The following is a 144179-nucleotide window of genomic DNA, read 5'->3' as shown; positions in this document are numbered from 1 at the left end:
AACATTATAAATAAATGCAATATTTCGCATCTGTGTTTCAATCACAATCAAATACTGCCATATCATCCATCAGATGCACCAGGAAAATGTATTGAAATGTGAATAGTTGTTTTACTGTGTTTCAACTTTATCTTTAGGTGAAGGCAGAAAAGTAAAAAATAAACTCAGTACCAGTGATTGTGGTTTGAATCTGGCCATTGGTTAAGCATCGTCTGTGAGCACATTATTGTATTATTGCATAATTACCAATAACTGTGTAACTGTCAAGCGACTTGTGTGGCCCAGTGAGATACGAGTTCAAGATTTAGCCTGTTTTTCTTTGTGTCCCAAACGATAAAGTCCATAGGAATCCGGAACCAGAAATGTATTAATCTACCTTCTTATCCGTTGGGTGTGAACTCACCAAGAGGGTCTTCTACACCCAACCCTCTGTTTCACAATAACATAGAGGTATTACCTCTAATATCGTGTACATCTCAGAACTCTTCTGCCATGAGTATTAAGCCTAATTGGCCCACTTCTCATTGGGCAGGGTCACATGACATGTGATAACTTGCACTGTATTCATATGAACTAATGCCTCACCTGGCTAATAGGAGTCAGCTTAACTCTGCACTTATAAACAGTAATTTGATCTCTTCAGAGATCCTCAGCCAGGATTATATTGCAGTGTGCTCCATGCTTTGCCAGCTGAGACAGCAACTATGTCACGTATTTTAAAGGTACGGCAGTGGTGCCTTGCCGAGGACCTACAGGTGCCAACTGGACTCTTCAGCCATTCAGACTCATGCCTGGCTGTAACCTGACATCCACAGTCAGCTGTGTGTGCTTCACTAAAGCCAGGTTACACCTGGAAACCTTCTTCATTTCTTGCAGTTACTCAGGTGTGAGTCGATTGTTTGCAGTATAGTTATTACAATCACTGAAGTGTTGTGTAGTTACTACTCTATAACTAAAGGAATGTTTATTACTCTCACTGAGGTGTTGTTTATTTACACTCTCAGGTATGATTCAGTTACTACTCTAATTCAGGGGATGTCAATTTATTACTATCACTGAGATGTTGATTATTTATTACTCTCACTCAGGTGTTGCTTATTTACTACTGTCACTCAGGTGTGATTCAGTTACTACTCTTACTGCGGTGTTGTTTATTTACTACTCTTGCTGCAATGTGAATCATTTTTTGCTCTCTCTCTGGTGTTGTTAGTTTACTACTGTCACTCAGGTGTTATTTATTTATTACTCTCACTCATTTGTGACTCGGTTATTACTCTAACTCGGGTGATGTTTATTTATTATTATCACTGAGATGTTGGTTATTTATTACTCTCACTCAGGTGTTGCTTATTTACTACTCTCGCTCAGGTGAGATTCAGTTATTACTCTAATTGAGGTGTTGATTATTTACTACTCTCGCTCAGGTGAGATTCAGTTATTACTCTAATTGAGGTGTTGATTATTTACTACTCTCGCTCAGGTGAGATTCAGTTATTACTCTCACTCATGGGTTGCTTATTTACTTCTCTCACTCGTTGTTGTTTATTTGTTACACTCTTTCAGGTGTTTTTCAGTCATTTCCCTCACTCAGGCATTGTCCATTTACTCTTCTCACTCAGTTGCCATTCAGGTTCTAAAATCACCTTTTTATGTTTCAGTTACTGCTCTCATTCAGGTGTGATATGTATGACATCAGCTGCAGACCCCAAACCCTGGAGGAGCCAGAAGTCCTGAAGCCCTGCAGATTATAATGAAAGTAATGTGTGGCCTATCCGGACAGCTCATCATGACAGCGTGGGTCAATCAGTTCAATAAAATGGCTTCGATCCATCCTTCATTTCCAAGCACGAGCATGAATAGCATCTGCAGTTCTCAGGCCTCAATTTGCCTTTAAAAGTCACTGCACATCTGCATGCTTGATGCCTGTTGGCTCTTCAGGCCCTGGCAGCATGTCAAGCAAATAAACAAACAAATAAATGCTAACTAAATAATTTTTTCAGTTCTGCCCTGTGACGGGTTGATGCCCATTGTTTCCAGGGAAGGCTCCAGATCACCGCTGCCCTGTATGTAACAAGTGGTATAGCAGGTGAATGACTGAATGAAATTCCGTTCATCACTGTAACCGCATAATACCAACTGGGGTCGCAGGGGGGGACCGGAGCCTATCTCAGGAACAAGTGAAGCAGGCGGAAACCAACCCTGGGCAGTTGCCAACACACCACAGGGCCAATTTAAATGGTTTAAATGGATTATTTGATGATTGCATAAATAATCATCATCAACATCATCAGGCATCAGACATAGCTTTTCCCCTAAAGATTTCTGCTGTTTAATAATTAATTGTGTACCTCCTCAGGTCTGGTAAACTTTTCTTTGGTTTCATCCTAAACTCTTGTATAATGAATTACAAGCTTACTGGGGTGCTGGTGTGGAGCTGGGGGGGGGGCTGGACTGCTGGGACTAGGGGTTATTTTCTTTCACACGGCGAAGTGAAAAGGTCGGCATTGTGATGGGAATTTGTTTCATCGTGAGGGGGGCCAGCTGTCAGTGTCAAACGGCTTTGGCTTCTAGTCCTTCCCCGTTTCATCTGCTGGCTGCGTTCCAGCATCCCACCCCCCCACCCCCGGCCGATGCAGAGTGACACTCCGGGATTTAGAATGCAGCATCTCCAGCCGTCGGGGCCTGTCAGTAACACCTCTGATGTGCGATGAGGCCTTGCCCATCACGGGCCTGCACAAACCAATCAAGAGCTCTTTAAGATGGTATAAGCTCAAGTGGCACCATTTAATGAAGTCGTGTTCCTTAAAGCACTCCCGCCACATAATGTCTCTCTCCGTAAGAGCTTCCCTCACACGCAACCTCATCTGCTCCCATGAATAGTTTCACCGTGATCAATAACCAGTTTTCTGTGGCCTTTTGCTGGTGTGTCAGTTGTCATCGAGGGCAAATTCATGTCAGAAACTAGCTTGACAGTTTTCCCTTTTCTCCGGTAAAAAAAAAAAAAAATCACTAGTACTCATACATATGACGGTAAGGTTCCAGAAGCATTCTGCTGAAAAGCTTCAAAAACAAGTTAGATTCCTGCTTATTATTTCCAAAAAGAGCTACAAAAACATAAAATGGACAAATTTGCTCTTCAAAGACAGGTCGAAAGGCAATATCACTTAAGCAGGTTTTGAAACCTGCATGTATTTTAAGCACATTTTAGGATACTGGCTCGGTGGCTCCTGTTGCTGTTATTTTCAGTGCTTATCTAATCATTTTGTTTGCGATGGTGTTTCTTTAAACTACATGCTACCTGTAGCAATATCTGTTTTCTGGAAATTCTCTAAATTTCCACAGGGGAATCAAGCTACATCGGCCTTTGATAGCCAAAACGGTGGCACCTAAAAACAGAATATTCAATTCTATTCCCCTCTACTTGATTGACATGAATGACTTTACCTTATATTTTATTTAAAAATTGTTATATTGTTTAAGAAATAATATTAGAGAGCATAACATGAATGTCTGCCTATGGTGATACTGGTGTAGGACGACTTTAAAATGTTTGTTTGATGAATAGAGGCGTTGTGGATTTTACTGGTCAGTTGGTTTTACACCAACAGCCCCTGAAGTCATCTTATCCTGATTTATCAATGGCATGGGAATATCCGGAGAGAAAACGAGGTGGCTAGTACTGAACAATAAAATAAAAATAACGAGATATCATTGAAGCCACCTGAGAATATATGATAAACCAAAGCCCTAAAAAATAAAATAGACACAGAAAATGTGTTTGTAGCACCCGTGGCTTCATAATGCCATTGAGGTGGACTGAGCCAAACTGGGGTTTCGAAACAAAGAAACACCAACAAGAAAATCCCAAAGTCGCTGCAGAGGAAAAAATAAACGTTATCTATGATATGTCTAAATCATCAAGAACCTGTTAAAAGGCCACTGTTTTTTATTAATGAAAGATATAAGCCTGTGAATTTGCAGCATCTTACAGGAAAATGCTTTGCATTTCCTTAGCTGCTAAACAGTGGATTGACCGCAGAGTATCGAGTGACCAGAGAAAGACTCTGCTGGATTCGGAGAAATTTTTCATTCCTGTTGTGTATCTCAGCATCTTCTGGGTGCTTATTAAGATTTCAGAGATACAAACAGTAGTTCAGTAATTGCTTTCTTGAATCTGCCTTTAATAATTACACTAAGAAAAGCTGTGCTGAAAATTAGAAAGGCAGAGACTAATGGAAAACTAGATTTTTTCACTGAATTAGAGAGCAGGACGATCCATATATTGACAATACATCAAGTTGAAAGAGATCAAGAAAAGTGTTTCGGACTGTCTGAGAACAGTAGGAGCAGCTCCCTGATGTAACATGGCACGTGCTTCTGGGGACCAAGGTCCACCATGTTGAAGTTGGCGAGATGCTCTCCTCGCTTTATCTTCCAGCCAGGCTTCCTGAGTCAGGTCTGGATTCACAATGCCCCCCCCCACCACTCCATGGCCTATAATACCCCCCGTGGGCAGAGTCATAAACTGCTTTTCCTCGAATGAAACTCAAGAGTCAAGCTCCTATTTATACCCAAGAATGCAGACAATAACATGGCAGCTAATACTCGCCAAACACATTTCTTAGTCTGCAGTGAGAGCGTAGATATAGTGCTCCCCAAAGAAATCCCAATTCACAGCCCCACCCCAACAGAACCCGCTCTATTCGATTCCGAAAATTATTGCCTGGGTTTGAGCCAGAGGGTCCCGAAAAAACTGCAGGAACAGATAGTGGGCAGGATGCAGACAGTGTCTCAATGTTATAAACATCTAGCAATGTCCCACAATAATGAAACATGTAACAGGAAAAAGCATCTGAATATGTTCTGTTTTAATGCTGCTTTTGGGCCGGGGACTCTGCATCTACGTGGGACCAAGCAATTCCTCAGCTGTCACGTATTACAGCATAGTACACATTCAGTGTTACTTTTGGCATTTTTAAACCAGTTTTTAAACAGATTTTCCAGCAGATGTACTGTGTCATTCATCTGTTTTATTATTAACTTTTATGTGGAGTTTTTTTTTTTTTTTGCTGTGATATATGGAACTGCAATGCACCGTCTGTAAGAAAGGGCTAAGATTTACCAAATAATATGGAAAAGGTGAGTGACAGAGATGAGTATAAAAAATTGGCCCGTCGTTCATGTTCTTGCCAACATCCCACAGATATCACCCAAATCTGTGGCTGCCAATCAGCTGGTGTTTTCAGGCCAAATGAAGGCAAACTGCTCTTTCTGATTATACACCAAGGGCGTCGTTAGGACCGTTCACTTGGGGCTACAGCCCCGAGCATTTTACCTCCGATGCCTCGAGTAAACTTGACTTAGCCTTTTTTCAATAGCTAGAATCTCCCCTGTTATACACTAGTGGCCAAAATTGTGGAAGCACCGAGCATTTCTGGCATTACGCTTTCAAAATTACTACACAATATTGACGGCAATTTTTATAAACAAAGAATGTTTACGAATATCATACTTTGGTAAGTAACTGGACCAACTGGAATAAAGTTCTGCAATTGGAAGTATTTTTGCAATTTTGGCCACTAGTGTAATTTCTGAGGTGACAGTGAAGATGGTGATATTCATGTCGCAATGTAGGCAGCTGGAAGCAGGCCCTTGTTTACCTGGCCGGCTCTTCAGGAGACACAGCTCTGCAGGTCAGCCTCCTTCCTGAAACTCTTACTCATCTGTTGACCAAAGGCACAAATTACCTGATTATGATGTATCATGTATTAGGGAAAGTCTCTTTGTTCGGGAGAAAAATCAATACTGAAATTCCTGGAGCAGCTTTTCTCCCTTTTAAATGTCCAGATAGGATGGGTGTGGAACTGCTGATTCCACATTTAGGGAGACAGTGATTCATACGGGGGCTCTTTCCGCCTCAGCCACTGACTTATATCTGGGGGCCTCACGCTGACATTTCATCTGCAATTTTGGTAAAGGTTAAGGGCCAGGGGGTAGCTGGCTGCAGCCGAACAGGGGCCCTTAACTGAGGGCTTATTTTTAGACGGCGTACATATGAGGACCTTCAGGTGAGACACTGTACTGCAAGTTCTAAAATGCATGGCAACATTTGTGATAATGAGTTACGCTGGTCAGCACATCTCCGCCACCTCGTGAGGGCAACAGGCAGGGTACAAATGCAGGTGAGTAGGAATGTAGGAACTGGGGGGAGCCGTTTAATTTGGATTTATTTACCCCCCCCCCAACAAAATAACAAGGCCTTTGATTTTAATTATTAACTCTTGTGTTAAGATCCTGGAGAATTGTGATCAGCTCTTTCAGGATTGCAGATCCAGAGGGACTGTGATCTTTTGTGTGAGGAATTCATGAGTCTGGAGAACCATCAGTATCAGCATTACAGATGCCATGAGGACTGACTGCTCATGTGAGGCTTCCAGAATCCTGGAGGAATGTGACTATCAGGGTCTGAAGGACTGTGACCACATGTGGGAGGGTTCTGTGAGGCTGCAGCACTGTGACTGTTTGTGTGACGAATCGAGAACCTGAAGGACCATGACTGTTTATGGTTTTGTGTGCCTTTCAGGCTCTTCTTACAGCCCTTACCTGTGGGGATTACCTGCAGAACTCGACAGTGTATATAAAATAAACAACACCTCCTGAGGTGGAAAGGTGGCCCGGTGGCGCATCAGGTGACACCAAATGATCTGAGTGACTCAAGCTCACGACGCTAAAGCCAATCATACTCAATGTAAGTGCACAGAAGAACAGAAGCTGGAGTCACATTGGACACTCGAGTGCACATGCCGTGTACGATTATTGGGCGTTAGGACTCGACCAATCCGAAAATCACATGCGCCTAGATTGTATCGAACAAACAACCCTCATAACTCCTTCCTATGGATTTCCCTGTCGATATGTATCATTCTTTAAGAATAATTAGTTAATATGAATGGAGATATTCAGATAATACTCATAACAATTACAGCATTCAATAGATGTATGTAGAATGTGCCAATATAAAGATTAGTTTTGTATTGGAAGGCTTCAACACAGGAAAACAGAGCAGGGTGCGATGCCATTGACAAGGGGTGGGTACCGTCAGAAGAACACATGACGGCAGAATTTGGAAAAGTACTTTTTTGTGCCTTAACCCCTTGTCAACTATCCAGGCGCGTGGTACCATGCAGGCCCCTTTCCGCACCTCAACCTCAGATCTTTGCACCTCTGACCCCATGACCCCAAGGAGTCGGGAGCGTCATGTCAGTGGGTTGTAATTAGCGCCCTCCGGTGACCTCAGACCCTGCTGCTGGGTGCAGAAAACTCCCAGTCCAATGGGGCTGTAATTGGCAAGATGGTAGCAGCAGGCGGACTGAGAAGATGGCTGGACTGAAGTGGGTTAGGGTTAGAGTTAGGGTTAGGGTTAGGGTTAGGGTTAGGGTAATGTTTCTACCAGCAATGCTGAAAGATGATTATATATAAAATGTACATGTCTGATGCTATTTCCCCTTTATTTTAGGGTGGGTCTTTAAACAGTATCAGCGTTACTGACCAACTCCTTCAGCAGTCACTCAATGGGTAAAATACAAAATATAAAATTAACACTGATGATTAGACTGATGCTCAATTTTTTTATGGATAGCGTTGTTTATTCTCTGAAGATGGTGCCTTGAGATCTCTTGGGAAAAATGTTCCGCATAAATAAAAGTCTATGCAAAACCTCCAGCGAGTGAAAGGCTTTGTCTGGGATGATGGCAAAATGGTGGATTGATGAAAAACGTGCACAAAGTAAAGTAAAGTAAAGTAAAGATCACACCTGTTCTTGTGTCTTAGTTCTGTCTTAATGTTCTACATCTAGATCTAGATGCATCTATGAGTCATTTTGGACATTTGCCTTTTTTTGAGTTCCATTTTGCCGAGCGTTAGAGTGCTGACAGATTTAGCTGTAGAGCCATAATTCTGGTGAGAAAGAGGCAGGGATCCTAAAGTTCATCGATGGTTTAATGTGTCTGGCCGGATCCCAGAATCTAATCAGTGTGATGGGACCAGGTTATAATTACTTATTAATGGTACTGATATATCCGAGGGGTATTAATCAAATGTATAATAGCTGTGTTATGAACTCCAGGTCACTTCTCTGACCCTTTAAATGTCATCTTCCCGGTGAAGCAGTCTGGCTGGGTGCTGGACTCCCACACACCCAAACCAGTCAGCATTTCTAGGCCATCAAGGTGCCTGATTTTTTTTAATTTAACCAGACCGTCGCTGCTGGGAATCTTGTTTACTGGTGTCTAAGTGCCTTTGCAGACAGGGAGTTCCATCCCTGACCCCAGACCTCTGGGGTATTTGTAGGATTTCGTTCCATATAAGTATATAAGCCCTTGTTTGTTCCTCTAACTGAAATGTAGCCAAGTCGCAACGGTTATAATGTTTATTAGAAGTGGAAACCCATAACATTCTCATTGACCAGAGCAAAGTCACTTGTCCATTGAGTGGAAACGGTGTCTTGTAACCATCCATCCAATCATCCATCCATCCATCCATCCATCCATCCATCCTTTCTTCTGCAGAGTATGAGGGAGCTCTATAGTAGGCATTAAATGCATAATAAATGTCTGTTATTCATGCCTCAGAATGGCTATCGGAGCACCTGTCCATGCAGTTATTGATTATAGATTTCGGGTCATTGGTTGTGTTATTCAGCCTCCGGGGGGGGGGGGGGGGGGGTTCGGGATCAACGGCCGTGAACAGAATCATGGTGTGAAGGACAGCTGGGTTCCCTGCGCGGGCACGCCCCCTCAAGCTGCACGGTGGTGGACGAGGTTCCGGAATGAACTCTCCCCGCAAGGTAAGGCCCCTCCCCCCGGCATCTGGTGACCGAGGGCCAGTCCACGGCCATGAGGAGCAGGCGGGGCTCTTCATCATGGGCTGAAGGGAGACCCACCGAGTATTTATCTTGTAAGCAGCTTAGCCCTACTGGAATCCAGGCTTGTCTCCAGTTTGTCTTAATTCAGACACAGTCATCCATTACAGACTGTCACCGCCCCTCGGCTTCCTGCCCTGACGGCTGCTGAAGCCCCCACCCCCACCCCCCCGGTACTGAAAAAGAAGAATTTGCCCACAGAAATATAGCCACATCTTTAATAATGTAAGAACTATTTATCTGTATTATGCCAGTGCTTTGTTCCACTTTATTCAAATGACATAAAGAGAATTCCAGCTGGCAGTTACTGTAGGAGGCGCTGCTCCATCCGGAGATGCCGGAGAGCCGAGCAGGGAATGCTGGGAAGGCATGACACGAGCTTCCGCCAAAGACCTACGCACCAAGACCTGAGCAGTAGGTGGGGAAAATGACCCCGGAGAAGGTTTCTCTGCTGAGCGAATAAATTACAGCGATTGATTTTTATTACACTATACATTACATCAGCAAAATCACTCGCTGTCCATATTTCAGAGGATGCTGCTTTACGCTGCACCGATATTTTACACCCCTGTGATTACAGATATTTTTATGCTGGGATATTTGTCTTCATGAAAATTTACATATGCACTTTCTAAAGTTCGATATAAAAAAAATCATATTCTAATATTCTAATGTTCTAATAATGAATAGAGCTCGCCAAGCGATACGCCTGAATTCCTTTTACAAAAAATACAGTGTGACACCTTGACAGAACCCTGCTTACTGTTTATCATGCCTTCCGGGTTTCGAACGTCACTCTCCTTTACGTCCACCGCATGGTCGGCTTCTGAAACTGGGATTAGTTTTCTTTTAGCTGACAAGCCCACAAAAGGCACATTGATCTGGAGCTGTATTCATAGCTGACCCCCCTCGCCTGGTCCAGCGCTGGCAGGGAGGCCGACATGCGAGAGGCCTGATGATCATCGTCACCCCGGAGACCGTCCATCATGGCAGCTCCTGAGAGATGGAGGCGTCGTGGCGGCCAGTGGCCTTGCGCTCCAGTGGACGGGGCGTCAGGTCTAGAATTACCGACCCAATTGATGGAAATGATCAAAGAGCCTGGAGAGCAAGACCATTACTGTGAATTATTGTAAATTATTCAATCCTTTCATCAGCGACTCGAACGTATTTGAAAATATGTTATAAATGGGCATAACAATAAGGATTTCTTTACACTCACTGCAGTCTCTCTTAAAGGTTTGAGCCCAGGCTCCTGAACATCAAGAAGGCGTGAAGCACATTTGCAGGGATTCTGGGTAATTTTTTACAACCCATACTGACGTTCTGAAATCAAACCAGAATTATTGCAATTATTTTATCATATTGATAGGTGTGCTTGTGCAAGTGCGTGGTGTGTGAGTGTGCCCTGTGATGAGTTGGCGCCCCATCCTGGGTTGTTCCCTGCCTTGCGTCCGTAGCCTTGGTGATAGGCTCCAGACCCCCCACAACCCTGAATAGTATAAGCGGTTTCAGAAGATGGATGGATGGATGGATGGGTTTTATTATTTGGGGTGACTGATATGTTGGAAGGTCAATCTGTGTCCATATCTCACTGATATTCTGCTGAAATCCTCTATGCCATTAACTAAAAGGGGTTCTGGATTCCTGGCAGCAAAACCGTCGTACAGCAGCAAGGATCCACCTAGTTACTCAAAGCTTAAGTGCAACTAATATAAAATAAATTAACTCAATGACGACCTTAAATTGTGAAGCAGTTAAAGTGTGCCTGTGTTGCTTGGGCCCATTTACTCTCCCCCTCCGCGTGACTGGGAACACTGTGCACCTGCATCCAATCCCTGGCTAAGCTGCAGCTGTTCCAGATGTTTAACCAGTTCCTATTGGTGCCTTACTCATTCTGTATGGGCTACACATGACTCCCCTTTGAAATGAGTTTATAAAACGTGGGATTAGAATACTGCAGGTTCATTTCTGGGCAGAATACAAACAAACAAAAAAAGAATATCCAAAAAAAATTGGTATGGCTACCATGATGGGCACCATGAATAAAAACAATTTTGATAAAAATGTTTGTCCTGTGGATAGCAGGTTTATTGACGGGCTTGGGCAGCATATTTACAAGCCGTGCTTTTCCTTGACACCCTGCAGCTCTGTTTAAGGGGACGTCACCAACATGTTAGGACCTGCTCCTGATCACACAACACGCCCCACAGCGCACCCACGCACCCCCAAACGACACAGGTAGCTGCTTCTGACCGCCAACGTTCTTTCCCGCAGATTCGCAGGATGAATTGTAATCGCCGCCCTGAAACTCATTCGACTCGCAGGGATTAATGCCCGGCACTGCGGAATCACGCACTGCATCCAGCACAGGACACAGTTTTTCTTCTTCATTACGCCGCGTGAAAAGAGTGTTAAATAATATTAATGGCCGGGAGAGTTGTTACTTACTGCCGTTTGCAGTGGCGCGAGTGCTTTTATCGATCGATAGGGATGCTGCACCGAGCAGCAGATTATTCTGCCCTGATATTATCGCAGGCCTAAATAAGTTGATTAGCACACGCGATATCTTTAAATAGATCTCGATGATGATGTTGATCGGGAGGGGCCGGCCTTCATCCATCTCTCTGATGTGCTAATAACTGAAATCCATCACGGCTTGTATCAGCCCCCACTCTTCTCCTGAGCCCACAGGTTTTAAGGAGCCCGGGAATGTAGGACAAGCCTGCAGGAGCCTCTTATTTGTCAGGGTCTGGGGAAGCTGGTCGCATGGAGAAGCCTCTGTTAGATACGCCGCAACCCACAAGCCCATGCCGACTCCATTCCTGCAGACCCTGCATATCATCACAAAAAGTTTAAAGACCCTCCCCCCCCAGCATGTTTGAATGAAGAGGCTCGTGGGACCTTCTTAATACCACTTGTCCCTAGTCTCCTCTGTTGTCATCTGGCTTTCTTTATTTAATTTATCTTCCTTTTACCCGTTCTGTACTACTCTCTCTAATGATGTCTAATGTATCACGACACATACATGTAAAGCGCCTTGGGACGACTCGGTTGTGAAAGGCGCTATATAAAAATAAATTGAATTGAATAGTCCATCATTAATGCCTGCAGAGAGAACAGGGAATCCGCTGCTCAACACTCATTAAGCAATTAGTCGGGATCGTTAGCGGAATCGGGAACGGAGTCATTCCACGCTGGGTCACGCATTGTAATGCTGCAGAGAAAAATGTCAAAATTAAAAAAAAATAGTATTAATTAGAAGGCTGAAGAACATTTTACACCTGATGTCTATGAAACTGGATGAGTACTTACACTAGGTCCTGGAGGACGTGCTATATTTATTTACAACCATTACTTAATCTATTGAAAGGTTTATTACATGATAATAAATTGAACTTTTGAATTTGACTTGAGAATATGTATATGATGTAACTATAATGTAAACTGAATGGGATACGCTCTAGACTCAGAGCAGCCCTGCCCTGAGTAAATGGAATGGAAAATGTGTTGAGGGATACATTTTCTGTCTTTTCTGTTTAGTTAACAATGGAAAAGGCGTTTCTCAGTACCGGGTGGCTTTCTGCTGCGTGAACGAGGTGCAGCACTTAATGACGAGCAGCCCGTGATGCCCAGCTTAAACGGGCTATTGACGGAGTGGACCGCTGCCCCCGGAATCCCTTTACCCCTAAGACACGCCAGCAGTGCTGCCAAGTCAAGCATGCGCTGCTTGTTCCTGCCTAATTTGATTAAACACTCGGTTGGCCGTGGGGATTGATGCCTTTTTTGGCCATTCCTTTCCAATGGCTTGCCACTTTGAAAACCCCGGCGTCATTAATTATGCAGCTGTTGTCGGGGTCGCTGCCGGCCGTGTTGGGGCCGGCTGTTATTAGCTGGGGTAACTCTGCTGTCGGGGTGGGGGGGCTCGCTGCATACCCCAGCCCCTCAGCCCCGGTTCAGCCGCTCCCTGGCTGGACCTAATTACACAGCACCTCCTGCCACAGGTCCCGGCTGTCTCCGCGCCCGGGCGGGTACACACACAACCAATAGGAAAAGATTAATTGTCTGGTTTGTTTCATGTCCCACAGGACTTGGGCCTCTTAATAAAGAAAAATAATTCCTTCTTGCACTTGATGCAGTTTATTTTCCAAGATGATTCTCATGTACAGGCCAGGGTGTGGGGGGGTGGTGGGCAGGGGAGTTGAGGGGGGGGGGGGGGGGTTGGCGGCTTTGTTCCTGGAAACAACATCAACGAAAAACATAGGTAGCAGAGGGGACAAAAAAAAGGACAGATGATGGGCTTTGATACAGCACAGCTGTATCATCATTTGTGAAGCTCCCATAAATTCCCTCTAAATTCTCATTACGGGGGCAAAATTAAACTTTGGGATTGCCCTTAATTTGTAAGGGGGGTCCAGCGCCAGCAGGGAGACCAAGGAGGTACACAATTAGCCCCCCCCCCCTCGCTAATTGTGCCGCACCTGCTGAGTGAACACATCACGGCACGGTGGCACGCAGCCAGTTTGGCTGAAACCCGCCGTCAATACAGCATGCGATTAAATGCAAATGGCGGTATGACACCCCAGACAGGCGGCCTCCGCTGCTCCTGACCCCCCCGCCCTCCCCCGGCGGCTGGTCACTCTGCATTTTGTAATTGTAGGCGATCAGCTGAGTTCCTGCATGATATCGCTCCATTTGCATGCTTATTGAGGCTCTGGTGTGCCGTTATATTGCCTGTCGGAGGTGCGGTCATTACTGAAGCAGGAGCGCGCCTTTATTCTCCTGGAACAGCACGTTTTCTTTACAGTAACGCACGTGGTGGCGATGAGAGAGAGAGGGCGTCACACGCACCCTCCCCTGTCATTACAGATGAGTGGGCCGAACCTTCGTCAGCTAGCCCCTGCTCTGTCAGTACTCTGTCACGCACCCGTCTCCGCTACGCTGGGGGTCCCCCGGCTTCCGGGGGACGCTCACAGAGGGCCGAACCGTCACGCCGTGACAGCGTAATGTGCTGTGCTCCGCCGGCTGGCCCTATTAGCTCTAAGTTGTTATTTTTCTTTAGCTGAACGGCACGCTAAGTGTAGACAGGCACTGATAAATGTTTTCTTACACTGTTGATCCAATTCATTTGTCAAACGGAACAAAAAAAAAAGGTTAATCAGTATTCTCCAGCCAGGTTACGGCAGGCTCCCGAAGCCTCCCACTCCCCCCCCCCAGAATAATTGCGCCTCTGTTCCTTCATCAGCCAGGGCCCCCGGACAGGAGCGGGGTGGCTTGTCCGCGATTGCGGGTTTGGAGGTTCTGCTCCTCACCCTCCGCGGAGCAGAAACAGGAAGGGGCGGGCCCGGGTGCGTCGGCGCACTCTCGCAATTTATACCGAGGATATTTCATGCGTGGAACGGAACGGCTGTGCCAGGAAAATCAATGGCCTTTCATATTTCATAACCCCATAATTGCCTGCGAAAGTGTGCTGTAGTAATTTGTTTTGGAGGCTTGTACATCAGCTGCTTCATGACGGTACCTTACATGCGAGAACAAGATCTTATTTCTTTCCCTTCAGCTCCCCCCCCCCCACCCCCCCAGTAACCGTTACCCCCTCACCCAAGCGCCTTTCATCCCTCACAACCACTACTGGCGAAAATGAGGGTTTTGTTGTCAAGGTGATGCCGTGATTTTTTTTTTCCTTGACAATGTTCTATCATCTGTGAAGTTATCGATTTGCCAGTGTTTTAACCATCAAACTGGATCTATTTGAGTGACTCCGGTTTTTAAACAATTTCTGAGACAGGCGAAGCATCACAGCAATTGGCTGCTTTTAAAGACAGTATTTCAATTCGCAGACAGCGCCTCAAAGCTGCCGGCCCCCTCGGAGCCCCCGGCTGGGGCTTCCGGCCGCGGCGCCGGGCAGACAGAGTTGTCATAGGCGGGGAGAAAAAGAGCCTCGCTTTATGGATTGCTGTTAGGTCAACAAAACTTTGGCAGTATTGATTAGCTTGACAGTGAATACACCAGTACATTTATCACTAATGGCTGTGCTGTAGAAAACCTAATAGGAGGCATGAAATCCCCTCTGGAACAGTAACAGGTTCAGCGTGGCCAGCAGAGCGTGTGGTGGAAATGTCTGTGTCTCCCCACCCCCGCTCCTCATCGCTGGGGGGTCAGACAGTCACCGTCACGGTGATAGTACCCCTCTCCCTGAATACGCCGGCGCAGACCCATCTTATGGTAACCCCCGGTAACCCTACAGGAGTCGTTAGAACCGGGGATGTTACCCCAGAACGCCACATAGAATAAGCGATTCCACACTCCCTTGGTTGGGCGCGGAAACAAGCTTGAAAAAATTCGGAAGTATCATACCGGAATGGCGGCAATGCTCAAAGATGCGAGTGTTTTAATGATGAGGCGCGTGTGTCGGTCTGCGGAAGACAACGGTGCCCCCATCAGTGTGACGTGAGGATTTACGTTTTCAGCACTTAAGCATCGTTTGCGTCTGTGGAGATAAAACGACCCCACCTGTACGGTGGGGTAAGCGTCCCCCCCCCATCGATTAGCCGTCACCTGGACGTCAGCTTCACTCTTAGGCTTCAATTTTTTTTTTCGTTTTGCATATCGTATCGATCGGACGCGGTAAGCGAGCCTCAAGTCCGCGGCCAGAGGATGAATTGTTTACTCGCATAGAAATAACCTTTCAATAGGGGAAGATGCATGGTTCTGGACTTCTGCTGCCATTCTGCTGCCCCAAGCAGATGGCATTCAGCTGCTATCGATCCGGCACTGCAGGCGGGGGGGGGGGGGGGGGGGAGTGTGTGTCTGTGAGTGTGTGTGAGAGTGTGTTAGTCTGTGAGTATGTGTGTGTGTAGGTGTGTTAGTATGTGTGTGACAATGTGTTAGTATGTGAGTGAGTTTATGTCTGTGTGTTAGTATGTGAGTATGTGTGTGAGAGTGTGCATATCTGTGAGTATGTGTGTGAGTGTGCATATCTGTGAGTATGTGTAAGTGTGTTAGTCTGTGAGTGTGCGTGTGTGTAGGTGTGTTAGTATGTGTGTGAGAGTGTGTTAGTCTGTGAGTGTGTGTGTGTGTAGGTGTGTTAGTATGTGTGTGAGAGTGTGTTAGTATGTGAGTGTGTGTGTGTGTAGGTGTGTTAGTATGTGTGTGAGAGTGTGTATGTTAGCCTGTGTCTGTCTTTTTGGCAGAGGGTGTGAGTCTGTGTGAGAGTAGGAGTCTGTGAGTCTGTGTGTGTGACAGTATGTCTCTGTTTCTGTGCACCTTAGTTGTGGTGTATGTATGTGTGTGTGTGTGTCCATACACTCATGTTTCCAGTGTTCAGGCAACAACAGGACGCACTCAGCAAAGCGACGAGGACAAATAATACATTTGAAAATTGCTTTAAAAAAAAGAATTATTAAAACAACTGGGTAACTGCTATTTTACCCTGCCTGTATCCCCATGAGCACTGCTTTATTCTGTAATGTTTAACTGTGTCTGTGTCCCCATAATCACTGCGTAATTTCACTGTGTAACTGATAGTTCACTGTGTCTGCATCCCATGATCACTGTGTAATTTCACTGTGTAACTCTTTTATTTCACTGTGTCTGTGTCCCATGATCACTGCTCAATTTCACTGAGTAATTTTCTTATTTCACTGTTTCTGTGTCCTCATGATCACTGCGTGATTGCATTGGGTAACTTTCTGTGATTTCATGCTCACTCACTGGAATATACATGCTGTACGATCACTGTGTAACATTTTTAGTTATGAAACAGCATCACGTTTGATCTCCTATCCGACTCAGACAGGAAACACATACATGGACTTCAACAGAAGCAGGCAGTGACATTATCGCAGTGAAACTGGCCCCCTTTGATCGGCCTGGCCGTGTCGCTCTGTTGTCTCCAGGCTGAACCGGCCCCTCTGGAGAGCACGCCCTCCCCGACCACCCCCCCCCCAAGCGCTACAACCTGCCTCTGCCTACCGCTTTCAGCGGTAATTAGTTTCTGTGGGAGAGGCGAGCTGCATGAGGCCTTCATCCCACACAGAGCATGAGCGCGGCTCCGATAGGATAGCAGCCCGCCGGACTGCGGCCCCAGACGTGCGCAGAGAGGGGCAGAGGTCAGCTGACAGGCCCCTGGGCTCCAGAGGGCCCCCGCGTGCCACTGGAGCCGATCTAGAACATCCTCTTCAGCACACCATTAACGGCATAAACCCGGACCTTGCAGGGAGAGCGATCACAGCATGGATCCTGCCTTCATTCTTGCTCTTCTTTCTATGGACTGGGGCAGTCACATCCCAGGTAGAATATCAGCAGGAATACACAGAACTGCCAGTTCGCGAACGGGATTCACTAATTATCGTGGCGGGAAGGTGGGCGGTCCCCACACACACGGGCCGGTACCCCGGCGGCAGCGAGGTCCCGCCTCTGCCGAGCGCCGTGGCTGAAGAGTTACGCCGGCGGCTGCCTGATTTATTAAGCGCACCTTCTTTTCTAGGTCCCGGGCGCCGCGTTTCACCCGGTGATAAATGTGCCGAGATGCATAAATTTAACGCGACGGCTTCCAACGCGGACGTTTCATCTTAATGATTAAACATTGCTGCGACCAGCCCCCATAACCTCTTCATCTATCCTCTGTTGGCGAACTCTGTCACCGCCTTGTTATTATTTTGGATTTTAGTTAAGTGGAAGCATTCTTCACATATACATTTTTTTGTTTGTCCATGTATTACCAGCCGGTGAGGGAAATGGAAAAGAAAAAAACAACAGCAGCAACAATACAAAAAAAAAAACTGGTTATTTGTTCTGGCTGCCAGCTGGTTAAAAAAAAGGAGCCATTACAGAGGAGCGTGATCCACGGCCATGGCAAGGGGTGTGAAATTCATTTATAAATGGCTCCTCTGGGCCAGACGGTCATGGGGCCCCAGCCGAACGCGGCCGTAATCTGGGAAGGTTAGCGCCGCTGCTGTCCGGCCGGGGGACCTCCGCTCGCCAGTTACCATGGTAATTGGCTGATGAGGAGGCCCGAGGCTTCGCAGAATGTCAGCATTCGATTCCGGCCCGGATTCTAAGTGAAGATATGTCACCATTTACCGCGCTATCTGTGACAACGCTTCCCGGCGGAAGCTCTGGGGAAATCATGGCGCGGCTCAAACGCCTGCCGCCGCCCCTCCCTTTGATATTCTCGTGATGTTTTCCGCCGAGTGATGGTCTCTCGCAGGGGTCAGACGGAACAAGTCCCCTTTGTAAATTTGTGACCATATTTTAACGGGCCGGGAGAGGAAAGATCCAGACAATTGGCGATGAGCTGGAAAGCTGGGGGGGGGGGGCAGCAGCAGCGGGCTGGGGAGCCGATCGATGTTGAGCACCTGCCGCCGTCCTCAGGAGCCCAGGAGGGGGGGCAGCCGTAACGATTTTTTAAAACGGTCTTCAGCTCTTCAGGCTCGTTTCGCCGGTTTAATTGGAGCCTTTTAACGATGCTGAAAGTCATACATTGAAATGCGTGTTTTCATGCATGTACACGGAGTTTCGGAAGCGTACCTCTGTCTGCAAAAATGCGTTTTTTAAAATAATGTTTCCCAGTTTTCCCAGAATCCTTTGCACAAAGCACCCCTTCCTGTTCTTTATTGTGACGCTGAGTGCTGAGGATAAGGGCTGTAGTGCGATGTGAGTTCTGAGTGCTGACTGCTCCGTCACCATTACAAGGTTCCCCCGCTTCCTTTTCTCACTTTACAGCCCGACTTTCTGCTCATCGCTCCTTTTTGTTGACTTTTTTTTTTTTTTTTTACTTCCTGTCCCTGTTCTGTCCTCATCATTAATTTATTATGGCTCTTTTCTTCTTTTCTGGGACTATTTTTTATTTATAAATTATATACCCTGCTGAGAGCAGAAGGTTGTTTTCTGCTTTAGCTAAATGTCACGCCACTGTGCATCACGACCACATTGAACCCCATCTCTGTGCCTGATGTCAGCGAATAACCGTACCGTCACTGATGATCTGAGGTGTCACAAGACGAGGTGGATGATAATACAGGGCGAGGACTACCTCACAGTGGAGGAAACGTGTACTTCTGGGAGCTGAAGCTCTCCACGCACATGGGAACATCACGGAATGTGTGTGAGCCCCACAAACTTGCACACACATTCATCACAGCCCTTTAGCGGCTGACTTTTTGTTCTGGGTATTTTTTCAGGCCCGGAGGGGTCAGGGGCTGAGCCGCATTATCGCAACGAATGCATACACTGTCATTAATGAATGCATCGAAATTACGGTGGTAAATTCTGGAGGAACATGAGGGCAGCAGCAGACACAGCTGTTAAGCATCTGTGCCTGAGGATCTAAGGTCACAGCTTTACTCCAGTAAGTGGTTTGTGTCTTTCAGATGCATATTCAGATATTAGCGTGAGTGACTGCATGGTGAATATGAGGCGGAGTGTAGAAGCAGGTCAGAGAATTGAGCACAGTGTGAAATAGCATGATTCCTGTGACCTGACTGGAGCAGGGCGGTGTTTTAAATAGACAGGCACCACTGGGATTTGGCAATCTGACCGACTCTTCGGCAAAACCAAACGGTGATGAATGCAAGAGGTCATTTGTACTTCACTGGCTAAATAAGAACTGCAGCAGCCCTTTGTAGAATGAATCGCAATCTGTTTTCTGTTGTGAAACGCCGTAAGACCGGGTCCACCGTCCAGTAAAGGCTGGCTTATGCAGCAGTTCAGCTCTCTGGCACAGTATCTCGGTGTCCCCGGCTGATGGCAGCAGGAGGTGATGCAGTGCAGGAGCCACTGTGACAAACGCTGCCTCCATGCTGCAGAGGGAATGGGGGACTGATCAGCCAGGGTATCTCAGCCACTGTGCAGAGCATTTGCTAAAACCCAAAACAGATTGTTTAAATTTATTTTAGCAACTCCTGATTTAGTCACCTAGTTACGTTGTCTGTGGTTTTTATCATTAATGTGCTGATTGTGCTCATTTAGCTAGAGGAAAATGATACATTGGGCTGATTTAACGCCATCTAACCTTAATTAATTAGATTAACTGGATGCAAATATTCAAATGTTAAGCCCACTAAGATTCCTGCACCAGAAGTATAATACTGTATACCAATTATGTACGGCAATTTAGAATTCAATTAATTATACATATTTAGATGGCAAGTATTTGACATTATAATTAATTATAGTCAGTTTTTTATTAAGTATCTGATAAAACTCAAGATTCCATTCATTCTGTAACTGGCAATAAGATGCTGTTATGTATAAAATATAAATATTACTAGCCTAGCATAATATGAAATCACTTAAATTGCTAATAGCCTCTTGCGATTGTTATCTTTTCAGAAGTCAAGAAAATCCTTCTTTAGCACCAGATACAACATGTTCAAGTGTTAACGGCAGAAATCTGAGGGTCTGAGGCAATCTAGTAATGATTTATCATAGTTTGTAGAAGGCACTGTGATTGTCAGTAATGTTACCCATAACGAACCAGCAGCTGAGCAGTGTGTGAGATGTCGCTGGCCATGGAAGGACTAAACTTTCATATTTCATATTCTCTTTGAATACTTACCTGCACATTCCCAATATGCATTGGACAGCCACAAATGCAGATTTCCACTAAATGCTTTTAAACTCTGTTCTGCTTCAACTAGGGAAAATCACTTCGGAATAAGAACAAGGCATTTGAATGTTCTGTATTAAAGCTGCACCTAGGAGCCAGAGAACCGGAGGCATTACTTAGAAGAACGCACAGAACTATCTTTAAGTGGTGATGTTTTTTCTGTAACTGCAGATGTCTGCAGCCCACATATAAAATGTGGAAACTTAGGGCACTGTATTTTAACTTTAAACGAGAGGCCTGGCTATAATCATATGTGCCACAGAGTAAAAATAAAAAGTAAATATAAGTAAATTAAAAATAGTTCTGTGAATGTTGCTTTTGCAGTTAAGGGTTGCTGTGATGGATCATCCAGTGTCAGTTCTGCTACATTAGGAGGAGAATGCCGTTATGTTTTCCTTTAGGCAGAGCGCCATGCTGATAAACAGCCCTGGGAAGTGAGTGGGCTTTCGGGGGGGTGGGCAACCTGTCTGGCTGTGACCTTTTCCAGGAGAGGGCCATCCCATCGGCCAGTGCTGCTTTTCCTGAGAGACCTCCGCGTGGTGCCTGTCATCTCCTCATGTCCCAACTGACCGCCCCCACCCCCACCCGTAGATCAGCAGACCTGTGATCAGCTCTGTACTGAGGAGGAATCACTTCACTCACCTCTCAACAGAGGCTCGATTCTGTGAGGACCAGGATTAAGCCTCTTGAGGTTTCAGCAGGCTGCTCACTGACCGATTACTGACACCCTACTGCTTGCACACAAAGACACTCCTGCGAAATGGCATCTCTTACGAACAGGAAATTTACGCCGTTTAATGCAGCATTGCTAACACAGCATTGCTAACATAACTCAGCTATCCAGCTCCTCAGCACAGCCGCCTGTCGTCACCCCTTTGTGTGTCTCTTACCAACCTCACAAGGCACTGGAGAAGCAGATCTTATCTATAGCAAAAAATGGATTGTTAATTTTACGGAGCACTTTCATATTTTCTTATTGGGACCTTTTGTTAGCCAGAAAGATGTTGTGAATCTGAGAGTAAAGTGGAGATACAGGGTAATAGGGGGGAAAGAAATGTAGGTGTAGGTACATCGACTGTGACCCAGACCAGCACTTACCAAGTTATAAAATGATGTCAAACTGTATCTATTGTCTTGAACAAGAGACATTAAATATGGTTGGCTACTGAGATAAATAAATACTGCCACATTAAATTTATTTAAATAAATCAATTACAGTAAATAGAATTACAGTATTATTACAGATTATAATTAAAAGTACAGAATTACAGCGAACACATAAAATAGTCATGTAATTATTTCACTAAGACCAGATGTATCGCATACAGTTTACACCAAAATCTGGAACAAACACTAAAAGCTCATTTAAATGATATTTTTCTACATGGATTTATGACCATGTGCCTTTATTTATGTCATCTTTGTAATGTAAATATCTGTTTGTGGCCTTTTTTGAAAATCGATACTTCAGAGCATCAAGCTTCCTCAAAAATAAATGTTTAACTTTCTGGAGAAGTGTTTTGATAGCAGCATGTAGACAGCAGTGACATTTGGTTTGATGATTTGAATTTCCTGACAGTTTCTGCGCTGATGTGGCCCGTGTCTTCCATCTATTAACCATTTTTATTGATCACAGCTTGTCTTTGTGGATGAGACATGCTGGCTAGCTGGAGAAAACTGGAGATATGTTGACAAAACCTTCGCTAAAAGGAGAGCAGGACATCAGACAAAAAGAGCCGACTGAAGAGATGCATGTGTACGAGGCAGCAGATACAGAAATGACAGGGGCACAGTGACATGGCGGATGTGAACAGAACCATGTTTCTCAAATCTCTTTTCACAGCTGCATTATACAAGCATGTAATAGTCATCATCATCACCATTCTCATCCTCCTCTTCCTCATCATCATTATTATTTTACCTTTCATGTTACGGGTTGCAGTCACAATGATCATGAAAGAATTAATTTTGATGTCTTGTTATTTTTGAGAGGTTTGGTGCTAAATGTTCAGGAACTTGTGGAATCAGCCACATCATGCCATCGTGCCAAATGGTGACGATGTGCCATATGATGACGCCGAAGTGCTATATGATGATGACGTGCCATATGACAATGACATGTCATATGATGATGACGAAGTGCCATATGACAACATGCCATATGATGATGACATGCCATATGACAATGACATGTCATATGATGATGATGAAGTGCCATATGACAACATGCCAAATGATGACGACGTGCCATATGATGATGACGTGCCATATGATGATGACGTGTCATATGACGACGATGTGCCATATGATGACGACGTGCCATATGACGACGACGTGCCATATGACGACAACGTGCCATATAATGATGACGTGCCATATGATGATGACGTGTCATATGACGACGATGTGCCATATGATGACGACGATGTGCCATATGATGACGACGTGTCATATGATGACGACGTGCCATATGATGACAATGTGCCATATGATGACGACGTGCCATATAACGACGACGTGCCATATGATGACAATGTGCCATATGATGACGACAAAGTGCTATATGATGACGACGTGCCATATGATGTTGACGTGCCAAATGATGACGATGTGCCATATAATGATGTGCCATAAGACGACGACGTGCCATATGACGACGACGTGCCATATGACGACGACGTGCCATAAGACGACGACGTGCCATAAGACGAGGACGTGCCATATGATGACGATGTGCCATATAATGATGTGCCATATGACGACGACGTGCCATATGACGACGACGTGCCATATGACGACGACGTGCCATATGACGACGATGTGCCATATAATGATGTGCCATATAATGATGTGCCATATAATGATGTGCCATATGACGACGACGTGCCATAAGACGACGACGTGCCATATGATGACGATGTGCCATATAATGATGTGTCATATAATGATGTGCCATATGACGACGACGTGCCATAAGACGACGACGTGCCATATGACGACGACGTGCCATATGATGACGATGTGCCATATAATGATGTGCCATATAATGATGTGCCATATGACGACGACGTGCCATATGACGACGATGTGCCATATGACGACGACGTGCCATAAGATGACGACGTGCCATATGATGACGATGTGCCATATAATGATGTGCCATATAATGATGTGCCATATGACAACGACGTGCCATAAGACGACGACGTGCCATATGATGACGATGTGCCATATAATGATGTGCCATATAATGATGTGCCATATGACGACGACGTGCCATAAGACGACGACGTGCCATATGACGACGACGTGCCATATGATGACGATGTGCCATATAATGATGTGCCATATAATGATGTGCCATATGACGACGACGTGCCATATGACGACGACGTGCCATATGACGACGACGTGCCATAAGACGACGACGTGCCATATGATGACGACGTGCCATATGACGACGACGTGCCATATGATGACGATGTGCCATATAATGATGTGCCATATGACGACGACGTGCCATAAGACGACGACGTGCCATATGACGACGACGTGCCATAAGACGACGACGTGCCATATGACGACGACGTGCCATATGATGACGATGTGCCATATAATGATGTGCCATATAATGATGTGCCATATGACGACGACGTGCCATAAGACGACGACGTGCCATATGACGACGACGTGCCATATGATGACGATGTGCCATATAATGATGTGCCATATAATGATGTGCCATATGACGACGACGTGCCATATGACGACGATGTGCCATATGACGACGATGTGCCATAAGATGACGACGTGCCATATGATGACGATGTGCCATATCATGAAGTGCCATATGACGACGACGTGCCATAAGATGACGACGACGTGCCATATGATGACGATGTGCCATATAATGATGTGCCATATGACGACGACGTGCCATAAGATGACGACGTGCCATATGATGACGACGTGCCATATGACGACGACGTGCCATATGATGACGACGTGCCATATGATGACGACGTGCCATATGATGACGATGTGCCATATGACGACGACGCGCCATTTAATGATGATGTACCATATCATGATGATGTGCCATATGACGACGACGTGCCATAAGATGACGACGTGCCATATGATGACGAGAGCTTGATTCAAATTGCCAAGATATGACTGTGACTTGACTGTGAAATAGATTGTCCACTACTTATATGTGAGCTTCACAGGAACAACAAGAAGAAAAAGAGACACGAAGAGAAGAACCACTGTGTTCAAGGAAAACATGAGAAGATGGTTTGGGATTCTGGATCTACTAACCAGATCCAGAGTAACTGTAGGCAGAATTTCAAAATGCATAAGCCAAAAATGACAGATGTCACAAGTGGCACTAAGCATATTACTCAAACACAAAGAAATATGGGTAATATTTTACATAAAGCACCCATGTATAATGCATTATAGATACCTTCATAATGCATTAATAAAGTATTACACACATGGCTATAAGTATTTATAAAAAGGCATAATGCATTATAGCCATGTTTATTATGCATTATGAATGCTATATGAAGCTCTCATTTATAGTGCACTATAGATACCTTTATAATGCGTATACTGTCCATTATTACGCATTATGAAGGTATTCATAGTGCATTATAGATGAAAGCTTCTTATAGCATTCATAATTCATAATGAATGTGGCTATAATGTGTTATATATATCTATAGCCATGTTTATAATACTTTATGAATGTATTGTTATGCATTATGAAGGTATCTATAATACACTATGATGACTGTTTTAAGTAAAGTATTATGAAATATGGAGTTCTTCCAAATGAATAAAGGAGTTAGACAGGGTTTGCTTAGAATTACCATACAGTACTTACTGAACTCAATACTGGAAGATAAATATTCAGCTTTCGATTTGCAGATAATATCTTAGAGCAGAAAATGAAGATCTGAAGAGACTTATATGTGAAAAGATGGGACTACAGGTAAATTTGAAGAAAAGGACGATTATGACCAAGGACTGACAGCTAACTGTATTGTTGATTGTGAGGATGCAGAGGTTACAGACAGCTTTTGCCTCCTTGGAACAACCATCAACAGCAAATGATCCAGCAGTCAAGAAATATGTCGAAGACTGGAACTTGACAGAACAGTGATGAATGACCTAGTAAAAAAGTCCTAATGTATCCCTTCAAGAACAAATATCAGAAGTGTTCAGAATATGGTCTATGAGTTTTTTTTTAATAATTCCACATATAGGCCGATAAAAATGTAAAATTAAAGAGTATATACAGGTAACATTACAATAAAAACTTTTGCCATTTCAATGCTCTATATCACATGTGTGCCGTTTCAATGGACTGTTGATGTACCACTACATTCATGCACGTGACATATAAAAATTTTAAATCTTGAATTTCAGGGCAGGGGATGACAACCATCAAACCTCCAATGATTATGCTTTGTTCGTTATCTGGCTGAATTAATCCTTCATACTTAATGACTAGAGTGATTATAAGTCAGGGTTCCCTAATTCCGGTCCTGAGGGCCAGTCTGTGACACAGTTTACAGATTTCACTGGTCAGACACGCCTACTAAGCCTGGCAATTGGCTGGTGAGCTGAATCAGTTGTGTTTGAGGAGGGAAAGCTGCAAACTGTGTTACAGACTGGCCCTCCAGGACTGGAATCGGGGAAACCCTGCCTTACGAGGTATAATCACTCAGGTCATTATTCATTGTTAGGAAACAGCTTTACTCACCTGTGCTCTTTGGGATGCCCAGCATATTGAAAACACCCCAAAGTCAGTAATCTGTAAACGTGAAGGACAGTACAATGCCTTTCAGTACAGTCACATGACGATTCTGGACCATAGAGCCAGCTTTAGTTGAGAGCTGAATGCATCCATGGTGTTTTTAGAACTTTCAGCATGGAGATGGGAGAAGAGATGGAAGGGCCTAACAGGCCACAAGCAGCGATTCGGCAGAGCATTCTCCTCCCAGTCCCCCTGGGACTCAATCTCCTGCTCTGACCTTTATGTCTGCGGCGGTTTTCTACCCTCAGCCGTCCTACTGCAGACAGGGGAGAGGAAAACAAATCTCAATGTGTTCTCATTAGTTTACGCCGATGTCAGAAGGGCCTGGATTAGCTGTCAATACAGCGCATTTAGCTGGACGATGACAGCCCTCTGTGAGAATGAGTTATATAACATGTATCTGTGTAAACAGTCCACCAGCAGGCAAGACTGCAGAGGTGTGCAGGTAATGCAACTTACACTACAGCTTATTTAACAAAGCCTCTACCTGTTTGGGCCATTCGTAGCTATTCTGTATGAAATTAAAAAAGAAAACGCGATATCTCAGATAGATAACAGACAAGATCAGAAGCACCATGGAGAAAAAGAAGTAATTTTTTTTTTTACTTGTTTCAACAAGCCCTTTACCTGCCAAGAGTAACATGGCAAATGTAAAAACATCACATTTTACTTAATGGTTGCAGCAGTGGAAATGGGTGCCTGTGAAATTGTGCGTGTGCAGAAGTAATCTAGATTAATTCATTTTATAAGCATCATGAGAAATATTCAAATTTCTAGAATGAATAAACTGGCTGAATGACGCTCATTTGCAAAAAGACTCATTGAGAAATTAAGAAAGATTAAGAAATTTGACCAGTCCCTTTAACAATGGCTGAAAGCAATCACCAAAACTTTAAATGTGGTTAAACCTCTATTGTGGTCTTTATGATTCTCTTGGAGGTCCTGGTTAAACATTTACTGGACTTTCTCACATTGTAACTTTTGAACAACAGTGTTAAAATCCTTCCTTATAGGATTTAAATAGGGACTCAGATTTGATTCAGTTTAGTTCAATTTTATTTGTATAGTGTATTTCCACAACATTACATTGTCTCAAAATACTTTACATTATCCCTGCCCAAAGACTGGAGTATGTGAAGACAATCAGTCGTACTCATGAGATATTCCAATTTAACTATGAGACCTCCCAGAGTAATATACACCTTCTTTTGTAATTCCCAGACCTCCCAGAGTTAGACACACCTTCCAGAGTAACTCCCAGAGTAGCATATATCTTCCAGAGTAGCTCCCAGACATCTCACTTTCCAGAGTAACCCCCACACCTTCCAGAGAAATTCCCAGACCTTCCCGAGTAATTCCCAGCACTCCAAGTGTAACACTCACCTTCCAGAGTAACTCTGAGACAACCCTGAGTAACAAACAATTTTCAGAGTAATTCCCAGCCCTTCAAGTGTAACTCCCAGACCTCCCAGAGTAACAAACAATTTTCAGAGTAATTCCCAGCCCTTCAAGTGTAACTCCCAGACCTCCCAGAGTAACAAACAATTTTCAGAGTAATTCCCAGCCCTTCAAGTGTAACTCCCAGACCTCCCAGAGTGACAAACATCTTTCAGAGTAATTCCCAGCCCATCCAGTGTAACTCCCAGACCTCCAAAAGCAACACACACCTTTCATAGTAATTCCCAGCCCTTCCAGTGTAACTCCCAGAGTAACACACACCTTTCAGAGTAATTCCCAGCCCTTCCAGTGTAACTCCCAGATCTCCCAGAGTAACACACACCTTTCAAAGTAATTCCCAGCCCTTCCAGTGTAACTCCCAGATCACCCAGAGTAACACACACCTTTCAAAGTAATTCCCAACCCTTCCAGTGTAACTCCCAGATCTCCCAGAGTAACACACACCTTTCATAGTAATTCCCAGCCCTTCCAGTGTAACTCCCAGAGTAACACACACCTTTCAGAGTAATTCCCAGCCCTTCCAGTGTAACTCCCAGATCTCCCAGAGTAACACACACCTTTCAAAGTAATTCCCAGCCCTTCCAGTGTAACTCCCAGATCTCCCAGAGTAACACACACCTTTCAAAGTAATTCCCAACCCTTCCAGTGTAACTCCCAGATCTCCCAGAGTAACACATACCTTTCAGAGTAATTCCCAGCCCTTCCAGTGTAACTAGCAGCCCTTCAAATTTATCCCTGAATTGCTACTGATATGAATGTTTAACTTCTGGAGTTCAAAAAATAACAGAAGATTATTAAGAAGATGGAAATTCAGGGGGAAAACCCAATTTACACAAACACAATGGACACTGCAAAAAACAAGTACCTCATTCCTAGCATTTTTCTCTGAATTTTATTTACAAAAACATTTATTCAAGATTTTCAGTCTGGAAATGAGTGACATTTGGAACTTCTCACCAGTCCTTGACTCTTTTATGTTGACAACAACAGACAATAATAAGAATATGGGCCATTCAAGCAGACCAAATCTGACAACCGCTTGCTGTTTTTGCAGTCTGAAAATGTCGAGGCTTTAGTTTTATACCCGGCCAGCTGTTAATCTTTGTTTTAAAGTTATGGTACTGTCTCTGTGAGATAAACTGTATGTTCGGAAAGCACCGGTCAGGTCAGGGAAGGGCACAGCAACGGCCTGACAAATTACTGTCATTAGGAGCAGCTGGCGGAAGTTGTCTGAGATCTGCCTCCATCGCCATCATAATGCAAACTTAAGCAGAACTAAAACAGTGGTGGCTTCCAGCTAGCAGTCACACAAACACACACAGAAGCAAACAGCTTCATGGCGCCCATTATAAGAGGGTGAATAAGCGGAGCATAAGCTGCAAAGCCTTGTTGGAGCTATCGATTAAAATTAAAACGCTGCACCTAACGACACAAAAGTAAAACGTTAAATTTGTGAGTGAACTTGGTAAAAGCTACATGAATTTTCCAAAACCATTGTAAAACCAAACTTTGATGTTAGTCACGATATACAGACATAAGTACACATTTGCATAGGTAAGTAAGGATATTGTGTTGTCCAACAAATGCAAAACGTTTTATCAAATCTATCAATGGACAGTTGTCTGCAGAAATCCAACATTACACCAAATACCAAGTTTTTTTCTATTGTACATCACTCGATTAACAAGTTGATTTCTTCCATGGACTGGGACAATTGCATCTGAGATCATTTATGTATAAATATTTCAGGCTTCATTAGGTTTATTTTTAAACTTTTGTCCTAAACTGAGTATATGTATCACATTAAAGCAAAGGATTGCTTGCAAGCAACAGTGAAAGCTGTAAATGTGGATGCCCAGGAAAACCTCTCTCTCCTTGAGAAATTCTCTCATTTTTGGGTGATATGTATAACATTGTATCTACCCGTGTTTAATTAAGTGCTGCCACAAAGGAAGTACCCTTTCAATGGAGTCTTCATTTCCTGAACAGGCCATGGATAAAGAATAACAAATGCAAGTGAAAAACGAATTCCAAGCTACGTGTTTCATGAAGTACGCTAAATTCATAGAATCCTACAGGTACATAATGTTAAAACACATATTTACACTTTCCATTAGATCATTTATTTCACATACTTTCCATTAACTTGATTATTGCTTGAGAGCGTGTTGGCACTGCTATATGCTTGAGGTATAAACAGCAGATTTCATGGAAGCATCTGAGTGGGATGCTGATCAGCTACTCAAGTCTCCCAACCCTCCACTTCCACCACGAAGGGCTCCTTGACTTCTATTTTGCCGCTGTTCACAATCACACATTCTGTGTAAGGCAGGTTTCTGTCGTTGGTGTCCTGGAGCTCAATGGTATGAACTACAGACTGAAAGGATAAGAATACAGTGAATGTCATGGATATACAGAAAAGATTCACAACTAGTATGGACCACTTGTGGTCTGTTGGGTCTTGTCTTCTGGGTTTTGTCCATTGGAGCAATCCATTGGATTCACCTCAGAGGGAGTCAGTCATAGGTAAAATGCTCATAAACATACAGGTTTGAAGCCCCAGAGGAACGGCACCTCAAGAAGGATTCCCCAGTTTCAGTCCTGGAAGGGGAATCAGCAACACAGTTTGCAGTCTTCCCTACTCAAATACACCTTGGGTGTTTCTCAATACCAAGAACGCAAAGATTGTATTTGAGGTCTTGGCAAGACCGCTAACTTGCCTCCCAAGAATGAACAATCATGGGATTGATATTTGGGACAGGGCAAGAATGACATCCAGGGATTTTTACCGTCCTCTGTAGGTGTGTCTTAGCAGGGAAATCTGCAAACTGTGGTGCAAACCAGCCCCCCAGGACTGGAATTGGGGAACTCTGACCTAAAGTCTTTCCTCTATGAGTATGAAACCTACCATGCCTTCTAAGACCTTCCCAAAGACCACGTGCTTGCCGTCCAGCCATGGTGCCCGGACGGAGGTTATGAAGAACTGCGAGCCGTTGGTGTCAGGCCCCGAGTTGGCCATGCTGACCCAGCCTGCACCCACATGCTTCAGCTTGAAGTTCTCATCAGGGAACGTCTTACCGTAGCTACTTTTACCTGAAGCGAAAGGAATCAAGTACTCTTCAGTATGTGGGAGGCAAGCGGCAGGAAAGATCCTGCCATCGAGTGGTCCTTCAGATGCGGGCAAGCATGGGAGGCTGATATCTGGACATAGCAACCATTACTAAGGGCAAACCAAGTGTGATGCTAGTGTGATGTGGGGATGAAGGATTCCAAGCCATATTATTACGCCATTAAATATCATGCAAAATACCTCCCCACCCCCATGCTGGACAGTGGTTGGTGCCAGAGTTAATATGTATACCTCCGGTTCCATCTCCTGCTGTAAAATCCCCGCCTTGGATCATGAAGTCCTTGATTACACGGTGGAACCTGCTCCCCTTGTATCCGTACCCATTCTGCAAGAAGAGGCCATTTTGCAGGGTTCGACACGCGAAGAGTAATGACCCCCATTACTGGTTCATTGTGTTTGGAACAAATGCAGCGACTTGATCCTAATCCACACCTCTGGAATATTCTTATGAGAACCTTTATAGCTTAACCGAGGGTTTTGGAAAAATCCATCCATCATCTGCTCATTCAGTACAACACAAGGGTACAAGGCATTGAGCATAAGGGTATAAGGCATTGAGCATAAGGGTATAAGGCATTGAGCATAAGGGTACAAGGCAGGGGAACACCCTAGGCGAGATGTTAACACACTGCCTGGCACAGCGTTACATTAATGTCTTTTACAATTTTGAACACTGAAAAAAAATGTGATTTATAACATATATTTTAACTTGGCATTTCCTCAAAAGGCAAAGTGGTCCTCAAAGTCTGAAATTTACGTGACCGTCAAGGTTTTCACTTTAATGTGCGACACTTTGGCAAAATTAATGAGACACAGTGGGCAGACTATGTCATTGCACTTGTGCTACCCATCTCAAAAATGACCAATCGCAGCCTCTTCTCAACACCCTCGGCAGACACAGATATTGTTACATTATACCGAATGTGTTACACTGGGGGCACGCACCTCGCCTGTGGCCAGAGCCACAAAATTATTGGCAGTCTTGGGGGCGACGTCTCCGAAGAGGCCTATTACAATCCTGCCAACCTCGTGTCCGCCCACCGTGATGTCAAAGAAGACCTTCAAGCAAAAAAAGAGAAACGGAACCACATTAAATATACTACAATGCACCAAGAGAACAATCACTGTGGGGGAGGGGCCTGTGCTTCTCTCCTGAAATCTGTAGATGATTGGAGGCACGTTTGTGAATAGCACTGACCAAGTCCAAAGCAGCACTGAAGATACCACCACTTAGAAGCCATAGGTGCCTGGAAACACGTACTTGGAGCTTCTTGAACTAGAGTGACTAGATAATCCATATCGGGGGGGGGGGGGCACTATGTGCTACTTCAGGTTTTACAAACTACTTTAAAACTGAAAGGCTCCTGTGCTCGGCTAAATAGTTCAGCTCTTCTAGTACTTTTACTGGTTTGTTTCCTTGACTGAAAGACTCATCCAGCTGTTTCACATTAACATCAGTGACACATGCATGATTATAGGAGACCAATCAGCACACAGCTGGAACTGAGTGCTTAAGTGAAATCCATGTACTTTTAATAGAAATGGTAGTTTATAAATCTTGTCCTTGATCAAAGTGCCCTCCCTGATATGGATTATCTGGTCACCCTACCTTAAACTCATCTTTGCAAATGAGGTGTAGATATTTCATTGCTGTAACCTGTAATTTAGAATTATTATAAAACTTTTAGTTACAATTCTTCCTTCAGCATTTTACCCAATGGAACAACCTTGGTCTGTTTCTATAACCTACCTCTACAGTGTGTATAATCCTAATTTTGATTTGATTTCTCTTCCAAGACGGCCTTCAGAGCAGGGGCATACCTGGAAATTCTGGGGGCCCTGATAAAATGCTACCTTGCCCCCCCCAGCCCCCCCCCCCCCAAAAAAATTTTACATACTCACTGGCCCTTGTCAAGTGCTGGGCCCCCTGAATCTGTCGGGTATCCATGCCCCTTGGACGGCCCTGCTTCACTGACTGCATTTCATTTCACAGATAAACAGAGTTTATTTGGCTCTGCATGTTTGACATTTCATAGAAGAATCTCAACCTACTTATCAGTGTTGAATGTAAAAACCTGTGATTTATCTTTAGGCCTTTTCTGAGATCGTAAATTACAGAAATAATAATTTACTTTGACTGGTGATTTATGAAAATGAATAGAAAAAATCAGTCAAGTACTGAAATAAATAATTATGTAAAGTTAAGCAAAATCTCTGTACATTTTCATTACATTTGATTTTCGGAATAATAAAACTAGCCCACACCGGCTTTCACTGTAAAACGTTCTTGCGTGAAATATCTAAGTGCTTTAATAGAGCATGACTTAGCAGTGCACGTTTAATTCAATCACAAGACCAGACTGTGTTTCTGTTATTGCTCGGAGTATTTGCCGTTTAAATGCAAAAATGAGCTTTATTTGGATTGCGGCGCGGTGAAGCAGTCCCATCACATTTGAATGAATGAATGCCGCATTGTCACATGATGAACATAATAATATGATTTCTTCTGCTATATATACCATACAAAGCCACCGTGTAGCCGCGCTTTGCCGTCAGACTCGGCTGCCGGACCTACAAACGTTGCACCTTCTCCCACACGCTTCGCCGCGATCCTTCTCTCCAGCCGCAGCAGACAACAGCAGCACAGCCGCGACATCTCAAACGTCACCTCGGCTTTCAGGCTGCAAGTCCATCCGGAGCAATATCCAACACAAAAGGATCCTCTCGCCGCATGGCTCATATATAAACGATTATTCAAATCGGAGCCCCCTTTGAGGAAGTGCAGTAACAATCATGCCGGCTTCCACTCACCGTTAACAATGAATGAACATTTTTATTTCGAATCGCCCGTATATGTGCCACAATTCAGTGTGCGATTGCCTTTGAGTCGCTGAAATGCCATGTGTGTTTAATGTATTCCTGACGGCCGGGCGACGTGACAGCAGCTGTGTAAAGACCTTAACCTTCTCCACCAAAGACGACATTCTCCACCTACCTTAACAGTAACCTTTGGGCCTCTTCTCTTGGAAAAAGCCGCATTTTGCGAAAACGAGAGTAAAATGAGCAGCGGGAAGATCGGTGACATTACTGACGTGCAGAAAGACGCACTGACGGTGCTCGGGCGCCTGGGAGGGGGGACCGCGGTGCGCGTGTTGCCTGTCTCCTCCAATGAGATGCCAAGGACGGAGTGATGGAGAAGATCCTTCACCCTTTACTGTGCGGTCTGCCGTCAAGTAGAGGCAACACGCCAGTCAAAAGGAGGTGCTAAAACTCCTTTTTTAGTTGTGATATTATTACTTGTAAACCAAAAAATCCTGGATATGAAATTAGGCTTTAGCATAGACCGGACATACCTCCATAATAATGTTACTTTTAAATTACAAAAAACGAATAAAAAAAAACCCAAACAAATAGACAAACAATTAAATAAATGCAAACATGATTTAGGTAAACAACAAAAAAAGAACACTGAAAAATCTTTATTATTAATTAAATCATATCCCTGTGTGTGAAGTAGCCCATTCCTGACTACTTACATTCTTTATGCATCCTTTGTTTAGTTGGAGGAATCGCTAGAAATTCCAGCCCCCATGAAATATTGTGCCCATGGGTAGTGCTGGTCCCCAGAATCTGCCAGGGTGTCCGTGCCCCTCCGACACCCAGGCTATAGGCCAGCATTGCCATGTGACTTACATGTCATACCAGCGGTGACAAAGGTGTAGAATGAAAGGAAATCAGATGACCTAGGATGTGTTTTGTGGAAAGGAAAATCATGTGTCTACCTAAGGTTACTTGAATAACCAGTGCGTGCACTACGAATATCAATGCTTATTCTGCAAATGTGTAATTATACACTTGATAGGATAAGGAGGTTCATGTTGTGGTCAACTGAGGGGTCTTGGGAGACCAGCAGAACGGACACCCAAACCTGGGAAAATATGGGATGGATTCAGGGAGCATCATCTGCACTTTGTCAAAGCTGGTTGTCTTCTTTGATGAGCACAGGCCAAACCCAGGAAGGGCAGAAGGACGGCTATGCAGTCATATGATGTCATAAAGTATGAAAGTAGCTGGCCCAAATAGAAAGGAAAGTCCCTATGAGAAAGAAAATGGATTTTGGAGAGCTTGCCTAGAAATATATCACTTAAACATGTATTCTCATAGCAAAGTGAGTAGCCTATTGTAACCTATGTGCTAGTTTATTGGGTCTTTATAAAGACACACTCCTGTAAAACATGATACTGCATCCATGAAGTCTCTCATGTTCTGATTATAAGGGGATCAGGAATCCATCAAAAAGTAATAAAGACAGCAGAACCTATAAAAAGGGAAAGCAGAGGTAGATAAACCTGTTCAGTAGATAACCAAGACATGAGAAAGGACACAGGTGGATCAAACAACTAGCGCAGTGCTCAAGGGTACTGAAATGGCAGACTCTGGTCCGGATCAGGATCGGGACACAATATAATCTGGACTGCACATCTGACCCCCCCTCCATGTCAGATGGGGTCGGTTGGCTCCGTGTAACTGATGCAATTTGGACCTCTGGGAAAAATAAATTAGTAGTAGTATATAAAAAAGGGAGGGAACCCTCCTGATGTCTGTATTCAGCTCAGCTGTCTGCAGTGTCTATGCACCCTTTGTCAAGAATACAGGAACAATGAACTTAAACTCAAACTGCCCTGTAATCTTATCTAAGACTGTGTTCAACCTCATAGATACTATAGATACTTATAGGTACTATAGATACTTATAGATACTTATAGGTACTGTTTCTTGATCTCTATCCTCCTGCTTTGTACCTGCTTTAAATTTGTTTCTGTAGGGTGCCGTTGTAGTGGCTGTCTCTGTGAGGCAAGTGTGTCCACTTCTTGTGTTTTCTCCAATTGTCTCCCTACAGACCACAGACAGGGTGATGTAAGTTGTCAGTGATAGCCTCCTGAGTGGACTCCATGATGAGCACTGCAACAAAGAAAAATGTCCGCAATCGGCAGTTTTGACAATAGCACTCTCTAAATGTAAAAATTCCAACAATCAAGGATTTAGCCAATCATATAGTAGGATGGCAAGATGCCCTGTTCCATTCAGCATAATATACTGAGCCAGGAGGAGTGTATCATTTTAATGTCATTCATTCATTCCCATATTTGGGAATAATTCCTCAAATACCTAGAGGCAAGACACCTAATAGTACAGTCACATTCTCATTGTGCATGAGTCCTGTTAGAATGCTTAGTGTTTAAGAGTCCTGTTTCAGTTCTCAGTGTGTAAAGGTCCTCTTTTAATTCTCCTTGTGTGACAGTCCTGTTTGAGGTCTTAGTGTTTAAGAGTCCTGTTTCAGTTCTCAGTGTGTAAAGGTCCTCTTTTAATTCTCCTTGTGTGACAGTCCTGTTTGAGGTCTTAGTGTTTAAGAGTCCTGTTTCAGTTCTCAGTGTGTAAAGGTCCTCTTTTAATTCTCCTTGTGTGACAGTCCTGTTTGAGATCTTAGTGTTTAAGAGTCCTGTTTCAGTTCTCAGTGTGTAAAGGTCCTCTTTTAATTCTCCTTGTGTGGCAGTGCTATTTGAGGTCTTAGTGTGCAAGAGTCCTGTTTGAGGTCTCAGTGTGTAACGGTCCTATTTTATTTCTCCATGTGTGACAGTCCTGTTTGAGGTCTCAGTTTGTAAGAGTTGTTTGAGTTCTCAGTATTTCACAGTCCAGTTTGAATTCTTAATGTGTAAGAGTTCTGTTTATGTTCTCAGTATTCAACAGTCCAATTTGAGTTTTCAGTGTGTAAGAGTTCTGTTTGAGTTTTCAATATTTGACAGTCCAGTCTGAGTTCTCAGTGTGTAAGAGTTCTGTTTACGTTCTCAGTATTTAACAGTCCAGTTTGAGTTCTCAGTGTGTAAGAGTTCTGTTTACGTTCTCCATGTTTAACAGTCCAGTTTGAGTTCTCAGTGTGTAACAATCCTACTTGAATTTTCAGTGCATAATAGTTATGTTTCATTTCTCATTGTGTAAAAATTCTGTTTGACATCTCAGTAACAGTCCTGTTTAAGTTCTAGGTGTGTCACAGTCCTGCTTGAGTTCTCAGTGTGTAAGTTTCCAAGCAGCATTTGTAGATTTACTTAATCTGAGTGAAGATCCTTCTGTTGGATACATACTTGAGCATGGACAGATAAAGAAACAAATCAGGAGGTTACTTTCGTATTATTACTAGTGGTGAAACGAATTAAAACACAAAATATTTACGGTTTCAGAATTGATAGTTTTCTTTAGAAATTATTTTATTTTGGTACGTTCAGTGTTGTAATTGTCAGGGTTAATGAGTGAAGCTAATCAGTTATTTCTCCTGGGAAAAAAAAAATTAAGCCTTTGTAGTATAAAACACGAGTGACTCCTCTGTAAGTCGTTCATAATTTCTAACTCTTTACTGAAAGTGTACATGAGTATAGATCTATACTGGCTGTACCCCACTGTCAGTCAAAGAGGACATTAAGGGAGAGGCTGGTGCTATTTGCACACTCGTGCACGTGTGTGTGTGCGCGTGTGTGATGCACAGGTAGCTGGTGAGGCATGCAGCCCCCAGAGCTGAACAGCTCCAGTGTCCCACCACAGCCTGCTGGAATGAGCCAGCTAAAGCCGAACATAAAGCACAACTGATCAAGCCGCTGTGCGTGAATTCTAATGTTTTTTTTGGGACCTTTTAATAAATAAAATGTACCTTTATAAGCCTTATTCTGAGTCCCAGGGTCTGATAAGAGCCGTGATTGATTAATTCTGTCTAAGCCCATTTAAAATACTTTGCTTTTTAAGTTACTGTTAAGCCCAAAGGCACAGTGGTTTTGATGAGAGTTGTTATAGCAGCATTTAGAATTGGTGTGAAACACTGCAGCCCCCCCTGGCCAACAGCCCCAGAGGGCTAGCAGGAAAATGATAAGATTTTCTTTTTGTCCTTTCTACAATAGTATCCAGTTTGCCCCAGATAAGAAGTAAGATTGACTTAATGGTCTTGTGGAGCTTATAGGACAGAGGGAAGCATACAGCTGAAGTCCCGGAGGGCAGAGTCTTTATTCCGAAAGGTGATCTACTGAATCCAGTAAGTCCAGTGATTAACTTCATTGTAAAATTGAATTTTTTATTATTGTGATTATTTTTGTTCATCTTATGAACATCAACATCACCCTCAACTGAAATGCTACTACTATTAATAAAAATAACAACAACAATAATGATAATTATTATAATTATTATGGCTAAGCGTCACACTCAATAGGATAAACGGGGATTAAAAAATATTTGATTCATTCAGTATTTCAGCAACAAGTCAGTGAGATTTGTAAAGATATTTTTAAAAGCACAAAATCCCAAAATTACATGAAGCAGCTTTCAGTCTCTAATGAGCCTAAACACGGTCGTTTTGTGAGGTTTAATTCCGTTGAAGAAGCGTTTTCAAAGTTTACGAATTCGTGTGCATTGACAGCCAGGGTCGCTGCGCCCCCTTGGGTTGGTCTCCGTGTCGCCGCTGAATTCTCATGGCTGGAGCTGCGCGCATCGCTAACAGATTCACTCTCTTATTCGGTGAAAATGATCGGACTAATTTTATTACTGACGCAGCTTATCTGCGTCACAGATACGTTCAGAAACAGTGTTAGGACGCCTTTTGTCTAACGAGTATAATTATTAGAAATTCGCTAACCGAAACCGTAAAAATATACTGTTAGCAATGTTATAATTTCAAATAACACAATAATCAATGATCATTTATTTTTTTTTAATGAAAATGGAGTTCAAACGTCAATTAACAAAGGCTATAAAAATAACATTTAAAAAATCAGTTGCGAATGAATTTGCTTCAGATTTTTTATCAGAATATCTGAGAAAAAATGCGTTTGATATTTGAATGAAAACTGACATACCACATATATGTATAAAAATAATTATTTTGCATGGAAATTACGCGTTTTACTTTGATTATGCATAAAACGTTATGGTTTTCCTAAATGCTGACATGCGGAAATCTCTGGCCTACTGATTTTATTTTTTTTTTAAATGTATTTTTGCCGGGCCAGAATATTGACGAGCATGGCATAAGCGGTAAATAGCTGTTACTATAAATAAATATCCAAAATATGTTTAAAACATGTTAGGCAGGCCGATATCAAGGGCATTTATTTCACGCTTGCCGAACACTTACGCCTGATGGAAGAAGTTTAAACCTGATGATGCAAAGAAATTGCGTATCACCAAGTCCCATCTGAATATACGTCTATATTAATGAATTATATACCCAGCAACCCATGACCTTAGCACCATAATCAGGAGACACCCGGGGCACCGAGAGAGGCGGCTGAATTCTTTATCGGACTCCTGTCAAAGTAGCCCGTCCATTTGTCTTGCAGCCATCAGGCGAATTAATTAACAAGAAATGTAAACGTTTTAATTGAATGTCAAACGGCATACAGTATGCAAATACAGGAGACACCTATCCCAGCGCTTTAAAGTCAAGTATGCAAATATATAAACCCGTTATGCCGTGGATACAATATGGCTCAATAATTACATTATTTTTCCAAAGAAAATGATGAATTTCGGCAGTTAATTTATTGATCCAAGCTCCCACTCCAGCGTGTTTTACTTTAGCCATCATTAATCAATCAAAAAACACCCTACGTATTCCCTATAATTGCATTGTACTCATTTTAACAAAAAAATTCGTGTAGGAAATAAGTTCGAATTGGGTTTCCCCACAACAGAAAATTTCACTTTTTTTTTTAATCATCAGCTTATACTATACCTAATGGTTATAATGATTGTACTTAGCGTAGTGCTGTATACATACAGGCCTAATTTAATCCTTATATGTCCGCGTAATTACTCTCGCTCTTTTAAAAAACGAAAACAACAAAAGAATGTAGCGAGGGTACGAAACGTGATCCTAAAATAAACCGAACACACATAACTGACATACTTTTTCAAAGTCCACATATTTTGCGAGGCCCAAATAAAAAATGTAATAATTATTATTATTACAATTATTAGGCCTATTATTGCAACTACTACTGGCCATTGCCAGGTAAAATAGTGCAGGATGTTTTACAAATATGCCTAATAATTAGGGAGAAACAAAATGACTTACTGCGTTCGCGGTTAAAATGTAATAAATATAATCTGTTGGAGTTAACGGTCCACGAAGACCGTGACATACACGCTCGCTGTGGCGGGGTTCAGCTCCCAGGGGGCCTAGTTAACGGACAGCTTCTCCATTCGCACGCTTCCAAAGCATTGCAAATATTTTCACTGCTTTCAGTTAATATTGGTAATGACAGACATGATTTGCGACGAAACACTGTTTTTATAAATGCAAGTGTACGTGATATTACATGAACGCACTGTAAAGTACGGGAACGTTTTCAACTTTAGCGGGTATTGACCTATCGAGGGCTGTTTTAAAGAGAAACTATACGTTTCCTAAATCAGCATCCGACGTAGGGGTAGATCCCAGATAACGGCTGTCTGAATACATGTGTAAAAGCAGCGCGCTAAACTGTTATTAATTAAATGCCCCACAGTGACAAATTTGATCGATGTAAAGTGTGAACAATAAAAACTGCACTTGTCCCGGTTCAAGCCGCGGAGGGCTGACTGGGAAACGCGCTGCAGTCCTCCGAAGAAAAATGCCTTTAATGTACGAGGACATTTGGTGTCTGTGTTATTACTCACATTCTTGTACAGTGAAATGGTGGTTTCTTAGACTAAGAATTCATTTTCAGACGATTATGTTTGTGTTTTGCTTTGCTATCACTCCGCAGAGGGCGAGAGATGACGGATGGCCTTGTCAAATTGACGCCAGTCAAAACATTTTAGCGCCACTCTGGAAAGAATCGCGCAAACGGCCCAGATTTAGACACGCAGACACTATCTCAGCAGCAGTAACTTTCTCAAGCGTCTGAGGGCGGCTGGGAAACGCCGGGTTTCGGTAACGACTGTGCGTAGCGCAATCTGCAGGAAGCAATACATCATAAATAAAACATCGACGCGTAACACTTATTAAATAAATACAACTAAATAACAATGACTCAATCTGAGTATTTTTATGAAAACCTTGTCCTGATGTGCACTCTTATTCTAGGCCTATTAAATGCACTATTTTCAATAATTATTTACAAATACAGCACCTTAAATTTAAGTGACTCAAAACAGTGTACTGCAGCTTGTATTTTTCTGGCATGTTTTGCTTAAAGCTCGCCTAAGATTGTGTTTTAAAAGCCCCAAAAAATATAGGTAGAGTTTTGGCAGAGACAGATGTGCGCTGCATTTTCGGGCCGGTAAGAGCACCACGTCCCGAGCGTGTTGTGCTGTCGTAAAACCCACGTGTCCTTCCTGGAGGGGGGAGCTGATGTTGTACTTGAAACGGGGCTGGGGTAACAAACACGGCGAAGCGTCCAGTCTGCGCGATTATGGTGTAGCAGGCTGGGGAAAAAATTGGAAAGCGCTGCGAGGGGCGAATATTGCTTACTTTTCCCGTAAACTGGGTGAGTGTAACTTTGCTTTTGATCTCAGTATACCAATATTGGGAAAAGAAATGTAGACGTTAACTCGTAAAAGTATGCGCATCGTCGATTGTTCGACTCAGCCCAGGATCTTTATGGAGCCGGGGAGGATTATGGAATTTATACGAAGTAGTGAACGCCGCGAGACCTATATGTTCCATGCATGCATTTAACTTTGCATGCTATAATATTATAATTTTAATTATTATTATTACTAATACTACAACTACTATTACTTCTACTGGGGTTATTAGATGACCAGTGCACGTTGTTTGCTTTATTAATACTTGTACTTGAAGACATTGCAAACAATTTATCGATAACTAGTTATTAAATATTTGTTGAAAATGTTTTGAAATCTTCGCCTAACTGGTTTCTTATGTGGACAGTTTGCACCCAATACTTTCGAAGGCAAAACTAGTTAAATGAAATAGATTAAAATGAATAAGTTACTTAACCAATATAAAACGGGAGTTTCACTTTTCGTATTAAGAATTTTATATACATATATATGTATACAATATATATATATATATATATATATATATATATATATATATATATATATATATATATATATATATATATATAAACTTACAGTTTGTTGCGCGTTGCAGCCGCGCTTGGAGATGCTGAAACCCGGTGACCCGAGCGGATCTGCTTTTCTAAAAGTGGACCCGTCGTACATCCAGCACTGGCAGCAGCTTTTCCCCCAAAGCCAGCTGAAGAACGGGACCCTTGCGCAGCTCCAGCCGCCCGAGAGGACGCCTATTTCAGTGGAAAGTCTCCGCCAGCGCCCCAGCCTCATCTCTTCCGCCTCGGCGGCTTTGACGCCGTCCTCGACCTCTTCCACCACTTCGGTATCGTCGCTCGCTGGTCTTACTCAGATATCCGTGCCGCAGATAACACTTTTCGGACAGACGCTATGCAGCGACATCCCCTCATCAGCGAACACCAACCCCCAGCCAAAAGACGTTTGTTTGCAGACCAGCAGTAAAAATGACAGAGGATCAAGGTTTAAATTCACTTCCGAGGAGTTAGATTACTACCTCTACGGACAGCAGAGGATGGAGATAATTCCGCTGAACAACCACGCCGGCGACCCCAATAATCGTATGTATATAAACATAAATATTTACATGTGTGTCTAAGCAATTGAATCACTTGTAGATTATACCGGCATGTTTGCAGAAACGGAAACTTTGTTTTGTATTATAGGGCTAGATTAATGCCCATGTAAATTAAATATGCGGCCGAATGCTCAATATTATTAAAGGTCCATTCCTATAGTAACAATAAAAAATAACAGATTTTAATATAAATATTTGCCTGCTGCTGACTGCCTAAAGCAGCAACGTGAATAACATTTTCGCAGTAAATATTTATTCAGCATTGGACGAGTGCGGAAAATGTAAGGCCGCTATGATTATCATTTAAATTAAACCAAAATGTCTTGAAAGTTCCCTCCTGTTCACTGTTTATTCAGAATGGGGCGTTTTAAAATTGCCTGATTATTCCATTCCCTAAAACACAACTTATTGTTATCATAAAATTGCGGTTATATTTCAGGTTTAGTCAACAATTATTCTAACATTTTCTTTAAATAAGTTCATTTTGAATGTTATAATATGCGTTGTGATCATTATTTTAAACGCTGTTTTGTATGCGCGTGCTGTCGCATGTGTGTGATGGTCACTGCAGTAAATGACATTAATTATATAAATAAGCATGTTTGAAGTGAAAATAAACTCAATTGAAGAGTTAGAAGAGGGCCAGTTTCAACAGTGATGGGCTGTTTCTTCCGCCTTTGGATATAGTTTTGACAAGAAATGCAGATCAAAGTAAAAAAATAAGTGCCTTATGTTCAGCACAATGATATTAAAAGTCACTTTTAACAAGATCCATAAAATGTTCTGTAAATAGGCCTAACATTCATTGTGGTCAGATTAATTTGTCAAATTCAATGGGAAAATTGAAGAATTGCGAATAGCGAAGAAGCAGCAACCGTAAATAGACGAAACGAAATTGGAATTTTAAATACTATTTAGTGGTAGGCCTGTGTCGTGTGTCATTTCCCGATCTGCACTTTTTAGAATGATGTGCATCGCTTAAAAAAAATAAAAAATAATTATATATATATAATGACGAACAGCAAATGATTGTTTTTAAGGCATGACATCATCATGCCCTGCAGTTTATGAATATATTAATTGACACACTCCATACGTCTACATGAAAATATAAAAACAGAAATACCTAAAAAATTGTATATATTCAAGGTTGCATATGGAAAATATTATTAATATAATAAAAATTAAATATGATTTGTTATAGAATTAGTGGCTTTTAAAATATACCATTCATCCTCCAAACTGTGTACGATAAACATGGCAAAAGAGATAGATATAAGGCGCTATTTTAAAGCGAGGTTTAAAAAAGGGGTGACTGTTTATTTAAGGTGATAAAACGGCCCATCAGCAGTAATCTCCATCGATATGTGCCACAAGGAGATGAAGTATGGGGGGACAAGCCACAATTAATTGCTGTATAGTTTTGTAGAAGAGAGTAGAGTGAGTGTGGATCAGAGATCGATCTCCTCCATCGGCCTCTATTCATCATCCGAACATGGTATATGGGAGTCTCTGGGGACGTGGAGACTACTTTATCTACGTTCAGTGCTCCCGGCCCATATTTCAAAGCCACCTCAGTCATTTTTAACGCGACCAAAGTCTGTATTAGACAAGGAAACACATAATTCGCCCTGATGCTTTATTTGCGTGGTTTCCCGTTGCGAATGAGATCAGCGGCGCTCACCTCCGGGTGGACAAGCGAAATTACGCGCCGTAGAGGGCAGTTTGGGGGGTGTTCAGCTGAAGCCAGATACCTAGGCACTAAACAGCGGGACCATTAATTTCAATAAAGTGTGTCCTGCCTGCGGGCTATTCCTTATCAGGTGTTGTTATAGTAAATTATGTAGATTAACAAAAAAGTTAAAAACCGTAAAATTGGTTGCGCTATCAGTGTTTTAAGGTTATTGGCGAGTGAGACGTGGGTGAAATGAGCCGTTCAGTTCAAGGCAATGAATTGACCTTTAAACTGAATTATTTTAAATATTAACGTAAATAAGTTTTTATTTGGCAGGTTCAAAAAGTTAATTACACGAAACTTAAGGCGATATTTCCGCATGTATAGGCCTACGTAGTGGTGAACACAATAGAAAGTGTGTGTGTGTGTGTGTGCGTATATATATATATATATATATATATATATATATACACAGTATATAAAAGAAGTTTTTTTTTTTTTAATTTCATCCATTTACCGTTGTTACCACTAAGGCCGTTAACGCAGGAATAAAACAAAATAATTACGTTAATATAATTTCGGCTTGATCCATTTGATGCAAGACGCACAATTTTGAAAGAATTGTTTTATTTAAAGGCGGCTATACGAAATATGCACCCATTTGGCTGGATAATTCCTACTAAAAAGTGGAGGCTGTATGTTATGATCCATATTATTAATAATTTAAAATTAATAACAGGTAATGCATATTGACAAACCATTTAACTGCACCTACAATGTAAAACAAACAACAACAAGCAAACCAAAACAAAATAAATGAATGGCAAGTCTCCTTTAATTTTGCGGCAGATGTGATTTTCATATAGCTGTGCGACATTTCAGTTTGCCCAGAAGAAGCATCAATGAAGCATCTTGCTGTTGTGTAGGCAGCCATAGGATCAGGCCGTTTGTGCTAAAAGCTCCACGCTCTTAGCGAACTTGGTGGCGTGGCTTCATGCAGGAACGGAACCAGGTCGTGTGTGACCGCTGTGACACCACTGTCCCCCACCCCCATCCTCGTAGGCTGCGACATGTGTGCGGACAACCGGAACGGAGAATGCCCCATGCATGGCCCCCTGCACTCGCTGCGCCGGCTAGTGGGGACCAGCAGTGCGTCGGCCGTGGTGCCGCCCCCTGAGGTGCCCGAGTGGCTGCGCGACCTGCCCCGCGAGGTCTGCCTCTGCACCAGCACCGTGCCCGGCCTGGGTTACGGCATCTGTGCTGCTCAGCGCATCCCCCAGGGCACCTGGATCGGGCCCTTCCAGGGGGTGCCGCTGCTTCTGGACAAGGTGCAGGCAGGAATCACCCGGAACACACGGCACCTGTGGGAGGTGAGTCTGCCGTGGTCTGCGTATAGTCCTCACATGGTCTGTATATGGGACCCACATGGTCAATGTATGGAACCACATGGTCCGTGTACAGTCCTCACATGGTCTGTATATGGGACCCACATGGTCAGTGTATGGAACCACATGGTCTGTGTACAGTCCTCACGTGGTCTGTATATGGGACCCACATGGTCAGTGTATGGAACCACATGGTCCGTGTACAGTCCTCACGTGGTCTGTATATGGGACCCACATGGTCAGTGTATGGAACCACATGGTCCGTGTACAGTCCTCACATGGTCAGTGTATAGGACCCACGTGGTCTGTGTGTAGTACCCACATGATCCGTGCGTGGTACCCACGTGATATGTGCGTGGTTCCTACATGGTTCGTGTGTGGACTGCAGTATTGCTGTGGTAGTTATCCACCAGAAGGTCATGGGCTTCCCATACTGTGAAACTCTCCCTGTGCTCACGTTCCACTTGAGGGTGTAAAGACAATCAGCACAGCACTGCCTCTCGATAGCGAGGACCTGCGGCTCGGCCTTACTTATGGATACCGTGACACTTCCACCGTCGTCCGCTGCTATGGTGGCCCTAGTGTTTGGAACACAAGTGAGAGTTACATCTGAACAATATTTAGGGAAAAAATCAATGCATTCTTCCTTTAATGGGTACATTTAATGACAGACCCGACAGCAGTCAGCTCTCTTAAAGCAGTGTAACAGTAATCTGTGTGATTTATTTACAACCCCATGGTAAACAACCTGATGTCACACACAGGCTACTGGCATCCAGACCTGGACGCACAGGTCTTGACCGTTTGTGGCCCCCTTATACATGAACAGGGTTTAATGTTCAGGTCACTCTTCTGTCTTATATCCAGAGCCTGAGAAATAGTGGCTATATTCAAATGATTAACAGGCACTGTCTGACAGCCTCTTTGATGAAACTCCACTCCGTACCTTTCCAGGGCCCAGTTCAAATCAATGCTTTTATAAGGCCCCCGCTATACTGCTATATGCTATACTCATAAGCTAGAAAAACCTTTAATTGGTCTGGCAAAAGGTGTAGATGGAAGCATTGCCGGAAAGGCTCATTGGAGGGTCAACCTGTCAGTCAGTTTTGGGCTGCCAATCCTGTGCCATCCACAAGCACTGAGTGGCTGTAAAAATTCCAGCCTTTTAAACAAAGCTGGGCTGTGTGGAGGGGAGACAAGGCCAACGCTTACATGTGTTGCACTATTTTATGATAGTATTCATCTGGTTAGAGGGCAGTGGCCTTAAAAATGCTGCATGTTGCCAGTTCATACAGCAGAGCATTAAGGGGACACACAGCAAATCCATCCTGGAACCTGCGTGTTTTTGTTCTTGGATGTGAACTGAAGGGTTGAGTCAGTCACCGCTAACAGAAGGACAGCGAGAATGGCTACCCCGAGTCAGAACCGGGGCGTAATTGACTGTGGGCCAGCTGTTGCTTTATTTAGTTACTTATAGGAGATGAAACAGATATCTTGGGGAAGAAGTTTTACATTTCCTGTCAACTGAAGCTGGGTATTTAGCGTTAGATCCCCTGCCTGTTCTCCAGCTGGACGCAGTGGGGATCGCGGAGAAATTTAGCACTTTTCAGGATGGGGGGGAATTTGTAATGGGGAGAGCCAATATGGGGTTTGTAGCTGTTTGTAGCTGTGGTGGTGGAATTCACTCGCAGTCACCGTGTTTTCTGTGTCACTGGTGCCTCCGGAACTGGAGGTATAACAGCGTGTATTAAAATCCCGGCACAGTGTGTCTGTCAATGTGCTGCCGAAATAACCAAGCACTCATTCAAGTCCTGGAGTGTTTGTGTTAGTCACTCTCTAGTCAGTTTTTAAGATGAATTAATTTCCTTTGTTCATTGGGGTATGAGGTGCGCTGCCTACAGGGGGTGGTGAGAGTGTTAGATGGATCACATGGAGTACATTTTGCACTCCTTGTGAGGCACCTGACCCCTGCTAAGCTCCGAAAGAGCGCCCCAGTGTTTGAGCAGTTAGACACCATCCCCATGCAGCACCGACTCACAACGTCCTCTCATCTGTATATGGGTGTGTGTTTGTGGGTTATGAATACATTACATTGTGGGAACTAAATGTACCCACATTGTGATAAAAACCTGTAGTTTTGACCTTGAGGGAACAATTTTTTGGTCCCCACGAGAGGAAACTCATTTTTATAAAAATTTCCGATTGCAATCAAAAAACTAAAACTGCCAAAAGTTGTGTATTTTGTTTGGTTATTTATGGTTAAGGTTAAAGTTGTCATAGTTGGGATTAGGGTTATGCCCACAATGATATAGGCAATTCATCTGTGTGTGCATGTGTGTGTGTGTTTGTTTGTATACAAGCTTAATAAAGCGATTAGGACAGTGTACGGACAAAGTCCTACCTTGTATGTCCCATCATTTTATGTAAAAATATATATGTGCTTGTGATCAATTACTTTTTATGTGACCTAGAAAAGTAACTTGAACTGAATTCAGCTCAGATCATATATGCGTGAAAGTTGAAATTGTGATTTTCCGGATCTACAAGCTGTTAGCAATTTTTAAAAAATAGTTTTTAGTGTCTTTCTTTGAATTGGCTGATTGCGATGTTCGTATTTTCACCAGGTTTTGGTTGGTGGGACTGTCGTCCTACTTTACATTTTGGGTCATAGCATTATTTAAATCATCCCAGTCATCTCAATATCTTGGTATCAGACAGTGGATTCTGCATTAAGCATGTGATTACTTATCAAACACCATCGGCATAATAAAAAGTATATTTTTCTGTTAAAGCTAAATCATCTTGACTTTCAGGGGTATTTATTGAAGATCATAATTAGTATAATGTTTGTTTTTGAGATTTACAATGCATTGTTTTGTATATTTTATCAGTATAGTGAGCATTGAAGATTCTAATGTTACATTTTTATAATTGTCATTTCTAATATTATTGATTTATATTTTCCCCTGTATATCACATGGTGATAACAAGTTTAAACGGCAAGTTTAAAATAACATTAAACATAAAATAGCAGCTAGACAGTGACCTCGTCTGTCACATGACCAAGTTTGGCACAGAGTTCACATGGTATCTGCGAGGACCTATTTCCTTGCTTTTCATTCTGCACTAATTGCAAGATCATTAGCAAGGAAAACACATTTTACAGCACTACATTCCCGTCTGACACCAATGAGGCATGTGCTAAGTCTGTAACAGATATTGTCTTCTTTTTATAAACCATATTCCAGTTTTAGGAAGGGAAACGGGAAAGAGCTTCATCCCAGTTTATGATGGATATCTGACTGGAGACATGCATGCGTGTGCAATGACACACTCTGCCAGCCATCACATAACGTGAGCTATAAATGTGTGATGGCCCCGGGCCCCGGGCCCGTCCTGAAAGCCTGTCAACGCACTATCCCTCTGACACACAGTGCCCTCAGAGCCATTGGCTTCCTGGCTGCACACTGAACCAGAGGCGCCCATTTCTGCTGAATGTCTTATCACTGAATTTTCTTCTCGCTCGGTTGGAATGAATCTCATTTCCTTTACTTCTGATCCCTTTAACTGTAAGACTGACCACCCACTAACCAGTCAGCATTACCCCCAGCTTCGCATGTGTCAACATTTCATTCATCTCACTGAAATGCAACGTTAACAATAATGTTAATGCCAAAAAAATGCTTTTTAAAAACACTGCTGAGAAGGACCTAATTGTGCATGACCTTAATTATGATTAATGACTAGGTTAATTTACTTAGAGCTTATGAGCAGATTAATATTTGAATGGAACTATCTTCTGTTTCAGCTTTGATTTCAATCCATGTTAGTTAGTTAGTTAGCTGATATCTGATTAATGTCTGAGGATACAGTCTTTCAAAATGTTGGCAAAAGTTACTGGCCCCTGGCAGCCTGTACAATGAGCGAAATCTGACAAACCCTAATAGAGGCAGAGAAGTTTTTAAAAGCTGTCCAGATCCTCCACTGTGTTTCCAAGTCACAAGAGTGATGAGGTAAAGGATCCCATTTTTAGTATCACAGTGTTGGAATAATCAGTGAAGAAAGAAAAATAACGACAGACCAGGTTCTGAGCCATGCTGCACACCTGTAGAAAAGGGGGGGGGGTTGGGGGGAGGAGGATGTGTCTGACTGTGCAGATAATTATGGGATTCTTGGTCTGTTGGGGTTATGATACATGGAGATCCAGAAGGAAGGACTTTGTGAAATTTTGCAATTGAGATGGTGCAGGAGGAAGTGAAAGGATTAATGATGTGTAAAATGTAACTGTATAGTACAAGGCAAAACCGTTTGGTTGTTGAGAAGCAGATGAATGTAGTTGAGAAACAGGGTCAGACGAGATAAAGAGCAGGGCTGCTTGATTGGTCTGATGTAGAAATAGCAGCTGGCACACCTAGAGCATTCGGCATCACCTAGCACGTGCGATCCAATCCATGACATCACCACCTGGACCGGCAGCATCGGGTGTTCCTGGGAAATACAAAAGATCCCCGACCACATGCCAGGAAAATCATTTTTGTTTTGTACGGACCAGTATGGAGGTGACATGTTTAACACTGGTTCACTGGCTAAGAAAGCTACATAATTTGTCACTGAAGTTATTTTCTGGTCCATTTCCCTCGATCTGCGGCTGTGTTGTGTGAGAAAGCAGTGCGTTACGCTGGCCTGTTTTTATCAGCTCGCTCAGAATTTCCTATCTAAACATCTTCTTCTCAAATGTTATAAACATTTCTTTCAGGTTTATTTTTACAGTAGTGAAAACACGCAAAGCTGAAAGTTGAACCAATTTAGTTCGTATTAATGATATTTATTTGGGACCCAGTGAGAACATACTTTCTGAGCATTTATCTGTGATTTTTAAATGATTGCTAAGTGATTTATATCTGTTTCCCTAGTGGAATTTTTTTCCAGGACCTCAATCCAGAAGACTATCTGTTGTTACATCTTACACCTTCTGAATTTGTTTGTCTTGCTTATTTGAATAGCCTGATTTCCAGAAAAAAAAATCCACTCTATACCCACAGAATTCACATTTAGTGAAAACTGTTTTACACTGGCACCTTGGTGAAAAGAATGTTGTTTATAAGAATTGTTTTTTGAATGATTTACATCAAATGCACAAAATGAAGTTTCTTTTAAAAAAATAATTAAGGCCTTTCTGTCCTTCAGGGTAATAAAAAAAACTTTATGTAATATATGAGATCTGTAATGACCTGTGACGCCCCATCCTGGGTTGGTCCCTGCCATGCACCCGTAGCTTCTGGGATAGACTCCAGACCCCCCATGACCCTGCATAAGTCACGTGGGTACAGAAGATGGATGGATGGATGGATGTGTTTTTGGCTATAAAATATATACTTTATTGATTGTAGGGAGAAATTCATATAGTAGTAAAATAGTAACACTGTAATGGTAATAGTAACAGTAATAGTAACACTGTAACGGTAATAGTTACAGTAATAGTAACACTGTAACAGTAATAGTGACAGTAATAGTAACACTGTAACAGTAATAGTGACAGTAATAGTAATAGTAATAGTGATAGTAAGAGTAATAATAATTAATGTAAAAAAAAAATGGTGTCCTGGATTTCTCAAAGTGAGAATTGTTTTCTACATTGCTTCTGCGTGTAACATCCTTTGCTGTTCTGAACCTGTGACCCACACAGGAAGCTGCAATGCCCATATGCTGAAGCAAGTCACTTCCTAGAATTCCTAGTCTGGTTGATTTACAGTAAAAATATGCAGCCTGGCTGATAGGGTGAAGCCTGAGGGTCGTTAGCATGCCTCCTAATCAGTGCTGTGACGTGCGCAGACTCTGCTGCTGCTTAAAGAACAAAGTGCGGTATGCCGTCGGGAATCAGGACACAATCAGAACGCAGGTGCTGGAGATGCATTAAGGGATGAGGAACGTGCACATGCATCTTGGTGCTATTAGACAGCTCGATGGTGTATTTAACCAATTAGCGTGACATTCCTCACGCTGAAATCGGAGTGTGAGAATTGCCGGACACGGCAGCTCCTCCCGATCTCCAGCTGGCTGAGATGATTAGTGTTCCCCGATCCAGATTTTCGTGTTTCACCGAGGCGTCCGTTGTCCCTGAGAGGCGTCTGAAGCATGACCCGCTCCATGATGAGCGACGGGGCCGGCCGGCCTCCGGCCCCCAGCTATTAAGGAGCATGTGACTGGCCTTGCCCTATAGGCCCCCCAGAACCTTCCTCTTCTATATCAGGGCTTTGATTAAAGTAAAGTTACCGGTCCTCTGACGATCCATCACCGTGTCACCGGCCATCTTTGTTTTGGCACTTCCCAGTCCATGCAAGCTTTTGGCTCGGCCTGTGACATTATCGCAGCCGTGTACTGGGCTGCCTCTTGCCGGATTTTTTTGAGCCCCACCCCCCGTCCCCAAAGAATGTGTGAGAGAAGAGGATTCTGGGAACGGATCACCTCTGTTACCCTTTTTTGTAGGTCCACAGGCAGATATTCCCTCCAGGATAAGCATAAGTCTTTTAATTTGTTTTGTCTGTTCTGGTCAGTTTTGTACATTTTTTACAGCTGTCCTCTTACAAACCACTTCTAGGCTGATGTCACCTTCAGGGCAACGTTTTTGTCACCCTCTGTGTCATTAAATCATGTCTGGTGAGTGCCAAAGCAGGGGGTTTAGAGCAGTACCGCCCCCTACTGGGCCCCTACTGAGTATGCGGCGGGGCCTTTTCCTGTCCGACCCATTTGGACCTGGGATTAAGTGTTTCTCCAGATAAGCAGTGGCATTCCATTAGCCGGAGTGTGTGGCAGGGCTGACCTCGCCAGGTGGGGGGGGGGGTGACAGGAGGGTGGGGTTGTGGGGGTCCTGATTGACTTGCTCTAATAAGGGCAGGGGGTCAAGCGATGGCGGGATGGACCTTCTGCAGCCGGGGCGGGTGGCTCGCAGCTGCTCGGGGACGATTTACAGGCCCAGCAGTGACAGGGTCCAATCAGTGCACCGTAAATGTCAGCGGGGGGAGATTGAGCAGTAAGTAAGGGAGTGACGGCAAGGCTGCCCCCACCCAATCGATGGCTGGGAGGGCTGTGGGGGCAGGGGGGCACTGAGCAGACCAGTCTTGCCTGTTACCAGTCAGAGGAAAAATAAATATGAGCCTGAAGCAGTAGTCTCCCGTTCCTCTTTTGGGCCTGTCCCCCGTCCCCCCTTTCTCTCTCTCTCTCTCTCTCTCTCTCTCTCTCTCTCTCTCTCTCTCCCTCTCTCTCTCTCCCTCTCTCACTCCCTCTCTCTCTCTCTCTCGCTCTCTCTTGTTCGCTCACCCCCTCCTTATGTTTTATTTATACTGAAATTCAGCAGTTTATCAATTCTGAGTGTCATGTTGTGTAAAGTAAAACACTAACAGATGTGTCCCCCCCCCACCCCAACAATGATGGCAGTTAAACTGGTAGACTTTTCTGTAGAATTGCCTTTTTACAAGTAATATATTTTGGGTGACCCAAATCTGCCACACTGTTTATATTCTGAAGAGATCGTCTCCCAATCTCTGTCTTGGGGGGGGATAACGGGGCAGAAGGGGGTTATCTGGAAACGTAAAGCTGCTACCACACTGGCCGGCACATTCAACCAAAGCCCAGCATGTGAGATTAATTGTCCCTGCCGGAGTTACAAATGACTAAGTAATAATTGGCTTGTTTCTTCTCAAACTAAGTCTCTGTGGTCAATCATTGTGGCAAAAAAGCATAATTATGCAGCCATCAGCTTTAACAATGTGTTCAAGCTTCTTGGTCGTGAAATAATGACGAATATCCGTCCATCATCTGTTTACATCATTTCATATATTTGTTCTAGACCATTGCATCTCGTGTGCTTAGGGACCCTGTGCTTATTAAGTACTCAGATTTGTGGGCCTGCTTTCGTCAAGTGAAAAGCTCTCATCATAAACGTATCTCGTTTTTGATAACATTCTTGGGTGGGGTAGCTTGACTACCCCTGTGCCTCAAACTGGACCTTATACCACATGTGATATAAGTCTTTACCAAAACAAGAGCCTATTTTCATGGTTGATTTAGACATTTTTCTGTCTGTGTGCAGAATAATGCTGTAATTAACCAGGTGTATTTAATATAAATATAATCAATTATAAATATAATCTTTGAAGTATTAAGTAGACTCCTGACTTTAGTATCAACAGAATTGCTTCTTTCTAACACATTACCTGTAGTGTGGTCACATGATTCAAACATACCAAACAGACCTGGGTTGATGAGGATTTCCGGTGAGTCTGTACCTTTCACATACTGTAGTCTCGTCCCAGCTGCTGACATGCCAGTCGCTGTCATGGTTGTCGTGGCGACGCAGCATTAGTGGTTGCCGGGAGGGGCCCCATCGACACGCCTCCGGTCCCATCATTTACGAAGCGGCCCCTTGCTTTGATTATCGCCATCATTTACAAAATTGATCAGTTCCTCACACTATGGGCAGCTGTTAGCGGGGATATTGACAGATGTCTCTCTGTGATGTGCAGGCCGTCCACAATTAGGCGGGATGTCATCATGCAGCGAGAGAGGTTCGCTGGCACACGTGCGCCAAGGGCAGATGTGATGCTGAAGGAGGATCCATTACACAAGGGGTTCCCGACCCCCGATCTGCCGACTGGTACCAGTCCAGGCCAGTATTCCACTGGGCCACAAAATTCTGGGGGTTATTTACAAAAATAAATGATATATTTTCAGTTTTTTACGACCCCTCATTCTGTTTGCATCTGAAAGAAATGGAAATGATTAAACTTCTGAAATTGCCGATCGATTCGCCTGTACCCTCCTCTCTCCCCCCAGATCTTGTTTTGGTCCATGATTTTTATTTTACAAAGTTAACCTGTATGTAGACATCAAATGGTTAGGAACCCCTAGTTCACGCCACGGATCGCTCCATTCTTAGAGTACCTGTACGTACGAGCTTGTTACATTCACATGCGTAGCCTCAGATTCCTCGCGGATCAGCACCGTTTTCACGTTCGTACCTCTTCTGAGTCGTCTGTTAAAGGACAGACCAAAGATCATCAATCCTCTTTATGGGTGTTTACAGTGAGTCCTGCTTTGAGTGGTAACAATGCCTCCCCTCAGTAGATTACCGCACGGTGATTGTTATCAATCAAAGTGTGTTTTCCCAACGGTTGTGTTTTACAACATCTGTGGGGGGCAGACGCCTGGGGGCCCTGTTTAACCCCACTCCTCCTCAGACCTCCCTGCTTTCATGAGTGTCTCACGCACCCAGGGCGTCTGGATAATGAGAGGCTTGAAGGGCGACGCCCAGAGAGCCGGGCTGTGGAAGCGAAGAGGCGGATCAGAAGGGGCCAAATTCACTACAAATCTCCTGCAGGTGGCGCTGTAAACAGACCTTCAACGGAGTGGCTCCAAAGTACGCTTTCCTTATGGCGATACTTCTCTCACAACACGGAACAAATATGAAAGCAATCTGGGTAATCAGGTTAGATTTAAAATATATGAATAATTTGCAGACTGAAAGAAAAAAGAGTCAAGTGTTGCTTTGGTGCATAGACTCGAGAGTTTTTAAAGCAATTTGGGTTCAGTTTTATTACCAAGCACACTTGTTAAATTGTGGACACTAAGATCGATTAATTAGGGCCCCCTCTGGCAGAGTTTTCCGAGCCATGAACGGACAAAAATGAGGCTGCTTTTTACCCCTGGAGTCCCTCCAAACAAGCAACTGGGAAATACAGTCAGCTGGACACGGAAGCCAGGAGACATGGCAGACAGTGGACTGGATTCTGTGCTCAGGCTGTGTTGAGGCTGTGTTTTATCTGACCATGTTTTTGCACATTAACACGACGTGGGACTGATCTGTCTTTACTGTAAGGATTTTCAATATGTACATACACCCCGGAACTGGGACAAGATCGCAGGCACCATTTTTGGGAAAATCTAGACCTGGATAGCAATGGTAAGGAAAGGCAGCCGCCATCCTGCCATCCCATCATCCCTCAGGTGTCATTGGTGCCTGGGTGCTTAGTAACAGATTGGCATCAGTCAACCAGCAGGACTGACACTAAAGGGAGGCGCCTTCCAGATGGATGCAGACCCTCTTCTGAAAGGTGAACAGCTCCATTTCATTGGCTCTCATTCCGCTTCTGAGGGCATCGATCGTTGTTTAAGTCATCCATTTACTGACTTTAACTGCTTTCCAGTCTGAGAAACATTTCTTTAATTTCCCTCTAAACAAAGAAGGAAAAACCTCTTTTATTGCGTAAGTTTACAATTCAGCCTAACTATAAAATTATGAATCCGTAACTAATGGCTTGTTAACTGCAAGTGTTTATGGTGTCTGCCCCGTTACCCACATGTTACCCACATTTATGTTTTCCTGATCTGGCTGGTTCTATGTTCGACCTAAAAAGATAGCATCCATCCATCCATTTTCTACATCCACTTCTCTTATGCGGGATTGTAGGAACCTGGAGCATAAGAAGTTGACAGTAACATGCAAATCTATTTTAGCTTTGTGGCTAAAACAAATAATTGCAAGCAGCCCTAAGCACTGTTTCCTGCCCTCGGATTTCTCCTCATGCTAATGTCATTTTCACCAGCTGCTCATCCTTAAAGTCAGAATCGCGATTTCCTGGCTGCATTAGCTCAGGCCCAGTATTGCAGGCTGGAGTAACATGACCTCACGTTCAGCCGCGTTGATAGTGAGATGAGATCCAGATGATGGAGCCGCGGGTCCCTGCGGATCAGCACCAAGCCACGAACAGGAGAAAAACCAGCGATAAAAAGGCTCAAAAGCCAGCATTTATGGCCCATTTTATCTCAGTGCATGTGAATGTAAGGGAAGGTGTGGCGGCAGATGGGGGGTGAGAGGACGAGATGGTCCTCAGCGGGACAGCCTGGAAGGAGGCCAACATGAAAGTGGGCAGATCAGGAGAGTCAAACAGTTTTGCTGTTCTGAAGGGCAGTAAGACGGATGGACTGTCAGGAGTTTTTAAGTAGACGTGGTCTCCCCCCCCCCCCCCCATGAGGCCCGCAGCGAAGGGTCAGGCATATCCCAGGCCGCCCATGGGGCCGTGGCAGTGAGTGGGCTGTTTCTGACTGGCTTGGCCACCATCACTGTGTGTTTGTGCTGAATGTGTATTTAAAACCTACCTTATTCTCTCTTAAGCCATGTGTGTGTATGTCTGTGTCTGTGGGTCAGATATAAATTACAAATGTCCCCACAATGTGATAAAAAAAAAAAAAAACTTCACATCACACATTTTTGGTCCCCACAAGAGGAAACTCCATTTTATAATAATCTGTGACTGCAATCAAAAACTAAAAAAGTCTGGTATTTTGTTTGGTTACTCATGGTTAAGGTTAGGGCTGGGTGGGGGTTAAAGTCATCATGTTAGGATTAGAGTTTTCCCCATAGAAATTAACAGAGTCACCACAAAGATATAATTACAAATATGTGTGTGTGTGTGTGTGTGCAGCCATGATACTGGGTGCAGCCATGATTTTTGTAACCTGGGTGGAGAAGAACAACTCAGCGAACAAACCTAGTGCTGAGTTAGTCAGCACTAGTTAATTTGAATTAGATTCTCGAATCTTGTGGGTGTCAGAGTGATGTCACCGTTGGGCCCTGAGCGACACCCCCAACCCCCTATTCCTCCAGCGGCTGGCTGACCCTGTTTTCTCAGTTATATGTCACTTTAGCATCAGCAAAATAAATGTAATGTAAATGAAAACAGCACTCGTCGGGTATCCAAGCTCTGACACAGACATAAACCCTGCAGTTTAACAGATTGGAGTCATATGACCACAGGCCGTTGTGTGACTGCAAGTCGTCATACTCCTCATGACCGCAGGCCAATGTGCTCCTCGTGACCGCAGGCCATTGTGCTCCTCGTGACCGCAGGCCATTGTGCTCCTCGTGACAGCAGGCCGTGGGCTCCTCGTGACCGCAGGCCATTGTGCTCCTCGTGACCGCAGGCCATTGTGCTCCTCGTGACAGCAGGCCATTGTGCTCCTCGTGACAGCAGGCCATTGTGCTCCTCGTGACCGCAGGCCATTGTGCTCCTCGTGACCGCAGGCCATTGTGCTCCTCGTGACCGCAGGCCATTGTGCTCCTCGTGACAGCAGGCCATTGTGCTCCTCGTGACCGCAGGCCATTGTGCTCCTCGTGACCGCAGGCCATTGTGCTCCTCGTGACCGCAGGCCATGGGCTCCTCGTGACCGCAGGCCATTGTGCTCCTCGTGACCGCAGGCCGTGGGCTCCTCGTGACCGCAGGCCATTGTGCTCCTCGTGACCGCAGGCCATTGTGCTCCTCGTGACCGCAGGCCATGGGCTCCTCGTGACCGCAGGCCATTGTGCTCCTCGTGACCGCAGGCCATTGTGCTCCTCGTGACCGCAGGCCATGGGCTCCTCGTGACCGCAGGCCATTGTGCTCCTCGTGACCGCAGGCCGTGGGCTCCTCGTGACCGCAGGCCATTGTGCTCCTCGTGACCGCAGGCCGTGGGCTCCTCGTGACCACAGACCATTGTGCTCCTCGTGACTGCAGGCTGTGGGCTTCTCGTGACCGCAGGCCATGGGCTCCTCGTGACCACAGACCATTGTGCTCCTGGTGACCACTGGCCATTGTGCTCCATCATACTTCTGGTGACTGCAGACCATGTTCTCCTCGTGACCGCAGGCTGTCATGCTCCTTGAGACCGCAGGTTGTGCTCCTCATAATTGCAGGCCGTCATACTCTTCGTGACCGTAGGCTCCTCACTTTTAGGAAGCTGGTCTTCACTGCTGCAAAGCTTGTTAAGATATATATGTATATATGCAAGATCGTGACAGATGGGTGACTCCAGGCTGCTGACAGCACCGTTCTGCAATACATTTTACAGGAAGCTTCTGGAAGGAATTCCACAGTAACGACACGCTACCTGACACTTCCAAGTCGCTTTTTCCTGCAGGCTTTAAAAGGGACTAGTCACTGCGTTGCTGCTTCGGCCGGGATTCCCTACATCCCAGGCTGGAATACTCTGGGGGCATTAATCCGTGAGTTTCTATGCCGTGATTCCGCGAGAGCGTCGAGAATAAATTGCCGTTAAACTGCAGCGATGATAACTGAGCCAGTGGAAGCAGCCTGTGGCCGTTTGCCTCGTGACGTGTCGTTTCATAATGAGGATTCCGCTTTTCACAGATGCCTTTCTTCAGCGCTGACCTTGCAGGGCATTCGTAACCAGAACAGGTAATGAAGCCGTCCCGCTGACAAATCCGTCAGGGCGTCTATGCAGGCTGGCCCCGGTGATCAGGTGTAACGATGTCCCAGCTATGAGACGACACCAGCTGCTCTGTGATGTGTTAGGGTGTCGCTTCATTCGTCTTTAGGGGGTATTTCCGCATCGGCCAAAGGCATCTGCTTTAGGTATAATATTGTTATTTATTTTTGATTTTCTTAATTGGGGGGGCAGGGCTGGACTGGGATTAAAATTCGGCCCTGGAATTTGGGCTCCCCCATTGGTGGGGGGGGGGGGAGGTTCCTCATTATAAATTTTGCCGGTCCACATACCCATACAGAATCGGCGAGGATGTGAAGTCCGGGAGGATGCAACTTAGACTGACGTGGCCACATTAACTGTGTCACCTAGTGACACACCTGGTAAAACACACAGTCACACGCCTGGTCACACACCTGGTCATGATCACATGCAGTCACAGTCACAGTGCCATCAGTTTGGTAAGCTGGGCTTTGGATTTAGGAATCAGACAAACACAAAGCCAGGCCTCAATTTCAGCCAATCAGGGAGCTGATAAGTGACTCACTAAGTTGCCATTAATAGTGACTGCTCCAGATGCAGTGGGGAGAAACATAGACAGAGGAAGGATGTCTGTTGAAGAAGCGTATTTAAAGTGAAATGCACAAGCCAGATTCCTGTGTCATCATGATAATAACACAAGTGACCTGAAATACATTTTGAGCTGAAATAACAAACTCTTGGCTGTTTTAACACACTCTGATGAGCTGTAATGAGATTTTGAGCCATTTATAACAAGCTCTGGTTTATTATAGCGCACTCTGAGCTGTAAAAAACACACTTTGATGAGTTGTAATTAGCTCTGGTTAGATATGATCAAAGGAAATTAATTAGCAATGATGCCATGTATTTACATGTTGCAATGAAAAGATGTTGCGTTAAGCATTTGACTGCAGGCTGTGTATGGCTGACAGGGGGCCCCCACACCAACCTGCTGAAGTCTGAGTAACAAACTGCCTTGTTGTGAGGAGGCCTTGGAACGTTCTATCATGCTGTCAGATCTGGTGGAGGTTTACACTGGAAGAAGCCCACAGACAAAGAAAGGGACTCACCATAGAGAAAGAGGGTCAGCAGGATCCAGAAAGGCCATCTGTTCAGCGGCGGACTGAATCTTGGACACGTGCCGCTTTGGACACTTTGTAAGACATGCATCTGTTTTGGGACGTTTGCGATTGGTCAAAATGTGCAGTGATGTGTAACATTAACCAAGCTGGCTAACTGGAAGCGAAACGTCGACCTACCCTAGCTTATTTACGATGGGTCCATGAGTTCACTTACGCTTTCGGGGGGGGGGGGGGGGCGGTTTACACAAGACGCTCTCGACGCTCGTCACTGTCTCAAGCTAATACAGCCAAGTCCAGTTCAATGTGGAGCTGAATTTTCCCGCGAGGACCTCTGGCTTAAAGACTCCCAGAGTTTCCATTAAGATAAACAGACCCCAAGTTCCCCATAAATCACCCTACTTGGAGGCTCTGTCCCATAAACGTGTCCACAATTTAAATCTCACTAAGCACCTTTTTCTTTTCTATTTTTTTTGGTTGAGATCTGTAAGATTCTGGGCAAATATCTGTAGTTTTATCAGCGAGTCCATCTTAGCCTGTGCTGAGGGGTGTGTGTTTGCCGATGCCATAAACTTTAAGAGCACGACTCTGGTGCTGATAGTTGCACTCGTTTCTCGTGAAGAATGCCGTCGGCCATCTTTTGTACTTAGTGTAATTTGCCGCTCCCCCTAAACAGACGCGTAATAGGCGTTAGCGCAAAGGGCTCATGTGACTGTCCTGGGAAAAGCTCTCTGAGCAGGCGAGCAGGCCCTGCTTGTTTGAGGGTATTCTCTGATTTCGCAGCTCAAGACAGGCTAAAGTGTTGTTTACACTAGATGTGCCTCCCTGGGGGCTCCTGACTTTTCACTGAGCTCGTTTACTCTCCCTGACCTTTACTATCTGGCCAGTGAAATTCTGACGCTGTCATTTCCCGAGGCTCCCGAGGTCTGCAGCAACACGCAGGCTCATGTTAGCCAGATTAGAAAGTTAAAGCTATTTCTGTCTGTTTCTGTACATGTCTCTCGAGTTCACACTCACCCTGACTGCCTCTTATGGCTTGTTAGTGTACGATACATTTCTGAGATCTGCATTTTGAACTTCGGGGGGAAATGCTGGCTGTGTGAAGCAATTATACGAAAAATTTCATGCCCGGTTTTTTTGGTAAGCAGCAATTATTTGTTTGACATCCAGGAGAATTTTTCATTTTCTCTTAGGAAGTAAATGTAATAATACAAAAAAAACTTAATTTTACTGAAAAAAATCCAGAATAATTTCTATGTTCATCGGGCTTACAGAGTAAATTAGCATCTAAATATCTCATGAATTTTTTACTCACCTTTAGTTTAGCTTTTTTGTTTTTATTTGATTTTATTTTATTTTATTTTAAAATGTTCTTAATTTTTCTGTATTTCTCATGTTTACCATTTTGCTTTCGGTGCTTTCCTGATTGTGAAGGAACCTGGAATCTGTGAGGCGTTTCTCAAAGCTGCAGTACCTTGTGTCTCCAGCAGAGACGCTGTCTGGTCCCCCGGGGGAGTGTGTGACAGGCTCTGCGTGATGCCATGAGGAGGTGGCCTGGGCCTGCGAGGTGCCTATGCCTCATAAATGCCAGTGGGAGTCACTCTGTTGTCTGAGTCATATGTTACCTCCTGGATTCCTTCCAGAGACAGGGGCCTTCTGATCCACTAGCAGAACATGACGAGTACCAATCGGTCACCGACACGCCGTCCTCAGCCATGAAGGTTCCCCAGCACCACTGCGGTACCCCCCAGAGGTCCGGGCGGCCTCTGCATTTTCTGTGGTGCTGATCCAGACCCAGGCTGGACCAGACCTATGTGTAAGGCACACCAGCAAATTATAGCATTTATTAAATCGCCATGGAATGTATTTTAAAAAGGGTTCAAAGGCATATTGGGCAATCCCAAAGGAGACGTTTATGTATAATAACAGTCGTAATCGTTCATAGTAATTTCATTCCACCATCTTCACAGTGGTAGTCAAAGACTTACCTCTACCCCCAAGTACACAAAGTTAATATAATTCTGTAATCTAATTCAAGAATTTATATATTATTAGAAGGACAAAGCTGGTTATCAAAACTGTATGACCTATGAGAGTCTGAGCCGCGCAGGACCATGTAGCTTGGCCACTGCAAAGACGTGCTCTGGTTGAAATGCTTAATAACAGAGCGCGTAGACCCAGCAGTAAATAAAGTCTGATGAGCCGGCTGCAGTTGGTTAAGTAGCATATCTCCCACTGGAAATGTCTTCTGGCATCTTCCTACAGGCTAAGGTCCGAAAGGGTCCGGGCCAGAACGCGAGGTGTTTGGGGAGACGGCTTTTATTCTCTCCACGTGTAGCCAGCAATGACTCTATGAAATAACTCTGCAGTAATAACTCTGTGGCCCGGGGGGGGTCTTGCTCTGGTCTTGCAGTTCCTCCGCCCACCTCAAAGGGGCAACACTCTTGCCAAAATGGCACAGCTGTAAGCTGGTATGTGAGGCTTCAGCCAGACGCATCCAGATCAGCCAGCGACGGGCTGTCAGGACACCAAAGGCTCCGGCCCGTGTCACTGTGGCACTTTGATGTGTTTAATAGCCACCTGGGTACCATCGCCAGGTCAACTTCATTTATCTCCCCGGCGGCTTGAAAGGAGACTCAAAGAGCGAGGGGACAGATCCCATTCTCTTCTGAGGCTTAGCTGGCTGGGAAGCACTTTCTAATTGCATAACTTTCATATCGGCTCACCAGCCCACAGGTTCTGCCCTAAATCCTTTTGACTCGGGCCTGATTTCATGTCAGCTGTAACTAACCCCCTGCTAACAGACCACGCTGACCGCCCTTGGTATGATGCTGTAGTTCCACTGAGGGCTAAATGCTGTGTTCAGGTGAGCAGGTCTTCAGAAGAAGGATGTCTGTCACTGAGGTACACAGGGAGACGGCTTGGGAATCAATAAGCGTATATACTGACCGAATCACACGTCTGTCTTCAAAGGCGTCAGCTGAATGTGCTCTACTCAGACGGGAATGACGCTCAGCTTATGAGGAAGGTGCTATTAACCTCTGTTCTATACTGTTAACTACCACTAGTGCTGTTTACTCTTGTACTGTGCTATAAATTACCACTAATGCTGGTTAGCCCTGTTCAGTACTGTTAATTACCAATAAGGCTGTTTACATCTGTTTAGTACTGTTACCGATTAGTAGTGCTGGTTAGCCCTGTTAACTATACTATTGTCATACATTTTTGTTGAGGATGCCTTAGAGTGAATCATTTTATATTTTGGAATAGCTGCTGAAACTTGTTGCCTTAAGTACCACTTTGCCAGCTATAATGTACCATGTCGGGTCCACCAGGTGCAGACTGCCGGTAACCATCCCTAACCGGTAAGCGTAGGTAGAGTAACTATCCCTAAGCAGTAAACGTCTCCAAGCAGCCCATGCAGGCCCACTCTACAGGTGCTGTAGAGTAACATTGTGTGTTATCCTGCTAGCTCTCTGCATGCTAACCCACTCTCTGTCCTTCAGATCTACGACCAGGAGGGCACGTTACAGCACTTTATTGACGGCAATGAGCCCAGCAAGTCCAGCTGGATGAGGTACATCCGCTGTGCGCGACACTGTGGAGAGCAGAACATGATGGTGGTCCAGTACAGGTACAGACTGCATGTGGACCGGAACCGGCGGCAACGCTAATGAATGCTAAGTAGGCGTGACTGTTTGGTTGACAGCATGAGATGTCGATGTCTTTTTTCCCAGAATAGCATACAAACGGAAGACTCACCTGGATGGTCACACAGATTAGCTTCCCTAAAACTCCCATCATGATCCATTGTGGGTGTTTGGAAAACCAAAGCGGAAAAGCGGGAGTCTTTCCCTTGGCGAGTTAGGAAGAAGAGGATGAAAATGGTGGCCTGTGCAGAGAGGAATGTGCTGCCTGATGCTAATCAAACCTACAGATGGATGTAAAGACAATCCATTATATCTAATCATCATATCTATATCATTATGAAGTCATCATACTTCTGCAAAAAGCAAATTCAGCACTTCACTTCCATGTCAAAACTTGCATGGAGAGCATCAGGGTGAAAGAAAGAGGACGAGTCCAAGGCTGTCTGGTGGCCAACAGACACACGCATGAGAACCGCAATGCAAGCATCGGAAAAGGAGGAACATGATACTAGTGTGACGACACAAGAACAGCAAAACGAACCAGGACTCCGGCTCACATCCTGCCATCCTGCAGTGATACCGTTAACATAGTCAAGAAAAACAAAATCACCACTGCTTATTTCATGTAATGAACAAGGACAATGCACAGAATTAACATATCAGCAGTTTATTTAATTAGCAATGATAATGCATGTAAATATATCAGCAGTGAAATCAATTTAATTAACAGGGAAAATGCACAGAACTCAACATATCAATAGTTAATTAACAAGGGTGATGCACAGAACACATCATATCAGCAGTTAATTAGCAAGGATAATACACAGAAATCTGCATATCAGCAGTACATTTAATTAACAGGGATCATGCACTGAAATCCTCATATCAGCAGTTAGTTTAATTAACATGGATAATTCACTGAAATCAGCATATCAGCAGTAAGTTTAATTAACAAGAATAATGCACACAAATCATTATATCAGCAGTTAATTGAATTAACAAGGATCATGCACAGAAATCTGAATATCAGCAGTTCTTTTAATTAATAGGGATCGTGCACAGAAATCAGCATATCAGCAGGAAATTTAATTAACAAGATCCTGCACAGAAATATCAGCAATTTCAACTGTTTGATTTGTGGAATTTTCCAAAAACCTAAAAAACATAAATATCCACACGCCCTCCAAGGCAGCTTAGTCTGTGCAGGATTCCAGAAAGGCAAGGAGAAGGACAAAAATGTAAAATGTCGTTATATGTTGTCTAAGTCTTTAATTTTTTTTTAGCTCGTGCATGACAGTGACGCTATTTGTAAAGGAAAAGAGTTTGGAAAAGTAGAGTGAGATTAAGGCAGATCCTGGGGAAGGACCAGCAGAGCCCCCCCCCCCCACATGGTTCAATCCTGGGGGTCAAAGGTGACCACCTCCAGCCTCCAGCTGGTTTGAGCTGCAAACGCTCCGCAATGCTGTTCCTGAATGGACTCCCCTTCAAAGCGGCCGTGATGGATTCACTCTGGGCTGCCTGTTTGGGTTTCGCTCAGACAATAATGTGCGCTGGCACGCCGCACCCGTTTCCCTGCTCGAGGACGCCCTGCTTGGGGACGCCCCATCGTCCGCTTTATGACTCATCCAACCACAACAATAAATAAGTGTTAGCTTGGGGAATATTACCCAAATGCAGAGAAATGCCTTTGATACGCAGGTTCTGGCCACGGCGGGTCGGCCCGCAAGCGACGGGCGCTCAGCTACACGTCCCCGAGCCTGTGCCCGGCCACCCATGGCTCCGTAAACACGGGTCTTTCAGCGGTCGGCCGGCGGCTGCCCCCCACCCGCGTTTATCTGTGGTGTTTATGTTCGGCCGGGCCGAGCCCAGACGGAGCGTCATGGGGCCCGGCGAGGACGTGCCGCTGCAGAGGCCCTGTTTTTCTCTGGGTCCCGGATCCGGGTGATTTATATATGTGTCATGGTGGAAAGAATCCATAAAATCCACAGAGCCGCTCTGCCGGGACCAAAGCGCAGTTTTTGTCAAATATTTGTCGAATTTTCTTTTTTATTATTGTTAGTGATATATTTAAAGAGGATGAATAAGGACTCCCATTATTCCGGGCCCGCTGCATTCTGGGAGTCACGCCGCGCTCGCCGTCTGTATCGATCGGTGTCGCCGCTGCCAGAGGCAGCCTTGTGGTGGCGGCACGGCCTTGGGGGCACATGCCTCACTGCCACGGCGACGCGCCGGGGCCTTCGACCGCTCACCGCTTCATTAAAAGGCGATTCTGGCAGAGAAGCCACATTTTTTACCCGTTGAACTTCGGCTCATTACCTGCTGTGGCGTTTTGCCCCCACCGCCGCCCCCCGCGAGAGAAAAATCTGACGTGATTCTGGGAGTGTAACGATGACACGAGGGGCCAGGGGAGGGGGGGGGGGCGCGGACATGCCATAGTAAACACAGCCTTCCCAGTTGGTGTTAACCATCATTTTCAAAGTCATAGCACCCGATCAATTATGATATTAATAAGAAATTCGGAGGAATACAGACATACTCATAACAGAAATGCTCACGGTTGCACACCATGACATTTCACACACATAATCTGTAAGGGTAACATATGTGTTTCGCTGTCATGTGTGCATGTGTGCACTGTGCTTCAGCGGTGCACTTTTTCGGCCTCCTCTGACCTGAACTCATTGACATGTACACGCATGCGTAGGTATGTAAATGTGCTGTCTATAGCGTGTCCTGCTTTTCAGGTGCTGAGGTGTGGCTGCTCTTTCTCCACAGGTTGTGTATATTCTACCGGGCCTGCATGGACATCCCCCGGGGCACGGAGCTCCTCGTCTGGTACAATGACAGCTACACGTCCTTCTTCGGGATCCCCCTGCAGTGCGTCGCACAGGATGAGAACCGTAAGCGCCTTCTACGCTACGCACGAGCATCCCGTCCACTTTGCCGTGCAATCGCCCCCGACGTTCCAAACTCACGGTCACTTGCGGCTCAGTAGCCCTGTCTGCCTGCCCCATCCCTCCTAAACCGTTGCATTCATGGTGTCATTGATGGTCACACCTTAGCGTCGTAGGACTTGGGACACAATAACCTTTGGGTTACATGCACGGGAGGTTTGTATTTCGCACGTCGAGTGCCTTTACCAGGGGTGTCTCTACCATGATCTGCTGTAGCATGAGTCATTGCGACACCCACCTTCACTTCTCTCTATGCGCTCTCTGCTCCGTGAGCTTCTTTGTGCTCCAAAACATGTGAAACTTCCCTAATGGGGCATTACGAACAGCTTGATCCTGTAGTCTAGACATTTTGATGTTATGAATTCTGACAGTTAACGTAATAACAGTCCTCCAGGAACGTAATAAACGATTCATTGACGGGCAATGGTGTCTCTGGCAGGGCTGTGGTTGTGTGTTAATTGCCGAGTTAGCACTCTGGAGAGAGACGTCTCATTCCCGCAGGTCACGATGGCGTCCTGTGGTGCGTGCAGCCTGCGGATGTGGTCGGAAGGACCACAAGTTCATCTAGATCAGGGGTGCCCAACTCCAGTCCTGGAGGGCCAGAGCTCTTTTTGGGTTTCCCCTCATTTAACACCCCTGATTCAACTCCTTGTGCTAATTACCACACAGCTCTGGAGCTGAATCATTTATGGTGGAACAGGGAAAGAACTAAGCTACACAGGGCTCCGGCCCTCCAGCACTGCAGTTGGGCACCCCGGCTCTAGATGGCGCCGCCCGTTGTGACCTTCACCTCACCTGATGGTGCAGTGCTTGGCGGGCAGTGGTGGTTTAATGGTTAAGGAAGCGTACTAAGCGTACTTACTAATTGAAAGACTGCTGGTTTAAATCCCCGACCAACAAGGCAACACTGAGGTACCCTGAGCAGGGTACTCCCCCCGCAAACACTGCCCTCCAGGCGCTGAATTAAGTGCCCCCTGCTATGTCACATATGGGTTAAACACAGAGGACACATTTTGTTGTTGTGTGCTGTGGCGTGTCAACACTGATCACGTAATTATAATTAAAAACCAAAAAAAACCAGTGTTTGTTATTCTGCAAGTTTTCAGTCAGCATTCACTTATTAAAAAGTTATACCTGGTTATTTTTGTGTTTGACCCTCATATTTTGGACTAGACTCTGTAGACTGAATGTGGGCCAGTCTCAGATCCAGGGAGATAGTTTGCTGGAGGAGGCTTTCCAGCGGTTCACCCTACTCTCCATGGGCCAAAATGAGAATTATTTATAACAATAGTACGGCTACAGATGCAGGCTTACTGAGATAGTATCAGACATAGAACACAGAACAGACACAATGGACATTACAGTAAGAACAATGTTTAAACGATAACACTTTAGGAAGAAATAATGTATCTCACCCTCTGAGAGGTTTCCCAGTGTCCATCTCAGCTGCTGTTCCTCAAAGTGTCTTCAGAATTTACAGCACTCTTTCTGTCAGGTACCGCTGTGATCTGGCCTCTTCTTTATCCTCTGGCAGAATCACCAGAAACGATCGATAGCAGAACCCTGGAGTAAAGTCCAACCCAAGTTTTTATACTGTAATTAAATAGAGTAAATCATCAGGGCTAACTGTTGTCAAGGAGTGTTTAATTTAGGCGAGATAAAGGGTTCTTTTTAAGGAGCATTGACAAATCTAATCAATATTCAAAGTTTCCCTGTGTGAGTTTACACAATTACACCAACGTGCTGAGATGTTGCTAGGGTAATTTGATTGGGAAGCAGAACTGTAAGAGAAACTTTGTCCTTATTGTTTAAAATTTCCTATTATATTGCTTGTGTTGTAACAATGAGGATCGAAGCCCGGCATAGAAATACAAAATAATAATACTGAAATATCACATGTGAAATATTACAAACAAAGTGAAATATTCAGTATCAGAAGAAAGGCACTGAAAGGATGCTGCTGTTTTCTGTCGTGACTCATCACAAGGTCTTAGATGTGGGCTTCCCTTCCTCCGCAGGTGTACATTGACTCTCGGAGGTATCACCCAGCATCCCATCCCAGTAGGACACCTGAAACAGCAATGCAGTCTATTTACTGCCTCATGGTGGTTATGTAACGTCCGAACTGCTACGTTTTTAACACAACCCCGTCGCCGAAAGCTTACAGGGACCGTTCTGTATGTACAGCAACAGTAAATGCACATCACAGATGTCGGGATGGTATCAGAGCTGTATCAGGTTAGAGGAGAAGATCACCACCAAACAGTCTCATCTCATCCATCTTCATTATGGGCTGTAGATGACGCTGTCTGGATTTTCTCTAACTTCAAGGGACGGAAGGAGTGATAGCCTGAAATGTTCTTGGAACAGTGAATAGAAACTTAAAAGCCCTCAAATAAGCGTAAGTGTTTTCAGTAGGTCTTTAGTTTTTATGTGTTCTTTGATAATGATGTACTGTAGTGTTTGCTTGGTTTTGCTGCCTGGGCTGTGACTCACATTCTATGTTATTCCCCAGAAGCACTGTGTCGTTGGGCTGTTTCACTTTCCAAAGCCTGCAGCATTTCTGGGAAAAGCTCTTTTACCATAAATTGTGCATATTGGAATGTTGTTTTTGAAAGTTAGATATGTGTAATCGGCGTACGGTTAGAGACAAGCTTCAATGCGAAGGTGAAGCCTTGGAGAGCGTAGGGTCGGTCATCAGCGTGCCGGTGGAAGAGCATCGGGGGAATGCATGACGCGGTTTCCACTGATGACGTGGATCATCTTTTGCAGATGAATCGCCCTCAGACTGAATTTCCTGGGAAAAAGTGTATTTCACTTTTCCAGTTTTCCTCTGCTCATCAGAAATAAAAATCATTGCATAACCAGTTGACATTGCGCGCCCCATGGCCTTGTTAGTGCAGTGTAAACAAGGTTGACTGTGTTTTGGAATTAAAGGCCTCAGGTCACCGCAGAGGCTTGGCTCAGACAGGCACCCTTCCGGGCTGCTTCCTCTACAGCTGCTGTAATTCTCAGACCTTGTGTACGCAAACACGTGCTGCCACAAGAAGAGACAGCACTGCCCTGTGAAACAGGATCCTGATGCTGTGCAACTCAGGGATATTTTTGGCTGGACAGCAGCTCTGCAGAATGAAATGTGTTTCATAATTAGATGCACGTGGGACATACCGCTGTGCTCCACTTGTTCTGGTATTGTTGGAGTTTTTTCCCCCCGAGCGGTTTTCATTAGCGACTCTTTATTTTACTGAACCCGAGTAAATTTACAAGATGACTGACTTGATTTCACATTTTGTTTACCTTCCACAGTGCCTGCAAATTTGTAGGGATGATTTAATTATTTGCACAAGGTCCGGTTACACCCGTTCCGTTGTGTTTCCTGCCATGATTGACGTTATCCTCACTTTCAGTGCATCTATGACATCCGTTAATCTAGCGTTATGGGAAGGAATGGAGAGTGCAGGACCACCCATGTGTGGCTTTGAATGCAAACCATGCATCCTTACTCTCCTGCTTAAAGGAATCTTGCCCATAGTAGAGATGGATTCTGGGAAATATTTGTTTTATTAGAAGTCTGTAACCTTTGATTGGGTAGAAAGGTTTAAAGTTGTAATGGTATCGGCTGAAGGTTTGTCTCCAAATAGGACACAGCAGAGGGTGTGAGCCTTCGTTAGCACAGTGTATGGGTGCACTTAGAGTGGACCTCTGAGTAGATAAAGTGTCAGAACGATTTGCTGGATCATCTGGGGCTGAAAGCCTTAACTGAGCACCCAACCAACTTCCATTGCTCATTGCTCACTGTAAATCTGGTGTATACGGTTACGCTTAAAGCGTGTGTGTGTGTGTGTGTGTGTGTGTGTGTATATATATATATATATATATATATATTAGTGCTGTCAAACGATTAAAATTTTTAATCAGATTAATGACAGAGTTGCTGTGGATCAATTTCGATTAATCACGATTAAATATCATTCATTTTTAATCTATATTAACTGCATTTCATTTTGCATGAGCAAACAGACTGAAGAAAAAAGTGAATATATATGCACTTAACATGTTTATTGAACATCTTGAACACGAGTCGGATGCATTCCATCTGCCACAGAAGTGCAATACCCATATCAAAAAGCAAGATTTTTTGCTTAGCCGGACAACTTGTTGGATTTAAGGTACAGTGTGTATAGTGTGTGCGACCGATTTAATGAGCCACAAATGAGAAGCAGTACTTAAACAGTATAAAACTACAACTTTCCCTTCTGTTGATAAAAGGCACAGCCATCTTAGATTCTGAACTCAGGATCCTCTGTGCTGCTCCGAGATATTTCTTGGATCTCCGAGAAACAGGAGCACGCATGTCGTCACTTCCGGCTTCAAAACTCGGAATACGAGTTCCTAGGGCAAATGGAACGCACCAAAATGGCCCGAAATGGGTTGACAGAGACATTTCAGGGATTTTGAGTCATTCTGCGCTGCGGATGGGTTAATTGCGTTAAAAATTTTAATCAGATTAATCATGATGATGGATTAATCCGCATTAACCCATTAATTTTGACAGCCCTAATATATATATATATATATATACACACACACACACACACAGAGTTAAACCTCGGATTGCGAGCATTATTCATTCCGGAAACATGCTCGTAATCCAAAGAACTCGTATATCAAAGCAAATTTTCCCATTAGAAATAATGGAAACTCAGATGATCTTTCCACAATCCAAACATATTCATATAAAAATGATTAATACAAAATATTAAGTAAAAATACATAAAACAAATTAACCTGCCCTTTACTTTTGAAAAGAATCGTGGATGGTGTGAGGGAGACGAGAGAGGAGAAGAGGAGGAGGGTTATTTTGTAGGACGACTTTCACTATAACTAACGGAATCACTGCTATCTGTTGGCTCACTGGCATCTTTTTCTTTTTTGTGCGACTTTAACAAGGAACTTATCCAATGGCAGCTGCTTTTGCCTCCTTTTCAATTTGTGTGGACATTGCATTGTTGTTAAACAGATTCGTCGCTTGCACTGCTACACCCTTATTCGAGTGGTGCTTTTCTACTAAATTTTGACTATACGAGTGAGGCACGCTAACTGAGAACAAGCTTCGGAAACGATTACCCACAATCCTGCAGTGAGAGAGAAGAACCATCGGCTCAGTTGAGATTATGTGACGCTAGGCAAACAAAGCGTATACGTAATACTCGTATTGCAAGACCTCGCTCGTTTATCAAGTAAAAATTTATTAAAAGTTTTTGCTTGCCTTCCAAAACACTCGCAAACCAAGTTACTCGCAATCCAAGGTTTGACATATATATATATATATATATATATATATATATATATATACTGTATGGTGGTATATGTGCTATGAACCACACTCCTGTTCAGAAAATCCCCTCTACTGTACACAATAAGCTGTTACAAACAAAGACTAAGCTTCTTTTGTTTACAGATGAATTGTTGCTTTGCTTTGACTGCTGTAGTAAATGACCAATGAATCGAGGCAGGAAGGCTAACATATGTTCATTAAAAGCCCACCGAAAGCAGTTGTTTTCCATGTCCAGCTGTTCGGGTGTAAATAGACAGCAATTTAAATATTATGCTCTGAGATTCAGTAGCCAGCATAGTCTGAAGTTCATCTGGGTTCTGACACAGCCTGTGGTGATGCCCCTGTGACTGAGGACAGCTGGTCCCAGCTGGATCATTTCTATACCTTTCTTTGCGTGGGGGGTGAACTGTCTTAGTTCAAGAGGGATTTTTGAACTGTGGATGTCTGGATTTTTGATAAACAACTGTAAACAAAGAAACAACTCCAAAAATGTCAAACGCTGCAAAATTCTGTAAACACCGTTGATATTTTTCTGCATTTCATAACAGACCGCAAACAGATTTGTGCTTATGGTTTGCTTAGCAAAATACATGACAGAAATCCGAGGAGTGAAGTGCACATGTCGATATTACCCAGCAGCACCTTACAAATGACGTAATTATCCAGCCCACGCCCATACTGGGGCCAGATCAATTTAGCAGGTGTGCCCTCTGAAGGAGACAAATGATGTTCATTGGTGATTAGATTAATCTGTTTATTGGTGTGCATCCTGTAAAAGTGCATTAAAAACACACACTTTACAAAATAATGAGCCATGGAGAGTGAGCAGCGTGATTGAGCCATCTTTGATCTTTCATAGATTTTAAGAATCCTAGTTAATGTCAGACTATCTAGTGTTTGTTTAATCAGCTGCAGTTGTGCTCCTTTAAGCTCTGTAAGTGACTGCGTACTTAACACGCCCGTCACCGGGTGCGTTAATAACGGCTGCCTCTGTTTTCTCACCCGCCAGTGAACGTACCGGCCACTGTGGTGGAGGCCTTGGCTAAGCAGGACAGCCTGCAGGCCTTCGGGAAAGGGAGCAAGCCGCCCGGGCTGCCGGCGGTGGCAGCACTCCGCTCCATGGTCTTCCCCCACTCGCCCTGCGCTCGCAGCTTCGCCCTGCTCGAGAAGCCGGGCTCTGCCGACTCCGGGTTCGGCCCCCTGGGCAGCAACAAGAACCAGCAGCGCGTGCTGGCCAGTCCTACCTCCACCAGCCAGATAAGCACAGAGTTCAGCGACTGGCACCTCTGGAAGTGCGGTCAGTGCTTCAAGACCTTCACCCAGCGCATCCTGCTCCAGATGCACGTGTGCACGCAAAACCCGGACAGGTGAGGAGCTCTATGAGGACCGTCATGATCACTGGCATGCTAACCAGCAGGCGACGCAGGGTTGCCAACTCTTACACATCTGGTGTGACACTCATGCTTTCAGACTCTCATCCTCACACAAGAAAATCTTACAGCAGATCTATATTATTCTGTTATAAACTTAAAATTAGCTACATCAAAAGCATTCCGGTAGTTTGCAAACCCTACAGGCTATTTACAAGGTAATAAAGATGTTACATCATGTAAAATTTAAAATATCACTCCAGCCAGCTGACCAAATTTGGCAACCCTGGGCTAAGCAGCATGCTAACTAGCTTACTGAAAAACATGCTATCCAGCATGCTGGCAAATCTGTTGACTGACATGCTGACAGGTACTGTGCTTTGTCTTTCATTGTTTGATAGAATTTTTGACAATCAGGGCTACAGACCTACTGATAGTCATGTTGACAGACCTTTTTGATTGCCATGGTGACATCCGAGCTGATGGCTATGATGACAGATGTATTTGAAAGACGTGTTTATAGACAGGTTAACAGACCGTTATGATCATGTTGAAAGTTATGTTGACAGACACTGACAACCATGTTGACACATTTGTTCATACTCAAGTTTACAGACATTGACAGCCATGTTGGCATGTATTGACAGACATGTTCATACTCAAGTTTACAGACATCGACAGGCTTGTTTTCAGTCATGTTAACAGACAATGTGACAAATGTGCTAACAGACATTGGTAATCATGTTGACAGTCATGGTAACAAACATGTTCACAGTCAAGCTGACAGACTGACAGCCTTGTTGACAGATATGTTGACAGTCATGTTAACAGAAATAGTGACAGATATGCTAACAGACATTGACAACGATGTTGACAGTTGTGGTGACAAATATGTTGACAGACATTGACAGTCGAGGTGACAAATGTGTTGACAGACATTGACAGCCGTGTTGACAGTCGAGGTGACAAATGTGTTGACAGACATTGACAGCCGTGTTGACAGTCGAGGTGACAAATGTGTTGACAGACATTGACAGCTGTGTTGACAGTCGAGGTGACAAATGTGTTGACAGACATTGACAGCCGTGTTGACAGTCGAGGTGACAAATGTGTTGACAGACATTGACAGCTGTGTTGACAGACATGTTGACAGTCATATCATCATCATAATGAAGCTTTACTCTGACCCTTTCGTCTTTGTTTTGCTTTGTGTTCTTGTTTGTATGCATTTGTAATTCATCAGTGCGACTTGTCTCAGAGCATTCGTAGCACAAACAGTCACAATGGCTACTTATATACAATTTAAATAATCAGTTGTAATGAATTTGGTTATCGAGGTATGGGGTGAATCTTTGGACTCTCAGAAGGGATCATAAAATCAACAACAAAAGAAAAGATTCAAAAAACAAAACCCACCTTTATGGAGTAAACGTTAAACAAGGCATTCACACTTTAAATGTAAATAATGCCTGTGTATCAGCCAACTCACCTTTAAACAGACACTCCTCTACTTACAAACTTTCAGACATACGGACGAAGAGGACTGTCCAAATTGTGTTAGTTGGGCTCCCGTTTCCTGTCCGCAACATCATTTTTTTTTCTGCGCGCCAATTCCGCCTAGTACGACTTCTGGCCGCTACTCCCGCCGCACAACAGTGTAGCATTCATACTCCCAGCATCCTACTTCTTTGTACTTGCAAATACATGATGTTGAATAACAACTTACGAACATTTCAAGTTACGAACGGCCATTCAGAACGTAACTCGTTTGTAAGTAGAGGAGCGTCTGTATTTAGGTCTGATGCAGTCATTATGGATGTCATTTTTCAAAACAAGACCTTTAGAACTATAATGACATCATTGAGTGACAAAAACTGCAGATGTGTCATTTATTCAGCTCACAATGCCTTATAATTGCTGCACCATTAGTAGAGAAACTGGCAAGATTTCACACACAACATCAAGCTCGTGGGGAATAGAGTTTGAACAGAAATCTTTTAAATCTGGCTGTCATCTCAAAGATCTGCTGGGTAATTAAAAATATGTAATTAATTTAAATATTGGTTGTCATAGATTCTCTTCAATAGAAAAATCTAGATTGTTTACATAATCCACGAACAAGGTTTCCAGCATACTAATGCTTGGAAGTTTTATTGTACAGACACTATTTCTATTTGCACAAGGAGACAAAGACTATGGTATTTAGCATTTGATGCTATTACAGTAGAATAGGTTTGTGGTGCATTTAGGGGATGGCAAGTCACGAAGCATTAATCAGTGAATAAGAGTATTCATCAGTGAACAGCAGTGACCAGGAGTACTTATGAGTGAGTAGTAGTGAATGGGTGTGATCATAAGTGAATTGCAGTGCACAGGAATGATCAGTGAATAGCAGTGAATGGGAGTGATCATCAGTAAACATCACTGAACAGGAGTGATCATTAGTGAGTAGTAGTGAGCAGGAGTGATTATCAATGAGTAGCAGTGAGCAGGAGTGTTTATTATTGAGTAGCAGAGAGCAGTGTTAACATCAGTAAACGACAAGGTACGGTGTCTGTCACAGCACTAACTCTGACAATAATTCCCAGTGGCTGTTTTCTTATGATTAATTTTATTATTTGGATATAAGTCAAAGCTTGTTCATAATAAAGTGCAGGAAATGCACACACAGAAACGCACACACAAGCACCCGACATGGTCATTTTCCTCTAAACCAATGAAATTAGTGTCAGTGTGATCTCCCACTGTCACCCTGCTTTTATGGCTCGGATGCAGTATGTAACATCTCCAAACTTAATTAAATATGTTGGGGGATATATTGGAAATTTCTGCTTAGTGCTGTTTTTCTTCAGAGAAATACCCACCCCAACTGTGATGTGGAGGAAAACACATGCCACTTATTCAATAAACTAATATTCATACAGAAGAAAAATGTTGCCTGGATACTGAGGAGTTGAAGTCAATGTGAGGGTTTGTCAATATCCAACTTTATGGCTCTGGGGTGCAGATCAAATTCAGCTGAACAAGGGAATTGAGGTCTGGATATTTGGAAGAACAGTTTCTACACCCAGTAAATAGTCTAATATATCTGTATTAAAATATTCTACACTATGTTGTGTTACGTTTGGCGGACGGGCGAACGAGGAAGTAGGCGAGAGAGCCGTAACTTCAGAAATACGGGGTTTAATCGGGGCAGACAGGCGACGAACATTAAACAATACAATGCTTATCTGGGAAGACTAATTCAGACGCGGACTAAATACACAGGACAAGCCAAGAGGAACAGGAAACAGGTGATGACAATCGGGAATTAACACGAGGTAACGAGGTGGGCGTGGCACACACGAGGATCGGACGAGTTGGGCGTAACAGGTTGTTTGGCATTTCTGCTTATGCATGCTCATTGATGCAGAGTTTATAAGTGCAGTCAGGGACAGAGGAGTTCCAGTGGCATCACTAAAGGAGATATTTCCTGTGGAATTCCCCACTAAGACGCTCTTGGGGGGGTGAACATGGGATCCCTTCTTACGCAATCATTCTACAGAAAGTGTAATGGAGTACAGGGGGACACTGATCACATGCAAACATAGATTAATGAGGGTCAGTAACATGCACATGTGCAGTGATGAGCATTTGGGAACATGTGCACAAGCATTATGAAGGTTTGGGGACGTGCACTAGCGTTATGAAGGTTTGGGAACAAACACACAAATGTTATAAATGTTTGGGAACAGGCACGCAAGTGTTAAGAAAGTTTGGCATGCATTGATGAGGGTTGATTCCTTTGTGTTGTACTGAAGCTCCATGTAAATGTTCAAGAACATGTTTATTTCCCTGACTATCGGCTGGGGTCGACTCCTCTGAGACACGATCACTGCAGAACCATCTGGGCATAGTAACCAGAAGGCACTCCTCCTCAGTAATGAATGTTTCAATGTTCTTAATCAGAGGTGAGCAAGCCTTGTCCTCAGGGGTCCTGCTGCCATTATCTGCTGGTCTTCAAAACAGAAACCTGCTGATAAGGACTTTAAAATGTTGGGTAGAGGGTCCGTTGATACCAGCCAAGCTAGTAAAGAAGCTGAAGATCCGGGAGAGTAGTGACTATATTCAGCCGCTCGAATTTTGGGCACGAACCCAGGGTCTCCTCCACACGGATACATTACCTACTTTCTAGGTGAACTTATTTAATCCAATTACTCTGTTCAATGGGAGAGTAACCATTGCAGCCCAAGCTGAGTGTGGCTATAAGGACAGCTTGAGTGCCACTATGGAGACCCTGATCTTGGGAGGCTTCCCTGATGGGTTTGCAGATGTTGCTAAAAGACTGACGTCCTTGCTGCGGTAGATGGCCGTTAAGTTAGTGGAAAAGGTGCAGGAGGAACCCGGAGTAGCTGGTGGAAAACCACATGGACACAGGGAGTATATGGAATATGGAGTATATGGGAGTATATGGAATATGGAGTATATGGGAGTATATGGAATATGGAATATATGGGAATATATGGAAAGTCTATAAAACCCCTGCAGGTGGGAGGTCAGCACGCCACCCCTGTTAGTATTATAATAATTAATATTATTTACGTGCTTTTTGGTAAAAATGTGTTTTTTCACAGTTACCATAATACCTACTATACCAGGGGTGGGCAATCTTATCCGCAAAGGGCCGCTGTGTGTGCGGGTTTTCACTGCAGCTCCCTAGTTATATTACTGATTAGAGGACTGGTTGGCTGAGGAGTCCTCACACCTGGGTTTCAACAGCTGACCTAGAGGTTATCCCAAAAACCTGCACCCACACCGGCCCTTTCTGGATAAGACTGGCCACCCCTGTCCTATACCATCAACCCTACCTGTACTTACAGCCCCTATGCCCTTACCCATTATCCCTGTAGTAACCAATACTGGGTTTTACCTTATTGATGTCTGTACCTGAAATCTAGATGCTGTAGTGTACAATAGATGCTCATGCAGTAAAACACAGGTGTTTTGACACTGCTAAATTGGTGGTCACTGACTGGTTCGAAATCCCATTAAGAGGAGTATTGGAGTGATCCTACTGGGATTTAACTTGAGTGAAACCTCTGGCTTTCAGATCAGGCCTCGCAAGCCAATACAGATGAGTGTATGCATATTCACGTGGCGAATGAGGAGTGGCCTGTCAAGTGCTCAGCTCAGGTCTGCTGGCGAGGCCTCATGTTCTCACGCCACGTTGGGCTCATAATGAAAAGCACATTCCTCCTGCCTCAGGACCATGGAGAGGTCAGCTGATTCACTGCCTGGTCTATTTGACTGAGGAAATCACATTCTGTGAGGTTCATATCGAGAAATCTCAAGCTGCTGTGCAGGTTTAATTATATAGAGGTTTCACTGTGTGTAGTGGAGCATCTCAGGCTGCTGTGGAGGTTTCACTATGTATAGAGGGACATCTCAGGCTGTTGTGGAGGTTTCACTGTCTGTAGAGGAACATGTCAGGCTGCTGTGGAGGTTTTACTGCACGTTGACGAACACCTCAGGCTGCAGTGGAGGTTTCACGGTGTAGAGAAACATCTGAGACTGCTGTGGAGGTTTTACTGTGCATAGAAGAACATCTCAGGCTGCTGTGGTGGTTTCAGTGTGGATAGAGGAATATCTCAGGCTGCTGAGAATGTTTCACTGCAGGTAGACAAACATCTCAGCTGCTGTGGAGGGTTTACTGTGGATAGAGGAGTATCTCGGGCTGCTGAGGATGTTTCACTGCAGGTGGATGAACATCTCAGCTGCTTTGGAGGTTTCACTGCATGTAGAGGGACATCTCAGGCTGCTCTGGAAATTTCACTGTGCAGCGGAACATCCAAGGCTGCATAGGTGGTTTTACTGTGTAGAGGATCATCTCAGGCTGCTGGGGAGGTTTCACTGCATGTAGAGGAAGATCTCAGGCTGCTATGGAGGTTTCACTGCATGTAGAGGAAGCTCTCAGGCTGCTATGGAAGCTTCACTGTGTAGAGGATCATCTCAGGCTGCTGGGGAAGTTTCACTGTGCAGCGGAACATCCAAGGCTGCAGAGGTGGTTTTACTGTGTAGAGGATCATCTCAGGCTGCTGGGGAGGTTTCACTGCATGTAGAGGAAGATCTCAGGCTGCTATGGAGGTTTCACTGCATGTAGAGGAAGCTCTCAGGCTGCTATGGAAGCTTCACTGTGTAGAGGATCATCTCAGGCTGCTGGGGAAGTTTCACTGTGCTTGAATGACCTATAATGGATCCTGACATCACTACATATATGAGGACACACTCTACACTTAGACACTCTAAGCCAGGGGTGGCCAATCTTATCCGCATAGGGCCGGTGTGTATGCAGGTTTTCGCTGCAACTCCCTAATTAGATTACTAATTAGAGGACTGATTGGCTGAAGAGTCCTCACACCTGGGTTTGTACAGCTGACCTACAGGTTATCCCAAAACCTTGCATACACCCTGGCTCTTTGCGGATAAGATTGGCCACCCCTGCTCTAAGCTGTAGTCACTTTTATCTCTAAGTTAACGGCTTGAAGGATCCCAGCCGTCCATGGAAATATTGACACGGATCTCAGAATCTTCCTGCCTAAGCCCATATGACTATTCAGTACTGAGGGCCAGCTAGTAATGAAGGTGTCCTCTGTGGTAATTTCTTTTTAGCTCTCTTAATTACCACAATTTGTGAATGGGAGGCACCATTGTGTTTGTCACATTTAGTATTTTAATCAATACACACAAACCAAGACCTCTCAATACCTAGAGTAAATATTTCCAGCACAGTAATTTAATAAATCATTGATTATGCATTGATATTGTCATTCTAATGAATAAGGACTTTAATGAAATATGGAGATTACACAGCTCATTTAAGGTCTCAGATTACAAGGCAAAACACTGCAGTATGTAACCCCTAATATTAAATCCCTGATTGTGACCCAGATAATTATGCTGTCATGGTTAACCTAATGGTCAAACGGTTACAGAGATAAGGCAGTTAGATCACATGTTTTACGTTTAGTTAATAGTGATATGTACGGAAGATACTGTATGTTACATTCTGGTGTGCTAATAGTATTGGCTGAGAATGACCTCAATCCCTATTACTGTATGTTCAGATAGGTGAAAGAAGAACTAACTAGAAACTAATAAAACTTCACTGAAATGAGCAATGGAGAATTTTATTTTACTGGATTTCATACTTATATTCTCTTATGCTGAACTGTATATACTGCACTGTGTGTGCTGTGGGTGTACAGTGTCTGTTCTGTGTGTCTGTACTGCATATACTGCACTGTGTGTAGAGTGTGTGCTGTGGGTGTACAGTGTCTGTTCTGTGTGTCTGTACTGCATATACTGCACTGTGTGTAGAGTGTGTGCTGTGGGTGTACAGTGTCTGTTCTGTGTGTCTGTACTGCATATACTGCACTGTGTGTAGAGTGTGTGCTGTGGGTGTACAGTGTCTGTTCTGTGTGTCTGTACTGCATATACTGCACTGTGTGTAGAGTGTGTGCTGTGGGTGTACAGTGTCTGTTCTGTGTGTCTGTACTGCATATACTGCACTGTGTGTAGAGTGTGTGCTGTGGGTGTACAGTGTCTGTTCTGTGTGTCTGTACTGCATATACTGCACTGTGTGTAGAGTGTGTGCTGTGGGTGTACAGTGTCTGTTCTGTGTGTCTGTACTGCATATACTGCACTGTGTGTAGAGTGTGTGCTGTGGGTGTACAGTGTCTGTTCTGTGTGTCTGTACTGCATATACTGCACTGTGTGTAGAGTGTGTGCTGTGGGTGTACAGTGTCTGTTCTGTGTGTCTGTACTGCATATACTGCACTGTGTAGAGTGTGTGCTGTGGGTGTACAGTGTCTGTTCTGTGTGTCTGTACTGCATATACTGCACTGTGTGTAGAGTGTGTGCTGTGGGTGTACAGTGTCTGTTCTGTGTGTCTGTACTGCATATACTGCACTGTGTGTAGAGTGTGTGCTGTGGGTGTACAGTGTCTGTTCTGTGTGTCTGTACTGCATATACTGCACTGTGTGTAGAGTGTGTGCTGTGGGTGTACAGTGTCTGTTCTGTGTGTCTGTACTGCATATACTGCACTGTGTGTAGAGTGTGTGCTGTGGGTGTACAGTGTCTGTTCTGTGTGTCTGTACTGCATATACTGCACTGTGTGTAGAGTGTGTGCTGTGGGTGTACAGTGTCTGTTCTGTGTGTCTGTACTGCATATACTGCACTGTGTGTAGAGTGTGTGCTGTGGGTGTACAGTATCTTTTCTGTGCGTCTGTGCTGTATATTCTGCACTGTGTGTTTATGTACATGCTGATGTGTGGCCCACTGGAACCCAAGGAGCATCTTGTCACCAGTCTGTAGCTGCAGGGCTCTCTGCTGTAATAAACAATAACCAGGCATTAATCACCAATCGCCTCTGTAATAACCAGAATCCGCACATTAATCACTCAAAAGCACCCCAGTCAATAGCAGCTTCACAGAAAATCCACCAGACAAATAGTCTGAATCATAGGAGCAGTGACCTGCATTTGAAAAAAGGCTCTGATAAACAGAGGTCTCCCTAATTCACTTACATGTGATCTGTGCGGGAGTTACACGTGATGCTGAACTGTAGCGGTCAAACGGTGAAGGCTTTCAAACGACATCTGATTTCTGCCAAGAGAGAGAGGGGTAAGGAGCATGTGCTGATGACAGAATGTAGCCACACCCACCACACAAACCCAGCGATGAGATCCTGAGCACAGCCATGCAGCAGGTGATACCTCAGCACCACACCAGTCCAAGTGGAACAGTGTGAGTTTTTTACCAGTGGCTGGTAGTGCTGTAGTTCTCGAGACCGGTCTTGGTCTCGAGACCAATTTTTTGTGGTCTCGGTCTTGTCGTGGTCTCGACTCTATTTGGTCTCAGTCTTGTCTTGGTCTCGACTCCATTTGGTCTCTGTCTTGTCTTGGTCTAGGACATAGCAGTCTCAATGGGATGGGGAAAAAAAGAGAAAAGAGCACATCCTCACAGAACAGTATCATTATTACGCGCAATTCAAATGCAACCAGTCAGATGCATCTATTTTAAAAACGTTACATTTTATACATTTTCTCAACGGACACTGCCAGTGCTTCACAGTCCACACACATCATACACACCGCATCATAGCGAAGTCGGCAAAGAAATGTCCGAAAATATCCGCGAAGTCTGTAGCATAGTTATAATTCAAATAAATTAGGTAAGGAGGCTGAATGAAAGAATCGCTACTTTGTATATGCTATGAAATTCTTTAATTGCTTCATATTTAATCATTAGACATTAATAACCAATCCTGGAGCCCTAAGGAATGAGACATGGTGTATTTAACCTGTGTGTCTGTCCCTTAATGCCTCTGGAAACACTTTCTACAGGGACTGACCCTGAGTCCGGATACCTCACTAAAGACTCTGTGTTTCTTGATTTATGCTTTTCTTTCAAGGTTTCTTTTTAAATCACCATCTTTAGCTGCTCTGGGGGTCAGAGGCTGTTTCGTCGGCTGTGTTCAGCATAGCAAACAAAAACACTGATGATTTCGGCCTTGTGGGTTTGCTAATTTAATTGGAGAAATAATGTGATTGATGGCGCTCAGCTGAATAGTCAATTACTCTAATTACCCCCGTAAGTGCCTCCTTTTGTGCCCTCTGATCATCGATAAATGTGTGGTTTGTCATCACCTTTCCATGACTAATTGGGATTAAGAGAGATCATTATGGCTTTTAATGTGCAGGGAGGAGAGGGCTGAGGTTAAAGGAATGTCATTGTCACCACTGACGGACGGCCACATCTCCGCCGGAACATTCTTAACGAGGGTCACGCTGCCATGGTAACCGGTGCCCTGTGTCATCCCACCCCCCTTCGTGTCAACAGGCCTTACCAGTGCGGCCACTGCTCCCAGTCCTTCTCCCAGCCGTCCGAGCTGCGTAACCACGTGGTGACCCACTCCAGTGACCGGCCCTTTAAATGCGGATACTGTGGCCGGGCATTCGCCGGGGCAACCACCCTTAACAACCACATCCGCACTCACACTGGGGAGAAGCCATTCAAGTAAGTAACAGTGAGTACCACCGTCTTCTCTGATGCCTCACAGATCACTGTGACGTGGCTGGGACACCATCCATAGCAACCAAACTTACCCAATGGGTGTTCTCCACCTGCATAATTACAGTAACTGCTGTTATTTATCACTTTACTTACACAGTTTAACACAGTTAGGCCAGGTAGTCTGTTAAAAACTTCACTCAATTCTATCACAGCAGGAAGAACCTCACTCAGGGCTAGCACAGGTGTTTAAATTTAGGAGGAACTCTGAAAGATTAAGGCTACCACAGCATGAAGAACCTCACTCAAGGATAGGACAGGTGTTCTTATGTATCAGGAAACCTGTAAAATCAAGGAAACCACAGAAGAACCTTGCCCAAGGCTATGACAGCAGGAAGAACCTCGCTCAGGGCTAGCACAGGTGATTTAATTTAGCAGGAACTCTGAAAGATCAAGGCTACCACAGCAGGAAGGATCTTGTTCAAGGCTAACATAGGTATTCTTATATCCATCATAGTTTCTGCCATTAAACTGTAATTAAATCCTTGAATATTTCCCACATTGCAGTTTGTGCTGAACCCCCCTGTCAGAATATCCATCTTCTGAAAACACTTGTCCTATTCAGGGTCACAGGGGATTTGCACAAGGCAGGGAACAACCCAGGCTGGGGTGTCAACTCATCACAGGGCACATTCACTCATACACACTTACGGGCAATTTGGCAACTCCAATTAACCTCAGCATGTTTTTGGACTGTGGGGGGAAACCAGAGAACCTGGAGGAAACCCCATGACGACATGGGGAGAACATGCACACACATGGAGCCATGGCGGAGACTTGAATGCTGGTCCCAGAGGTGTGAGGCAACAGTGCTAACCACTGCACTGCACTGCACTGCCCCCCCCTTTTCCAAGTGCACTGGATGAGCAGTATAGAAGATGGCTGGGGAGGGTTTTAGTCTGATAATCATTGGATTCACTTTGTAGGTCTTCATGTAATAAATCATAATCATATATTTAGTTTGTTCAAAGTTCAGGAAAGTTGGGTCCGAATCATGTTATTTTGATCATTTTGCTTTTGCTCTTGTTCTTTTTCTTGAACCTTTAGTCCATTTTTTTCTTTTTGTACTTTTCTGTACTAATTAGGTGCCATTTTACAGATACCAGGGGAAAAGCATTGTTTAAGCTTTTTGTGGATAAGTATGTTTCTTCAACGTCTCCCTTGTGTGGACATCACCAAGCCATCTTCAGTGTCTGCTTGTCCTATTAAGGGTGCTGCGCTTCGCAGCCTGTCCTGGGACCCACTGGGCGGGAACTTTCAGGAAGGAAGTAATATACATCTCACACACTAGGGGCAGCAGAGAGTGAGGGCTTCTTAATTTTTATAATTATTCGGCGACACTTTACATTAACTGCACCTTTATAATGCATTCATTATGCATTCATAGAACATTTATAAGTGGCATGCAAGCATACCTTAACATCCTAACATACTTTACCAACTTTAATATAAATTATTAACAAACATATGGTAATGACAAACATTAGAATTGTATAATCATATATTTGTTACTTTTTAATGTTACAGCTTTAAGGTATGTTTGGATGTTAAGATATATATACACAAGCTGCTTATGAGTGTTCTATGAATCCATTATGAAGGTGCACTGAATGTTGTGTGGATGCATTACAAAGTCATCATGAAAGTGCAGTTAAAGTGAATTGTTACCAATTATGGTAGTATGTGTGGTATAAACACAATAACATTTCAATAAAATTACAATGATCCTTATAAATTCTTTGATTGTATTTTTAAAAAATGAACTGAATAGAACTTTACTTCTAGCCAAAAGGTGACTGCTAATCAAACCTGGGGTGTTTCCTTCATGTTAGAATGTTTAAGAATCTTGAAAATGACTTTACTTATTCTCTGCCTTGTGCCTGTAACTTCCAGGATAGGCTCCGGACCCCCGCAACCCTGAAAAGGACAAGCAGCGATAGAAAATTATTCTTCATATTTAGGAATTGACTGACAGCTTGTGGGTGTGGTCAAAGAGTCCTTTCGAGACAACAGAGCTGCCCCGAGTGTCGGGATGCAAAGGGCAGGTCAACAATTGTCTGGCTGCCCTCAAGCAAATGACCATTTGGATTGTATCACATCAGGTGTAAATTTATCAGTAACTGAAATACGGCAGATCCCACCGGCCGTGGACCTCAGCCACTAGGCTGGTCACCCCAACGCTGATCCTCTCTCTGCTCCGGTCTCGCTTTAGTAGGAGCCGTAATCCATCTCGACATATTTCCCAGCATCTGACCAATGCTCTATGTGATACAGTGTAAATAGATTCTTGTAATTAATTGAATAAGCTAAGGGGTCAAAGTGGATAATAGATTTCTTTTAATTTAATGGTCGTTACTTATGTCTGACCCTGTTGACTCCAATTTTTTTCAACACCAAACGTCTGTCATGTTTTCAATAAGGCCACCATGCAGGTCTAATTAAGGCTATCGGATTGCTTACTGTAACACCCGCTGAAGAGGATGTGCAGCGTGGCTCCCTTTGATAATCCATCATCATAAAAGCACTCGGCTCAAACGCAGGCAGGAGAACAACAGACGGCCACATTACGAGGAGACATGGAAAAAAACAGCAGTGATTTGAAGGATAAGTGATAGCGAGGCCTTAAGCACGTTTCACATAGCAGCTTTGCGTCGCGGGAGAGGTGGGACCCCAGCCCTGAACTGCTTGTTATTGTTACCATGGTTAATCATAGCTGATGATTATCATTCCATCATAAGCGGGACACATAATTCATAGAAAATTTATTTTAACTCCAGGGTGACCTGCCCCCTCTTTTTTAAGAAAAAGAAAACACATTGTCATGTTTTTATTATGTCAGACACGAACGATGTGTGTGCGCTCTGAGGCTGTTCGTTTTTCGGGTGACGTGACAGAGGGTCACGTTGTGCGTTTGTCAGTGTCTGTACTTTGGCACTAGTGCTACCGTTGGACCCAGGGTCTCTCCAAGCCCTAGGAAGATTTAACCCAAGGCAACCCCCTCCTAGCGAACATCACTGCCCAATTTCACTTTGTGGGGGGAGGGCTTTGCTACGTCAATGTCCACTCTGAAGATGGCGTGCCAGGCAGGTCGGAGCTCTGAAACAGCTGTTAAAGCCTGGTGTTTCGTGCTGAGAGATCACCATCAAACGTAACACCCCTCCCCCAATCCACACACCTTTCAAGTGCAGGAAGGAGCCTCATTTGGGTGGGGGGGGGGGGGTCTAGCAACAAATCAGCTTTCTAATAAGCAATCAGTGCTGCACAAATGTGTCATCAGCATTTCAAATGCTCCGGGGGGGGTGTGTGGGGCTCACAAAGACATTAATGAATACACAGCAGAAATCTTTAGCCAGTCAATATGGCTGAGTTATTGTCATTGAGCTGAATCTATGGTTGATAGATTAAAGCTGGCGTTTCACGTTTGTCACGACTCCACTGTGAAACATTACTTAGATCATTTTGGATGAGGTCTGCAACTTTGGCTGTCTGGGCCGGTCCCCGCACTCGCCGTACGAGGCCTTGCTGTTCCTCATCCATTTACGACAGTAAATAGCACTATGAGACACTATTATACCAGCTTACATAGGTGGGTAGTTCAGGTGCAGAAAGTAAAAGTCCAGACCAAGATTTCGTTTCAACCAACCAGTTGAGTATAAAGAGTCACGGTCACAGAGTACTCAACTGGTTGCTTGAAATAAAATCTTGGTCTGAACTTGTACTCTCTGGACCTGAACTATCCATCTCTGCATATACATACAGTGTATTTTGCCATGGACAGAAATTGAAAGGTCAGAGGATCAGCTGGATATCATCCAAGCAGCCAGAGAGTCAACCCACCATCTCCTTGTAGACCCTGTTTATCTCCCATGCTTCTCCATGGACTGTTATCTTAGGTAATCAGCCAGATAAAAGCTACACCTGAAAACACAGCGGTGCAACTTACCCAGAACAAATCGCTCGATTTTTATCTGCTGATCCGTTTTAAGTCTGTTTTAATGGCCTGTGGCATGCAGGTGCCAGAATTGGGACAGTTAGCAGGAAGGCATACAGAGGAAACTGATTTTTTTTTTAATCACACACCCGTATCTCTGGATGGCAGAGCCTGGGGAGAACAGGCAGGGGCAGCAGACTGTCACTGCACACCCAGCACAGCCCAGCGACCCTCAAAACGCACCAGGAGACCCTCCCTCTGTCGGTCGGCCTGTGGGACCCCCACTCTCAGTCTGCTGTCGGTTAGAAAGGACGATGATACGCACCTTATCTGAGCAGGTCTCCCTAGGGACCCCCCCCTCCCCACTGGAGTTATTGACAGTCCCCCCCCCCCCTGCTGAGCAGCCTGTAGCATTTCCTCCCATCTTCACCATCAAGGACTGAGGCCTGGGTACCAATTACACCCTTCAGGCCTCTGCAGGGTCTGTCGATGCTTTCAAGTGTCAGCTGGCATTATAGCAGCCCGGCCTCAGTCTGGGGGGGGGGGGGGGAGGGGGTGGTGGTGAATGTGTATGTGTGTGTAATGGGCTCTGAGCTTCCTTTGGATGTCCTGTGTCCCCCTCCCCTGCAGATGCGAGCGATGTGACAGGAGCTTCACGCAGGCCACCCAGCTGAGCAGACACCAGAGGATGCCCAACGAGTGCAAACCGGTCAGTGAGAGTGGCGAATCAATCGAGGTGGATTAGGTGATGGACTGGCCGGAATTAAACTGCAAGGAAAATCATGATTAAATGTCACGGACACTTAAGCAAAACCAAAGATTTCCTCTTGAGAAACTCTCGATCAGCCCCAGAAAACCAAAAGCAGTAATAAAATAAGTGAGATGTTAAGAGATATTGATCCTGGCACAGATAAGAACCTGGGACGGACTGGTGGGGTGGGGTGGGGGGGGTGCTGAAATGGGGGGAGGAAAGATGATTTATTTATAACCGGGTGTCCCAGAGCTTAGGGGAGCCTGGGGATTGCAAAGATACCAAAAATCAGCCTGCGTCTGTAGCTTTCTTATATCACACTTTCATACTCTTTGTATAACACCAAAGGCAGCCGGTCAGTCAGGGTGCTGAGTCGGACCTCTCTGTACTGGGAATGCACAAGCTTACCTTTAATGGATACGTTTCTACAGCATGATTTTACAGGAGCGGGGGGGGGGGGGGGGGGGGGAGGGAAAAATGTCCCCCTCCTTTTCGTCTCAATGTGATATTCTGACACCCCACCCCGCCCCCCCCCCATCCCCAAAGGGAAAAAGAGGCCAATAAAAGGCCATTCTCAATATAAAATGTAAAAAGTGAAAATAATATTTATCGTCCATCGCTCTCATACCATGTTTTGTGCACTTTCAAACAATCCAAACTAATTTAATAAAACGTCAGTTTCAGTCTAGTGCTTTGAAATGTAACGAAGGAGTCTATTTAAGTACAAATGAAAATAATTTCTTGTAAAGTATATTATGAGTCCATAAATCTGTATGAACAAACATTACTGATGTTGTAAAATGGGGCAGGATGGAACATTCTAGATGTTTGGTCTGGAAAAGGAAGACGGTCAGTTACAGCATAAAATAACTATATATTCAGGGCAGCCTTACATGATTTAGTACCGTTTTATGTTGTTATTGTGACTGTTTTTCTTTTCTTTTTTTACACAGAATTGTAAGTTATATTGCAATTTCATGCAATCTAGAATGTACATACGATGAATGTGGCAGCTCACACAGGTCAATCAGAACCCACTGGGATATTTCGCTCAGTCAAACGCTTATTCTGAGACGTCTGCATTGGGAACATGCGCCCAGAGTCTGTACGGCGTGTCTGGTTTGGGGCCATACCTCTCCTTCAAAGACTGTCTGCTCAGATGTCCTACTCATTTCTTGCGGACTGATGTAAGCTGACACATGCGAAGCTGTTTTACTCGGAAGAACTGAACGTGTTAAGTGTCTGATTTCTTCACCTTTGCTGTACGAGGAAAATAACTCCGGTTCTGACTTGTGTGTTAAATCCAAAGACCCAAAGAATTTTGACTCATTTGCATGATTTCAACATGTTGCTTTTTTTAAAAGAAAAAATAAATAAATAAACTGGGCCAAAAGCTGAACCATTATTCCATGGGAAATAAAACAAAGGTCTGTTTCCAATAGTAAATTCATTTTTAAGAGCATTATTTGTTTATGTGAAAATGTTCTCTGTGTTTCTGACTAGGTAATCAAAGCAAGGCTCTGCTATAATCTGGTCTTTGGGAGCGTCTGACATCACTGCCGTCATGTACTTACATGGCAAAAACGTGGAGGATGGTGACAGCACAATAAAAATCAGCAAAATTTGGCTTTTTATTGCATGTGAAAGGATTTGGCCAGAAGAATTGCAGGTCCTCTGCCCATGAAATTTTATTAAATTCACAAGCCTTAAAGCTGGGACACACTGGAACAAGTACTATGATTTTAGAGTGTAAAAACACACCCTTAAAAGGAATATTAAACTTAAATAGTAATGAAAAAATTACCTTTGAACATCAGTGGTTAAAATGCCAACAGTCACACATAAAGATTATTAGGGTCTTGGTTAAAATGGCATTATGAGTATTACCTTACGTGTTTCAGGACTTTTTGTTATGCTAACGGTCCTGGATTAGCATAGCGCCATGTGGTGACACCACAGCTGTAGGGACGAAAAACACCCAGGAACACGATTAAAAAAACATCTTGTTCAATGTCTGAGTCTCTGTGTACAAATTGGAGATGAACACTGAACATCTTGGAGCATTATGTTTACAAATAATGTCTGTGTGTATAATTTATATTCCCCCCAGAGTAAAATCTTAAATATAAATTAAAATTAGATGCATTTCCAAAATGCATGTAACATGCTACTGTACTGACATAAGAAAAGTACAAAAAATGTAAACATCAATATTTCTCCAAACAATTCACTAAATTTGAGGTCATGATAAATCTATGGCTATTAAACAATGTCTTTTGAACATACTGAACATTGAAGTGGTACGGACGTCATATGTGCAAACAGGACAAGAAGGGGTTAAAATCCCATACAGAGGAGTGTCACGAGTGAGTGTTACTTTCACAAATGATGCTGCGTCCAAAGATTCTGATTAGAGCACCATTGCATTATGGATATTCTCTGCATACGTTTGAATGTTTTAAATAATTCGCCTTGAGGGGTGACCCATGGGGACGTGCGCATGGACTCCAGAGCCCCCACCGCACCCATGTTTTCGGGTCTCAGGTTCTGGGTATGACCCGAAGATCACACAGCGCGCTGTCCATCCCGCACCGCGATTTTATCGGCAGTCTCCTCAGCAAGGCGTTCATGTCCTTTTTTATCAAGGCCGGCTTGACGGGATTGCGGGGCAGCCATCTCCCAAAGTCATGGAAAATCGCAGTAACATGCTCATATTCCACATCTCCCTGGTGCCCATCAGATAAATCAAAATAAAACGTAAATACTTCTATGGCCCTATAATACCGTAATATTGTTTTGTTTGGCTTTTACATGAGGAATTTGTTTCTCATGTGTTTGGTCTAGCGTACTAAACATGGATTGCACAAAGTAATGCATGAATGCTTTTGTCCGTCGTACATACAACAGAATTAAAACATTACATGTGTAGCTGTGGAAGACACACACAAGGTTACTTACTCTCACGGTAGTCACCTGTATGCAACAGCCTGGCTAAAATCACGTGAGTGTTTCTGTTTTGTAATATATATTCCATCCATCCAGTGTTTGAAGTCGGCAATAATACTGTAGTCATACAAACAAAGAAAAAAAAAACTTTTAATTGTAATTCTTTTTTAAGAATGATAATTCTGATCCGATGATGAATTCTGACCTCTTTAATGAAAATTTGGGATGTTAGTGGCTAAATATTTTCACTTGTGAATATTCCCTGAAAGCTGCAAAACTTACCTTAAAATCACATATGTTAGAATTTGTTAAAATTTTTTCACAAGGCCAGTTAGTTTGTGGCTTGGTGTGTGACACGAGTCACTGTAATGTCACTGTTCTTCACAGTTCCCAAGGGTCGTGTCCCATCATCGGTATTTATTTTGCTTTCCGTCACTCGAAGGTAAGTCCACCTCAGGCTGACAATTCACATTCCACCCCAGGGTTGCTTTTCAGACACTAATATCATCACCTTGAACTCCAAGAGTAAAATATTTACCACCTTTTGTCAAGAGCTCAGCAAGCGACTGGGATTTTGGGATAATAAAAACAGAATTGCCGTTCTTCTGAGTGATTTAAGCAAATTATTCCCAGGAGGCCTTTTACAAATTTCTAAAACAAATACAGTTAAAATTTTGGACATCAATCACCATGCTTTTCCATGGGAAGCTGGACGTGCGATATGCAGTTTCGCCTGGAGACATGAGGAACGATCACATGAAAACGATTCTTCTGCAAACACACATGCGAAAGTGGCCCCGCAGCCTAAAGGTTTTCTCCTGCTTTGTTTTTCCTGGAATTTTCTGCCGAGGAAAATATTGAGCAAATGGGGGTCAGACTTTCAAAAGCAATTAGCATCCAAACAGGGGTTTTTCCTAACTCCTTCAGATGGGCCTAATTGGAAACATACCGGCTGGGAGAGACTCTGACAAGCGCAGATTCTGCTGGAGCCTTGAAAGACCGCAGCCTCGCTTTATTAACTGGAGAAATGTACCTTTTCGCAAACAATAATCTCTCTCCCGCAGTGTGTTTTTCATTGGGGTTCTGAGGCACTAGGACGATGACATTGGGCGGCCAGACTTGCACAACTCTAAAGATTGCTGGGGTCTGTTACAGAGCAAATGAGCTTCACAACCAATCACGGCTAGCCTCCACGGCACATCTCTGAGCAGTAGCACAACACAGTACAGATAAACCCATACAGATGAATGCATCGTCCAATCTGCCATAAGACACAAAACACAGTAACTGCAAACGTTATCAAATTTGAGTTATGATTGAAATCGGGTCTCTTAGGGTGATGATACAGGGCAACTTTTTGAGCAATGTCAAATTTCAGTGGGCAACTCATCCAGATACAGGAGTTGCCCTTTGTCTCACCTGGTTGGCAGTTGGTTGAAGCCCTTTTTCTGAGCATAATTACTTTGTTGTGCCATTGCGGGGCTGGAGTAGTCTATAGAATGAACACAGAGGCCTGGTTAACCCTTAGGAAGGTAAAGTTATGCTTAAGTGGAGTGTATCAGACTCAAAGAGGTCAATCCATCCAAGAGTGTCATGAGCGTGTCAGACTAAAGGAGGTCAGTGTGTGAGTGTGAGCAGAGCAGAGGTGGGTATGTAAGTGAAGATGGACACGGCTGTTCGAGGCGGTTATCACGCCTCAGACAGGCATAAATCACACGGCCCAGTAGGAGTGACTTCACAGACACGCTGATAATGTGTCTCGTATCGGCTGTGCAAGCTGTCGCTGATGGGCCGTCCTTCTAAGTACTGGGGGTGCCCACGCTGCCCACTCCTCTTCAGTGGATAAGCGTCGCTGGCTATCTCAAACTGCTCAGCTGCTCGCCTGTTAATGATGGGATGGCAGGATGTCAGCACTGTTACCAGGCGACACAAACCGGGCCGTTCATGGAACTTGATTCACTTAGTGGACGCAGACAGCTGATCACCCCCCCCCCCCCCGATTTCTGAAGCTGTCCCCTTCATGCTGTAAAGACATTTCCCACCTTTTCGTGGAAAAGCGACCGCGTTTTCACTGCCCGCTGACACTCACGTGCTAAGTATGTACTCTACACCCCTGAAAACAAGCTCAGCACCTGTGCAACGGCTACATTTCAGGAACGATGCCATGATTCTGCAGGACGCCATTGTGAGTGGATTTGCTTGTTATGCTAGTCAGAGATGAGACCCCCCCTGCTTGGGACTCGAGGCTTTCCCCACTGTGAATGACAGACAGACATGCTGGTGTCTCTGCCCAGGGACTTGCTTTCCTGATCCTCACCCCTGCCCACTTTGGGGGTCTAGTGTCCTCATCCAAACGGCTTGATTTCATTCGGCCATCGGGGGGGGGGGGGGGCATACAGGAGTGATGGGGGCTGACCTCTGGGTGGGACTCATTTCCCTGCTGCACTCGGATGTCCTCATGGACTCTGTCCAAACCCTGAGTCGGCAGGCTGACACAAGTGCAATGTGTAGGGAGTCAAAGGGAAGGGCACTTGGAAATCCCGTCGTCTAGAAAAGGAGACACGTGGACTAAAAAGACTACAGAATAAATGTCATTAGAAGACATTTATAAACAGTTCAGTCACCAGGAAAAATTACATCAAAAATTTGTCACAAAATAATTTATTAGATACAAAAATGTATACAAACTAAAGGACAGACGCTTTTAATACAGAAACAAACAGAACACTTTTCACGGAGTAAGGGCGCCATCTGGTGGTCGTAGGTACACATGTAACATGAGCAAGTCTGAGGCCCTCAAAGCAGGTAAGGAAACTGCCAGGTCACACGGGTAAATGAGTCAGAAAGTGACTCTGTCAGTGTCCCCCCCGCAGGCTCATGGCCTCCTGGATCTGCCGGTTGAGCTCGCTGATGATGCGGTCCTCGTGCGTGTACACGCCCGTGCGCAGGAGTGTGTCCCTCTCCTCCAGGAGCCGGCTCAGGTGCTCGTCCACGCCGTCGCTGGCCACCGCCTCCTGCTCCAGCCCAGGTCTGGGGCTCCGCCTGCCCTCCTGCTGCTTTAACCTGAATGGGGGAAGGAGGGTCACCAAGCGTGGGAGGTGCGGCCAGCGGGCCTGCTCTCGAACCCGTGCGGATCATACTTACAGGAAATCGCACCGGCATTCATCACGCATAATCATTATAAAGCCCAAGTTTCAAAATGGCTCACAGCTGCTCATCAATATGTTTCGACAACCCTATGAAGGCCACACACCCTTGCGATGTCCAGCCTATCAAATGCTTCGTCCTCCCCCAGACCCCTCCCAAATGGTGTGCGTCCCTCTCCCCACCAAACAGTGCCGCCCCAGATCCCCCCACCACACACAATGCCGCCCCCCAAACCAGTTCCCCCACCCAACACAGTGTACCCTCCTAGATTTCCCACCAAACATCACACACCCTCCCCCCAGTAAACACCATGCCCCTCCCCCATGGCCCACACCTGTTCAGCTCGTTCCTGATGTCCTCCAGCTGCTGCTTGTCTGTCTTCACAGCCTCCTTCTCCTCGGCCGCCAGGTAACGGAGCCTCATCTGCTCCAGCTCCTGCTCCTGTCTCTTTAGCCGGATCATCGCCGTCTCCTGCTCCCTCTGACAGGGAGGAGTCACAGGAATGAGCTGCTTGGCTCGCTTGTGGGCTTCGGCCTGAAACCTCACTTCCCTGGATCCCATTAACTGCCTGCTTCTGAGCCAGTATTAACCTCTGAAGTCTGGCACAGAGAGCATCTCACATCAGGAATGAAATCCTGGTGCTCGACGCAGATCAGAGAGCCCCAGGTCCATCATCCCATGGCCACACGCTCTAAGCTGCTCTCTCTGTACCAAAAGTGTTTGCTTCTTTCTACCGTCTACCTACATGAAGGGTGCGAATCTGGTTTACACCCCCCCAGACGTCAGGCATAATGTTCTGGACACTTATAAACTGTCCGGTTTACCAGGAGATACCATTCAGGACACACCATGGTATGATAGTGACGATAGGCGGAGCCAGAAAGGAAGGGCAAGACGAAGCCGGCTGCAGTCTCCCAATCCCAGCATCCCATTCTTTGCCGTCACATGGGCTCGCAGCAGGACTTGCAGGAGTATCAGCGAGACCCGGCTGGGCCCAAGACACCGGGCAGAGCCATGCAGCACCGTACTCTCATCGCATTGTTCTCAGACCACATGATGCATGCTTCTTATTTAACCACTTCTGGAGCACCTGGGAAATGGACTTCTGAGTCTCCAGTGCTCCATCTCCTGAGAGAACTCTCCTCACTGCTTCCCACTGCTAACACCCCACTGGAATCCCAGCTGTAGCTATATGGACATGCAGCACCAAGAAGCCATCGCCATTCTGTCCCACCTCCACACTTCTGTGAATTCTACCACTCATCTGTGCTTCTGTTCACTGGCTACAAGAAGAAACTGAATCACACGCTGCCCATTGTAAGGAAAGAACAGTGCTGGACTCCAGAACCCCGGTCCAAACAGGTCTACCTGGGTTCTACTGATCAGTCCGCCTCCTCTGCCGAAGTGGATCTGCACTCGTGCAAGTCCTACCTGCCCAACTATCCCACCCAGGAGCCTTGAATGAACGTTGTTTACCTGAGCCTGAGGGATCAGACCTCTGCTTTCTCACTGGATGACAGACATTATTACAAGAAATCTAGGTTCGTCCTTCAGAAGGCTACCAAGAGGCTGCAGTAGTGTGATTACAGGAGCCATGACACACATCGCATGCGGGAAAGACTGCGGGCATCTCCAGATTACAAAGACACCAGTTGCTCTTCTGGACTGCCCTCCATCTCTCCCAGATGAGCTTAGCAACTTTTATGGGTGGTTTGAGATTCATTGCTGCGAGCCGATGACAGAAGTGGCGTTTACATAGGCTGGGGCCGCTTTGCGGGTGACGGAGGCTGACTCGAGGGCCCCAGTCGCCTAACCAAGCGCAAGTCACACACAGGGAGCCAGGAGATAAGGCAGGGGTCAGGAATGTAGCCGAGGTCGAGAGAGGACACCAACACAGACTCTGGGTGCCTCCCGTCCATCAAAAGTCCAGGACGGTCAACATTGATTTTATCCTTGAATCAAGAACATTCACGGGACGAGCAACTGACATCAGATACTGACAGACACAGCCATCGATTAAGCAGGTGAAATTCGTCACAGGAACAGAGGTGTTGAGGGGCATCTGACAAACTCCGCGTCAGCTAGACAGACGACTCCCCCGAGCTCACGCTGAGACGGCAAAGACGACGCCTAAATGGTTAAAACTTCATACGATACAAACATGATTTATACCCTCATTTCCAATGGAGTTATGAACCCTACAGAACATAAATCACTGGTCCCCCCACTGTGTATCTGGCACTTACACTTTAAAAACAGAGGGCCCCACCTTCCAGCTGGCTCTCGTCTATAACAGTTATGAAGACAGCACGATAAGCTACATGTCTCTCTGGCTTTCATGTTTAAAAAGGCTGGGACCACAGAGAAGCAGAGGTTTTTGTACGTCTGCCTTGTTTAATTAACTTTAATTAACGAAGTGACCCAGCTCTTGGGTCCCGTGACAAGACAAACAAGCCGATATAACGTCACAGCTATGGAAGGGGATTCAGATACACGCTGCGAAGTGCACTCTGATGTTCTAAAAATGTGACAAATTAAGGAGACGGTGGCAGACAATTCCAAATCCTACAGAAAGAAGACCTTGAAGCAACTTTTTTAAGAAAAACTCATTTTAAGAAAGAAAAAAAAAAGAAAAAGCCACTGGTTTCAACCTCCAACTGTCTCATGCAGCTAACAGCTGCCAAAGCATACGTCATACCTGTTTGAAGCGGGCGAGCTCTTTTAAGGCGCGCCCCCACTGTTGCTTGTAGTGCAGCTTGGACTTCGTGGTGGATTCCAGCTTCCTTTCAAGTTCCGCCTTAAACAGAGCACACAACATTAGCTCATTACAAACATCCACTGAAAGATTATATATACACACTCAAGTGTCTGGATCAAAGATGCCTAATCCATTACGAGAAATATATGGTTTCAATCACCTGTGGCATGTTAGGCAAATATTATGGCAGGAGGACATTTTCTTGTCCTAAAATATGAGCTTCTTACTAAGCTGGACATGGGACCAAGCCTTCATGGGAGAGTGTATTTATAGTCAGGAGGAGGGTTTGCAGCAGGAAGACCGGCCCAGATGGTGCCAGTCCACTCCAAGTCAATCATTTCCCTATTTTAAGAACCCAGACACCTTGTGTCAAGAGCAGTTCGGTTTCTGCACAACAGCTAGAGACCTTTTTTCACTGGATCCTGTCAAACACACACTTCCTCTCCCCGGCAGGCCTTGCTACAGCATTTCAATCTGTAAATGTGGAGTCATTAACAATCAGGATTAAAAACACTCACAGCTGAGGACTGGGAGAGACTTGTGAGAGAGTTACGCTGACAGCCAGTAAAAAAAACACAAGCGGAAAGCCCATTTGGGACAGCCACCCTGAGTGGCACCCCCAACCGCCCCCCCCCCCCCAGCTGCACCCAGCCGAGGTGAGGGCCGAGGAAGCAGGGGATGGAGGGAGACCCCTCTGGGCTACACCTTACTGGATGTTCCCTGTACTGTATCCAGCATTTTGAGTGTTTACGCTCCATGTCATTTACTATCTGAAATAAAGACAGCATCACCGAGTTTTGCAATATCATCACAAGGTAATCAAGATAACCTTTATTGATCCCAGAGGAAAATTCTTGAATCAAAGGCACTAAATCCATGGTTCTGCTTACACGGTGCTGGTTTTGAGAGACCAGTAGAACCTGCAGCAGATCCTGCAGCCATACTGAGACACCCATTTGGTTTAGGCCTAATCACCTTGTTCCAGTTAGTGGTCACTACTTAGGGTTGCCAGGTTACACGGGCTAATCAGGGTTAGCATTCAGCCGGCGTGGTTCCCTGCAAGGAAGGGCTGACCTTCTCCAGGCTGAGCAGGTTCATCTCGGACTGCAGCCGGATCTCGGGCCTCGTGTTCTGCTGTTCACGATAGAGTTGGAACTCCTTGTCAAGCTGCTTGTACTTGTTCTCTGCCTCCTGGACCTACAGAAGGCGAGACACTGACACTGAAGAGACCAGCCCTGCCAAACCACTGGCGTAGAGACAGGAAGCCCATCAACAAGCCATGGAGGGTCAGCGGCCAGCCTGGAGGTTATTCACGAAAGGCTGCGGTCCAGTATCACTTCCAGTTAGGACAGCATGGTATCACATCTCAATATAATCACGGTTATGTGCCGCATGTGCAATAATCACCAGGGTTTTAGGTGACGACCATAAACATTTGTCCGGATGTTGACTTTTTGATACTCTATGACATTTACTTACACCCACAATTTGGTAAGACATTAAGTAGTATACCTAAAATATTAGTGAGAGGCATACTATGACACCCAAAAGTTAGTAATCTGTATAAATCCAGCGTATGCTTCTGTTTATTTCAGGGCAGGGATCATGTAAAAGCACTATGAGAAAATGTAATGTTGTGAAAATGCGCTATACAAATAAAACTGAATTAAATTGAATTTTGATTGGATTGGATTGGATTGGCAGAGCATGTCACATGCGACTGTTTTGGTATATCGTGGAAGTGATAAGCATTATTAACATATTAGGCGCACAACTAATCTACCAAATCGTCGATGTAAGTTAATGTCCATATAGTACCAAAAATTTGGCGTCTGGACCGATGTTTAACCTTGTAATTTTAAGCCCTGGTGATTATTGCACGTGCCATACTAATCATAGTATAATAATGATAACCTTGCCCTAGAGGAGTATGATATTAAACATCTACAGGAGGAGGAAAACCAGTGAGGACACACAGGAGCAGAGGAGAGCCAGCCTGGATAGCGCCCGCGAACCAACCTGAAGGACTGGGACTCCATCTGGGGGGTTACGGTCCAGGTACTTTCTAAGGAACTAGACCTGTGAGCCAAACTCAGGAAGAAGGAAAGCTGTGGCTGTAGGGCAACAGAACCATCCCTTTGGCCCAGCGGGCAGCACCATGACCCCCAGGCGTGTGGGCGTGGTCACTGGCTGCTTGTGTCAGTGTGTGGAATCTGGAACGTTCTCCCCATGCTTATGTGGGTTTCCCCCAGACCCTCGCAGTGAGGGATACCACCCACCCATCCATCTTCCATAACTGCTTATTCATCGCACGCATGCTTTCGGGGTGGCTGATTTACCGCTGTCACTGGCCTTGTGAGGACGCCGACTGGCTGTCTCACACACTGTGAGAGTGATGGACTAGAACCCCCTCCAGGATGCGCCCTGCCTCCTACCCTGTACTGTCTGGGATGGGCTCCAGGCCCTGCACTGAAGGGACTAAAGAGATGAGTATAAATGAGTTCATCTGAACTGTAAATAAAGGACAAGCCCATTATATCAGGACCGAGAATACGCATACAAAACACGGCAAGGTGCCAGCTATCTGCAAGTCAGAATGAGAATGGAGATTCATTCCACAGCGAAGGGGGGGGGGGACCTGTCCAGCCCCCGCCTGACAGAGAGCAGATGTGAGTTAAGGGGGCCGTGGAGAGGTGGGGGGATCCAGGGCGTGTTTACAAGTTCCCAACACGGGCAGACGAGACACAGAGCGCCGTTCCCAGCCCGGCTGCGCCCATCCCGACGACAGCCTCTCGACACGTCAGAAAGCCACTTTGTTTGATTTGTTAAAGCTGGCCCGGGCGTTTCTGGGAAAGCGAGGAACCCGTGTGCGCAGGAACCGCAGGGCAGACTGCAGCTTTTTTCATGCTTCTGACTAACAGTTCTCCCTCTGTTTTCCTCATATCTATTAAATACAGGGACCTCTCACAAACGGCCGGTTCGAGTGCCGGGCGTTCCTGCGGCTCTGTCGCCCTACAGCGTCACGCCGACCTCGGCGTTCGCCACCCACCTGAGCCTGCAGCCGAGGGCGCTCCTCCTCCAGCAGCCTGACCTTCGACCTCTCCAGCTCCACCTGGTGGTGGCAGTCCTCGCGCAGCCTGCGGCTGCCATCCTGCAGCTCGCGCATGCTGAACTCGTGCTCGGCCCGCATTTCCCGCTGCAGCCGCTGCGTCTGCGGGGAGGAATGTGACCACTCGGTCATGCTGCGCATTTCACGACTGGCTCATACCACAGGCTGCATGTGTGGCCCAGAGACCAAATATTATATATATAAATATTTTTCCCCATGAATGATTTACAGACACAGAGGATGGGGGCCTCAGCTGATCAAACATGGCTACTTTCAGTGCCCCAAAGTCAAGCTATTAAAGCAAACCTGTCAGCCTCATCAGTGACGCACGATCACACAGAACTCATCTTTGTTCTTCAGTGGTCGTCACACTGGCAGGACCTCCCCCCCCCCCCCAGGGTCACGCACCTCCATCTCAGCATGTGCCAGCTGCTTCTCCCTCTTCTCCAGGTCAGCCAGGGTCTTCTGAAGCTGCTCCTCCAGAAGATTGTATTCCATCTCCTGTCAAACAGCCCCACACGTAACCACACACAGGTTCCGTGTAAACTACCCAACACTTACCAAATCGGGTGTGTTTTCAGCGGCCCGAGACTGAGAAGGTAATTAGCCAGTCATAACATTGCTGGTTGAAGAGCTTTACTCAACCAGGCTGTCACGGTGATCATTAAGCCATGTGACTGAGGTACCTTCTTCTTGACCAGCGCCTCTCTCTCCTTGTCTCGCCTCTTCCACTCTTCTGCCAAAGCCTGCATGTGCTTCAGCTCCTTCTGCTTCAGCTGGAGGTGACAGCAGCACAGAAACATATGTGACGAGTCACTATACTGAAGGAGACACACGCCACAGCCCTGCACACGTGACTGACAGCAAAGAGCAGAGACGCACACGGCAATCGTGAGGTCACTCCACAAGAGGGCAGTAGAGTGCCCGCTGCAGTGCTTGCAGCATGGGTGGAGAGGAAAAGGCAGGATGGGGTGGAAGTGTCCATCTCCAAGGAGTGGGTCATGGGGTCACAGACACGGCAAGCAGCTGGAACACTGGCTCTAGTTCACTAGATTCAGCAAACAAAACAACAGCTCCAACTGCCTTCGATATGCAGACAAAATTTCTCAGCAAGTCACAAATGAGACCCAAAAGGACCCTTAGGCCAGGATGGGGTCACGACCCCAAATGGGCCCTTGGACCGGGTTCGGGTCACGATCCAACAAGGCCTTCGACTGGGATGGGCTTGCAACCAATGAGGAGATATGCACTTCAGAACAGTAATGTTTAGGGAATAAACTGAATACCACACTGGACACAGCCTACTTAGTAATAGTTCTGTGATTACTAGAGAAACATAAAACGCTACATCCAAACTTATGACAATGACACAATGGGGCTGACCAACACAAGCAGCAGATTGGGGTGACTGCGAGCAGAACACGTGTCTCTGGAACACAACCCCCAGGCGGCTGCTAACTCCATTCACAGATGAGGTCACCTGGTTATCAAACAGGTCCTCTTGCATCTCCTTCCATGCCTCCAGCTCCATGGCTGCTTTGTACTCCAGGGTCTCCCGTGGCTCAGTGGGGGCACCCGCAGCATCTGGGGGTGGTTTCGGGGGGGCCTCCTGCTTCTTCCCACGATTCCCACTCTGTCCGCCAAACACCCCAACAGAACAGAGGACGCCGTCACTTGCTAAGAACTTTTGGCAAGAATTTCAGCAAGATGTGGAGAAATGCATCGTTTCTTCTGTGGAATATGTCAGAAACGTTACCGTTTACATCCACACAGGTATGGCCCCTGTCAGTTAAACGTTTAGGATCCTGACATCCTGCAAGATAAGGTTGAGCCCGGCAGCCTATTATTTTCATTGCTCTAGAAGACGCTTCAGTGACAGAGACGATGACTTAGCGGGAGCTTTGGCAAAAAAAATAAATAATCAACTTGCTTATGGTTCTCACAGAAACATGGGTAAGGAGACGTTGGCACGGAACCCTGAAGGAAAGACATCTTCACGTAATCAACCGTGGGCCAATGTGCTTCTCTACTGTGGCTTCTATGTATCGGTTTGAGATGAAAGGGAAAAGATGAACAACTTGACAGGAAACATCAATACAAGGCGCAGAGGGACGGTAAGGCTGAGCCGCTTGTGCTCAAACCCCCTGATTGCGCCCTTTTGTGGGTAAAGACTAGTCTGTTGAACGTGTGGTTAAATGATTCATCCTTCACCCTGCTCTGGGCAGGCCGAGGACTACGCGTGCGGCGCATGCCAAAGAAAGCCAGGCGGGCCGAGGCCCCTGTTGGCTCTGGCATGCGAGGGGGTGCGTTTTCCTGCCCTGCCAGGTCACTGAGCCGCTCAGACGGCAAAGTAAATGCCAACACATACAGAGCCATCAGGAAGGATCTCATTTCAATCCCGATGGGACAGGAACCTTCCAGAATGCCCCCGTTCTCAGGGCACGAGCAGTCAATGAACATACGGACAAGCACAAAACCATGTATCCATGTAAACAATTAAAGGAGTTTCTTGAACGTTCTCAGATAAAATTGACTTCTTGAGAAAGATTTGAGGCTGCGTAAAAGACCAAAGCGGTTAAACTGCTGGAGGCTCATCCTGGCCCAATACCCTTTGCCAATACCTTCCATAACTTCCCTTCCTACCTGCATGGTCAACATACATGACTCATTGACTATCCTGCTATCTCCACTGCCACCTTCTCGACACTCCAGAAGCACCCGGAGCCTGCTGTACCTGTGAGGACTCCGACACGACGATGTCTTGGACTTTGACCAAACCCAGGTCCTCCAGGGTGGTGACATAGTTCAGCTCAGCTACCTTATCACTGCGCCTGGAGGGAAGAAAAAGGCCGACACACACATTTAGCAACACTGGCTGCCACGGTCCCCCGTGAAGGAGACGTCCCTGCTGCCACCGTCCCCCGTGAAGGAGACGCCCCTGCTCCTGAGCTCACTGTCAGTCTCCCCCAGAACCTCATGTTAGCTGATAAGCTGCCTCTGACCCAGCAGCAGTCATGTCCATACCCATACCCTCTGGCTCTCACGACGGGGATCCTCTGAGAGAAGGTCTGTCTCCAATGTTGCTGGCCAGACTGGCCCAAGAAGCGGGTTTTCTCCGCCGTGAGCAGGTGGGACAGCTGGACACTGGCTGTGCCCAGGAGCACATCCTGAGTTTTTGGGTCCCTGTGCCACACTTCCACCACCAGGGGCAGCCTGCCACAGGAGAGAGACGTGACCAGGTGCTGTGCATTACTGGTTTAAATACAGCCGTGGACAAAATTAAGAGACCACAACACAACTTTATATTTCACTCATTTCTCAAATTTATCGGTGTGCGTCTGTGAATAATACAATTTTTTTCCGAAACTGCAGCCTGGTTCTTCTCTGTTTCTCATTAATGAAGGGCTTCTTCCTTGCTTTATGGGACTTCAGTCCTGCTTCTGTCCTAGCAGTGGACTTCACACCTACAATTAATGTTTCCCACTTTTTTTGATGGTCACTTGATGTCATCCTACGATTCATGAGAAGCTGTCAGATAAGTTAACAGCCATCTCTTGCATTAGAAAGTCATTTCCGCCCTTTACCTGGCTGGTTTCTGGTCATTCCCAGTGTCTCCTGCTTCACTTTATTCTTATGTACTGCAGTCTTAGAAATTTTGAACCTGGAAGCATCCTGCTGCTCAGCATAGCCTCTGCCAGCAGAACCAGGATTAAACCACAATTTAAAAATGTAGATATTTAAATAGAGTGGTCTCAATTTTTTCCACGACTGTAGACACAGATACTCAAAAGGAGAACAGCAAACATCTCACTCAAAACATCTGAAATGTTTAACTGGAAAATGCCATTTACTGAAATTATTACAGCTTGTAATGAAAAAAAACTCCATCTTTTCATTTTAACGCTTCGAGTGAAAAGCAATTATCCTGAAAGCAAAAAAATACACACAGTAACCCAGCTCTGGTGTAAACAAACGTTTCAGTTTTTTAAGTGTGCATGTCCCCACACTGCCAACACTGGGCTCACCCACCCCCCCCCCTCCAGATAGCAGAGCTACAGTAAACGAGAGCTGGGAGCCTGAAGCGACACACACCTGAGAAAGGTCTCCTGAACCTGGTGAGGCAGCGCAGCAAAGTCGAAGGCACAGTAGGACTTGGGAAGGAACACCTCCATGTTCTTCTGGATCTCCATGGGGGGGCTGGTCATGATAGGGGCTGCACTTCCAAAGAACTGGTAGGTATATCTTGTGGGGGAAGGACGGGGGGGGGCTTTGATTAAACATCAGGAGAACAAGATGCTGTCCACACGTGGGTCAGCTCATGTTCCGTACCACACTGTGATGAGGTAAAACCATGGTATAAGACCCAGAGCTTTATCGCATCTCCCATTTTACAGAGGATTCATCTCAAGACAGTCCCACTGCTAGCCAGTGATAAGCATTCCCTCAGGCAAATCCTGGGGAGAGCCAGGACCTTATGCAGTAACACTGCCCCCCATTAGAATTTGGAATTTGGTGATCAGTGGTCATTGTTAACACAAAGAAACGAAAATGTGTCCTCTGCATTTAACCCATATGTGACTTTAGTGACATAGCAGGGGGCAGCTAATTCAGCGCCCGGGGAGCAGTGCTTGGGGGCGGTACCTTGCTCAGGGTACCTCAGTGGTGCCTTGCTGGTTGGGGATTCGAACCAGCAATCTTTCAATTAGAAGTGCGCTTCCCTAACCATTAGGCCACCCCTGCCCACATGCAACCCACTCAGGAAGACCCTGTACCTCAGGACACAGTTGACAGGAAAGCCCACATTCAAGTCCCGAATGCTCCGCAGGTCAATGGAGAAGCAGTAGTGGTGGGCTGAGGACGGGATGCTGATTTTGGGTGCCGAGACGCTGGCTGAGGTGTTTGGGGCGTCTGGCTGGCCGGAGACTGAGCACAAACACAGAATAAAACCCAGACTCGGCACCTGACCATTGGCAGAGATCCAGAGAATCCGGCCATCGGAAACGGGACGCGTATCATCATGGAAACATGCCAGTACCTGGTTGTAATGCTGGTGTCGAGTCCTCTAACAGGCTTTCGGCCTCGCTCTCAGTCTGGGGGTGGGAAGGGCCCGGGGCGGGGGAGACGCAACCTAGCACAGGCGATCTCCTTGGGGGAGAGGCTGGACTGAGGATCTGCTGCTCAGCAGGAGGGTTAGGGGGCCTGGGTGACTTAGGTCCCCCTTTCACAACAGCATGTGGCTCTAGGGTCCTGGGACCCGCTAACTGCAGGGAGAAGTAGACAGCAGGGACACTCGATGAAGCAGGTCCCAGCCAGTACCCAGCCAGTACCCAGTCAGTACCCAGTCAGTACCCAGTCAGTACCCAGCAAGTACCCAGCCAGTACCGCCAACACGGGTGGTAAACAAAGACAGGCAGGTACCTGCACGTCGACGCCCTCCTTCCACACCGTGACGGACACCCCGACGGTGGGCTGCATGTCCGGGGGCATGGGGGGCAGGTGCTGCTTGGCTCTGTTGGGGGGCAGCAGCACAAAGGCACCCTCTATGGTAGTGGGCTGCCTGTCTAAGTCCACGTCAGACTTCAGCAACCCAGTGAGAGGGACCTCCGCGCTGCCCAAGGAGCAGGTCCCACAGCACAGGTGGATCTGTGACCATCATAAGGTTGTGGGTTCAAATCCCATGGCTAGCAAAGTGATGTCACCATTGGGCCCTTGAGCAAGGCCCTTAATCCCAATTGCTCCATGGACACTGTCTGACCTGGTTCTCTGATTCTCAATTATATGTCATTTTGGACAAAAGCATCCAGTAATAAATGTAATGTAATTAAATCACTGGCACAGCAGAGCATTTTATTCCCTTGAAATCATTAATTCTCATTTTCAGAGCTGATAATCATATCCCTGTATTTTCCTACATCTCCTCTCTAAGTGTAAAGTGTCACAAGTTTTTCATTTGCTTTTGTTTTTTTTCTTCAGCCAGAGGAAGTGAAAAGTACATAGTCCATCCCTGGGAAAACGCATCTGCGAGCGACGCAATCTGGCCTCACCTGCAGGCTGCGCTGCTGCTCCAGGTACGCCCGCAGGAGGGGCACGCTGCTGCGCACGCGGACGGAGGCCCGCTCCGGCTCGAAGCTCGGGCTCAGCAGGTCCAGAAAGGGCTCGCTGGTGATGTCGTTGCCCAGGAGGGTGTAGTAGAAGAAGTAGTGGGAGGCTTCCTGGGACAGCTTGGTCTCGCTGGAAACGAGCTGCTCTCAGACAAACAGGGAAGCTTTTAAACTCGGGCCCCTGGGCAGAGAGGAACGCGTCAAAGTTCAGCTGCCACCCCTGGTCACCTGCTCCAGCCTGGTGGCGAAGGCCACGGTGACGGACAGGACAAAGTGGTCCCCACTGCCGTCGGCAGCTCCGATCTGATGATAGCCCTCGTCCTCCTTCAGAACCGGCTCCAGCCTGCCTGGTGCCTGGCCAGGCCGCGGAGGGGACCCTGGTATCGGTCGCAGCATGAGTAAATACCAAAGGTGAGCGAGACAGATGCGGTGTGAAGACTTTTCTATTCAAAGAGACTATTATGCCCTTTGGGACAACTGGTAAAGGTCAGGTTACCCAAACCTGAAAGACCTGGCAGATGGGAAGTGAGGAGTTAGATACTGCTGCACAGTCACAGAGCCCAAGGGCTTTCTAAGCAAACGGCCTTGTGCCCCATTTTAGAAGAACCCCCTCCCCCACGCCACATTGGGCTCAGCCCTACTGCTGCCTTCCATTTACCTCGGAGGTTGGAAGTCAGAGCTGGGAATGACGTCACACTCAAGTTAACCGCGTTCCGGTACAACAAGCCGGAAAGCCATTTAGTAATACCAGGGACCGGTTTCAAACAGCAGGAGTTCTTGCTGAGCCAGATAACTTGTTGGATTTATGGCACCCCAGGTTAAATGGCCTTTATCGTCGTTCATTTACATTTAGCCCAGACTACCTTAAGTCCGACAAGTTGTTCGTCTAAGCAAGAAATCCCGCTTTCTGATGCAGGCCCCAGTTCTAGCCAGGTTCACTGTTAACAATATCAGTGGAAAACAACACATTGTGCAGTATTCTACACATACATACTGATTTAATGAGACACAAATAAGACCCAAGTCCTAAAAGCAGTATCTGCTGATAAAGGGCGCAGCCATCTTGAATTGTGAGATCGGGGCTGCAGAGGTTCCTCCGACTTTCCGAGTCTGAATTCCGACTTTAGGGGCCGTTCCAGTTTGGAAGCTCTGACTTACAAGTTCAAATGGAACGCAGCATTATCACGTCCCACCGCCCCAGACCCCCCCCCAGAAGAGGATCCTCAGACCCACCTTGCCTGGGTGGGGCATCTTTAGCCTTGAAGCGCTCAGGCTCAGGCGTCTGCTTGGTGTCATTCTCCAGGGCGAGGCTGAGCAGGAGGGCTGGCTTCAGCTTGGAGTACTTCGTGCTGAGTAAGGGATACCACTTAGGGGCCTGAGGAGCATTGAAGACAAACGCAAGGAGGTCACAGCAGCTCGCTCTGCAAAGCTATCGCCACCAAAGCCATGCGACACCCAGTGTTAACATGAGGCTGTTACAGACAAATAAGAGCAGGCCTTCAAAACACCAACAGCCTTCAGCTGAGCCACCTTGCAGCCATCCTCAGCACTAAAAAGAACCTAACAACAGCCAGTTCATCATTTTAGCCCAAAGCATAAACTGAGTATCATGGGACACAAGTGAACTATTTCCGAGTTCTGGACACTCGGAGGGAAACTCCCGGACCGTTCAGGCCTGGGGTGCGGAGCAGGCTGTCACAGGCCTCACACCGGGGACACGCACGTTTGCCTGGGTGGTCTCCCGGGCGGATCGCAGGTCGAGGACGACGTATCCCAGCGGCTCCCACGCGGACGTCCCTGTGTCCACGGCGAAGCACTGCAGCTTGATGGGGGTGCGCTGAAGCCTGGGACGGAGCACAGCAGTCAGTGGGTGGGGTCTACAGCCCCCCCTGCTGAGCACATGGGCAGACTCCAGCTTATGAATGAGGAGGTAGGAGGGTTATGGTATACTGATGGTTTAAAAAAAAAAAAGAAAATTATGTTAATGTCCCAAAAAGGTACCTTATTTGGCTGGTAAATATTTAGAAATAAAGTCTACAGCAGCTCCAAGCGAAGCAGTAGGGTAAAGCGGGGATCTTCCTGCTCAGTTCTTACTCAGCCTTCATTAGCTCTTAACGCATGAATGGCTGAACAAATTTAAGCCAAGTCAATCTCTCAGTGAGGACTCGATGCCATTCTGCTGTCCCGTCATACCAAATTTATGCTAGTTGATGAATATCTGCAACTATCTGTATTAGAACAATAAAAACATCAGTCTTAATATTGCCCACATCATTTGATTCTTAGTCAGATCTAAACGAACCCTGATCAATTTGAAATGAAAATGACAAATTGTTTTTAGCATAATCACTGATTATTTAGGACAATAAAAAATTGTACAATTCATACCTTCTTTTTAAATGTTTTCATCAAGCCAGCGAAGCAGCTTAACATATATTTTGACACGTTGCCTTGATTAAAATCAATTATGGCTCAATCAATGTAAAACCAATGAAGACGTCACCGGTAACAAATTCAGACTTCTGTCCAATAGGGCTAGGATCAGCCTCCTCTGGTCTGTATAGTTAAAAGTTCTGAAGAGTAACATCCACACAGACCACCACATATCACATTATTTATTTATCACATTACTTATTAGGTTAAACTTTATAACTGCTACATGATATAGAAAACCAAACACTGCAATAAAAAATTTAAAATGTATGATCAGCAAATGAAGCCCAATTTTCCAGGACACAGCCTATTTACTTCCAAACAGATTTTGCCCTGTCCGTTGTACCAAGGCTCCTTACAGACACAGACATTTTTACAGTGAGCGCTGCTATTACAAAGAAAATAATCTGGGAAGCTACTGAGTTACCACGGTACATTTTGTTGATTGGGGTAGAGGTTGCATTTCCCCCTTGGTAGGGGAAGCCTGAAGGTGTGGCAATTGATTAATTGTCTTAAAGACTGACCTGTCAACCTGCTGATACAACATAGCCATTTGTAGAAGCACTACAGACCTAAAAGAATCCATTCATAAGACCAGACCCTCGATGGCGCCACCTGCTTGTTATGGGAAACAGTAAAAGGCAGAAGAAGATCGTCTATAGCAACGGGCACCCATGAAGCCTGCGGTGTTAGGGCACGTCACCTGTGCTGGTGCAGGGTTTTGCGGTCCAGCTCCCAGGCCAGCTCAGTGCAGAATTGGGGCTGCTCTCGGTGCTCCACGGGGTCAGTGGCCAGCTGCTCGCCGTCGAACTTCGCCTGCACCACCAGGACTTGGCGCGTGCTCTTTGGGAACTGACGGCCTGTGAGGACACATAAGCTGCACTGTAACCTGCTGCCAAGGGTGCCGCTACAGATTTTGGGGCCCATGGAAGCATATCATGATAAATGGTAAATGGATCGCATTTATAAAGTGCATTTTTCCATTCCTTTGAGCACTCAAAGTGCCTCACATTCACCCATTCACACACCAGTGGCGGAGGCTGCCACACAAGGCACCAACCTACAATCTACACCAGGAGCAATTTGGGGTTCTCTTGCTCAAGGACACTTCAATGGGGTCAGGAGGAGCCGGGGCTCGAACCTGCAACCCTCCGGTTGGCAAACCATATTGGGCCCCCAACCCAGACAAATAGAATTATGCTCCAAATTGTTTAGGGCCGCAGTCACTTGGGGGCCCTTGGAATCACCCTAACTTTCTCTCACTTTGCGGTGTCCCTGCCTGCTGCTATTATTTTTTTATATTGAGGATTTAAGACATATGGGAAAACAAACCCGTTATTGCTACTACAATATATTAATCTTTAATACTAGCCTTTTGTCACACAGCACCAAAACCCCCTTACTTAATCTAGAATAGTTCGCACTACAAGTAACTACCAGAATGACATACTAAAACATTAGTTTAATAGCAATAACCGCATATAGCCAAATGATGGACAACGGATAGTTTAAAGTCTTACTGTTACAAAGGTTTTTTATTTAAATGCTTTATTCTTGTCAGAGCAGTAGACACAGCACCTCGATACCCTTATGTCTGACGTGACTTTACATGACGACTAACCAGACTAAATCACACACAAACCAAAACAACTTTTCACATAAAATATTAATGAAAACTATGCCCGTGACCAGGCAGCAGCCTATTTACATTACGATTCCGTTTGTGCTACTGCTTTTATGAATACGTATTAAACGGAGGGGATCCGTTACCGCACTGACGTTTAAACTGGAGCGGAGAAGCTGCAGCAGTTACCATGGTGATTAAGCTCCTAATGCTGGAAATGTAGATAAACTCGCTGACAGAGGGTCGTTACTTTACGTCCGCTCAGCAAATTGTAAATACATTCGCGAGTCCTTACAAAAGCGATGATTAAAGTATTAATGACTTAATGTGCCTTAGTGTCAAACATATTGAATTTGATGACGGTTTACATGTTTACAGCTAACCAGTGGAATACATGAACATTTTAATCATTTCAGTAAATACGTAATATATGGGAAAATCCGCAAGGTGACAGTAGAAGAGTCCTGGGGTGACAGAAAATGAGTTTTGACAGCAGGACAGACGGTCCGGTGGGTTACCCTGGAGAACAGACACTACGACGAGCAGCTGATCGCATTTCGAGGCCATGGGTCAGTCGGCACTCAGGCTGCAGTCTGCCTACGGTACACCTGCGGTCCTCGGGCTCCGGGGTCAGCGGAACAGCGGCTCCCAAACACTCAGCTGGCAGTTACCGATCCGCTTCGCCTTCTGTATTTACCGCCTCCCATTTAAAAAGGGCGACTTCCGTCACAAACAAACCTGCACCCGGCGCCTGTATAGTCACTCTGGTAAACCTTAGCTGCTTATCTGGTAAGTACAGAACTTTAAGTCTATTGGTACGTTAGTCACCGAAAAGTTGTGCTTTATCTCGGCATTCAACTCGATGACGTTGGGTATTCCGCAGGTCTCGGAACAAACTAAACTACCAGCGAAGTTTCCAGAGCATAGAGTGGAGATCTGAAATAAATGTCGGAATCTTCGGAAGCGCGCCACCACCAGGCGAGGAGGGCACTTAACGTCTGATTTCGGAACTAACGTCTGATTTCGGAACTGTCGTCAGTTTAAAAAAACAGCTTGCTTATTTTTATAGAGAAATATTTTTTTAAAATGTAAATGTATCAGTTAAATTAAACTATGTAATCAGTATGAAATCTTTTAACTGATTTTTTTTCGATATGGTAAATTGTGGACAGATGGCTAATGACAGGTGTGTGGTAAATTGACCCTGGACAGGAAAATTAACTACAACTATACCTCCTATCTTAATTAAACAAGCTGTCCGGCCACGGGGGATAGGACTGATTCCTGCAGTTTGGTTTTTAATCATTTCCCTTTTTCCCCATCTTAAAAGCTTTGTTATTTTACAGGCCCTGTAACATATGCCAGAACCATTTGAAAGCAGACACTAGAGGCACATTAGAGCTGTGCGCATACAGGACTCTGTGCTCCTACGGTCAAGTAATGAGCCTTATTTATGAGTCCAATCTCAGGTTCAGCCGAGCCGAGACTCAAACCACATTACAGCATGCTAAAGGCAGTGACCCAAAGTGAATCACCAGCAAACCAGTGCCTTTGAGACTCTACTAGGATCGCTTCATCCCCCAGCCTGCCTGCAGCTCCCATAGGACCTCACACAGGCTCGGAGTATCTAACCATCAAAACAAAGGCGTTCACAGGGAAGCGCCCTGCTTGCAATGCTTCTCACCTACTGAGGTTTTTACCCGCTTCTGACATCAGTCAGGACCGCAGCGCCAACAAGCCGAGGTCACATAGCGAGGCTTCTGGGTCACTACAACATTACACAAAAGATAAATGAGTCCAGATCCAAATAATCAAAATAAATAAACAAACAAATAAATAGATGGTGTTTATTGCCCATTCCGCAAGTGCAAAGTATGAAAGGCCTGGAAAGGAAGCCATTATAGCAGATAGCAGTAACCCCGGTGGGCAATTTGCCTTCCCCAAGAACAAGGTGTCAGCTGGGTCAATGACTCTGAAAAAACAGGTGACAAGAAGTAGAAAAACAATACTTACTGATGCTGCATACAGAACACTTCCAGATATACTAAATCTTAAACATAATGATATAGTACATAAAAATAATAATCCAGTAATAATAAAATTAACTACAGACTGTGCTGTATTGAAGAGTGAGAGAGAATTTTTGTGTTTCTGGGTGTGTAGCAAGCCACACAATGTTTACATGGACATCACAAATTAGTGTGTGCATTCATTATTACAGACAATTGTATTTAACACATTTTTTAAAAATGTAATAGGTTTTATGGCGGTCAGTTTGTAAGAACAAGCTCTGTGTAAATTGGACATTCTTAACCTGGGAACTTACTGTATAAGCAAGAAGGTGAAATCAGAATACAGTAAAAGGCATGAGACAAACACCATTACACACATGCTGAGTGTCTCCTAACCTCCAGTGCTGTCAGGCAGTTAGGGCCGTATGAACTTCAGAGGGCTGGTGGCAGATGAATTTCAGCTGACAACAGCCATGGGCATAAATCCCGGGGGGGACGGAGGGGACATGTCCCCCCCCTATCCGAGGGTTGTCCCCCACAAAAAAATTATATAAAAAAAATCGCACTATCTATTGTGAAAAATATATGTATGTATACCTAAAATAATTCTGTAAGTAGAAAAAAAAAATGCATTTAGAAACAGTTGAGTTTCCCCTCCCCTTCCTCACAGTGGTTTGGCCAACTGCCTGCTTTCCCAGTTCATCTCACCTACTGATCTACACACACGAATCAGGCTGAATTAATGTTGAACTGCAGTAAGTAGGGTATTTTATTCACTTTAAATAAAGCGATTCTCTTTAATGTAGTTGATGCAGACTCATTCATAGTTGCGGCAAAAATGCTGATTACCGATGTAATTTTCCATGAATCTGCTATATTAGCGATTAAAATATTACTTATCTAGTTAACGTTAGCTTGTTTACAATAGCTTGTTGCATATAGTGCACTGCAACTAACACGCCAAAGCCGTTTCCCATGCATTGTTTTATTTGTGACGACTTGGCATAATCTTAACTTAACATTAACGGCCACAATTAGCATATTGTTTAGCTGTGCATTTACTAAATGAGCACTGTGCTACGACCGAACTGACCCCACTGTATGTTTTTGTATAATCAATTTCTATTATGCATTTAAACAGTCGTTTACATTTTATTGTATGTTGATGGCTTGACCGTAAACAACATAACAAACAATGTAATAAATAGTTTTGAAGAAAAATCTGCTTTGTCATTGAACCTGAGAAAAACTTTGAAAATAACCATAATGACACAGTCTCCATGCTACAATAATAATGACAGAAGCAAAGTTTTTCATTGTGGGGACATATCTTTATAAGTACAATTTGACTGTATTATTTGTGTCCCCTTCAAAAATTGCTCATGAGAAATTTTATATTTATTGTCCCCCCCCCTACTGTTAAATGAAATTTAGGCCCATGACAACAGCAGTTTGTTGTGATGCTACGACAGCGTTTCCATATCCGATATGAAATCATGCAGAAAGCACACAGTGATTCTCCAAAGCCTGACCACTGTGTTTACAAGAGGAGCCCACTGCACTTTGTGGCACTGATTTAGAAAGTGTTGGACACATATGAGCTGACTACAGATTAACTTGAGGCAAGAATCATTACAATGTTACGGTATGAATTTTAATCATATAGTAGAAGACAAGTCAGGTGATTTTAAAAGCTGACTAAATGTAAGAACAGGGCCTTCACACTGTGACTATGTTACCTAACAATAAAGAAGTCTTTATAGTGGTCCTTAAATTAAGGTGATTTAAAAAAGTAAAGTAACAAACAGAACTAGACTATTAATGAAATCGCACTCTGTCCATCTTAACGAAGAATAAAGTAAAACAATAGTAGGTGTTAAATCTGCAACATTTGTGTTTATAATATTTATTGAGCACCTCCGTAATAATAAATGTTTATACCTTTACCATAAAATGCCTTGTGGAGTACACATGTTTGCTGAAGAAAAAATAGCCTATTTGATCCTTCAAGATCAACAGGGACCATCATTACCAAGAGTCACTGAAATGGTAAATGACCATGAGGCGGGACTTCTCACTCTCCACAGAAAAACACAACGAACAGGCAGCGTATATAAACATCTTCCTTTAATCGTGATTGCCAAACATTTTAAGGCAGGTAAAAAAGAACCGCATTTCTGATGTACATTTGACTTGGACTTTGACGTCGGCTTGTGAAGCGAGCGACCAGGCGAACGGTGTGGAATGTCTCCCTGTACATCATCACTGGTAAACACCGATAGACTGCAGCACTATTCACGATAGAGAACGATCACAGATGTACGCGGGTGGATGGAAGTAGCCAGACGATGCGGGCGAAGTTAGAGAGAGTTAAAATAAGCCTTTATGCTCTGCTGTTTCACTATGTACAGGATATACATCACAGCGTGGGAGGTTCAAATGGAGAAAAATAAGAGGCTGGAGATATAGATCCACTTTCACAGGGTTACGTTACAACAGGTATACAGTGCGAGAAGCACGAGGATGGAGCACATTACAGTCACACAGGTGGGCTTCCATTTCACTGTGCTTCTGTCTGAACACGCCGCTGACTCTGCAACACAAGTACATTCATCAACACGTTTCCACGACGACACGTGTTTTCCGGCCCCCGTTTGGCCACCCGGGCCCCCCCACCACAGGCCACACTGAGGCCCCCAGAAGATGGTTCCACGTTCATTATTTGTATTTTTTTTTACAAATCACAGGTTACAAATCGGCGGTCGGCAATCAACATTTCCATCGATATCACTGAAACGGCGTCGAAACTCTATAAAATCTTCATACATAAGAAAAAGAAAATGACAATACTGAATTATTCCCCCCATGGGGGCAGTGAATTAACACCAAGGAACTGATGCCTGTGGATCCACGTGTCTTCATGTGATTCAGTCACATGCCAGGGGCTCAGATTTTCCCATCATTTCCTGCAAGAAGGTTGGCTTAAGCTTGGTTTTCTTAATCATTCCGTATTACTCACACTTACAATATATCTGTATATTTACATAGCTGGTTAAGCTTTGATTTACGTTGTAAAGATTCTGTGGGAAGGATTGTTCTTCGGCATTTGGGAAGGAATCTTGAGACTATGTCAAGATGAGTCTACTGAATGCTGAGCCCATGTTGAGATCCTACCTGCTGCTGAAGTCTGTGCTGCCACCTGCTGGCTGGAGACCACAGCTGCAGGACTCAGCCCAGAAGCACCTAATGCTGCAGAATAGAGGTTGAGGCGGTGTGAGTAGTAGTGACAGTGTGCTTGTTAGAACATACTGTATTAAGTCACAAGGGACGGCCAAGGCCTCACATGCTACACGTGATAGGAAGCTCTCAAAGTACAAATCGTGTGACTGTCAGCCTTGCCTTGGTAGTGGTCATACTGGCCAGGTATGAGTGGGTAGCCAACGCCCAGGTGAGTGTGATGGTGGGTGTGGAGGTGCCGGGCGAAGGGGGTGTGGTCTCTCTCCCGCTCCAGCGTCCGCTCACGCTTGGGAGATTCTCGCTCCACAGGCTGTCGGGGGAACAGAAGGGAGTCTTACAGAAGCGTGTCGGAGAGCTACCCGAGTGCAACGGCATTGAGGAGCAGGTTAATTTGGGGTCTAAGGTCCGAAGGGTATGGCTTATAAAAATGCCTGCTAGGATACCTAGCTATGCCTTTGCAGACATCCCATCTCCCCCGGAAGTTCCAGGAATCTCCTGCAAATTGACAGCAGCTCCCTGACACCCACAAATGATGCGTAATGCCCTGGAAATCTGCTGTTCGGCTGTTCAGTGGAGGTAAAATTAGCCGGTAAGTTTTACTGCCATGATCATGTCCCTCTTTACCGCCGGTACACTTCACCCAGATACTATCCGGTATTTCCAGATAAAATGATCACTTTGCCTAAAGTATGACGTCTGCCATTGGTAAATGACACACGATCCTTTGGTAAACAATCTGCTGGTGCTGCTCACTGGCCGCAGCTTTCAGGACGGTCCAGCCGCACTCTACTCACCGTTGAGGACTGACCATGGAATGGGAGCTTATGCTGCAGCAGCTCCAGGGCGACGGACTCGCAGGCTGGTTTCCCGCTGATGGCCCGGCCCCCGGGGGCCACCTCCGACTCCTCCCGGCCCGTCGTCTTGCCGTACAGGGGGTAGTGAAAGCCTGCGGGAGGTGCTGCAGATCAAGGTCTCCATGAACCCCCCAAAGATGGCAGCTGGTGAGTGACTGAGTCAGGCGACGGCTCACCTGCGTAGCTCTGCAGCAGAGCGGGAGACATCACCCTGTACGCGCTGCTACTGGCGTCGCACATCTGCAGGTAGGAGTAGGCCTGCTGGTAGGAGACGTAGGCCTGCTGGGGGCTGGCCGGCGCTGGGGCCGGGCCTTGGCCACTCGTCGTCTCCCCGAAGGCGCTGCCGCCCAGCTCCCGCTCATCTGACTTGTCACGGTCCTCGCCGCACTCCAGCAGCGACTCCTGCTGCTTGGCCTCGGAGTGTTCTGGTTCTGCCGGAGTCGCCGGGCCCGGAGCAGCTTCCCGCTCCTTGCTCTCGCCACTTACCTCCTCGGACAGGTTCTGTGACTCCATGCTCTTCAAAGGGTAAGGATGGTACCAAGAATGAGCTTCAGAATCCTGGAATGTAGGAAAAGGGGACTTTTATCCTTTAATACAAATATTCTACATTTCAGTCTTTCCTGAACAGCAGGACATCTTGGGGCCAGGAGAGCTTCAGGTCACTGGGGTCTAGGATCGAGGTCACAAAAAAAGGTATAAGTGTAACAGTGTAGGGACTGGATTTGATGGTGCAGACGTTTTTGTGCATTTGTGATAGGGCAGTATGTGCCAGGTGAGGATGCAGTGCCTGTGATCGGAAGGTTGCTGGTTCAAACCCCAGAGTGGTGTCACTATTGGGCCCCTGAGACAGGCCCTTAATCCCCAGATTGTCTGACCTTCAGCTAAAAGGTCATGCTGAATGAATGCTGTGTAACATTCCCCAGCCACTAAAAACAGACCAAGAAAAAATAACTGTAAGGCACACAAATTAAGAAAGAAGCACCATATAAACACAGAGATACTGTCATGGAATATGCATGCATGTTATTTGCTACTTGTTATAGAATTGAAAGACATCAGTATTAAACATAGTATACAATCCCATAGAACCTTAATGATTGGTTAATAATGATTCAAAATGCATTTTAAGTAGGGTAAGCTGTCTGGTGTATCTGTCATCTTGTAAGTAATAACCACGTAGAACAGATTTTCTATATTCTTATTAATATACTCATATATATATAAATATTCCAGCATCTGTTGTTCTAATTTATTACTAAAACTCCATATAGTCAAGTGCATGAAAAGCTTGCTGCCAGAATCATTTAACTCAATGCAGGAGATTGCAAGTGAGCACTGTTGTGCACTGATATGTTGATTATAAAAACCTGGAATATGTGATAAATCTCCTTTTGAGAGGTTAAAATCATAAAATTACACAGTCTTGTAGTGGTTTAAAAATAAAACGGTGCGATTGCCTCGGATTATATCTTTAATACATTTAAAGCATACAGAATGTATTTAATGTGGAAAATAGCAAGTATATATAAGTATGTTTAGTCTACAAAAGTGCAGTCGCAGCTCTGTTAACTAACAATGCAAAAAAGTAAAGTATTAAATAGAGATTATATAAGACAGTACAGAAAGGAGCAGTGTACTATTGGGCATGCATGCTGATTTGGGGCAGGCCTGTCATTTTAATGCGGCTTTCTATGTGAACCAATGGATCATTACTGTCCCTGGTTAGAGGTTATATTAAAGAGCCCTCAGAAAGCCTGTGGCAGTGTAATGGAAAACAAATTTAAATTTAAGTCATAAAATAAATTATTCATAAATAATTATAAAATAGCAAATACAATGTAAATATTATTAAGTTGGGGAATGTTTGAAAAGCAGTGCTCCTGGCAAACGTGTGGGAGCGTAAGGACGTGATATGATCACCATACAGACCAGTCTCTGGAGATTCTCAGTCCTTCGTCCTGCAAAGAAAACCTCCACACCATGTAGATTCACCCCCAGCAAAGACACAGCGAAATCCAACCCCCTCCCCCTCCCATAAACACACACTTAGGTACGGCTAAACATACACCAAACAAACACATATTACTTTACACACAGCCAAACGTGCACCTCAACACACTCCCCTTTACACACAGCCAAACGTGCACCTCAACACACTCCCCTTTACACACAACGAAACATGCACTCCCAACACACGCAGCATTCCTCACTCCGTAGATTACACTACATTATTTCACTACAGTACACACATCCCTCTACAAGGCCACAAAAATCTATTCAGAATAGTCAGTACTTCAGAAGAGCTGTGATATGTTCCATTTAAAATGAGATGTGGCCCACTATTGTCACTTCATGGCATTGAAATGTCTTTCACTGAAGCTACGAAAAAAATAATTTACTTAATTTGTGTATTATAATACAATAATTTACAGTGTGATGTCTCTGAATTTCATGAAATGCAGGCAGGTGTGCTGCCTATTGTTACATGCATAGCAGCTGAGAGACTTACATGTGTGTAAGTTAACTTTGGATCCACTGTGTTCTGTTTCACAGAGTCCATGGTGAGTTTAATCTCTGTGGCTTCCTTAGCAAGATGCTGACTGTCCGTCTCAATGCCGAGTCCTACTTTCCCTTGCTGTTGAGTGGTAGAGATGTGAGCTTTTGCTGGCTCCTCAACCACGGTCAATCCTAGTTTGGGGCAGCAAGATTTCACTGAGTCTGTGGACTTTGATGCTGAGCTCGAAGAAACAGTCTTTCCAGGATTAGCGTCACCCTTGATTTGTTCTTTCTGCTCAAGTTCTTGGGCGCTTTTCTGGTCCGGCATCTGGGGCTCATCATAGAACTTCTCATATGCTGGTCTGTAGTTGTTTGATAGCATCAGCAGCTTCTGGTCCATATAAAGACCACGTGTGTACTGTCCATAGTACAACGACTGAGCGAGAGCCGTCTGCGTCTGCATCATAGCCAGTTGGAGCTGCGACTGCGAATTCGGATTCGCTGCATCGTTCTTCTTGCCTTCCAAACATTCGGAGCCTTCTTTCTCCACACTGTCCTCCTTTGCGTCGTCCCTTTGTGGGCTGCTGTCATTAATAACGCTGATTTTTGGAAAGGTGGAGCTGTTTGGCTGCCCAGGATGTAAGTAACCTGAGAGATAATAAGGGTCGTATCCATGGTAATACGGAGACAGAGCATCCTTTGCTACTGCCTGTTGTGGGGGTGCAGTTAGATAGCCTTTGGAAGAGTTGTCCTTGCTGGAGCTTGTCTCGGAGGCTAAGCTGGCTTTGGATCTGGCACCTTCGGGACGGCCGTCACCGCCTCCATCCTCAGCCGCGTCCGAAATGTCTGAGTAAGCCGGGCTATTCGTCTTTGTGTTAGCGCCATCGCCGTTGGACAGCACGGCGCTGTCGACCCTGGATGAGGTGCCGATGGAGGGACTGGGTGCGTTGTCTGTGAAGGTGTACACCTTGTCTGCCTCGGCTCTGATGCTGGCCATGCGACTCTCTTGGGACTCAGACATGCCGCTGATCCCGTCCTGTTTGCTCAGGTGCTCTTTTAGCAGACTGACCGGAAACTCCTTTCCTTTAACTAGGTCTGTTTTCAAGAGTTTAGCGTCAGTCTTGGGGCTCCTGCCCTCTTTACATTCTCTGTCTTTAAACCTGTGCTTCTCTTTCTTCCTGCTGTCCTTGCCGGTGACTAAGGTCGAGGTTACCAGACTTGACTCACTGATGATGCCCGACTTAGGCCTGATGGGTTTTAGCAGAGGGCTTTTTGTTGCTATGTGACCAGCGACTGCCGTGGGCGAAGACTGATGAGGAACGGGTCCTGCATTACTGCTGGTGAAGGTAGCCGTAGAGATTGCGATAAGCTTGGGGGGAGGCGGTGCAGGAGCAATTGGCCTGGTGGCCTTGGACTTGGACAAACATTTGTCAACCTTTCCGTTCGCCTTCTTGCTCTTGTCACATGTCGCTTTTTTTTCAATCAAGCCCTCGGCCTCCAACTTGGGCATCTCCGTTGATGAGCTCCTGTCAGTCACCAGGCAGTTCTCAAGCAGCACAGTCATGTTGGAAATGATGGGCAGATTGCTAAGGTCGTCAGCTGCCCCCTCCCTGGTCCCTGAATTCCTGCGTACTTTTGGGCTTGTTGTGTTATGCTGATCATTGCTGAGTGGTGCCCTCCTATTCCTTGGCACCCCAAGCGTACCCAACTTAAACAGAGGGCTTGTCTTCAAAGGGCCCTCTGTGCTCTCTGGACAATCCAAAGTGATGTTGCTTAGAGATTCCTCGCAGTCTGAAACGCGAGCCTCTCCTTCCTCCTCAAATTCGAGTTTACGATCAAGGTCTTGGTGTGCGTGTGTCTGGTGGTATCTAAGTCCATTGATATGCTTGTATTTCTTGTTGCAGTTAGGGTGGGGGCAGTCTATGAGAGTGGGTGAAGAACATCCCTGGTCCAGGAATGAGGTATCAGACTTCCCCTGCGGCGTGGAAGGGGCACTCCGAGATTTTGCCCGAATCCGTTTTCCAGATTTAACATCCTCAGAGACTAAATTCAGATCTAGATCTGCAGGCAATTTGTTTTTGCGTTTTCCGGACATAATGGAGCTGGATTTGATCTCTTCCACCGTGAAGAATGGTGGTATCCTACAGCTGCCGATGAGGTTCAGGCTCGCCCGGCGGCCTTTGCCATGAACGCTGCCGCCGCGGCACTTGTGTGGCAGACCCCTGACCTTGGAGAAGCTGGATTCGGCCTCGGGGAGATTGGGGATAGCCAACCGTATCCTCTTCCCACGGCCTCGTCCACCTCGCATCTCGAAGTCACTGGATGGGGATTCACAAAATCTAGGACAAAAATATTCAAGGCAAAGCATTTTTGTTAATACATGACTAAGGCTGTAGATCAGGGGTACCCAACTCATCGATTGCGACGTGTTTCCTGGTCAATCGAAAGATGATTAATGTATAATGCTTTATTTCATTGGTCAGTCAATCACGATCAGCAAAATATACCAAGGTTTAATCACCGTCCACACATTCTTCATCCTGTCCTTTTTCATTTGAATTTTCTTACTTTATTTGAGCTTAAAGAAGCACTGCTTAAATAAGACATTATTGACCTTCATTGAGCTTCGAGATGGTTTACCTCGGAGGAGCCCAGTTATGCTTGGTGCAGTCCAGCAGGGTGCCCACGTAGGTCCGTTTCCTCCAGGTGACGTTCACCACCAGGACACCTACCAAACAGAACTATTTGGTTCAGAACAATCAGGCTGTGGACAAGACCGGTGGTCACTGGAGTTAGCCTGTAATGTAAATGATTAAAACCGGATAGCGTTTGGGGATTACTGGTTGACATGCTGGATCCAGTGAAAATGCTGAAATGTCTCGTGTTCCTTCAGCTTTCCTCAGCGACCTTGCCTATTTCATTCCCCGATGTGTCATCAGGATGAAGCACTATGGGCAGCAAGCGTCTCTCACGTCCTACCCGACAGTTTTACACCTCCCTCCCCCCCGCCCATTCTGCTGTCCTTTTCAGGTAATTGCCTGAGCTGGCAGACCGCCAGCTTACGCTGTGTCTCAGTTGGTGACACTTAAGCCAAAAGAGCAACCGATCCTCCACTCAGGCTCCCAAGACAGTTTGTTTCATTCGTTCTGTCTCATTTGCACAGGCTTCCATTACACCCTAGATGCCCAATAGCGTGAGGCCTTCCCGCACAATGGCTGCACAAGGAAGGACGCTTATGCTGACCTCTCCCTTTCACAGTGATCGGGCATTATGAATCTGCATCATTAAATGCACCTGATTCGCTGCATTCTGCATTTTTGTATATGTAATGATGCTCTTTGATTAGGATCTCTGTCATCTTGAGTGTTGAGTTAAACATCCATTCGTAAGTCATTTACATTTGCATTTCAATTTGCATCTAGTTAGAATCACTATCTTATTACTTATTTCAGTAATAACTGGTTTTGACTTGATGTCTTCCACAGATATTAATAATTAAATTATCAACATTAAAATAACATTTTGTAACTTAACATATGTTAATTGTTAAATCTAGAAATTGGGAAGTATAGCTAATAATATATCTAGAATATCGACAGTGAAATTCATTTCCCGGCAGATTCACAAATACCCTGGGCAATAGTTTATTATTGTTATAGAACAGTATTACTTTTTGCTATTATAATAGTGTGCCACTAGCGAAGTATCACCAATTCTCAGGAGATCCCGAGGGAAAACTCCGGAAAGTCAGTCAGCATCACAAACTGTCGACACGCTGAGCTGCTCCTCAGAGTGACACAGACATCCTTCTGGCTCGTCCCAAAGCCTCCTTCAGGTGACACTATGCTGAGAAAATGCTGTCGCCTCTCAGAATCCAATTAACATTGGAGGGCGCTGGCTCTCTCCAGAAGAGGGGAAGCAGGCAGCTTCTCTTAGAAGCAGATAAGAATCTAAGAGGCCGCGATCCATGATGATCTCCTGTGATTTCCAGGCTCAGCAAAGCTGCAGAACTGGCAGCCTGTTGCCATACACTGCTGGTGAGGATGTGAATATAAGCGATCGTGGTGAACGTGGAGACGTACTGTTTAATATGTGCCCAGAGAACCGGGGGTGGAACACAATATGGTATGGGTCAATAGTATGAAGAAGACAGTACAGAAAGTGGAGCCCCCACAATGGTAACTACAATCCACTCTAAAAATAACTCGCATGCCTATTTCATTATTTTTTTATTTTTTTTTTACAGATAAATTGTTTAAAATGGCTGCTTGTCAAATTGTGAGCTTCGAAAAAGAAGAAAACCGCGAAGGAGTGTTGTGGAGGTGCTCAGATGGGGGTCCGCATCCAGGGTCTCGGATGGGTGTGTGTGTGGGGGGAGCTCAGGGGAATACCAGAGCTCTTCTGTGAAGAATTCAAGGCTTGTCACGCAAATTGGCTGAAAATCTTTTATAATCCCATCGCTGCTGTCTGTCAGTTTGTGTTGCGCACTTCCTTTATTTTAACAGATATAGAGAAACACCAGAAAATGTCGCCGCCAATAATCCTCTCACAAGTAATCTTACCAGAAATACAGCATGTTACTGGGCAAAAACTGTTGAATAATTCCAACATTAACATGATTTTTTTTTTAAATATATATATTATGTTTAATCAGCAGATACTTTCATCCAAAGCAGCCTATAATTGTGAAAGCAGGGTCAGTCAGTCCCTGGAGCAACTGGGAGTTAAAGACCTTGCTGAAGGACACAATGGTGACATCGTATCACCAACCTTGGGATTTAAACTTGGGACCTTCTGTTCACAAGAACAGGGTCCTAACTCACTTAGCCACACCCCACCCCGAAAAGCTATCTGAAGAGCCCAGAACATTCCTCCATGGGGTGGATGTAGCCACATTAGACAATGCAGACAGTCTGAGATGCAGCAGGGCTGAAAAGGCAGTAACTCACAGGTCAGGAAGACACCACACTGGACAAAATCAAACCAAAGCTCTTCAATATGCGACATGGGGCAAAAGCCCCCCCCCCCCCCCCCCCACCTTATACACTCATACCTTTCATTTGTTCTTTTTTTCATATGACTGGCCTGAATTCTGCTATCTTGTTTACCCATTTCAACATAAACACCGAGAAGGATCCCTCAACGGATCCCTTTCTGCAGGTTTTGGGTTCTGGCAGGTTCTGCTCCGATCGCCAAATCCCTACAAGCCCGCCGGTGTCTATCAGGCAGACGCCCCTCCCCTGTGCGGCAACGGCGTCAGCCGCTCCCCCGCCCCCCTAGAGTTGCGCAGGCAGTGCTGCTGTGGTCCGGGCCCCTCCCTCACCCTTCTCCAGCTCCCTCTCTCCCCACAGCTCAATTCGCAGCCTAAATCAACAGAGGGCATCGTTCCCCTGATTAAAATGCTGATTGGCGCGTCGGTGTGAGCCTGCAGCGCGTTCGGCGCCTCCAGATGCACGCCTGGGGTCACGCCTCCCCGACGCTACGTGCCTCTCTCCTTCTGACACGTAGAAGCACGAGAGAACAAGCTGCCACACAGCAACCTTTCACGGTATATTTATACTCCAGCCCCTTTGTCTGCAGCCATATGGACACACATCTTTCATCTTTTAACTGCTATAAAATCATTTGTGCGAAAGCATCCTCATGCACAACGAATACAGATCAGTCGGGGCATTAGCCATATAGCACACGAAGGGCCCACAAGGGCCTGAAAGCTACCCGTGGAAACTCCGACCCCTCCTGCGCTGAGCTGCTTCCCAGTCGTCCTGTTTCTGTCCTTGCCTCTGGCCCCCCAAATCCAGAAATTTTACCATAGGCATGAATGTGTGGTGGGCCTGTATGGGCAAAAGTCCAGGGGTGATTTTTAAAGCCAGTCTAACCCAGTTACCAGGTGACTCTTTTATGGCATCCATGAAGAATCTCAAAAAAAAAAAGAAAAAGAAACATTTCTGGTGCCCTGACTTCATCTTGATTCTTCCCCATTGTCATGGGTGTGGTCCCACCTGCAGAGCCCACCTGACAAGCTAAACCGTACGAGATTCCCAGTGTGTTTATTGTTTTTAAATATGTGATAAAAAAAAAATGTTGGCGGTGTGTGTGGCTCTGAATGTTTATAATTAAAGGCTACTAGTTCTAGTGTCACCAACTTTGGTCAACTGGCTGGTGTGAGAGTTTCTATTTGAGATAATCTGCACACTCATGTATGTATGTAACATGTATGTAAGTTTTATTACCTTGTAAATAGTCTACAGGGTTCGCAAACCACCCCAGCGATTTTGATGTAGCTAATTTTAGGTCTATAATGGAATAATGTAGATCTCCCATAAGATTTCTTGCATGAGCGTGAGTCTGGAAGCGTGAGTGTCACTCCAGATGCGTGAGCTGGCAGCCCTGTGGTTCAAATCCCTGAGTCAGCAGAGTCGTTTCAATGCCGGGCCCTTAACCTCCACTTGCTCCAGGGACAGTCTGACCCTGCTATCTCAAAAATGTATATCGCTGTGGATAAAAGTATGGACACCAGTAAGGATGAGCTGGGCTCATTTCAAAAGGCCGTAGTTATTTTCCAGAAGGATTGATGAATATCAGTGTGCCCAGAGCTACGCGTGACAACTTGACGAGCACAATGACATACGAAGGTAACGGCAGAGCGATCGGCCACACTGACCTTCCTCAGTCTCGTGCCACACGATACCCTCCAGGTTGACGGTGGTGCCCGGCTGGCACGGTCCAAGGAGGCCGGGGTCTGTGCCATTTCCTGCCTCCCGGGTGTTGGTCCCAATGGAGCGCGTCCTCACCAGAAGCTGCTCCGAGGGGGACGAGATGGGCGGGGACAAATGGGCGTAAGAAGGCGGGGCTTGAGAAACTGGCATCAGTGAACCGGGCACTGTGAACATGGACTCCACCTGCAGGGGAGGGCTCTAATTACAATCCAGACAAACTTTAATTGCAGACTGCGTTTGCAGCCTGCAGAAGTCTGTCAAAATCCATCACAACTGACATACTGAGCTTTCCCCAGGAATGCATTCAAGGGCGTGAAGACTTTGAATTTCATATTACTGACTTTATCATAACCTTAGTTCTTGTTGACTGAACTTATCTTCCCTAAACTTTTCTTGGCAAGCTGCACTTTCATGATTTCACAGGGGTCATATTAAAATATTATGGACCAATTGAAAAAGGACCAAAACAGCATTTTGAGACAACAACAAAAAAGAACATCATCAAATCGAATTCACATTCAAAAACAAAATGAGCAGCCTTGACAAAGACGAAAGTTAATTGAAGTCTCCTGGGTTAGACCCCAGACTGTCATACACGCCCCCCCCCCCCTCCCATGACCTTGCACTGGATAACAAAGATGTGGATGGATGGATGAATGGATGGATGGACGGACTTGAGAACTGAGCTGCTCTCTATTGCGACACCTACTGTCAGCTAGGTGTCTACGTGGCTGTGGGTGAGATGAATGATCTGCATGGTCCTCTCTGTGTTACAGCACTCAGTGAAAGCCACAGCCTTTACAGAGAAAGGAGGTGTGTGGCTGAGACACACACAGACACACACACACACACACACACACAGACACACAGAATATGTACAAGTATTCACCCCTCCCAATTTGTCCTGTGCATACAAGGGACCCTTTTATAATACATAGATAGCTTATTCTAGTTAAAATGGCTGTACTCTTCCGCTACATATTGAAACGGTTCACCTATTTTTTGACTCTAAAACCTTACAGTACAGATGCACTTTTGTAATGCTAGGCAAACAAAAGAATGCAATTCATAGCTGTCAGGCGAAGGTTCCCAAATCTCTTCTTGTACTGAAAATGGTCGGGACATTTTCCCAGTTCTCTTATCATCCTGCTGCTCTAGCATCCCACCAAGTTCGATCGCACAGCTGCGTTTCAGGCAGAATGTAAACCACATTACCGTTACCTACCTCCGCCATGTCAAACCCCAGGAAATATTACTGACTGGATTTCAGGGAATTAATATCTACTCAACTTGGGTTACAGAGAAAACTCACATTCCAAAGAGAATGAGGTGTGTTCAGTAGTCATGATATATCATATTAACATATCATATTACAGAGTGTGGACCTCATCACAGGGCCCCCACGCCGGTGGGACTAAGTCCTCCCCCCCAGGACACTGAAGGTAGTTTCCATATTTTCATGTGTTGGTTGGGTTTCCTCTGTGCACTCTGGCTTCCAGTCCAAATTGGTGGGCTGCCATCTCTACATTGCCCATAATGTGCCAGTGTGCCCATTGGCATCCTGTACTGGGTGTCCCTGTTGCTTTACAGGATAGGCTCCAAGCTACCTGTGACTCTCTATAAATATGGGGATGGAAAAATACCCATGATGATAGGCTGAATAAGCATTCAGAGTATGGGTGGATGGATGGATGGATGAACAGATGGATGGAACTCATTTCAGTCACTATAAGAACAGCTGGATTACTCTAGTGGTTCAGCAATTTTGAAAGGAAAACAGAGACATTTTTTCTTTGAACGGGCAAGTAAAAATTTTAAACCGTCAGACATCTGAGACAAGTTGCTGTCCCTCACAAAAAAGTGAGGGTTTAATTTTGGTTCTTTTTTCCAAGGAACACCCTAGTGAAGAGCTGAGACAGGAGGCATCATCTGGCAGGAAAGGGGCTGTGCAGGATAGCAGCCACCCTCTGACTCCCCAGGGGGGTCTATCTCAAATCACAGAACACTTCCACTATTTATTCCCGAGCTCCGTTTAATCAAAGGTACCCAGCTTTTAGGCAGCTGGATATCTTAAAAAGCAGGAACGTGTTCAATGGTCCAACAGTATCTCCCTACTGCTATTTTTATTATGTTGATGTTGTTACTGGAATTACCTTAATGGGTACCACGGCAGGGCATTTAAAGTCATAGCAATCAGCAAATTAAATGCAAAGAACAAACATACAGTGTGATAAAAACACAAGCAGAACAGTGTCCTGCTCGGTAAGCAACCAGAGGACATGAGAGAAACAGGCACTTTGAGGTACGACCTGAGAAAGGTTATCACAGGGGATAAAGATGCGGATGAGGTGAAAGACGCTCAGAGAGCCTCAGGAGGGGAGAGTTACCATCGTCCCTTTCAAGTTAAAGGTGAGACTATTACTCAGAGGGCTGCCTACCTTTGAGCGTCCAGATAACTATGACTGTAGTGTCTCTAACCCATGTGTGAGCGTCCAGATAACTATGACTGTAGTGTCTCTAACCCATGTGTGAAACAAGCCCGGGGCTCCTGGCCTGGGAGCCTGAAATCTGGTGCTGGCCCCAGAGATGGAAACGCGGGGCCCGGCCACAAGTGGGCCTAGCTGTGGCCAGAACGTCTTGGTGTGTGTCGGGTGATGATCAGAGTGCCCTTGCTGCTTGGATGGAAAGCAGGCCAGAGGCTGAAGCTCCCTTCATGACACATGACCATCCTGAGCCAATCACAGTCAACCGCCTGTCTCCAACCCTCCCACAGAAGCTTCTATACGAGGAGTGGTGTGTAGTTATCTATAAGGTCGCCGGTTCAAATTCTGTGGCTGGCAGAGCAGCCATATCATATTAAGACCATTAATCCCAAAAACTGTTCCAGGCACAGGAAAAACATCCGACCTTGTGCTCTGGCCCCAAGCTTTACTCTCACCCGCTTATGTGTGTGTTTCATTGGATGGCAAAATGCGATATATGAGGATTGAATTCCATTCTATTTGCTCCCTGAATAACAACAATAGAGAAATTCTATTCTGTACAAAGGGGTGGGGTTCTTTTTAGGGATCAAACACCTGACTTGATAGAAAGAACATTGGAGCAGATGGTTATGTATCCACTGAACATGCAAACGACGAATTGGCTAAGGAACACATTGTTTCTTGGTAACCAAGTGCACACAGTTGTTTATCTGTGCATGGAAGGTTTGTAGCAGTCAGACTTGAAGCCGGTACTGAGTAGGTTGTTCACCATTCCCATTTCAGGAGAAACCTATGAAATATGCAGCTCCCACAGTAGATGGTCAGCGATATGGGACCAATTCCTGTTCCACTTTTCTGTGTTTCGTGTTTGTGGGTTGCTCGTGCCTATAAATATCCACGCTTAGTTTAACGATCAGGAAGAAAAAGTGGCTGTCAGTTACTCTTCAGAGAATTTCTTTCAATGCAGTGCATTTTCCCAAGAAAGTTCTCTCATGAGACTGCACAGTGCATTTTACAGAAAGAATCAAATATTTCAAACATCCACTTTGCTATTGTGAATAGCTGAACATTTCCCAAACGCTCCACGGAAAAAAATCCAGTTAATTCCCATCTCCCTCTCCCCTGTTGTTTGAAAAATATTTTGGGAGATTACCTTCAAGACTAAATGTTATAATTGTTGCTTCACATTTTGTGTAATTACACTTTCTCTAATAGGACTCAACAGCAACAGCATAATTGTTTGTACACTTTGCAAAATTATTCTTGATGGTTAGGATTGTCTTTGCATGTGCACTAGTGAATTTTTGGGATCTGTATTGGAGCTGGTTGATGAATTTTAGGATGATGACAGTCGTCCACTTTGAGACAGCCTTCAAGAGAAAGTGTGCGTGACACCTCAGTACTCCTGTTATGACTGAGTAAGGAGATGGATGTGATCACGAATGGGCTACCTGAGATGTGTGCTTGGAATAAACAGTCTCGTCAAAAATGATATGTGCTGACATTTCCTTTAAGGCCCACAGTGAATGGGAATATTTTTTATTTCCTTTTTGACAGAGTAAGAGATGTTCTGAGAACTCATCATCTACACCCCGAGCAAATCCATGACCGAGAGCTGAGATGATTTCATTAGATGGTATCTGGTGAGAAGATGCTTGTCCGCAGTAGCCAACCTCAGCTGAGGAAACTGGGTTTCCTCATCTACCTGTGAGGCATTTAAAAGCACAAAGAGGTGGATAGTTCTGGTCCATAAAGTAAAATTCCAGACCATGATTTTGCTTCAACCAAGCAGTTGAGTACTCTGTGACTGTGACTCTTCATACTCAACTGATTGGTTGAAACAAAATCTTGGTCTGGATTTTTACTTTCTGGACCTGAAAATGAGAGTAGTAGTTATTTGTACTATTTATGAACCAAGTACTAACTCAGCTGGAGCATATGTACCATATTTACAGTTCATTGATTTAGCAGATGCTTTAATGTACAGTTGAGGAGAGGGGGGTGCACTAGTCCCTAGAGTAATTGGGGGTAAAGGGCTGTGCTCATGAGCCCAATGATGAAATCACTATGCCCATCCAAGGGTTTGAACCTATGACATTCTGCATACACACACTGTCATCTAACCAGGTGAGCCACACACCGTCCCCCACATACTGCTGCCACAACATCTTCTACCTGTTATTGGGTACTTAGAAGTGATGCAGAAGAGATGCAGCCATGGTGCTCAGGACTAGGGCCCAGAGCTGTGGGCCTCTGAGGTCACCACATCCTTACTATAGATTTCTCTTTTATAAGTATGAAAGCCAGAAGTAATGTAAGCAATATCAACTGGTCAACAATACAGGTGCTGCTTCTGTGTCCAAGAGATGTGAGAATTGAAGCAACAGTGCCCCGGGCGATCTTTCCCGACATACTGAGACCTGCACTATAATAACCGCCCTGATCTCTACTGCCAATCGGAGAAAATCCTGGTAACAAAAATACACTTTCTCAGCATTTCAGACACTATTCCTCCAGCTGGAGGGACTCAGTCCCAACTCACACCCAGGATCTCACAAAACACATAAAGTCTGCATATATATTATTTTTAGCCTTTACTTTCGGATAATTTGCATAGAGGAACGCTTGCCATAACCGAGGGCAACTGACCCAGGTTCTTCACTCCAGCACATTCCATTAAGAAAGACCTGAGACATGCTTACAGAGCAGGAATTAAGTGGTTTGCCTCAGATGGTGGCAATTATTTTAATTTACATGAGAATGTATCTGTTAATGTCTCAGCTGTTAAGTACATGTACATTACAGGAACGTGCATCTTCCTGTGTAGGTGTGAAGACCGAGACATTATAACGATCCAAGCTTAATGGTACTCAACAGGCCTAATTGCTTCAAGTAATGTAATTACTGAAAAGAAGTAAAACTCTTAACTTAGAAAAATAAAGTGGAGTCAAAGCATTTTTTTCTGTTGCTGTAAACAGGCTGGTTTGTATTCATTTCTGATCACCTCCCAGTTTTTATACTAAATCCAGCACATTTTTTTTTTTTACTATAACTATAGCAAGTTAAGACTTAATTAAACCAAGACAGGTGGTAAAATGTTAATTTAAAGAAGTGATTAATCCACCAGCATTCAACACAGATGTAATGTGTGTATGTGACGTATTCAAATCATTTCGCAGTTTCAGCCCATTTCGCGGCCAGTGGAAGCACAGATCCAGGCATCATTTGTAATTATAATAGCAAAGATCAGACTTGGATTGCAGCGTCTCCTTGCACATACAGAGAAGACTGAATCTCATTTGTTCTCACTGTGTTTCTGTGGATTTCCTCCAGTTACTTGTCTCCCACAATCCACAGATATGTAGTTCAAGCGAATATGTGACTCTGAATTGCCCTTAATGTGTGTGTGATGTGTGTGAATAGACTAAAATGGGATGCTGTTCTGTCAAAGAGAAATACACTTGCTGCAAATATCTACAAGTCACTGTAACACTAACTGCATGGATGATCTTATTGCCACACTGGATAACTCACTGACACACTGACATAAACAGGTTGGTGTCTATGAGAATCTCACAGTTCTGAAAATCTACACACATATCATCCCTCACAATTAAGTTCCTACAGTCTTGTTAGTCTGAATCCAATACACGGTCCTCGTTCACTGCGTATATATTACACTGTGGGTCTAAATGTCCCCACAGTGTGATTAAAAAAATATATATTTTAACATTGTGGGGGCATTTTTCGGGTCCGCACAAGTGTAACGTCAATCTTATAAAACGTTGTCTTATCAAAAAACTAAAAATACCAAAAGTCCCGTATCTTGTTTGGTTACTTATTGCTAGGGTTACAGCTGATTAGGGGTTAAGATCGTCATAGATGCGATTAGGGCTATACCCATAGAATCTAATGGAGAGTCCCTATAAAGATATGAATATAAACATATGTATGTGTGTGTGTGTGTGTGTGTGTGTGTGTGTGAGCGGGTTTACCTATCCTTATGGGGACACAATGTCCCCATAACGTGATAAATATCCGGTTTTTTGTCCCCTTATGGGGACCGGTTTCCTGGTCCCCATAAGGGAAAACTCTATTTTATAAAAATCGGTGACTGCTATGAAAAAAATAAAAATGCAAAAACTCTTGTATTTTGTTAGGCTACTTATGGTTATGGTTAGGGCAGGGTAGGGGTTAAGGTTGTCATAGTTAGCATTAGCATTTTTCCCATTGAAATGAATGAGCGGTCCCCATAAGGATATATTCACCCTACATGTGTGTGTGTGTGTGTGTGTGTGTGTGTGCGTGCCCACGCGTGCACGCACGCCATGTGGTGGACTGGCATCCCATACTGTGCTTCCTGGGTTTGACTCCAGACCCCCTTCCAGCCATGACCAGGATAAGCAGTTGGAGAATGATTTTTCTTAATATATGGATTCTTTGGTACAAAATTAAGTTTTCATACGAAGAAACACTAACACCTAGCCAGGCTTTTACGGGGGAGAAACAAAATATAACGAAAAAGTAATTTAGAACATTTGGAGTACAATATAAAATAATAATACAAATGATTCACATCTACAACATCTGTCTGCAATTTCCATTTTAATATAGATAACATTTTAAAACGGTAACATATAACCAAGTAGCATAATGTGAAAACACAAAACACTGCATTAATTAAATTAGATGTTTTTTAATATATATACGGTACGTTTATCTATGATTGCTTTTCAAAACATAACCTTTCTGCATAACATACCAGTTCAGGCGGTAAGACGTGCTTGTGCACACGGCTGTGAGGTTTATGGAGTTTTAATATTAGTTCAGCGTAGCCATAACGTACCAGTCAGCAGTGCTCTTATTTTCCCCATCGCTGTTTTGCCACATGTGTTACGCTTTGCAATCTGTCTTTGAGCTGATCGTTTCTTACACAGACAAACCGACGTGCCAATTCTAGCTGTGATCGATCTTATTTCATTTATATTAAAATGCATTTGTAGCTAAATACCAGTAGTTACTTCAGTTTCCAACGCACTCATTAATTTTTACAGGCTTTTTTTCGTGAAATAAGTTTTTAAATATTTTTTTAGATTAGCCCCTCATTGCAAGTCAAAGTCCTTAACCGCTACTTAGCCTACTGTCGCCACTCTTTGAATAAAAATTTACATTAAAAAAAACGATTATTGTATTCAAATTTAATAGTGTAAGGCAAGCAGCCGACGGAGAAGTGTTTGCTTTTAGTGTGACATTTTAGCGACGTCCACTGTCTACAGCCCAAAACAGGCTGAGTAACGTGTAAATGGTTTACCAGGCTTGTCACGCCGGATGCAGCCTTTCCAGAGGAATTTGTCAGACAATGGAGGATCTCGGACACACATTACATAGCGCAGATTGGTCGCTGCATCTCCGTCTGTATCCGAATCCGTTTTGGACAAAGCGTCACGAAGCATCGCTGTCAAAGCGGAAAAAACTTCATACAGCCAACTACAGCAAACGTGTTGGTGTAACCATTAGCATATTCAATAGAGCACAAAGCAACACGTTATTTATTCACTAGGTAACAAAGTCTTTTACAAACCAGATGGTGATACTTCTTTGGTAAAGAACAGTTTATAATACATAATAATAAATCCGTGGCGTTTTATGACTGGCTGCTTTCAAAGAAGGATTATAGGAATCTGAGATTTTGCCAGCAGCGGAGCCCCTGAATGCGCCATTTAACAATTATATACATATTTGTCAATTCAAGGGGAGCGCATCCTCCTTCCGCCGCATTTGAGCGCCCGTTCACACTTCACAGACAGACAGAACTTCATTTAATAGCCATTTTGTGTCGCCACATGAAGTTGTTAATAACCGTGACCGCCATCTAAATTTCAGCAGTCGACCAAACGCCTAAGGGGAAAAAGAGCTGATTTCTTCACAGTCCAATGACGGATCCTGCTGAGAACTGCAAATATAATTAATGTGCAAAATACACAACCGTGGGATTTACTGCTATCAAAGAAAAAAATGTCCTCTCCCTGAAATGCTCCCGCTAATTTATAACACAACGTCTTACCTTGTCAGTTTTCAGTTTCTTTGCAGGTGCGGCGATTTCGTCATCGGTCCTTTTCCCAACAATAGCGCTTTCCATTATCGCAGAATCCATACCACTTTTCCTAATGTCTCCCGTGCCGTTGTCTCCGCAATGACACGGACTCCCTTTGCCTCCCAGACCGTACAGATTACCAGATAAAGGACCGAAGCTCGTTTGTCCAGCATCCTGCTTCTCTTTCCTCGCCCTGATAGCATCCCTCTCCCTTTTCAAACCCCTGCCTTGATTTTTGGCGTTTTTTTCCTCTTTGCCTTTGGCGCATGAAGCGGTTGCATCACTTATGTTTGGGTTGCTGACCGCTTCGCCCAGCGATGAATTCATCACTAACCCTTCCCTGGAGCGTCCTTCAGCCTCTTGACTTCCACCGCCACATAGCTCTGGAATACCGTACAGCGTGGTGGAGGGCGATGCAGATTTATTAGCGTCCTTAGAAGTTTTGCTCCTTTTCACTTTTCCCCTGCCAGTATCCTTACTGGGATTTCCCAGAGGGACGGGGGGCTGAATGGACGCAAACGTTAGGCCATCAGATACGGCTGATGTTGCGTTTGCACAGCTGGATCCCAGCCCCTCGTAATCCTTAGCGCTGCCTTTGATATTCCCGAGACGATTCATCTCCAGCTTCTGTCGGTCCTTCTCCAAATCAGCATCCAAGTCAATTATCAGATTGCCCACCCCGATTTCCCAATCATCGCCGCTGTCGTAGGTTTCAACTCCAGTCGGATCCACGTTTTTTTCAACTATGGGAATGACTGACATTCTGGGAGAAAAAACAATTTATGTCAGAAAGCGGTGATGCGTCCGCCGTCTTTATAATAGGAGGGCATTCGTTTGTTTTTATGTGAATCTAACGAGCCTTTCTCATTCGTAAAATGGCCATCGGGTCCATTACGCTCCCGTGCTAAAGGCGGGAGGAAAGTTGATCAGTTTCTTCAGGTTCATGCCTTGTCTGGATGTAAGATCAGGTTAACTTGTAATATTGCAGAAACGCACTTAAGCCCTGACCTCCGTCAGGTTGTACGTCGTGGGTTACTGAAATGGATAAATAAAGGTAATTAGGCGTGTTTATGTTTTTATTGCCAATGCCCAGTATGATTGGGTATTTAACATCGCTGTCAGCAAGGGGGGAATTACATTGTAACATAACAGGTATACTATTATGTAAAACACTTATCAAATCAAATCAAATCGTTTAAAAGTCTGATCTTAAACAGGCATCTTGTAATGTATATTTTATTAACAAGCCCTTCGCACGTAGGCTGTAGAATAAACGCGTCCTTTAATAAAAACAGCAAACGCTTGTCATCCTGGTCATTCTTACCTTATTCTCCGCCAAAATGTTTCCCCTTCATTAAGAGTTAAAGACAAACAGCGCAATTATTCGAGCCTCATACTGTTGATTTTGCTGCTACAAATCTAGATCGATGTGCGTTAAATGCCAACGACAGAATGAATTATTCAATATTCCCCCCGGCAAATGTATCGAGATCTCCATAATTTCCTTGCCTTCCGTAGGCACCGGGAATGTTATAGCGGCACATGGTGAGCCAACAGATTTGACAGCATTTGCATTAGAAAAACAAACCGGACGAGCCAAAGGTATTGAGTTTTCAAACTTTACATGCATCGTTCAAGATAATCCGGCTAATAGTGGCATGACAAACCCACAGGCAGCCGTTTGTAACATGACAGAATTTTGCTAACCCTTAGGATAAATTTTCGAGAAAAACGGAGGTGAAAAATATGGGGTGGATTTTGATTCTTCCCTGGATTGGCACCGCCTCAGACTGTTTTATTCACAACTGCTGAGTTGCCAGCTTGCTGCTTGGTACATCGCAGGGTTCCTATAACCACGTAAATTTAATTACATTCAAGGTTCAGCCATGTCTCACTTTACAATATGCTACAATGCTAATTTAAAATATATATATATATATATATTTATATTGATCGATAGGACAGGAGTCTATATAGCGTTTAAGAGGACCAAGTGATAAGTGAGTTTGTCAACCGTAACGGACGCACATTATTCTTAGTGGACTGACTACGAAATCACCTCGCACCTGTTAGAAGATCTGATTTTCACTGTGCATCTCGCATCAGGTGCGCCTTTAAATCGCAGGTTTGTTGGTTGAATGGGATAATATATTCGTTTAGGAAATACGCTGACTGTGCCCCAAATATAGTTATATTAGGTTATCGGTTAATTAAGTGAATGTGAAGTGCAATGGCTCCACACGAGTCTTCGCCCCGATCGGCCGCTTATTCGGGTGCTCCATTCTCCCTGTTATTTGAGCAGCCGGCATTTTCGTATTTTTTACTGTTTACGCGAACAGCTCCAGATATTTTAAATGGTGACTGTAATACTGCAAACTCCACGTAGACTGCAGCTCTCTGACAAGGCGAGCTGGAGCCCAGGCGGGGACTAGACGGACGTCTCTTTGTTCCGAACGCTCGCCCTGGCTGAGCCAATGATTTCGCGGATCCGTGGAAATTCGCGCTTTGATTGGCCAGTGTATACTATTAGCGGAGCTGTCATATCCACTGGAGGACCGAGAAGCGTTCAGCATCTCAAATAAAACCATTCAGGTGCATTACTCCGTGTGTTATGTCCTCATCCTGCGATGTGTCGGGTGTGTAACATGTCGGGGACGTTGAGAAAAAATATCACTCATGAATGTCACTTGCGGGACGAAATGAAATACAAGAAAATCGAATAGCGTAGAAACTGTTGTTGTTGTTATTAGGCGTATTACAATTATTACTGCACATTTAATTTTATGGCAAGTTTCATATTTTATAACATTTCACTTGATACTTTTTGGCTAATTTGACAAAGTGCTCGCCTCCACTTTTGGTGAGAATTTAGTAATGAATTAATATTTTTCCATTTCTGACTACAGATCGAGAAACATGCGGGTTAATGTGAATTAAATTTAGTGTAAGTTCCGGTTTGAACAGGCAATAGGAAATGGATGGCCTTACGCACATTTTTCTTGGAATGCAGTATGTGTAAATTACCTGCTCTGGGATATTACGCGAATTTGGGACATAAGATTCTGCGGTAAGCCTACTGGACAAAGATATGAGTCTCCTACTCGTCTAAGAATCAGAAACCACAGTAACCATCGGCTGCAGTCTCCTTCACCATGGGGGACAATCTCAGAATTTTGGCTCTAAAAATTGGCATGGAAATATTTTGAAATCAGTGATAATTTCTTTGGGGTTTGAGAGATTACACTGTTTTGATTAATTGGAGATGAGTACCCAGAGGATGGTGATGATCTGTCTGGAGAGACTAAAAATCAGATGAAGTCTTGTGATCTGAGTTCGTGGTGGGTGCAAACATCCATACAGGAGATGAATTCGAGCAAGATTTCTGACTTCTTTTGAGCAGTGAGACTCTGGATAATGACTCTATTGTAATCTGGCGGTTGTAGAGGAAGAAAGTGTTTCTGTTTACTGAGGAGTACATCAGGATGAATGATTCATTTGGCAATGACATTATACATTTTAATGAAGTGCCTTGGTTAAATTTCTCATGAAATTCAAGCCCTTTGAGACTTTGTGGCATACATACAGATGTAAGCTGACTGGGCCTTTTATTGGGTCGAGGGTCTTTAATCAGTTTTCAGTCAGTTTATTCTCAAGCATTGCAAGACAAATATATGTTAAGCACTTCTTTTGGAGATAAGAATTAGCCAATCATTCCCGACCTTTTATTTATGAATGAGGGTGCATTCTAAAATATGGCGTTAAAATTAAAAATCAGTTTTTAAATATATGCTGTTTAACAAGTATGGTGTGTGGAGACTGTTTTTAAGCCATCTAGCATTATCCGTTCATCCTCACTGCTTATCTAATACAACGTAACAATGTCCCTGAAGCCTCTCGCAGGAAGGATAGGGCATGAAGCAGAGGCACCTGGAATGCCACAACAGTCCATTGTAGAACACTCACTCACACATAATGTGGGAAATTTAGATACAATGATTCATGTCATGACTTACATTTTGTTTCTTTAGACCACGGGTGTCAAACTCCAGTCCTGGAGGGCCGGAGCCCTGCACATTTTTGGGTTTCCCCTCATTTAACACACCTGATTCAACTCCTTGTGCTAATTACTGTACCATGTCACTCTTGAGCTAAATCATTTGTGGTGGAACAGGGAAAGAACTAAGCTACACAGGGCTCTGGCTATCCAGGACTGGAGTTTGACACCCCTGCTTTAGACTGTGGGAGAATATTAGAGGAAATCTGTGTAAACACATGGAGAACATGCAACCCCCCCCCCCCCCACACACACACACACACAGTGCCTGGGGCAGGATTTGACCACTCGCTCCTGGCCCACAAAGTCTGCGGGTGCAGTGCTACTCACTGAACCACTATGATACTATCATTTTGTATTCTGTATGAGAAAAGCAAACAGTGGAAAATTTGTTGACAGTGTGGGGCACAATCATAAGTGATCCATTTATTATTTCTTAGAATACCAGGAAAAGGGGAAGGTAGGGGGCTGAAGGGTGGATATCATTTTCTCCTCTCATTTGCATTCAATTAAGTCAAGTAATTATGCTAAGCGCTAAAATGAAACTCTGATAATTGCATGTCATGTATTCGAGAGGGTGTTGCCATATGTGCCCATGTGGTAGCAGAAGCACATCAGACCTGACGCCTAATGGCTAGATTATTGAATTCTAAGATAATTACAAGATGTTTAGAAAGCGAAGTCATGGGCATTTATATTCGCTGTACATTAAAGGCCAGAGCGGACGCTGCTTTCTGAGGACGCGCTGGTCTTAGTCGTGCATCCCTCACCAGTCCGCATCGGCCAGTGCGCTTCCTTTGGTGAGGTGAGATCAAAGTCATGGGGCAAAGTCACTGGGCTGACCCTGGACCCACTGGTGACAGTTTGCGAGATGAGGATGATGATAAGCCTGGAGAACATCATGCAGAACTTTGCCCATCGACACCACATAGTACAAAGAACTGTCAAAAGGCAAACCTCCTTCTGTCTGCAAAACCCTGCCGGAAAGCGTTTAAAACAGACTACAACACACTGCGTATCTATGTACTATGACTATGTACATCACACATCATATATACATCCTGTTTAATTGTCATTTATATATTCTTATATATTTAATAATTGTGATTCTCTATCTATCTATCTATCTATCTATCTATCTATCTATCTATCTATCTATCTATCTATCCTCATCATGAAGATTAATTTACATGATGGCTAGGGGACATCAGTGTCCCCCTTTTCCTCCAAACCGCTGATGGCGTACAGTAGAGTGATTCGGTTACATCGCTGTTTGTGATTCATCCCACACCCAAAACCATGCATCCGATCTGAGACGGGAACGTGAATGACTCTTTCTCTCCGTGGAGGAATCTGATCACATGCTCTGGTGTTCCTCGGAAGTGCAGTTTAAAATTACATTGTAGCCAGAGCGTCACATACTTTTGTCGTAAAACAAAAAGTCTGGGCTAAATAAACCATACAAACGGATCCTGAAATGCATTGTGCGATTCAATGGAGAGATGGCCACCACCCAGAGCGGGTGAGTGACTGTTTCAATGTACTGGGTCACCCCCACAGGGATACTGGTCCGGTTGCAGGTCAATGAACAATAAGCTCAAGAACAGACAACTGACATTTAGATCAAGGACTTGAGGCCTTTCTTTGCTTGGTTATTAACTGCTGTTATTTATCTTAATATACATCAGTTCATGTTGTTCTTGTCCATTGTGGTTATTCCTCATGGTAGTCCTGTCTCCTCAGTGCTACCCACGGCTTGGGCTCATGCGCACACTTTGTGGGATGCTAATTTTGATAAAAACGTGCCTTGTTGGTGCCAAAAGCCTGTTGAAGAGTTATGCTGAAAATAGTATCTGAAGAGGGAGCTGTCAGCACAGCGATTCTATCAGGGCTCCATCACGGCAGGCTTATATTCGCCGTCGTATTAGCAGATAACCCCCTTTGCTCTCTCTGCAGCCCTCGAAAGCCCCCCCCCCCCCCCCCACCCAACCAGAGCCCCTGCATCCTAGCAACAACCCAGGACGATTGATGCAGTATTGATTTTCCCTCTCAAGCTCACATCTGCCCCCAAAAAGCTCACCAGTCAACAACAAACAAACAATTAGACACACGTCCTTCGCTGAAGAAGATTCACGATACATCCTCAGCCTGTCAGCCGGTGCCGTACGTGCCATCAGAATTTCTCAACTTTACTTCATGCGTTTGTGTGAGCTATGACAACAACCAGAGGCGTGTGGATATGATTCCAGCCCTGTCCATGTGCGTGTCCAGTATCCCACCTGCGTGCACGAGGCCCCCCTCTGAGCACTCGGATTTCCAGGGATGCGCTGTTCTGGTTATTTGTGACTCTAAGGTGCTCTTTGTGTGTGAGTGAATGAGCCCTTTAGGATGGACGGCCAGGCAGCCTGTTCAATGCAACCCTGATTGGATGAGCAATTACTCAGAATGTTTGACTAGAAGTGAAAAAGTCATGTTAACATTCCCGGCATAAGCTAGTACTTTTCAATTATACGTTTACGACACTAAATATAGACCTTTTTCCTTTAATATTTATATTGTCTATATTTATTTTGTTTTCAATACCTGCTCGTTTGTTTGCATTAACTGCTCATTTTGCACAATCTATACCTCTTGTTTGCACCTGTACCGTTACATCTTGTCGTGCTTCCCAGGAAAATCTTTCTCACCTTCTCTGATTCAGGTCTATAAGATTCTAACGGGTCTGGATGCTGTTCAGCCAAATGACTAATTTGCAGGATAGTAAGGGCCTTATAATTGATAACGAAATTGATATAGTAAATGAGTTTAATGATTATTTTTCAAGGGTGTTCACAGTAGAGAACACAAGTAACTTACCACCAATTAATAGGAATACAGCATCGTCTGTGACCAATATATGTATAACTGAGGTTGATGTGATACTAAGCCTAGCTAAACTCAAAATAAATAAATCGCAGGGGCCGGATGGCATCTTACCTTTAGTCTTAAAAGAGATGAGGGATATTATTAGCCAACCTTTAACTTTAATATTCCAGAAATCGTTATCTGCGGGTGTGGTACCATCAGATTGGAAGCATGCTAATATAACACCCATATTCAAAAAAGGGGATAGAAGTAATCCAGCAAACTATAGGCCAATCAGTTTAACTAGCATTACTGGAAAAATAATGGAAGCTATAATTCAAGTGAAAATTGTAGATTACCTAGATGCAAATAACATTATAAAGGATAGCCAACATGGATTTAGGAGAGGTAGATCCTGCTTAACGAATCTACTTGAGTTCTTTGAGGAAGCTACAAGTAAAATTGATCACAAAAAGGCCTATGATGTGATTTACTTAGATTTCCAGAAGGCCTTTGATGTTGTCCCCCACAAACGGCTCTTGCTAAAGCTTAAAGCTGCAGTGATTTTAGGAACTGTGGCAGCTTGGATCGAAAACTGGCTAACTGACAGGAAACAGCGAGTAGTTATTAGAGGCACAATGTCACAGTGGGCCTCCGTTCATAGTGGGGTACCGCAGGGTTCAATTTTAGGACCACTATTGTTCCTAATTTACATTAATGATATTGACACAAATACATACACTAAACTAGTTAAATTTGCAGACGACACCAAGGTGGGCGGTGTAGCAGATACTGATCTAGCAGCAGAGAGGCTACAACGGGATCTGGAGTTAATTAGCGAATGGGCTGATACTTGGCAGACGAAATTTAACACAGATAAATGTAAGGTAATCCATGCAGGGAGCAGAAATATAAAGTACAGATATTTTATGGGTTCCACTGAAATAAAGGTAGCTGATTACGAGAAAGATCTCAGTATGAATGTTGATGCTTCCATGTCCCACTCTCGCCAGTGTGGGGAAGCAATAAAAAAGGCGAACAGAATGTTGGGTTATATCTCTAGGTGTGTGGAGTTTAAGTCAAGGGAGGTGATGTTACACTTATATAATTTCTTGGTAAGACCCCACCTAGAATACTGTGTGCAGGTTTGGTCACCATACCTCAAGAAGGACATTGCTGCCTTAGAAAAGGTGCAACGAAGAGCTACGAGAATGATTCCTGGTCTTAGAGGAATGTCTTATGAGGAGAGGTTAGCGGAACTGAATCTGTTTAGCCTTGAGCCTTGAGCCTTGAGACTAAGGGGGGATATGATTCAGGTCTATAAGATTCTAACGGGTCTGGATGCTGTTCAGTCAAATGACTATTTCAATATTAGTCTAAATATAGAACTCGTGGCCATAAGTGGAAATTAGCGGGAGAACATTTTAAAACAAATTTGAGGAAGCATTTCTTTACACAGCGTGTAGTTAGAGTATGGAATAGTCTTCCTGCTAGTGTAGCGGAAGCTAAAACCAAGGGTTCCTTTAAATCAGAGCTAGATAAGATTTTAACAACTCTGAGCTATTAGTTAAGTTCTCCCCAAACGAGCATGATGGGCCGAATGGTCTCCTCTCGTTTGTAAGTTTCTTATGTTCTTATGTATGTTAGACTTCCTGTCTGTATTTTAGGTTATAGACCACCTCATGCGTATTTTGCACACAAACCTACACTATTCGCTGTAAAGCGCTTAGGGACAACTTTGTTGTGAAAGGTGCTATATAAAAAATAAATGTATTGTATTGTATTATAATTTATCTATAATTTATTTATAATTTGTATATATTTGATTTGCACCTGGTTAGATGATAGCTGCACTGGCCCTGTACCAGTGCTCAGCACAATGACAATAAAGTTTAGTTTAAAACTAAAAATCTGAATCTTAATTTAAGTGCACTTTGAATCCTGTATATACCAACAGGAGAGAGCAGGGAGAAGAGAGATGAGCCACGGTGAGGGAGAGAAACCTCAGCTACCACCTTGACCAACTGTATCAATTAAAAGTGGATTAACTCTACATGTCTGTAGGGCTGAAAATAAATCGCTCAGCGGTACTATAGACCTACCGTGGTGTAAAACACCCACCCGCAATGGTCTGGGCTCAGAAAAAACAAGAATATGCCAAATTTAATATCTTAAATACAATTCAATTTTAAGTCTGTCATGGATTGGCGTCCCATCTAGGGCGAACCCCAGCTTTCAGCTACCTGGGATAGGTTCCAGACCCCCCAGCAAGCTGGACCAGGGTAAGTGATTAGAAAATGGATGGATGAATGAAATACGATATGGATAGAATGTGACTGTGTGTGGTAAGGACGCAGCGACGATGTAAACAGTGTGTGTGTGAATGTGCTATGCACAGTCCCGGTGGTGAAAACTGACTGCCTTATCGCCAATATGTTGTGTTGGCTACACGTGAAACTATGTGGACACACCCAGCCAATCAATCTAAAACGTCGTGCTGTATTTGTTTACAGATGACACAAATTTTAAATAGTTTGCTAGGCTAAGACATAACCACGGCTAACCACATGTTGACTAAATCCCCAGGGATGTTAAGTAGATTGTTGCGAGTTTGACTCATCCATACCCCAGCATTTGAATGAATTACTGAAAGTGTGTTTGTCTGATTTTTCACACAAAGCTGCTTTTTCCTGGGCTTCGGAGAGGCCTGGGGACACATGGATAAGCTTTTCAAAGCTTTACGAAATCCATCCGTAAGATTTTTTTTTTTTTTGCTCACCGAAAATGAAATAGGTTTCTTTCATTTGGAATCACAGTAAAATAATGACTTAGCTGCTTACACAAAAAACAGGTACTGTATAATCAAGACACAGACTCATATATTCTTTTTTTGTTGATTATTGCACTTTATAGTAATTAATATATATAAGCCACAAATGGTCCTGTCAGAGACTATGAAGACATGAAAAATGCTATAACTACACATGTAAAACTAGCAGTTATTTACCCCATTAAAAAAGTAAATACTCTAGACAATCCCTTTATTACGAGCTGAAGTGCATGATGCAAAGTGTCCTCCTTTATAAGATAAAATCCGCCTAGGGAATATTTGTTATCCATGAGCGTGACAATATAATTCCCTGCA

At 44.7% G+C, this 144179-nt stretch overlaps 4 protein-coding genes across 12 annotated transcripts; 1 reads left to right on the top strand and 3 right to left on the bottom strand.

The window, feature by feature from the left end:
• Positions 1 to 28686: 28686 nt before the first annotated feature.
• ppic (peptidylprolyl isomerase C) lies at positions 28687 to 34155 on the bottom strand. Its single transcript, XM_023836526.2, has 5 exons — positions 33939 to 34155; positions 31889 to 32002; positions 31175 to 31268; positions 30722 to 30906; positions 28687 to 30190 (listed from the first exon to the last, which is right to left on the bottom strand). Exons 1-5 carry the CDS (start codon positions 34026 to 34028, stop codon positions 30056 to 30058), a joined length of 618 nt encoding a protein of 205 aa, XP_023692294.1. The 5' UTR covers positions 34029 to 34155; the 3' UTR covers positions 28687 to 30055.
• Positions 34156 to 40924: 6769 nt separating this feature from the next.
• prdm6 (PR domain containing 6) lies at positions 40925 to 89569 on the top strand. 3 transcript variants are annotated; one of them, XM_072706210.1, is made up of 9 exons: positions 40925 to 41454; positions 42090 to 42585; positions 45340 to 45647; positions 63526 to 63653; positions 66445 to 66569; positions 72971 to 73328; positions 83211 to 83387; positions 88003 to 88081; positions 89077 to 89569. In XM_072706210.1, the coding sequence occupies exons 2-9, from the start codon at positions 42102 to 42104 to the stop codon at positions 89125 to 89127; spliced, it is 1710 nt and encodes a 569-aa protein (XP_072562311.1). In that variant the 5' UTR covers positions 40925 to 41454; positions 42090 to 42101; the 3' UTR covers positions 89128 to 89569. The 3 variants fall into 3 exon arrangements, with proteins under 3 accessions (XP_072562311.1, XP_072562329.1, XP_072562322.1); XM_072706228.1 differs by lacking the exon at positions 89077 to 89569 and having other exon boundaries at positions 83211 to 83397; positions 88003 to 88136; XM_072706221.1 differs by lacking the exon at positions 89077 to 89569 and having other exon boundaries at positions 40926 to 41454; positions 88003 to 88299.
• A 4145-nt stretch (positions 89570 to 93714) lies between these two features.
• cep120 (centrosomal protein 120) lies at positions 93715 to 111235 on the bottom strand. Of its 2 annotated transcripts, none has more exons than XM_023836691.2 (20): positions 110760 to 111231; positions 109321 to 109477; positions 107908 to 108028; positions 107418 to 107559; positions 106413 to 106561; positions 106128 to 106325; positions 105502 to 105726; positions 105119 to 105344; positions 104856 to 105006; positions 104176 to 104325; positions 103114 to 103296; positions 102818 to 102914; positions 101564 to 101716; positions 100770 to 100859; positions 100492 to 100584; positions 100024 to 100185; positions 98049 to 98171; positions 96915 to 97013; positions 94551 to 94696; positions 93715 to 94132 (listed from the first exon to the last, which is right to left on the bottom strand). In XM_023836691.2, the coding sequence occupies exons 1-20, from the start codon at positions 110806 to 110808 to the stop codon at positions 93925 to 93927; spliced, it is 2922 nt and encodes a 973-aa protein (XP_023692459.2). In that variant the 5' UTR covers positions 110809 to 111231; the 3' UTR covers positions 93715 to 93924. The 2 variants fall into 2 exon arrangements, 1 of the variants encoding a protein (XP_023692459.2); XR_002841170.2 differs by lacking the exon at positions 93715 to 94132 and adding an exon at positions 97381 to 97448 and having other exon boundaries at positions 94681 to 94696; positions 110760 to 111235.
• Positions 111236 to 114363: 3128 nt separating this feature from the next.
• znf608 (zinc finger protein 608) lies at positions 114364 to 135855 on the bottom strand. 6 transcript variants are annotated; one of them, XM_023836527.2, is made up of 10 exons: positions 135461 to 135855; positions 134107 to 135171; positions 125505 to 125742; positions 121481 to 121568; positions 118854 to 121179; positions 116521 to 116902; positions 116285 to 116448; positions 115653 to 115800; positions 115428 to 115502; positions 114364 to 115219 (listed from the first exon to the last, which is right to left on the bottom strand). In XM_023836527.2, exons 2-10 carry the CDS (start codon positions 134896 to 134898, stop codon positions 115200 to 115202), a joined length of 4233 nt encoding a protein of 1410 aa, XP_023692295.1. In that variant the 5' UTR covers positions 134899 to 135171; positions 135461 to 135855; the 3' UTR covers positions 114364 to 115199. The 6 variants fall into 6 exon arrangements, 5 of the variants coding, with proteins under 5 accessions (XP_023692295.1, XP_023692297.1, XP_023692299.1 ...); XM_023836529.2 differs by having other exon boundaries at positions 116285 to 116436; XM_023836531.2 differs by having other exon boundaries at positions 118854 to 121158.
• Positions 135856 to 144179: the final 8324 nt, after the last annotated feature.

The sequence above is a fragment of the Paramormyrops kingsleyae genome, chromosome 2 (assembly GCF_048594095.1).
Source record: "Paramormyrops kingsleyae isolate MSU_618 chromosome 2, PKINGS_0.4, whole genome shotgun sequence".
Taxonomy (NCBI): Eukaryota; Metazoa; Chordata; class Actinopteri; order Osteoglossiformes; family Mormyridae; genus Paramormyrops; species Paramormyrops kingsleyae.
The sequence above is the reverse complement of the archived record's forward strand: the minus strand, read 5'-3'. Positions and strand labels throughout refer to the sequence as shown.

What these genes read in the sequence shown, in the direction of transcription:
- ppic (XM_023836526.2), bottom strand. Translation starts at nt 34,028, where the DNA reads ATGTCACCGATCTTCCCGCTGCTCATTTTACTCTCGTTTTCGCAAAAT. An exon ending in AGCAGGAGATGGAACCGGAG is followed by an intron (nt 30,907 to 31,174) that starts GTATACATATTA and finishes CTTTCGCTTCAG; the next exon opens with GTAAAAGTAGCTACGGTAAG. An exon ending in GGAAGGTCTTAGAAGGCATG is followed by an intron (nt 30,191 to 30,721) that starts GTAGGTTTCATA and finishes TTATCCTTTCAG; the next exon opens with TCTGTAGTTCATACCATTGA.
- prdm6 (XM_072706210.1), top strand. Translation starts at nt 42,102, where the DNA reads ATGCTGAAACCCGGTGACCCGAGCGGATCTGCTTTTCTAAAAGTGGAC. An exon ending in ACTGGGGAGAAGCCATTCAA is followed by an intron (nt 83,388 to 88,002) that starts GTAAGTAACAGT and finishes CCTCCCCTGCAG; the next exon opens with ATGCGAGCGATGTGACAGGA. An exon ending in TGCCCAACGAGTGCAAACCG is followed by an intron (nt 88,082 to 89,076) that starts GTCAGTGAGAGT and finishes TTTTTTACACAG; the next exon opens with AATTGTAAGTTATATTGCAA.
- cep120 (XM_023836691.2), bottom strand. Translation starts at nt 110,808, where the DNA reads ATGGCCTCGAAATGCGATCAGCTGCTCGTCGTAGTGTCTGTTCTCCAG. An exon ending in AGCAGCAGCGCAGCCTGCAG is followed by an intron (nt 105,727 to 106,127) that starts GTGAGGCCAGAT and finishes TGATGGTCACAG; the next exon opens with ATCCACCTGTGCTGTGGGAC. An exon ending in GCCCTCGGCTGCAGGCTCAG is followed by an intron (nt 98,172 to 100,023) that starts GTGGGTGGCGAA and finishes CGCCTTCTGTAG; the next exon opens with GTCCAGGAGGCAGAGAACAA.
- znf608 (XM_023836527.2), bottom strand. Translation starts at nt 134,898, where the DNA reads ATGTCAGTCATTCCCATAGTTGAAAAAAACGTGGATCCGACTGGAGTT. An exon ending in AGAAACTGAAAACTGACAAG is followed by an intron (nt 125,743 to 134,106) that starts GTAAGACGTTGT and finishes CCTCCCCTGCAG; the next exon opens with GTGGAGTCCATGTTCACAGT. An exon ending in TCCATGGTCAGTCCTCAACG is followed by an intron (nt 115,801 to 116,284) that starts GTGAGTAGAGTG and finishes TTCCCCCGACAG; the next exon opens with CCTGTGGAGCGAGAATCTCC.